This window comes from Anser anser (genome assembly GCF_964211835.1).
Source record: "Anser anser genome assembly, chromosome: 4".
Lineage (NCBI taxonomy): Eukaryota > Metazoa > Chordata > Aves > Anseriformes > Anatidae > Anser > Anser anser.
In genome coordinates this window covers 76,344,220-76,445,821 of record NC_139724.1, presented here as the reverse complement: position 1 = coordinate 76,445,821, position 101,602 = coordinate 76,344,220, and the positions used below count along the sequence as shown (strand labels likewise).

At 41.9% G+C, this 101,602-nt stretch overlaps 1 protein-coding gene and 2 long non-coding RNA genes across 5 annotated transcripts; 2 read left to right on the top strand and 1 right to left on the bottom strand.

Moving 5' to 3' along the window:
* The first annotated feature begins 777 nt into the window (after positions 1 to 777).
* Positions 778 to 6,159, top strand: LOC310898288. The gene is made up of 3 exons (XR_014583177.1): positions 778 to 1,330; positions 1,812 to 1,929; positions 6,030 to 6,159. It is a non-coding gene; the product is annotated as an uncharacterized lncRNA (long non-coding RNA).
* A 10,622-nt stretch (positions 6,160 to 16,781) lies between these two features.
* Positions 16,782 to 100,276, top strand: DNAAF9 (dynein axonemal assembly factor 9). Of its 3 annotated transcripts, none has more exons than XM_083833053.1 (37): positions 16,782 to 16,968; positions 26,801 to 26,880; positions 32,987 to 33,106; positions 33,889 to 34,013; positions 38,347 to 38,443; positions 39,746 to 39,852; positions 42,227 to 42,304; positions 53,112 to 53,210; positions 53,831 to 53,886; positions 55,062 to 55,197; positions 56,849 to 56,930; positions 57,854 to 57,890; positions 59,416 to 59,503; positions 59,942 to 60,018; positions 60,288 to 60,332; positions 60,780 to 60,825; positions 61,158 to 61,269; positions 62,375 to 62,445; positions 63,209 to 63,259; positions 64,084 to 64,171; positions 67,934 to 68,037; positions 71,391 to 71,537; positions 75,099 to 75,187; positions 75,402 to 75,500; positions 75,773 to 75,890; positions 77,702 to 77,790; positions 79,084 to 79,242; positions 81,762 to 81,887; positions 83,761 to 83,798; positions 89,157 to 89,292; positions 89,650 to 89,736; positions 90,868 to 90,974; positions 91,671 to 91,745; positions 91,905 to 92,107; positions 93,732 to 93,797; positions 94,432 to 94,525; positions 96,019 to 100,276. In XM_083833053.1, the coding sequence occupies exons 1-37, from the start codon at positions 16,871 to 16,873 to the stop codon at positions 96,129 to 96,131; spliced, it is 3,543 nt and encodes a 1,180-aa protein (XP_083689179.1). In that variant the 5' UTR covers positions 16,782 to 16,870; the 3' UTR covers positions 96,132 to 100,276. The 3 variants fall into 3 exon arrangements, 2 of the variants coding, with proteins under 2 accessions (XP_083689179.1, XP_083689180.1); XM_083833054.1 differs by lacking the exon at positions 16,782 to 16,968 and adding an exon at positions 19,189 to 19,390; XR_014583175.1 differs by lacking the exons at positions 90,868 to 90,974; positions 93,732 to 93,797; positions 94,432 to 94,525; positions 96,019 to 100,276 and having other exon boundaries at positions 91,905 to 91,979.
* LOC310898287 lies at positions 43,122 to 51,853 on the bottom strand. Its single transcript, XR_014583176.1, has 2 exons — positions 47,125 to 51,853; positions 43,122 to 46,330 (listed from the first exon to the last, which is right to left on the bottom strand). It is a non-coding gene; the product is annotated as an uncharacterized lncRNA (long non-coding RNA).
* Positions 100,277 to 101,602: the final 1,326 nt, after the last annotated feature.

Sequence of the window (101,602 nt, the reverse complement as noted above, 5' to 3'; positions counted from 1 at the left end):
AAGCAGTTCCCTAGAGCAGGCTGCCCAGGTAGGCGTCCAGACGGGCCTTGAATATCTCCAGAGAAGGAGACCCCACAACCTCCCTGGGCAGCCTGTCCCAGTGCTCCGTCACCCTCACCATGAAGAAGTTCTTTCCCATGTTGGTGCGGAACTTCCTGGGCTCCATTTTGTGGCCATTGCCCCTTGCCCTGTCCCTACAAACCACTGAAAAGAGGTTGGCCAAATCCCTCTGTCTCCCACACCTCAGGTATTTATACACATTGATGAGATCCCCTCTCAGTCTTCTCTTCTCCAGGCTGAACAGACCCAGGTCTCTCAGCCTTTCCTCACAGGGGAGTTGCTCCAGGCCCTGTGTCATCTTTTTGGCCCTCCGCTGGCCTCTTTCCAGGAGAAAAAGGCAGGAATCAGAGGTGCCCGAGGACTACATGAGAGGCAAGGTAGCCCAGAAGTGTGTCTCCGTTAGCCACCAGGACAAGGCCAGAAACGCTCACAGGACGGGGTGGGGATGCGGCTCGCAGCAGGGCGAGGTGGGATTGCCCAACCTCGTGTTGTGCTGAGGCCGGTTTAGGTTTCTACCTGCTCTCACTTGGGATTTAGCTTTCAGATGGCAGCTGTGGGCTAGGATCTTACCCCGAATTCAAGCTGAGGACCCCAGCCGAGATCCCTGTGCAGGTGCTGTGCTCCCTGACAGAGCTGCGGGTAGAGCAGTTAGCACAGACCGGAGGAGATGATCTAGGTGTTCCTGCGCCAGCAGGGGGATTGGGCTGGGTGATCTTTCAAGATCCCTTCCAATTCCTAATATTCTGTGATTGTGTGAGATCTGAACCTCAGAAGATCAAGGCAGAGGGTTCCACTTTCACCACACTACCTTAGTGCAAGAGCAAAAATGGGGCGGCACCGTGTAGTTGGGCAATGTGGACTTTGGGGGAAGTGGTGAACATCGTGGTTTTTTGTTATGTTTTCATTCCAAACCAGAAACTGCTTGTCCTCTCCTCCGCCTTGGAAATCCAGGAACCTGAAAGCTCAGCAACTGCTCCTACAGCTGAAAACCCATCCCTCGACAGTGAAACCCGTGTCTGCTCTTACAGCGTGGGTTATCCTGGAGCAAAATGCATCCCCGCCTCCTCCGCGTCCTGCAAGAGCAGCCGTGCTTGAGACTCAAGGACGGGGAAAAGCTTCTTTAATCCTGAGGAAATCATGGGGGATCAATGCCAACAGCGAGTTTCTGAGTCTTTTTCGGCATGCAGTGCTCCGTGGCCTGTCAGACACGTACCTGATTACATTACCTTGTGGATTTATTTCTCCTGTCACGCCAATAGAGATGATGAAGGTGTGTTGTTCTTGGTTTTCCTTTCTTTTTTTTTCTTTCTTTTTTTTTTTTTAGCTTGAATTTTGCAAGCATTAAAGGCTTCACAGTGGTTGAATAACTTGAAATTGGATTTTCATCCTCACAAAGCCCCTGCAGAGGTACAGCTCCGGCGCAGGTGATTTCAGCCTCCAATTAGCCTGGCAGTGAAAGCTCAGCTCCCACCCAGCCACAGCTGGTCACTTGGGGCTAACCCCTTAAAGCATTGGAGTACAAAATTTCCAAGGGAAGCCGTGCATTGACAATTAAATTAATCTGGTATTTATTTCTAACACCTCTGAGCCAGCTCGGTAAGGTGGGGATACGAGCATCTCTACCACGGCTGTGCTTCTGCCTCTTGTAATGATTTATTACTTTGGTAAAAGGTCTGAAATACTTAAAAAATAATTTAAAAAAATATGTAATAGGCCTGGCGACTTAGTTGCGTATTAACTTTTTCTCCTAGGTGCAATACCCAGCATCAGCACCAAGGCAGCCCCCTCCAAGCAATGGGTTGCTGGGTCTCTGCTCTCCTCCAGCCAGGCTGCACCGCGGCTGTCACCCAGCGCGCTGAAATGAGTAAGGTATAGGTGTCTTTATTCAGCACAGCATCCGTTTAGTCTGCAGATGATCTAAGACATTCATCAAGTTAGCGAAACTCGTGTTCTCCTGTGCTGACAGGCTGAATTACACAGCGGGAGAATTCGGGCAGAATCCTAAAGAGTTTGCGTGTTTCTGGCCCACTTCACTCTGGCTGCGGATTCAGCCACCCTGGTGGGATCCCCAGAGCCCTGTCCAGCTCCTGGCTGGATGATGATAATTTTCACGGGGAGGAGAGAGGATATAAATTAGGAAGAAAAAAAAATGGGATTGTGTTCTCAGGGTTTTTGCAGGGGAGTGAGCAAGCGTTATTCCAGTCCTCCTGTTTGCAGCTAGTATCACTCAAGGGCCATAGTGAGACCCAACGGTAAGTAGAGGAATAACCAACACATCGTGGCACTGCTGTTCAGTTCATTTTGTGCTTTACCGAGTCGTTAGCTGTTAGGGTTCCTCCCTGCAGAGAGAGATGGGAAGGAGCTTGATCTGCAGAGCAAACCTCGCAGTGCTGCTGGCACCGAGGCAACCGAACTGCAGGACGAAAAGTAACCTCCCGGCTGATGTCTTTGGGATCACAAATGATTTATTGAGACCTGCTGTGGTGCTGAGCACTGTTTGAAGGAGCAGTCCCACAGACCACGATGAGCGACCCGTTCTCCTCACCAGAACCCCCGCTTGCAGCTTCTCCTCCAGGTCTGTGGCTCTCTGCCTCAGCTGGCGGTGCTCCTGGCTTCTCTGGTGCCTTCAGCCCTTCCGCAAGGGAGAACCCCCTTACATATGCACCTCAGAATAAATGTAGGAGCCAAACTCAGCGTAGTGACCTCCTTTTGAACATCCTAGGCTTCACTGAGGGTTCAGCCCAATCGTGAAAATCAAGCTGAGCTCACGGCGATGCATCTGCCTGCATGTAGGGAGTTCAGCCACTTGGCTCTCCCTTATTTCTTTCCCTCACTGATGACAAACTGCTTCCTACTCAGCAATGCAGCAAGCACCAATTCGTGTCCATCCAGCACCTCTTTTCCAGACACCTGGCTGAAATGCACGTCTCTGTTCCTCTCAAGGGTCTGCTCGCTGCTTAGCAGGTCACCTCGACCGTTTCTCAAGAGGATGAGCACCGCGCTGCCACGCTGAATTTTGCTCTGCAAGTTGTTTTCCTGTTGCATCTCTTGGCTTAGTTGCAGCTCTTGGTTCCCATACCCAATTTTAGGACTTGGTCTGTGTGCCATAGGAGCGCACTTGAGAATCTGCCTCTACTTTTTCAGCCCCAAGGTCTGCAAAAGAGGGCATGCTACAACACGGGGACACAGGGGAAGCAATAAAACCTTAGATAAGCTGGCGTTATCACGTGGGGAATATCCCCTCCTACCCCTCAGCAACACGTGCAGATAGCGAATCTCCTTCCCTGATGAAAAGATATATTAAAAGTCTTATTTATTTCCCAAATAGATATTGCTTCATTAACTTCTCGCTACTGGCTGTCGGTTTTATCTCTCTCTGTGCTGTAAAATCAAAAATCGGCTGTGTAGGTAATTCCTACATCCGACACGCTGCCGCATTTCTGCAGGGGCTACGTTGGCTATGTCAAAACTTTGGAAGTGAGGAATTTTTGAAGCAAATTATCTGGTGGTGCAGGTGGGTTTGTGCTGCTGTCGGTGGGCGTGCCCCATCCACGGCACTCTCTCTCGAGCCCTGTTGTGCCATCCTGGGTTAGATGAGCCCTTTGGGCTTTGTGCTGTGGCTGCATAAATGTTTGGCACGGGGAGCAAGCAGGAAAAATGCTTTCCACCTGTATCAAGGGGAATTGATCGCTGAGGAGCCCAGGTTCAGCATCCCCTAGAAATGACACCGCTGTGACTCGTTTGCAAGAGTCCTTCTCCCCCAATGTCGTTTGGGAGCTTCTCATCTGTGATTGCTCCCACGACTACGTTTGAGGATGGCATCGCTATTTTTCTTTCCAGCTGGTTCCCAAGCACCTGCTGGTGGGAGGTTTTGGGGCCAGGGCACTGTGTGTGTGCCCGCTGCAGAGACGGGCACTGCCTAAAGGGATCTCCCCCCTCCACTGCAGCCGCTCTTGCACTCCTAGGAATAAATAGCTGACCACAAATTAAAACAGATTACTGACTTTTAAGACACCAAATGACAAAACAGCCACTGTCGTAGGGAAGCCCGAGAAGTGAGCATCGTGTCCGTGCAGAAGCCAGGAGGGTGCTTGTTGCAGTTTCCAGCTCCTGCCTCATGCTATAGGGCTCCCTTTGGGATCCCACGCGCTGCCGCGAGCCAGAATACCTTTAGGGGTCCAGAAGAAAGAAGCTGCTGCCGTCAAACACAGGGCACGTTTTGAGGATATAAAGAGGAAAGACATCCCCAGCTCTGCAGTAGCCGTAGGAGGCGAAGCACCAGGCTATGTTTCATAGTCAGCTTTGCACCTTTATTGTGCATATGCTGCCTCCTGGTGCCTGCGGAGCGAGGCGCTGAGCAGCTTTCCTCCTGCGCAGGCAGGAGGCACGAAGCCACCGGAGAGCCAAAAATGCCAGCTCCCACCTGGCATGCATCCAGCCCCAGAGGCTTTGTGCTGCTGTTCGGTAGCGAATTCGGGCCAGGCTCCGCTGTCGCTGCTTGCAGCAGGCAGGACCAAACCCACCGATGCACGAACAGAGAGGTTTTTGGAAAGCCAGCTCCCGGGAGGCAAAACCTTCCCCGTGCAAGTCCCATTTTCCTATATGAACAAAGTTTTCTCAGATGCGTGAACGTTTTGGAGGTGTTATTTAAGCTAATAATAAGATATATTCAAGTTAACCAAAATGTGATATGTTTAAGTTAATAACCATGAAGCCTTTTGTAGCCCAAGCTCCCCCCAGAAGCATCTGGGGTGAAAACCCAGCACCAGGAGGGGTTTTGCATGGGCAGCTGGCACTCGGGGCTCTTCCTCGTGAATCATTGCCCGCCCTTCCTCTTGCTTTGCCTAAATCTTCTTCAGCTCAAGAAATGACCAGTCACTCACATCAAAACTCCCGATATTCACAGGCCACATCCTCCAGCTGTGTGATTTTGTGCCTGATGCCGGTGGCTGCGTGGCAGCTGAGCGGCTCCTGCCTCTGTGGACAGGCACGGACTCGTCAGGTTGTGTTGTAGAGAAATTAACAGAGCCGAAGGGAAACTTCATGCAGAATAGGAAATGTAAATTCACAGAAAGAGAAATGGTGCCTCCTATTAAATGGAGAAACAGCCAGCCCAGGGCAATCTGCTCCTGCAAAGCATCTGCTGGGGCTGCTCCCATGTGCCCCATCGTGCCACCAGGTTGTCCTCACCTCTAGGCAGCCCCCATGGCCAGGAGATGGTTCTCGGTATTTTCTCTTGGGACTTCCTAAGAAAAGGTTTGTTACTTCCTAAGAAAAATTTGTTTGTGGCTGATTGCAGGACAATTTACAATGCAATCACGATGCTAGCGATGTGCCCTTGGATTGCTCTAAATCATCTGCGTCAAGAGCTTTACAAAGGCTGCCACGCCATCCTTGCACTGTATGAAGATAAGTGAGGGGTGGTGATTTCATGGTTTTTGCCTTAAAATAAGATGTTAGCAGTGAAATCCCAGCTCCTCGGCCCTGCTCTGCCGCCTGAGCTCGGCCCTGTCGTGGTGAAAGCAATGAGATCCTCCAAGGTGAAACCATGCGTGTTACAGTCCTGACTCATCTCCTAAACCCATGACAGCAAAGTTAACTTGATCACTGACTGCAAAGGCTGATAGAGCAAAGGCAGAGCTCCAGGCCTGAAAACTCAAAGGGTTTTAAAAGTCAGCGTGTGCTTTTACCCGAAGTAAACTCACTTGCTGTAGCCAACTCATACTAAAGCTCCCGTGGCTTGCTGTAGCCAACTCATCCTAAAGCTCCCGTGGAGCCACAGACACCATGCCTGCTCCCTCGTGACAAAGGCTAGTTGCAATGACATGGTGGAAGTAAATCCTGCTTGGCCCTGTTTGTCATATTTGGGATGACATTAGAGCCCACGGAGGTGACACAGAGCTAAGTGTAAGGGATGTTTTAAAAATGAAATGAGTTTCAGAGTGAACGTCCTCTTCCCCAAACTAAAGGTACGCTTCGTGGGTTTCCTGCTTCATAGCCAGCTTGGAGCTGTGGGGATTTCATGGAAATCAAACCCAGATCACCAAGGCACCGTCATCATTTTCATGGAAGCGGAAATAATTTGCACCGAATATGAACACAAATTCTTCATGGAGACCAGGCAGAGACAGGTCTTCTGCACGGAGTGTAAGTGATGTGAACGTTCCCCTTCCTCACCCGTCTGTCTGTGCCCAGCCCTCTGGCTGCTTTGCCAACAAAAACAACTATCCCCAGTGAGCCATCTGGTTGTAAAAACACCCCCTGCGACAAAAAAATACGTTTTTTGGCCTTTGGAAGGTTTCTGTGGCTTGCCTTTCAGCGCAGCCCAGGGCTGTGCCTTGCAAGCGCCTGTGCTGATGGAACTAGCGGCACGTTGGGGTTTAATGAGCTGCCCCGAAAGCACTTGGCTTGAAATTAGTGTTGCCAGGAGGCCGTCAGGCAAAACCCAGCCGAGCTCTTTTGTTTCGGGGGTAGGCGACAGCTATAAATTGCCATTTCACTCAACAGCTCGCTTCCCATTGCTCCCCTTTAAAGACCGAGCAAGGTGATGAGCAGGATGAAAAGCTCCGGGTGAAGACAGACGAGGGGAATGTCAAGGTCAAAGACGGGCGATTCCTCACGCCCTTCTTCTGCCAATGGAAGAAGACATCCCCCATTGGCAGGACATCGCTTTAATATCCACATTTTAGCTTCCTTTAGGCAATAAATAGTGAGGAGTATCAGTGCGCTGGCTAAGTAGCAGTTGTATTCACACAAACCCACGTGCATTTTGCATTTTTTCTTTGTGGACATTGCGGGTGCTCTCACCGGGGGGCTTCACCCCTCTTTTTTTACCTCTTTTCTTGCTTTTATGCAGCCCCCCTTCTGCATAAAGGGCCCCTCCACTCCTTATCTCCCCCAGCTGGTGGGGGACAGTTCCCACTTGCTGTCCCCGCTCGCATTTTAAGTGTCCTGTTTTGGGCGGGAAGACATCGGGTTTCCTTAATTTTTTCTTCTGTTTAGGAAAAAAAAAAAAAAAAGCTCTTCCTTTGTCTCCCGGAGAACAAAGAAACGTGAACACGCTGTTTGAACAGGGAGGGCTGAGCCCATCCCCAGGGTAAAGGCACTGCCTTAATAGGGTTACATGCAGCAGAAATTTGGCTCCGGGTGTGTAATCACCGCCTGAATTAATGAAAAAAGGGTTTCTTTGGATCAGGCTGAATAGCGCAGCTGCAGCAATTATCTCGTCACTCATCAGAATGATGAGAAAATTAGTTCCAGATATAAAACCGGACAATGGAGGCGAGACACCTATGGTTTATTTATTTTCCCTGCTAATGACACTGGAGGTTGCCTTTCTGTCCCCATATGGTTCTTGCAGCCCCTGCCGCATGCTTGCGGCTCGCAGCAAAGCCCTCAGGGTTCACGCCAGGCAAGGCGGGGACCTGGGCATTTTTTTTGTGTAAATTCACTCCTTTTTGGGAAATCTGCCATGGCTGTGCCTGGGCTCACCCGGACAGTCCCCCAGCTGGGGACACGGGGGGCAGCACTGTCACCCGGACTGCAGTGTGCATGGATATTTATCCCCCTCTGGGGACCCACAGCAATGTTGTGGCTTCCAGGGTAATTACCAGCTTCGCGGTGCTGGTAATAACCAAGATGGGCAACTATATTTTGGAGGGAAGCTCAACACAAAGGGCTCTTGTGAGTGAAGAAGAAGAAAAAAAAATGTACTGTGCAATAAGACCAAGAAATTTTGTTGCCTATTTCACAGGATTACAGACAACCCCCCCCCTCCTGCACTGCCCGATGAGGGCTATGGGTGAGAAGCTTTATTTCCAGGCAAATTGGCAGCAAAACTGCCGCACGAGATGGAAAAAAAAAAAAGATTTTGGTTCAGGAAAGAGAACCATAGAGGACCAAGAGTGAAATGCAGCGCATCGGTTGCTCTTAGACCTCAAATCAGCCCCTCTGAGAATCCGGAGCTTTTTGCACAAGAGCACCAAGACCCTCAGATCCCTGCTGGGCTCTCATTGTACTGTGATGATGGGTTTTGATTCCTGACGCACCTGATGGAGTATCTGTGATGCTGCAAACTGGCATCGTCCTGCTTGCCATCATCCCTTGATGTGCACACATCATCTTGGCCAGGTTCTGCCCCACGCTCGGCGCAGGGTGACCCCAACAAGCTCTTTGACACCCCAAATATCCCCTACGTGTTTCGCAGGGGCAGCCCCAAACCTCGGACGGCTGGTTAAGGCTTTATTCTGGGTTTTGGGGGGCTTTAGGAGGTGGCCACATGCTGGCATTCTGCGGCTCGGATGCAGGTGCATCATATGGTGGGGAAAAGTTTCTAGGTGAATTTAGTGCTTTCATTTAAATTACCTGCAGGAATGGAAGCTTCTACAGGAGGAAAGATTGCAATAACTGCTGCTGGTTCACCGTACCCTCCCTTTGAAGAAGGCTTGTAAGAAGCTGCATGGAAAAGTATGTGATTTGTTATAAGAGTTTTTTTTTTATTTATTATAATTCAGAGGCACACAGAGACGTTGCTTAAATGAAATTTAAATTCCAGTTTTGCTTGTGTGCCCTGCTTCCTTCTGCGAGCAGCTCCCGGGGACCCATTTTGTGCATTGTATTGCCAGCTGACAAGCAGAGCCACATAAATAACCCAGCTGCTGCTAGCGGGTGTCACGCATGACTGCCAGGAAAGGGCTGACAATGCCCCTTTCCCCGAGGAAAGCTGGCGAGGGTGAGCCGAAGCGGTGGGAAAACCCTCGGGAAGAGGCTGCCCGGCCGGCTCCGCGCTGCGTTTCTCGGGGAACGGGCAAAGCAGCCGCCAGTCAAAGCCGGTGACCTTGGGTGACAGCAAAAAGCGCATTTGCCCCGTGGGATTTAGCCGCCCCGCCTGCGTCGCTGCTGGGCGATGAGATGGCTGCTGTTTGGGGTGAAATAGGAGAAAACATTGTCTTGCCTGCAAAGAACCAGTGGCACCACAGCCCAGCGATGTGGTATTATTGCTATTGGAGACAACAAATAAATGAATGCCTATGGGATTCCCACCGGGATATTGCGCTGCTGCAGCCAGCGCTTCGCAGGCACCCGCTGAGAAATTCGGTTCCTGCTCCCATTGCTGTCACCCTGGCTGGGCCAGCCCTCGGGTAGATGGCAGGCAGTAAATCACAGTCCTTTAGAGGAGGCTGGTGACGGTTTAGCGCAATGTATTTGCACTCAGCAATCCTTTTGGTGGACGTAAGTGAAGCCTGAGACAAAGAGCCCACATAGGAGAGTTGAAGCCCAGTCCTCCAGCCCTGCACGCTGAATCTCAGCGCTCCTCCCCAGCTCAGCAGTCTGCAGACCACCCGTTTCTCACCCTTTTCTCCCCGTAGCCTTCCTCCTGAACCCTTTCTGCAAAGATGCTGGTGGCCGGCAGCCTCTCCCCGAGCCCCAGCTGCTCTCAGAGCCACACAAACCCCGGGAGCAGCACGGAGCAGCTGCTCTCCCCGGGGTCATTTGGGAAGGAAGCGGATGCAAGCTGCTGGAAGAGGCTGGGGGTGATGCAAGACCTGGAGCAGCTTGAGTCATGAAGTCAGCTCCAGCCCAACCCCTCCAACGGTCGGTGCTCAGCACACACAGTCCTGCAGCACAGAGCAGCCAAAAAGCAGATTTGGGGGCCAAACGGCAGGTTTCAGGCCGTTATTACCTAAGACCCACAGCACATCCGACAGGGAGTCCCAGAAGCTGGCTGTGTGCAGCACCGATGCCTTGTCTTCCCCGCAGGCTCGTCACGGCTGGGTCTTCCTTCCAGACGCTTTCCCCTGAGACTGTTTAGCTCGTGAAACGCAATAAAGGTTGCTCACCGGGGTTCAAGCTGAGCTTCTCTGAAGCTTGCCCGCCAGCTCTGATTTCTGGTGATTTCCCAGCTTTTAAGCAGCAGACTGGAGGGTTTCACTTTCCAGCTGTAACTGTCCTAGAGGTAGGGAGAGAGGAGTTTATTAGTAAACCAAGATTTATGGCTGGTTGAGCCCGTGTGCTGCGTATTTCGCAAGAATAACTGGGAACGGGGAAGCTTTCCTTCCCAAGGCTGGATTTTAGGCTCTGCTTGATGTTTCACTAATGAGTGGTTTCATTCTTCTTGCTCCCAGACACAAAAACGCCCTGCGCCAAAGGGCAGCGCATTGACCAAATTTCTCCCCTTGCATCCCCTTCCAAACCTCCGTAATCACAAGTTTGATTTGCAAAGGCTCCTTTTCCTGGCCGTTTTGCAGCTGACCCGGTTAAAGCGAGCCGTAAAACGAGCCGTGTTCCCCCGATTTGTCTTGGTGGCAGCGGGACGCGGCGGCTCGCGAGCCCCGAATGCCGACATGCAGGGACGTTCGCCCCGTAGATCACCGGGATCCGTGGGGGACATCAAACCGATGAATACGTGGTGTGGAGGGGACAATGAGCTCGGCCCCATACATCACGGAACAAAAACCCAGGCGCTGAGCCCGGCGCGGGGCCTCGGCTGCCGGCTTTGTCCCACCCACGGGACCCCCGCCGGTTCCCATGGCCCCACCATGAAGGGGGGCTACGAGCTCAGCCCTCCGCCCTGCGGACCGAGGCAGGATGGAAGAGGAAGACAGACTGCTGCTGGCCTTCGTCATCACCTGTGTTTTCACGGATGATGTCCCACGAGAATGAGTTTCATTTATCAAACAGGGTGAAGGCGATCACCGCTCGGCGTTTGTCCATCAGACCCCTGGCTTCCCGCGGAGCAAGCCGAATGGGAAAAAATAGCTTTCCAAACGATGTCGGTGCTGCTTCCTTCCCCTCGTCCTGGCTCCTGGCTAGCAGAGAGCTCGGGGCTGCTTCACTGAAAGCTGGGAAACTGCAGGGGGACGTGGTCAGGAGCTGCATCTTGCCATACAAGAGGTCTGGAAGGAGGTGGCAAGGCAGTGGTGACTCTGCAGGATGGAAGTTAGCAGCAGCAGGGTTTGCAGGTATAAAATCCTTCTTTGGGGAAGGTGAGGAAATGGTTAAGAGGAGTCAGATCCGCTTTCCCACTGTCTGTGGTCCGCTCCTCCCCTGTAGGAGAGGGTCAGCGCCGGACCGAGCGTGGTGGTGGGCAGGAAGCCGCGGGAGATGTTGGCCTCAGCAGCACGAATACATCACTTAGATGAAATGTTGGCAAAAGGAGAAGAAAAGCTTAGGTGGATTTTCCCTTCCTGACATCCCCGGCCCTGTCAGCTCGCAGCCTCTCTGAGCCAGAAACCGTTACAAGAAGCAGAGTCCGAGTGGGGGAAATTCCAGATAAAGAGATCTGGCTGTCTTCTGGGGAAAGTGCAGGGCAAGGGAGGGAGGGCGATGGACCCAGAGAGAGGGCAACAGCTCTGGGAGTGTGTTTAGCAGAGATGTGCGCCAACACAGCACAGCTCTCTCTCGGATCTTTGCAGAGCCCCTAGCAAATTTCCAGTGTGATGCAACGGGGTTCGAGGGAATATAAGCATGCTGGCACATCGGCTTTCTTTAGGCACCTTTTGTGGGCTTTGCAGGAGCCCAGAGCCCTCCAGGACCACCGGCTGAGGAGCTCTGCCGTGCACGGGGAGGCTCGGAGATGCTCCTCGCCTACGCATCCAGCCTTTGAAGACGTTGCATTGCCTGAAGTCGCAGCCTCTCCGGGCCTGATGGTTGAGGCCGACAGGTAGAGACTTGAGAGCAAGCTGGAGAGCTGCATAACCTGGTGCTGCCGCCTTAAATCATGTTTTAAGAAGCGTATCTCCAGGCAGGGTTCAGAGGAGACTCCTGGAAGGGCGAAGCAGAGGGAGGGGAGGGATTTGAGCCCCGGAGGGAGCGAGGTGGGAGAGGTGGGAGGCTGGTCCTGGAGATAACGAGATGCAGGGGAGGCCACACAGCAGGCGCAGCAGGTCCTGGCTTCCTCGGTGCATCTGAGGCTGAAATGAGTATGTCAAAGGGGGGGAAAAGAGATGGACATAGGGCTGGCTGCCTCCAGGAGCTGGTGGCCACCCAGCAGGAGGATGGCCGTAGTGCTGAGGGTGGATAAGCAGAGGCTGGTGTCAAGCACTTGGAAAGGAGCAGGTCCAGGGAAACGTTTGAGGTTTGGGGTTGTAGGACCCAGGGAGGTTGTACTGTCTCCGTCCTTGGGGGTTTTCAAGATGACATTCAACAAAACCCTGAGCAGCCTCATGGCTGACCCTGCTTGGAGCAGGAGGTTGGAGCAGAGACCTCCTGAGGTTCCTTCCAACCTTAATTTCCTTACAATCCTATGATCCTAAGACATACCCCGACGGTTCTGCACTTGCAGAGCCTTTCCAGAGCATCCAGGAGTTACAGAGGAGAAGCCAGCACATCATTCCAGACAATCATTTCCTGGTTTTTATCAGACAAATTGCACACTGGTAAATCTGACATTCCCAAGCAGCTTTAGAAAATGCTACCTTTAACCTCCAGGGTCACGCTGCGAGTGAACAGGTGAGAACTGAATTTGATTTCACGGAGCCAGACAGAATAACACCAGGGAACAGAAGCTGGGTGGATTTAAAAAAATCACATTTTTTTTCCATCAAGAAGTGTCACAGCGTAACACCCGGAGATGTCTCAGACCATGCTGGGATTAAGGAGCCGTGACGCTGAACTATTCTCAGGGACTATTCTCAGGGACTGTGGTTCCCCCATCCGGCAGCAAACGCCTCCCTGCTCCTACCACCGCTGAAGAAGTCAACGACAACTTCAGCAGTTACCACCAACAGCCCCAAATTCCGATTTCCATACCTGCATGGGGTAAGCTACAGCAAACTGCATCTCATAAATCTCTCCATAGTCACCCTCACACCTCTCTTTGCTGAACTCTTCACTTAGAAAGAGCAGGGCTATAAGAAGAAGAAACATCTGGTGGCAGTGCTGGTTTTGTGATACATTTCCTGTGCTCGCAGGATCTCGGTGTGTCATGTCTCCATCATCTCCTGTGCTCAGCTTGCTGAGAATGAACTTGCCTTTTTATTTTCCTTGACTCGGGGGTTGCCTTTTGCAATGAGAATAAAACAATAACTTAAGGGTAGAGGAAATCTTAGTATCTGCCTCCCCCAAATAACACCTGAGAAGAACTAAGATCTTTTAGCCTGGAGAACTTGGATAAATGGAGTAGGAAGTATTTATCGCCATCATCGGTTATTATTCATTTTTCCCTCCCAAGGTAAAAAGTGGGAAACTTTTGTTACAGTCTTGCTTTATCCCCAGCTGGTGCTATTCATAAATGTTTCATCAGGAGCTCTGTAGGCAGCACGTCTGTTCTTGGTACGAACACATCCGCTGCTCTGAGGACCCTGCCTGGAGGGTGGACTCTGCTGAAACATTTATGGGATCCCATAAACTCTACAGGATCCCATAAATCTGAACGGAAGGCAGGAAAAACAATTCTTACAAAACACAGTGGGCGACTACCTTGTTTGTTTACCACAGGAGTATGGCACGCTTCTTTTTTTTCTCTCTAAGAAGTCTGAATTATTTCCTTAAAAATGCTGTCACAGTGGGAGAGCGGCTCATTGTATTCCTGATGCTATACATGGATAAAAAATAAAATAAAATTGAAAGCCCTGAGAGATGTACCCTTGGCTCATAGGAAGCTGGAAGCTGACTGTGAGGTCTGTGTAAGCCATAAAGCTTTTCTGTTTGCTATTCGTAACAGTTGTGCTGCCCGTGCCACCGTTACCAGCAGCATCTCAGCTGTGCCTGGCACCACAGCAAGAACCAGAGCCAGAGCTGTGACCTCCAGTTTTATTTCTGTAGCTGCCTCTGCCCGGTCAAACACAAGGGGTGGAGAGACATCTCCTAATCAGTAAGCTGGGGATCCACCATCCTGGAAAGTCCTCCAGGATGGCTCATGGCTGGCATGGACAAGGACATCAAAGCCTTCCAACAGCCACCAGCCTCCAAACCAACAAAATGAGCAGCCAACGCTTTTTGGTGGGAGTTGTTTGGCACGGGACATCTCAGTAGCGCGGGATGTATGCGCTTATTTTTGAATCAGATGCAGTCATCGGCCTGGGGGTGAAAAGTTTTGGTGTTCCCTACACGGAGGTTCTCCAGGTGCACGTCTCGGGGCTAACAACAGTTATTTTCAGCCTCTGTGTTTCCAGCATTGTTTTCCCCATCGGTGCTGCAGGGATCTACTAAAAATAAAAAGGTATTCATGGGAGAGGGTGCAAAGGCAGCTGTTTCCATAGGCAGGTGCCAATGCTGAACTAGCCAAGCTGAAAGCACAGTGAGAGAGAGCACTATCAGGTCAAGCAGAGCCTTTACCCAGGTTTTGTTGTTTAATATCGGACAAGATTTAGGCCAGGAGAACCCACTAAGGAACACCACCAGCAGGTTCCCCCCTTTCCATAGCACTCCGCTTTCCTCTTCCTTTCTTTGGCAATTGTGATGGATTTCATTCAGTGTTTGCAGCCTTCAAAACATGCAACAATAGTGGGACAGTGAGGCTCAGGAAGCGGGGGAGCAGGAGTAGCTGACGTAGTGTCCGCTCCAGCCATGCTGCCAGGCACCCCTTCCCCTTCCACTTCACTCCTCCAGGAAGCCTGACCTCTTTTGGGTGTTTTCCAGGCTGTTAATCTGCTTTAGCATCACAGGGGAAGGCAAGGCTGTGGATAGCAACCCAGGGCAATGCACCAGTGGTTTAAAATGCCTTCCCTTGTTGGCTTGAAGAAGGGACTTCAAGGCAAAACGGCAGCAAGCGCTGTCCCAGGAGGTTGTCCTTCACCTCTCCTCTCCTCTCTCTCCATGGCCTTGTTGTGTATTTGGGGCTGAGGAGCTCTGCATGGCCCTGGGCAGGCGGGTGAACACCCCCATCAGGCAGGACTATGGCCATCAGGGTCTTGCTTATGTGGCAAGGAGAAGATGGAGCCAACACAACACCCATGTACTGGATGAGGATGGGGCTTGCTGCAGGGAAAGGACATCAGGGGCACGCTGCTAGGAGTCGTTCCCTTCCCTGCACGAGTGCTGGATGAGGAGGGAGCCTGGCCCTGGGTTTAAGGCTAGTGGTTGTAGCCTTGTAACAGAATCACAGAATCACAGAATAATTAAGGCTGGAAAAGCCCTCCAAGATCATCTGGTCAAACCACCCCCTTACCACCACTGTCACCCACTGAACCATGTCCCCGAGCACCACGTCCAACCTCTCCTTGAACACCCCCAGGGACGGTGACACCGCCACCTCCCTGGGCACCCCGTCCCTACACCTGACCACTCTTTCTGAGAAGAAATGTCTCCTCATTTCCCACCTGAACCTCCCGTGGCACAACTTGAGGCCATTCCCTCTGGTCCTATCACTGGTTACCTGCGAGAAGAGGCCGACCCCCAGCTCCCCACACCTTCCTTTCAGGCAGTTGCAGAGAGCAATGAGGTCTGCCCTGAGCCTCCTCTTCCCCAGACCAAACACCCCCAGTTCCCTCAGCCGCTCCTCACAGGACTTGTGTCCCAGGCCCTTCACCAGCTTCGTAGCCCTTCTCTGGACATGCTTCAGGGCTTTGGTGAGCAGCTGGTGCTGCTCGTAGCACACCAGCAAGCTCATCTTGAAGCACATCCACAGGCTAAAAAATCAAGAAGAGCTCAGGATGGACACGGGATGTACACCGTCATTGTACGAGATGGGGCAGGGCGGCATGACACCTGGCTGCGGGACATTTGTATGTGGTGATATCGGGTCACGGCCCGGTGTATTTATCTGATCTCTGCCCCGTGGCAGAGGGCAAAGTCTGATTTCGGTTTCAAGGGCAGCACAGCCCTGGAACAAGCTCCAACCTGAAGAGAGAGGTTGGTGCAGTCCACAGCCCCGGCAAAATATATAGCCGCATTGAAATACAATGTAGAGAGAGGGTGTGGGACAAAGGGCTGGGTGGTGGAGGAAGAGGAGGATGCACTCTCTGTGTTTTTTTAATTTTTTTTTAAACAAAAATCATGCCCAAGGGACTAGTGGAACAACTCAGTGATCCTTGTGGGTCCCGTCCACCTCAGAATGTTCTATAAGCCTGGGACTGCACGATCCTCATGGCATCAAGTTGTGTCAGGGGAGGTTCAGGTGGGGAATGAGGAGACATTTCTTCTCAGAAAGAGCGGTCAGGCGTAGGGATGGGGTGACAGGGAGGTGGCGGTGTCACCGTCCTGGGGGTGCTCAAGGGAAGGTTGGACGTGGGGCCTGGGGACGTGGTTCGGTGGGTGACAGTGGTGGAAGGGGGGTGGTTGGACCAGATGAGCTCGGAGGCTTTTCCAACCTTAATGATTTTGTGATTCTATGATTCTGGGGTTCTTTTATTTTATGATTCTGTGACCCCACAGCTCAAAATGGGGCACGTTTGGGGTGGGGGGGACCCAACCCCACAGCCCTCAGGGGGCTCGGGCGAGCCCATACCAGAGCGGCCGGGGGGGGGCCAGAGGGGCTGTGCCGGGGGCTGGACGCGCCCATGACAGGAGGCGGGGGGTGGGCTGGGCGCTGCGCCGGGGGACAGGCGTTGGACGAGCCCATTCTCGTTGTGCGGGGGGGGGACAACAAACCACATCCCTCACTCTCTTTACACCCATCTATTGCCGGAGGGAGAAAACCTTTAGAACCTCCTCAAAAATATTTAAACTGAACGTCGGGCTGCGTTCTGTCCGCCGCCGAGGCGAGGAGCTCGGGCGGCGGTGCGGCCCATCATCCGTTCCCCCCCCACGTCCGTTCAGAGGTGGCGCGGGCGGGGCGGGGCGGGGCGGGGCTGCGGGCCGCGGTTGCTGGGGGCGCCGAGGTGCCGCGGCTCCCCTCAGCGGCTCCCCTCAGCAGCCCCCCGCCGTCGCCATGGCGCTGTGCGGCCGCTCCGCGCTGCTCCGGCCGGGCCCGGCCCCTCGCCCCTCGCCTCGCCGCGCCCCCGCCGCCGCCGCCGAAGCCTTCGTCAGGTAACGGGAGAGGGGGGTGGGAAGGGGCCGAGGTGGGTGTTGGGGGGTTGAGGGGGCTGGGAGGGGGCGTTAGGGGGGGGAGCTGTGGGGGCTGGGAGGGGGCTTGGGGCTCTGAGGGGACGCTGTGGGGGCGATATGGGGGCTCTAAGGGGTTCGGGGGGGGTCTATGGAGGCTCTTAGGGGACGCTGTGGAGGCGATATGGGGGCTCTGAGGGGTGAGCGGGCTCCACTGGGGCTCTGAGGGGACGTTATGGGGGCCCTGAGGGGACTGGGGGTGATAGGGGGGCTCTGAGGGAGCGCTGAGGGGGGCCTGAGGGGGCAGGGGGGGCGTTTGGGAGCTCCGAGGGGGCCAGGGGCGATATAGGGGCGTTTTGAGGGCTCTGAGGGGGAGCTGTGGGGGCTCTGGCATGGCTGGGGGCTCTGAGGGAGCGCTGAAGGGGCCAGGGGTATTGCAGGAGTGCTGAGGGTGCCCCTGGGGAGGGTTTTGTGGTGTAAGGGTGTGGGGGCGTCGAGGGGTTCCCTTGGGGAAGGGATGGGGTGTTTCGGGAGCTGCGGGCACTGAAGGTGGTGATTGAGTAGAAAAAGGAGGTGTAAGGGACTTGGGGGGGGTCTTGGGGCAGGGTGTGGGGCTCAGGGGGTTTGGAGGCACCGAGGGAGGCTGCAGGAGGGGTGGCAGGGGTGTCCAGGAGCGGTTTGGGAGAGGCAGGGAGGCCAAATTAGGGGGTACCTGGGGCAGAGATGAGGGAGAATCAGTCCTGGAATCGTTAAGGATGGAAAAGCCCTCCAAGATCATCTGGTCTAACCGTCCCCATACCACCACTGTCACCCACGGAACCATGTCCCCAGGCACCACGTCCAACCTCTCCTTGAACACCTCCAGGGACGGTGACGCCACCACCTCCCTGTCACCCCGTCCCTACACCTGACCACTCTTTCTGAGAAGAAATGTCTCCTCATTTCCCACCTGAAGTTAGGTTGCATTTATGGAAACAAAGGAGATCAGCGCGGTGTGTTTGTGTGGGCAGCTGCTGGGGGGCTCGTGCAGAGCTGCCTGGGGGCACAAAGGCGCTGAGTTTCAGGAACAGGGAGGGCAGGGCTGGAAGGAGATGGGACATGGGGCTGTGTTAGGGGATAATGGTGGCTCCCCGGGAGCTCAGGTGTCAGCTCAGGTATCTTTAGGTTGCTAGCTCTGGTCTCTTTTTCAAGGCTTAAGGTGTGTGCATTGAGCTACGGTCTGTTATCTGAAGTGTTTTGAGTATCCCAGAGAACAACCCATGGAAATAACGACTGCAAGCAGCAAGCATTTTGTAGTACAATACGTGGAAGTACTCACCAGTGAAAAATCAGATAATAGAATAACCGGGACGTTGCATATGAATTGCAAAATTGCTGCAAACAAACAGTTGGCCAAGCTATTTGGTATTAAAATGGCTGTATATTTGCCACAAGCTTTCTTTTTTGTTCGAGAAGGGAATAAGAGCATTTTTATTTGTCAGACAATATGCCTGTAAAATGAGAAATTCTGCACCGAGAGAGAAATGGAGGTCGTTGTGTTTGCCTGGAATACACGAACATGGCTGTTCACGGTGGTTGTGTTCCTTCTCAGCCAGCCGTTAGGAACTGAATTGATCACAAGAGGGAAGGCAAAAAGAAGGGATCTTTTTCAAATACTTGTTTCCCACTGAATAAATTAACCGTATTTTTGCTTATAAGGAGCTTGCAGTTTGTTCATAGCTGGAGAGGATCTCGCAATTCATTAGTAAGAAAATACCAAGAAGGTAAAACAAAACAAAAAAAAACAAAAACCAAGCTGAAAGAGAAAATGGTTTCCACTCAAGCCCCCTTTCTTTATGAGTGATTTCTGTAATTTGAGATCCTGTTTCAGAGTTGTCATGAGAACGTTCAGGCTGTGAACATCTGCAAGCTTTCGAGCTCCGCTGGGAGATCTAGACAGCATCTGTAATTTGGCGTGTTTGTAGGAGGCATGTCATCCGTTTGGTTTTTTTTCCTCTTCAACGTTCGTTCTTGTGCAGTTTTTTTTTTCAGTCCAGATGGAGGAGGGAGGCCAGTGTTTGCAATAAATTTCCCAAGCAGTCAGCAGATACAAGGCAGTTAATAAAAATAACTTAAAACAAAACAATCCGTTACCCTTCCCTCCCCCCCGCCCCCAAGTCCCAAACAGGAATGGAAAAATTCTTAAGACTATATAAAGAATAGAGAAACGGCCAGAGATAATTCTTGGAGTTCTTCCACATGCTTCAGAGATTTGGTCTGCTGTGTGGTGTGCTGGAAGCTGGCGTTGCCACAGGGACCCGAAGCACTGTAACGACAAAAGGAAGAAAGCAAGTTTTGTAAATGAAGAGGAAAAGTCCCTTGACTAAGAGATGAGCATTGTCCAAAAAAGGGTGCTCCTTTTTAGAAGGTGATGTCATGCTTTATGTGTCTGTGTTTAGTAGGGACCACATGTTTTACTTGAGTATACGTGCTTTTTTTGATCAAAATCCCTGTTAAGCATCAGCATCTGAAACCAAGGTGAGCTTGTTCTGTTTGGTGTGGATTTGGACCCACCCAATTCTGCGTTACCCTTATGTAAAATAGCGTAGGCAAATCCTCGTTCTTATTTACCCACATTTCTAACAGGCACACAGCAAGAACTCATCTGCATTTTATGTGGGGAAATGCAAAGCGAGTACTTGGGTTTGTTTGACATTGTCTCTGCCTCTATGCCTGACGTTATTATCCTCTGCACCGTTCTGTTTTTAATCACCGAGTGGTTAAGTGTGTGGCTTTTTTTCCTACAGCTTCAGAGATCTGTCGGTGGGGTGTTCGGGAACATGGTGCTGCAGAGACAAAAGAGCTGTTGTGGTTTCCCAACCCATTCTAGCTGGGGACATACGTATCTGTGTTGCAGGATTAACAGTTTGTATCCGCGTGTTCCTTGGGTAATTATGCCGAGGGTCAGGATTTTGTAATGGTAGTTTCACCTAATTTTTTTAAAAGGAATGCTCTGTATTTTAGCTATGCAAAGAGGGACCTAAATTAGCTTGTTGAAGGGAGAGAAACAAACCCTGTTCCCTGCATTTGGGTAATTTTCTACCATGGTAGGGAGGTAAGAGGCGTTAGGGTCTGTCAGCTGCCAGTTTGGGGCCAGAGTTCAGTGGGATGTGGAAGTGGAAAGGCAGGGTGTTGCTTTGTTAGGTGATAGGTTTTCTGAGGTGAGTGGTTGGCATCCTCACTGACATGCTGCAGTTTCAGAAGGTGAAACTACAGAGCCAGTGTACACACGTCAGGCTGTAAAATAATGCATCGTGGCTGCAGGTCAGGCTGGCATCTGCGTGTGCACAGCTGATGGGCAACCGTTTGAGTGCACCCGTGGAAGAACTTCACTTGGCTTCCAGCCCGTTAGCTGGTGGTGGGACTTCCAGTTGTCCTGAAACCACGCTGGCGTGTATCTACGTGACACTTACATTAAATTAAAGCAGGTCTTGTCTGCGAGCTGCTCACAGCAAACAAGTGTGCTGAAGGGCTGCGCTGGATCCAAGTGTGGTTACAGAAATACCGGCGTGAATATTGATGTGCAGCTTTATTAAATAGTGCTGCTGTTCGGGTGTGCTGGGGTGTGAGAGGTCCCAAACAAGCCTGGAGTTTGGAAACGGCACCGCGTAGTCCCAAAACCCAGTAAGAGTCTCTTCTGTGCTCCGAGATCCCTGGGTTGTGGTAATGAATATTACTCTCCAGTTAAACTGAAGAAGCAAGGAATTTGGTCCTGCAAAATGCACACCGAGTTGAAGTTTCTTCCTCTGCATCCAGTCTTAATGTTAGTTACTGAATGTTGCTAAACACTGAGTGTTTCTGAAGACACGAGGTCTCCTGTTCATAGGCAAATTGCCTGTGTTCTTTGTAGAGAAATTGTGAAAATAGCTGCAAAATTATTGTATGTGAGGTAGGTGTACACAATTGTCTGAGTGCCATGCAGTAAAGCAGAAATATTTTGGTGAATTAAGGAAGTAAAAAAGGGGGGGGGGGGGGGGGGGGGGGGGGGCAAAAAACCCCTCACCAACCAACCAAGAACAAGCATTTTCAGGCTTGATATTAAATTTCAAATAAACTGCTTTTGAAATTCATGAATTTGAGAGCCTTTAACTCAGTCTGGCTTCTGGTTTCTGTTTTCATAAATACCTTAAGATGTTGATTATGTTGGAGTGTGGGAAATCCAGTGCTCTGCTGTATGCAGACAACAACAAGGGTTCTGGTAGAAATTGTGAGGTCAACAAAAAGCCTGCGAAGAATAAACTTTTTTTTTTTTTGAGGGGTAGAGTGGAAACAGATGGTGGTAGCAGCCAGTTAACAAGGAGTGGGATCTGTGGAGGGAAAAAAAAGCGTGAGCCGTTCTTTATCTTTACAATTTCTTATTTTTATTTTTAAATCAAGTACTTAAGGCAGACACAGCCTTTAACGTTAGGTAGACAGCACGAATCCCTCCAAGTCATCACCCGAAGACGAGCCTTGATAATGTGAAGATTTGCACGATCTTGCCAGGGGTGTCTCCGACGTTGCTTCCCCTTGTCGGCTGCTGTCTGGTAAAGCTTTACCACGTGCGGGTTTTTAAGACTGCCTAGCCTTTGTGGGGGAGGAGTGTAACATCTGCCAATATGGAGCAAAACATGCTCAGCTCAGCGCTCCCTACGGCAGCGGAGTTGCATCCATCATCTGAGCTGCACGGTGACCACAGCTGCGCCATCCCAGGCGTTGGGCGAGCCAGCCTGGGGGAATCAGGGTAGGAATCAATGGGGGATCGGTGCTGGTCCTGATCCTGCATGAAGCACTGCTCGACTGCGATGAGAAAACGAAAGAATTCAGCTGGCAATGAGGGGTGCAGTAGAAGAAATACGTTGTGGAAACATAAATTTAAGTTAAAATGCCGGGTGGCGTTATTTTCGAAATATATTTGTTTTTCTCTGACTGTGAAAGGCACAGTTGTTAATTCTCCGTTTGCTGCCAGGCACGGCGTGTGGCGCTCTGCCTGTTACCGAGCTGTGACAGGCTAGGCTGTTATAAAGCAAGGTACTTTGCATAATTAGTAGAAGACGTGTGAACAGATGAGCGCTAATTCTTAGAAGTTAATGACTGTTAATTTTCTTCCTTTTTTTTCTCATCTACTCCAAGACTAGCGGAAGATCAAGAATTGAATCAAGAACCTCAACGGAGCGTTTCTTAATTGGCCTAAATGCGCGTTATTACCAGATGCTACCCCAAAACGTGGCTTTGCTTTCTGACCCTCCTTCCTTGACAATCAGATTAGCTTGTAATGGCTGAAAGGATTATACATATGTGTACTTTTTTATCCATGGTCTAGAGTTTGTGACTTGACATATGGCTTCAAGGTTGTTGGTGAGATACAAAGGCAATGAGAAGGCTGAGACAGTCCCTTGGAGCAGTGGGGGTGCTTATAGTGGTGTAAACCCATGTAGAAACTGGAGAGATCCTCACTTCACCTGCTTCAACTCCATACCTGCTTGTAAAGCAGCCCGGCTGGCTGTGCTGGTCTCGCTGGGCTGTTTGCTGCAGACTAGTTCAGGTAGCTCACAGCTCAGGTCTTGTCCGAGGCTCACAGAAGCCCAGGACTTTAGGGTTTCCTTACAAGGGCTTCACATAACTGGTTTTGAACCCCTGTAACGCTTGTTTTCAGCATCAAGCTACTGCAAAATGAAGCTGTGGTTACGTACGTGCAGGGATCCGGGGCCCCATCTTCCAGGAGAGCATCCTGAAGCCCGGAGGGTTGTGCTGCTCTGCGGAGATCCTTCGTTGCATCTGTTTGAAATTGTGGTCCTGGGCTGAGGTGGAAAGGAGTAAAATTCAGTACCCTTGCTAGGGCACCCGCTTTGGAGGTGGGAAAAGTCACAGATTTTTGTTCCCAGGACCGTTTCTTTGTTTTTGTCAGATGACTGTTTAATGTGAAACGCAAGAAAATGCCATTTTTTCCTCTGACTTGATACGCAGTCTAGCCTGTATTGTTTAAAAGCATGTAGTAAGAGTTCTAATTATTCTCTTCAGTGTTTCTGAATAACGTCTTTATTCAGAGACTGAACTCTTTGGTTTTTAATGTCAGCCTCTGAATGTAATGATTTATATACACATGAAATGACGTTGAAAATATCTCTGAAGGAGCTTTTTCAAAGATTTCTTTCACAGAAACCACCTCTTTAACCAAGGCAAGGAAAAATGTTCTGCTGAAGGCTGTCCAATATTAGAGACTGAAATAAACATGTTTACGGTCATACCTTTCATTATGAAATAACACATAATTTGACCTATGCTTTTTGCTTTCATGTCAGGACTATCTCCTGAATGAGATGTAAACCTGACAAACTTTGCTTGGCAGGAATTAGCAGCTTTATCCGAGAGCTTTATGTATTTTAAGGGGTTCCCTGAAATTAATCTCTGTGGAAGATGCTGAACGTAACTATAAGAGTAAAGTATTTAACCTTTTATCAGACCATGAAGTAGGAAAAATACCTAAGGAAGGAAAAAAGACCCAGAACAAACACGGAAGTGCATTTTACTCCCCCCTCCATCCTCCTCCCCCCCCCCTTTTTTTTTACCCCCTGAAATTTACTTGAATGGATAAGAAAATGCTTTTACCAAGCTCAAAAAGACAAAAACTCTCTATTTTGCTCTTCTCTGCTCATTGCACGGGCCCATATTTCTGGTTTGTCTTTACACATGATGAGCGTATTTGATCAGGTCTCCTTTTCATCAGGGATGTTAGTGTGAAATTGAGATTTGAACATCTTAGAGAGGAGTAACTTGTATCTTATAATAACGCTTTGGAATGAATGAATCTTCCCCAAGGAGTTTCCACGCTCGCTCTTTGTTCAAATTTAGCTCTAACCACTCCTTTCCTTTAGAAGTGATCCAGGGCGGGGGGGAGACGGCAAAATCAAGGTATGTGCTCGTGCTGTGTTTGTAATGCGTAAGAGCTTTAAAAAATAATTTTCAATCAAGACAAATGTGCCTTTGGAGAATTGGTTAAATTTGCCTTCAGAGGAAATTTGAACGCTGGTAGCGGAGATGGTTTTGAGTCCTTTCTCTGCGAGGAGTCTATAGAAAATCTGCCTCTTGTGCCTTTCGTTTGGAAGCATTCATATTTTTTCTGATGACAGTTTCTTTTCCTACTCTGAGCAAGAGCAGGAAGATGCGTCCTTTGATATGGTAAGTTGTTTAATAAAAGGCAGTCTGCAAGCTGCTGATTGTGTAACTGCAGATGTCCTTGGGCATGCTTTTTCAGTCCTTCCAGTCTGTCCTTCAAATGGTCTTGGGAAGCGTGGGCTTCTCCTCGGCAGCCCTTCCCAGATACGTTGAGCAGCAGTTTTGTTTTCCCGTGTGCTTTGTCTGCACGTGAAGCTGCTTCCACGTTGCAACGTTTGAGGGCTGCTCTAGCAATTTTACTTGGCCTGCAGCTGGTCCTTAAATATCTGCAGGCTTGGCTACATGCTAACAAATGATATAAGTTCAGTTTGTTTGTGGAGTCCAGGGGATTTTTCTACTTCTGCTCTTGTGACATGGAAAGTACATACAGCACCCTTTTTTTTTTTTTTTTGGCTTGCCATTGGGGATTGTTTCACCCCTAGCTAGTCTGGGGTCCTGTTTAACAATGGAGTGAAAGCTTCCCAAATAAGATACAAAACTTTTAGGTTGGGACATGAAGTTTTAGGGTTAGGTTTTAATGAATAATTAGGAGCCGCTAGTCTGTGCAGCATGAAGTTCAGTGTTTCGTTCACAGAACTCATAACATCACCTACATGGGCAACAACATCTGATATTAGTAGCGGCCGACTAGATGTCATTTTGCTGTCATCAGTGCCTAATTTCTTTCTGTATCTCAGACTGGATCAAAATGCCAGTTCATACATACACCGGACTATGATACGGTGCAGCATTTAATACGAATTGGGAAGTTTCAGGCAAAAAGAGAAATTGAGGGGTTCACAGCTCAGGCAACTCAAGAGGGGAAGAAATAAATCTCAAATGTACATTTGCACACGTGGATCTTAATTTTTTTTTCCTTCCCTCCTTCCTACGGAGGTATCTTCATGTTGTCTGACCTTCACTGTTAGTGTGGATGTTCAGATTGCACTTAGATGAGCTGTAATGCAAATCTTTAAGTCTGTTCCGTCTTTCAGAGAAAATAGAGCATGATAATTGTGGGATCACTGCAAAGAGCTATCCACCTTTTACTTGGTTTAAGTAGCTATGAAAATAGGAGTACTTGATGTGGCTTTCTTGTTTATTTCAGCAGATCATAAATTTAGCTCTGTTTGAGGGTTTCTGTAAGAGAGAGTTGTTTCCTAGAGCTGAGCAGCTCAGTTGTATAAACAAGAAAACATTCGGTATTATCAGCAGTGAAAATTCTTGCCTTTTATCTGCTTTAAAACAAGCTCACAAAAGGTTGGCTAGAAGTACAAACTGTGTTGCTCTCTGTGTGGCTGAGATCCTTGCGTAGCTTAAAAACGTGTATTGGCCAAGATCAAATTGATACGATAATTCATTTCGGTTATAAAAATCTTGGCAAGACTCAGTAATGTTTTAAATGTAGATTATCAAAGGGTTTGCTTTAGGCTTATAATTTTCTTGAACTGTTTATTCTAGAAAATAGTCACAGCTGTAATATAGAAGTCATGAGAAAGATACGGTGCAGGTTACCTTATGGAAATGCTCTAGATACCCCTCTGGATATAGAGGGGAATAAAGTTCCCTTTTTATCGCTTGCATGAAGTGTTATTCACTCTAGACTTGGTTTGGTCTGTGGTTTGCTTCCTGACTGGAAACTCAGTAGTGTCAATTAAGTTTGTTAATTGTTTTTGAAGAGAAAAATCTTTCTTAAACTGAGATTCTTTGGGAGTTGAGCTTTCGTTACGCAAAATGAGAGTGTTGGCTCCATATTTTCCCATTATGGACTAAGCAAAACACTAGAGAGAGAAAAGCCGGCTCCAAGGGAGAGCTGTAGCACCTGAAGCCTGCGCTATAACAGAAAATCCCCTGGCTGGTGGTTGTCTAACCTCAGTGCTCGCTAAAACTGCTTTATTTCTGTCTGAAGGTTGCCTTCGTTCTGTAAGTGCTTGTAATAAGGACGGGGTGTCCCCCTTCAGTCGTCATGATGCTAATAAGCAACAGCATCGTTGGGATACCGACAGGTAGCTTGGCACCGTTCCTTTACTGCCCAAGGGCGTGAATAGGGCTCTGCAGGTTTGGGTGGAGAGGCAGCTCTGGTCCTTCCCCTCCTTTCCTACACGAATATTGGGCTTTTTGCTTTGGTTTTGTGGGGGATCTGGGGCATCTCTACCGTGTAGTTACACAGGTTAGAAGTTGCCTGGTGGTGCTGGGGCGGTGAAACTCCCTCTTGTCTTTTGCAAACTCCTCCTGGGCTGTCAAAGCTTTTGCAGTCCCTTCCCATCACTTTTCTACCTGGGTGTCACCTGCCCTGCGGCGCTTTGCGCTGTGTTCCCCTGGTAGGGGCTGCCTTGGGGAGAGGTGAAGGAAAGGAGCAGAAATTCCTGTTAGAGATCAGAGATGAATGAGGCACTTGGTTAGAAGGAATTCTTACGGGTTCTGGTGTTCTCTCAGGGCTACTTGTGAATATTTTAGCGGATAAAAATAAATAGTCTGGGGCTGGTTTGATAAGAGATTTAAAAGTATTTCAGAGAAAAGATACCTAAGCTGAACCGTCTCCAAATAGTTTTTATAACAAAGGAAAAGGGAGGTAAACCTTGCCCTGCCAAATTTGAGTATTTTAAAACATTGACTTTAAAGACCGATTCTCTTTCTTTTGCAGCTGCAGCCGCCTTCGAAACATTCAGAGTATCCTGACACAGAGCAGCAAATCTCAGCCTGATGGAATCCTTTGCATTTTAGGTTTGTGTTACTTTTTTTTTTTCCTCCCACTCTTCTCACTGTATTGATGAAGATGCCATGAGTTTCAGAAAGATGAATATTATCTCCTCCTTCCTGTCCCATCCCTGTTTGCCAGCTCTCTGATTGCTGCACCCTTTTCTCTCTCAATATTTCTCAGGCCTAAGTTCAGGCAGACTTAGTGCAGTAACAACAATGATATTAATGTTCTTCCAAGCCTTAAGAAAATTGAGTGGCTGGAGGAAAGATGAAATCTGTCTTAATGTCCAGATTTAAGGAAAGATAGGAAGAATTTAACCCATCCATATTTAGAGTAAACAGTCAGCTGTCCGGGCGGTGTTTGTGCTCTAGCTGGCGCTTGGCATAGGAGCTGAAAGCATACGTGTTGCAGCTGGTTTCCCCACGGAGGCACGGATGTGGAAGAAACTAGAAGGAGCTGGGTAAGACCCTAGGAGTGCCAGGATTCGTAATCATGATCTGCAGGGCTGTGGGGAGGGGTGGTTGAGAGCTGGCTCAGCTTGTAAGATACGAGGAGGGGGAGAAGGGGGAATCAGGAGCCAGGCAGAGTTAATAAAACTGGATTTTAGCAGGAGGGTGGTCTTCCCTCAGGAGAAGTAATTCAAAATGCACTTAAAGAGTTGCTTGAGAAACCTGGGAAGCAGTTGCGAGTTAAATGGTGGTGTTTAAACAGTATGTGGTTTCCATGCTTTATTTCTTCTGGGGGTAGGAGAAAAGAGAATGCAAAACAAAGCTGCGTGTGGAGGTATGCTACAGGAAAGTAACATTTTTTTTCTGATAGTTTTATCATTTCTGTATGTAGCATTGACTTTTGTTTCTTAATATATAATTAATATTGGTACATTAAAGAAGTCAGGAACGATGATTGAAATTCCCTGCAGGATTGGACTAGGGTAACTGTGCAAATAACGTGTAACAGTTAAGGATGGAAAAATCGAGTGTAGCCCTAAAAAAGTTGTGTAGTAATGGGTTTGTAATAAGAAACAATACAACAGATAGTTTCCTGCCATAGCCTGTTTTTGATTTTTTTTTTTTGAATGGTACAGCAAGAAAACTTGAAGAAGCTTTCTTAGTGGACCACAAAAATCTTAAAAGGTGCATAACCTAGTTCTCTTTTGATGTCGACTATGTAACAACCTTCCTAACCCACATTATTCACAGTCATAGTTGAAGAAATCTTTGGTTAAGTAGTAACTTCACAGGTAGGTGACCTATTAGGTGGCTCTGTCAACCTCGCATCAAAACTTAATGATACAAGATAAATCACTTGGTTTGCCTTTTAATGCCAGTCAAGTTCCGTAAGATACCCCAACTTGTGCCATCTCTTAATTCTGGCCGTTGACTCTGCACTGCTCCAGGACTCTTAATTCTGAAGCTGCAGTAAGTCTCAAGCAAAAAAGTCACTCAAAACATTGTACAGCTTTGGGGAAAACATCAGAGGCAAAAGGAATTCCTTTGTGTAAGCCTTGTGTGATGTGGAATGTTTAAGACCATGCATAAGGCTGCCTCTTAATGCGCGTTTCTGTTATGGAAATATAGGAAGCGTGTTTTGTCATTAGACTTGTGCTTTGCAGTAATCTTTCTGCATGCACAGTGGGGCTGTTGTTGTCTGAGCTGACCTGTCTAATGTAGCCGGCAGAATTTCTCGCATAACTTCTGGTTAATCAGGAATGTCTCTGTTACGAATACATTAAATCTGTCTTCAAATTCACACTTGGAGTGACAAAAATATCATCTTACATCTTGATTCCTCTTGACTTCTATATAAAGCAGTTAATCTTTTACACTTTTTTTTTTTACAGTCGCTGCATTTTATATTTCACCTGGCTCTTTTTAATGACTTGGGGCTAGTGTATTTCCCTCCCCCCAGCTTGCCTTTTACCCACTGCACGGTGAGATGAAACAGTATAAAATTCACAGCTTCGCTTCAAGTGGTGCAGCATTTCTACCGGAATTGGGAAAATTCTAAAGAGGTGCAGAACCGACCAGCTATTGACACAAGACACATTTAAATGCAGATCTGGCTAATTTTAAAGAATCCTGGGTCTTGTATTTTAAAATGGTTGAGCAGTGGCATTTCTGCATTCTTTGCTGGTGACAAAAGGCATCGCAGCTGACAGGAAAATGGCATCTGGAGGTCAGGAGAGAAGAGACGCGTGTCAGATGCGTCTTAAAGAAGCTGTGGTGTCTCAGCTGGAGTGCATTGCTGTTAAAGCTAAGAAAATATATTGAACTACCTAAATTATACTGTCAGCTACTCTTTTATAATGCTGCTGTTTCTCACAATTTACTTTGGGCAGATTTTTAGCTCACGGTTAAGTTGACGTGATTCCTGAGGATGTGTATTTAGTAGGCTCTCTCTGTAAATCTGACTGTAGGTTGTAGCTCTTCTGACCGTAGATCAAACTTTGTGTCGCAGTTCAGCATAGCTAAGGTAAATTTTTCCAGACCTTGACATTTACCTTTTATACTCCCTGAAGAGAGAGGATAGGAGCACTTTAGAGCCTGTGCCAGTAGATCTTCAAGTTACCTTGTTTTTTCTCATGTATGACGATGACTTTAGGATCTTTTAAAATTACATCTGCACTACAATGAGCTCACGCACTTAGGATATGGGAGAAACCTCACCAGAATTTAGTACGTTGAACTGGTTTTTCATCCCATCTCCTCTCTAAATGAAGACTATTTTAATAATTCAAGTGCCACTTCTCTTGGATGGCAGCTGTACAACCGTGTGATGGTTTTGGGCAGCTGTCAAATAGGTGACCAGTCCATTTGCTCCAGCCTCACCTTCCTGCTACCCCCCTGTGTCTTGAGAGTTCACGTGAGTGTTTGAAGTGTTAGGGAACAGGTATTGCTTTTGGTGCACAGAGATCTGTCAGGAATGCATGGCTGGGACCAAGAAAGAGTGACTTGTCTTTTCCTGTAGATTGCTTATGTCAGTTTATCAGCTGAGAAGTTGCAAACGAGGTGGCTGAGCTGAATCCCTTTTTGTTGCAGAAAAGGGATGCAGCTCAGAAAGGGATTTCAGTTGCAGAAAAGGGAGTCTCACCCTGTCCCTGGTCTCGTGAGCAGCAGCGAGCTGCTGGGCTGCCTCACTGCCTGGCTACACCCTCGTGAGGAGCTGAGACAGCCTGGGATTACTCAGTTTGTGGCTCTCCTGAGCCAGGCGTGGGGGTTTCCGAATTACCAGCCTTCCCCATTGTTCTCCTGAGGGCTCCTGACAGGCTTTCTGGAGGTATCCGATCTTTGCCTGTGTTTCATTTCCTGTTTGTTTTCCACTAACTGGATCTGTGCCTTTAACTGCAGATGCTTCGGTAGAATAGTGTAAAAGCCCCAGTGTGAAAAATCCTGTCTGTAGTGGATAGTAAAAAATAGTAAAAAGGAGTATTCTGCATAGTCGGTGGTTTTATGGTTCACAAATTACTTCCCTGCTGTCCTGTCGGTGTGCTGCAGGCAGCAAGTTCTCCTGTGATCTCTGGTATAAGAATGAAGCTGATCAGCTGCCCCCCCTTGTTAACATCTTCCTTTTGTCTTCCCTTCTTCTCTTCCTGTCACTGAAAAAGCAGGGTTTTGCTTTTTAGCTTTGAAGATTTCTGAAGACCTGGTGCACCTGGATGCTTCTCTCACTATCCTAGGGATGGCTACCTCTTAATTTTTCTATAAGGACTGTTTTATCTTCTGATTTCACGTGCTTATTATTTCTCTCTCTTTTTCTCCTGGTTCTCTGTTACTCGTAGCCTGTCCCCTAGGCTCACCACCTTGACTCTTCAGGGTTTAGAGACCTCTGTAATGAGCCTGATTGGATGAAAGTGGCCGTGACATTTGCACTTTCCCCTTTGTTTTGCCCATAGTTGAGTGTGTCTCGTTAGATTAACATCTGATAAGTGCTGTTTGCTTGTGAAACATTAGCAATACCTCTTGCAGAACTGATCTAACAGCTTGCTGCCGCTGAAAGGGACCATCGGAACTCCTTTGTGCTCCATTGATTGCTCATCAGATTGTCTTCAAAAGTTGCTTCAGTCAGGCACGTAAGCAGTAAACCAGTTTATCTTCAGGACACCGTGTGCTAATTTTGTAATGTCACAGTGGATTTCAGGCTGACCGGTTATGTTTAGAGTTCCCAAGAGCAAAGGGGTGGTTACTTGCTGGAAGGAGGGTCTTTCCACCCTTGGTTCTAACTCAAGTCCTGCCTTGAGATGGGAGCTTTGGTACCACGATCAGTTTGTTGAGCCCCATTGAATTTTACATTACACCGGTACATCTGCTTTTGTGGGAACGGAAATTTAAATTAAAAAAGAGAACCGGAGAATGTTCTGCCTCACCTTGCTCTTTTGCTTGCTGTCCGTCTTTAAGTTCCCAGATCCAGGGCAGTCTGGTTGTACAGATTATTGGCACAGCGATGACAGAGCATTGCAGCAGAGAGGAAAAACGAGCAGCTGGGGCTGAGAATTATTTGGCTGAGTTGTACCGATGCTGTGACCGGAGTTAGAGATGAACTGCTAAGGCTCCCCTTTATCAGGGACACCTAACATCCAAAGTCCTGGCATCACAGAACAGTTTGGGTTGGAAGAGACAGAAAAGATCATCCAGTTCCACCCCCCCTGCTGTGAGCAGGGACACCTCCCCCTGGCATTGCGGCTCACTTTCAGAAAAGCATGTTCCAGTGCTGCGTATAGGAATGGGAGGTCAGTGCTAGAAGCTAGATAGCAGAGGAATGAGGATTTCAAGATCCTGGCAGAGTTTTGAGGGCTGAGAAAGCCAGGGCTAGTGTGGTGTAGTTTCCCCCTTTCCCAGCACAGTTCAATGAACTCCATGTTATAGCACGCTGTAAGAAGCTACGAGCAGGGAGCAGAAACAGTTTCATAGCTTCAGCACAACTTGAAGTGATTCAATTCATCTCTTCTGTGTGCTTAAACCAAATATGTGATACTTGGGAATATATGTCAGCTATCCAAAGAACTATTACTAGGCAAAGGAGAGGTTTTTTTTAAGATGTGGGATTCAGTAACTGGAGGCAGACACTGCATCTGGTTAACACATTAAAGCCTAAAGCATAGCTCTAAAAAAAAAAAAAAAGAGTGTAGTTAGGAGAACCTAGTGTTTGTTCCATTTTCTGATGTGCTCAGGTGACTTGAGAGTAGTTTGATTTGCGATGCAAGTCCCAAAGCCCAGACATCCAGGCTGGGTTATTACGTTATCATTGTACTGATCTCGTTTGGATGGCAGAAACAAATGATACGTTGGCAGTCATCCAACTGTATCCTAATACAGCTTGGTGGGAAAACGTGACCTTAGTGTTTATGAGAGATTTTGTGGCATTCGAGACCCGTGATCTCTACCATGTATGGATGTTGAGGATGCTGTCTCTCGAATAGCTTTACCTGTGGAGAAAACTTGATTTATTTCAGTAGAATTAGGTCTGTTTTCCAGAGATGAAGGTCTTCCCTAAATCTGTGGCTTCTTTTCTCTTGTATTTGTTTGTTCTTAACTCTTCATGTTACAGATCTTCAGTCCTTTTCATTTTATTTTCCCAATAACCACAAAACCTTTTTTTTAATGGAAGCTGTTTGTATACCATATGTAATGTTCGAATGTCTTTTGACTTGTTAGAAGTCTGCAGTGGCTTTCTGGTGACTCAGGGATTACACTGTAATACTTGCGAGATAATGTTTAATCATGTATTCTAATGCAGGAGATTTAGGTCACAGGATTAGTTTGTTAGGAAGCTTCTATCAAGAACATATTCATTGGAATGAACACTTCATCCAGACAGATGTCGAGTTTCAATTACTAGATAAAATTGAAACTCTATTGCTTCATAACACTGCAGAAAACTAGACTATTTTTTATGCGGGACCTGTAGATTTAGGTCAAAAGAAGAATGTCAGCATGTAGCAATGAACTTGCAAAAGCTCCCTTGTTCCTCCCCTACTTTCCCACTGTGTTCAGCTCAGAAGTGCCCACTGTCTGTGTGAAGGTGTTCAGGTAATATTCCTGTTTAAATAGTTTTCTTAGCTGGGAAGAACACAAACTTTACAGGTGCAGTGCCTTCAGACACAACATTTCATGTATGACTTTGCTTTTGCAGGAATAGACAGCCGATACAACGAAGGTTGCAGGGAACTGGCAAACTATCTGCTTTTCGGCTTGTATAGTCAGAGTAACAATGACTTCGAGAGAACTGGTTTTCCTGAAGAAGTGCTTGATGGTAAGTAGTATACTCAGCATTTTCACCAATTCTTCCGTCCCTCTGCAGAGAGGCTGGGCCAGGAAAAGTGATAGACAACGGGGAAAAAAGAAAAAGCCAGAAAATTTCTAATCATGTATATAGACCTGAAAAACTGTTCTAAAAACACTACTGAAGAACCCTTGTTCAAATTTCCTCCCACCCCCCGTCAGGACTTCCTCCAAATGATCTAAACACGGAGAAATACACCCATTATCAGAGTCCTAGATCAGTCATGGTGTGTTTGTACATTTATCATCAATTATTATCTGATCAAACCAGTGGAGTTCTTAAAGACTAAAGCTATTTTTTTCCTTTACTTTAACATATTCCCTTATTTTCATGCAACTTTGAATGTCCTACATGTTGTAGGGCTAGTTTTCAGTTGGAGCAACCTGATGTAATATCAGGCAAGAGCAGCTGTAGTTTACAGTTCTCTAAGTGCTCTGTGAGTCCTCATCACTGACACTCTTGGCTTGTCAAAGGACAGGCTGACGCAAGTTCTGTGCAAGACTTCAGAATAAACCCGCGGTTGTTCTGGACAGTAAAAAGTACTATTGTACTTGGAGCAGCGTAAAGCTGCCAACTGTTCCATTAAAAAAAAGTGGGGAATGATTGTTTATTCAAATAGTTAAATAATTTCTTTTAATGAGGCACATTATAGGAAAAGTGTTTTCTGGTCAGTTCCTGTGCTCTTTTTGTGTTCGTATAATTCTATATATGGAGTCTTGATGCTAGAATAATACTTGTTCTGCTTGTTACAGATATAATCATATTAATAAAACCTGATAGTGTCCATCTGTACTGTAACCCTGTGAATTATAATCATCTTTTGCCATATGTGGCATTTTGGAGGAACTTGCATTTTCACTGTCTAACTGAAAATGAGGTAAGTGGAAAATCAGTGCAGATAAGAACTGCATTTCTGTAATATCTTTCTGATGAACTCATATTCAAAGTGGACATTTGTTTTTTATGTTCCTTCTGGAATCTTTATTTCATATTCAGTAGGGAGTGATCCGCATCTACATATGGGTATTAATTGCTTTGCCTAATGTGTGTGAGAAGAATATTTTTAATACTTTGCAATTGCTGGAGCATTAAAACAAATTGCTTCCCTCCCCCGCTAACTTATAATTGTTTTGATATGACTCAGTGATCTTTTAGTGAGGAAAAACGTGGGTTGTAAAAAATACAGAATCTGAATCAAGTCAAATACTGAGATTCTGAATCAAAGCACTGAGATTTCCAGCGATTGTCTTGTTTGCTGTCAAAGCAGTGTTTTAATGCTTTGTATGCCAATAGTTTCAGAACATTGGAAAAAGTTGGCTTAGCAAGCCATTTAAAATGAATAAACTATTATGTATTTTTATTTTAACTTTCAACTATTCCTTTCAAGAGCTATTAATTTCAGTAAGGAAAAAAGCTGGGTTATGTCACTCACTTTGATCAGAACATGGTTACTGGATAAGAGTTTCATCTTGTAGTTCAAAAGTCAAGGTATTCTTAGAAAAAGCGATCTTTATTGTAGTAAAGAGAAGGCAAGAGAAGTAAGAAATGAAAATAATTGTTTGCCATTCCAATTCTCTGTAATGAATAACATAAATGAGGATGCTGGTGGACAATTAGTTGCTTAGCTGCCAAGGAGTGTGCCACTTCGGCATGCAGTATTACAAAGCAGTGTGCTATTGTCTCCATGTGCTACTCTGCAGGCAGTTCTGGTGTTTAGGTGCAGAATAAGAACCTTTTTATTCCAATTGAGACTGGAAATTATCTTTATTTAGACCCATTAAGGCAAGCTTTTTTCCCCGTTAGGAAACTGTGTAGTTCCCTCTCTAAATTAGAGTGATACTGAAATCTGAGGGAAGTGGGGCAGGAGCCTTGATGTAAATGGGTGAAACTAGTGCAAGAAGAAATGGAGAGGGAAGGGAGAGAACCATTTTGTTCCCTTGAGCTTCCAGTGATGGGGGTTTTGATCGATAGTGTTTTTGTGTGGCTGTTTTGTAGTGAGATTTATATCACACAGTTATGAAATAATTTAGAAGGGACCTCCAGAGAACACCTTGTCCAGCCTCTTGCTTAAGGCAGGGTGAGCAGTGAGATCGGATCCGGTGACTTGAGGGTTTTTATGGCTGGGTGTTGAAAACCTCCAAGGACGATGACTGCAGAACTTCTTTTGGCTACCTGACCCACCACTTGACTGTCCTAATGGTGAAAAATGGTGAAAAAGCATTTCCTTTTATCCAGTCTGAATTTTTTTGTTTCACATCATGCCCTTTGTCACGCATCCTGCCGCTGCACACCACTGCGAAGAGCCTGGCTTTGCCATCTCAGTAACAATTCTGCAGGTGTTGAAAGGCAGCTATGGGGTGCAGCCACAGCATCTGAACAGTGCCAGGACCTCGGCCTTTCCTCCCTTGTAGGACAAGTGCTCCAACCCCATGATCATCTCGGTGGCCCTCCAGTGAACTCAGTCCTCTTTGTCAGTGTCTTACTTGATTGTGAGTCCCAAACTGCATGCGGTATTCTAGATATGGTCCCCTGAGTGCTGCACAGAGGATAATTACGTTTTGTTTGGATGTAAACAGCTGAACTATAGGTTAAAATGTGCCATAGCAAAATCTAAAGCCTCATAAGGCTTTTCTGTTGCTAAAAACCACATGGAAAGGGCAAAGCAGCATGCCTGAAGGTGGTCAAACAGGCATTTTGGAATGAAGAATGGAGCAGTTTTTACCACACCTTTGCTAGCACAACTGTAATCTAAGCTACTGAATTTTAAGCTGTATCTGCTTATGGGCTTTTGTATGATTTGTTATGGTAAGTAGTTACCTTAATCACACAGTGCTGGCTTGAAATAATGGTGTAAGTAGAAAGGTAACCATACAGAAATGAATGGAAGAGTTTGGGACTTCTAATGCTGAAAATACAAGGTGCATTTCACTGCATCTCTCAGCTCATTCACATAAAGCAGAGCTTCCAGTCACATTTCTCTTGTGTAAGATTGCCAATTTCCTAGATTACTTCTGAATTAAAATAGAATTAAAAAAAAAAAGTTGCTGTGTCAGCCTTTAGGTGCATCCTGTTTACAGGAAGATTGTCTGTAGTGGCTTTTAAGCAGGCTTTTTTTTTTTTAGTGGTAGAAATAACTTTTGCTTGTTTTTCAAAAAGTGAAACAAAGTGCTTTGGAAATAAAGCAAGCAGTGCCATACCTGGCTCAGTAGCTCTTGATGAGGCTGGTAAAACCTGTTGCCTCTCCTCGCATTCTTCCTTCCTGTTTGCCTTTAACAGGGGCATGGGCTTTTCAGTGAATATCCTAGTTAGTGGAGGAAAAAAACCACATTATTGAAGAATGCTCATTTTCAAAGTGGACAAGTTAGATAAAACAGTGAAATTTAATGCATATCGTATAAGCTTTCTAGGTGTCATTACTGCACCAGTTACGAAAAGGGCTGTACGCATATCTGCAGTTACGGATAGCGAACAAGCATCTAGCATGCTGTCCAAACCCAAGTTCTCCTTCTGATGGCATTTTCAGTTATGAGAAACTGGCAGCTGTTTAGTGCTTGGCTTTGAACTAAGGCTTTGATCTGGTTTCCTGGGATTCAAAACAGAGCGCATCATGGAGGAACTTGGTATGCTTCTTAAAATCAGGCTCGTCTCAAAAGAACTTGTTCTTAAAAGAAATTTCTGGTGTGCTGCCTGACACTCACAAGAGCTGTACATAAAAAGCTCATAATCGTGTAATTTACCTGTATGTTAAGTTCAGAGCAGTGTAAAATGAATAAAAAGAAGTCAAGAAATCACTGCTGCATTCTGATGTGTGCTTGCAGTCCAGAAGCCAGCCATATCAGGGGCTGCACCAAAAGCAGCCTGGCACCGGGGTGAGGGAGGGGATTGTCCCCCTCTGCTCCGCTCTCATGAGACCCCACCTGGAGCCCTGAATTCAGCTTTGGGTTCCCCAGCACAAGAAGGACATGAAACTGTTAGAACAAGTCCAGAGGAGAGCCACAGAGATGATCGATAGGCTGGAGCACCTCTGCTATGAAGACAGGCTGAGGGAGTTGGGGTTGTTCAGCCTGGAGAAGAGAAGGCTCTGGGGGAGACCTCACAGCAGTCTACCAGTACCTAAAGGGGCTGCAGGAGAGCTGGGGAGGGACTCCTTGTCTGGGGGTGCAGTGATAGGACAAGGGGTGATGGCTTTAAACTAACGGAGGGCAGATTTACATTAGATATAAAGAAGAAGTTCTCTCCTTTGAGGTTGGTGAGGCACTGGCACAGGTTTCCCAGGGAAGCTGTGGGTGCCCCATCCCTGGACATGTTCAAGGGCAGGTTGGATGGGGCTCTGAGCAAGCTGGTCTAATAGGGCTGACCCTGCCCATGTCAGGGGGATCGGAACTAGATGATCTTTAAGGTCCCTTCCAACCCAAGCCATTGTATGATTCTGATCTTGCTCTAAAAAATAAGTGTCTCTTGAAATACCCAAAGGTGCTAAGCCTGCTGCAGAGTTGCTGCTACGCTGTGTAAAAATGTTTTTTGTGTGATATACCTCTTCAATCTAATTTTCAACCTCCTCTGAGCCATAAGTATGGCATTTGCACTTTGTTCCTGCTCTAGTGCTAGAAATATGGTATGGAGTGAAAAAAATGACTTCAGTCTGCTCCTCTTGTGAAAGAAGAAGATGGTGTTGGCTGCTTTTCCTCTGCTTTTCTCCTGTTTTTCCTCCATATACTCCTCCCTCAGATAGCAATTAGTTGTCATTGCTTGTTTGTGACCTGAGGCATATCTGGTCAGTCTGCTGTCCGGGTTTAGTGTTGTTAACCTGGTAATACTTTTTTCCTCAATGGCAAGTTTTTTTTTTGTGGCACATCAGTTCGCATTCTCAAAATACTTTCCGTTGTTTAAAATTTATCCAGAATCTAGCAGGTTATGTTGAAAGACTTGATTAAAACTGGAAATAAAGTATGCATTTATGCTTTCGTATGACCTTACTAAAACCTTGCTTTAAAGGCTGATTTTTAAAAAAGTCTCTGTTGGCTTGAATGTATCCATGCTTTGATGTAATTTCCAAAACACAGATGCTAAAGTGGTTCTTTGGTCTCTGTAGGTAATAATATTTTAGTGAGTTACATGAAGTTATGTTTGCCATAGATTTAAAGCTATACAGTACATGTTTTCTTTAATATAAAACTAACAGTCGAATAATTTTAAATTATTTCTTTCAGTATGAAGATGAAGAAGCTGCAGAGGAGTTCAAAATTTCCAGCTTCGTAGACATGGTTCGAGATTGTAGTCGCATTGGTATTCCATACAGCTGCCAAGGTAGGTTAGTTTGTGTTATGCTTAGTGCAAGTATTCTGCAGCATGCAAGCCATTCAGTTCAGGGAGTGAAGTTTTCCTTGCCTTTGGTAAGAAATAAGGATTAATATGTCATTAGTTTCCTTCTAGGCTTTTTTTTTTTTTACTTAGAGGTTGAGTTTCTTTCTGAAAAACGTAAGCCCTTAGACTTCATCTGAAGAGTGAATGTTCACAGCGTGAGGAAAAGAAGTAATTTGCATTCAGAGGAGTATGTACTGCTGCCACAGAAGTTCTCTGTTCAGATGGGAGCTTCAGATAAATGCTCCTTTATGTAAGGAAACAATAAAGATTTCGTTATGCAAGTTTCCTTTTTTAGCACTGAAAAAACTGGACTGCACGGCTTCCTGTTATGATCTGTAGGCAGACATGCAGTCTGAGCAATGTAATCTTACGTTGTTTAGTCAAGTGTACTTCCCAGCATCCCGAACAGCAAATATTGCAAAAGCAGTGCAATACATGCTGCTTCACTTTGTAGCATGTTTTTGTTTCATCCTTAGTAAAGTAGGTGAGAGACAAACTGTGTTATAATAAAAAATAGGCTTTTTTGAACTGTTTAGGTTCAAACCAAACTACTTCAGTTAGCTTTGCTTTCTCTATAATAGTACTGCATTTCCATTCCATGTGTGTTTTCATAGTTAAAACAGCTGCGTCTGGAAACCGTTTTTCAGTTCTTCATTGCTTCCCTTGAGGAAAAAGGTGATGTGCTCTCACTGCCTGGAAAATCCTTAATGTGTCAGGGCAGGGGGGAAGAGTGGAGTCCCTTTGTTAGGAAGTCCCTACAGAAGGTGTTTAGCTTAAGGATGATGATCGTGCTTCAATTTAGATGGATTCCAGCTTCACTGATTAGTAGTGTTATACCAGGCTAAATAGTTTTTCCTCTCCACCAACCTAAAATTCTGATTAAAATGGGGACAATGATGTCTTTAACTTAGGGATAGATAATTGGAGATTCTGGAGTAAGCAATGCTTCTTGTGTTTTAGCTTGACTTTTAATGGACACAGTTTTGCTAATGTCCTTGGAAAGACATTTGCACGAAAAAGTAATATTTTCTTTTTCCCTGGGGAAAAAGGGTACAAAATTTTGGGTGTAGAGAGTATTTTTCAGAAGCTTTTCTTCACCAAAAACCACTTTTCAGTTACAGGTTTGACATTGTACAGGCAAATATGATAGTCGAGAGCCTTTGTTAGAATCTCAGAACAGCTCTAGCATCTTAGTGGAAATTGGTAAACTGATGGTATTAGAAAATGTTTAAATTTTTTTTGCAGGTCATCTACAGATATTTGATATGTTCATTGTTGAAAAGTGGCCAATAGTGCAGGCTTTTGCACTGGAAGGAATTGGGGGTGACGGCTTCTTTACAATGAAATACGAAGTGAGTATTTGCTTTTCATCTTCTTGAGTCTTCCTTTTTGAAGCAGCAGTAAGTTCGTGGAATAATTTAAGCCACAAAGTACCTTATGGGATCATCTAGTCCTGCCTCACTACTTATAGTAGGGTCAATTTCTAAGTTGGATCAATTTTCTTGGGATTTTATCAGTCTGCATTTTGAGCATCCAAGGACAGAGACACTGTGGCCTCACTGAAAGGCTGCTAGGAGCTACGCAGTGCTCTGCCCTGGATAAGTGATGACTGTTTGGTTCCACCCCGAGCCTCCTGCTGTGATTTACAACTTTGATGTTCTACAGCATCATCTACTACTAGCAGACAAAGCTTCTTCAGCTCTGCTAGCTGGGAGTTGTTCTTCAGGAGTAGTGTAACAGAAGCGGGTTAGTAACAAATGCTGCATTTCCTAGGTCATTGGTTCTGACACAGGAAATGAATCTACTTTTCTCACCAGCATTGTATATTCTTGGGTCATCATAGCCTCTTGAATAGGGCATTGGATAAGATTTTGGATCATGCTTCTAGTTTAAATAATGATTTGCTGTTCCACTCTGAGTAACTTGTGTCACTTGATTTGCTTATTAAAGATACACTAACAGCATCTTCAGAGGAAAGCTTCATATTGAAGTACTTGTACGTAGCTTCGTTTATTTCATTTTCTTGGACCTCTGCCAAAGAAATGCAGATGTTCCATCTTTTTGTCACTCCTTTTTGTTTTTTTACAGTCAGTGTTCTTCGTCTGATAATTGAAGCTGGCGGGGGACACAAAGAATTAATAGTACCATTGTTAGTCTCATCACGTTATACTGTACGTGCTTGCGCAAATGTCTTGTGTTAGTTCCTGTGTGCCTTTTCCACCAATATCTACCTTGATGCTTTTCCTTCGTTCTCTTGCTAGTAGCATAACCACCTTGTGTGAACCTGTCAGAATTGTTAAATGTCAAGTGCAGATAGGTGAGCATCTTTGTGCAGGTCTGACTGGGGAGCGGTTGCCCTTCTTGATGTCAGAAACAAGTCAATAAAAAATTGACTGTGGGAACTCGCAGGGAGTTGTTTGGATCTTCATTTGCACTCACCCAATTTACTTCATGAATCTGCAGAAGCTTTGGGAAGATGTATGTAGAGTGTGGTGTTGGCTTTGTGAAGGCAGAGCCTTTCTAATCTGATGTGAGAGTTGATACTGTCCTTATGGCACTCTCGAAGCCTTAAAAGGAGCAATGCAAATCCTCACTATCGGAAGAGCAAGCATGTTAACTCGCCTTTCAGCCACGTTCCAGCATGGCTTCTTCTTCCTCCTTAGAACTGTAAGGGGATTTCAAGTGGGAAGTGGAATTCTTAACATTTTACCTAACTGTTTGTGCATGGCAGTCTGCTAAGCAGCTGCTGTATGTCATAGACAAGGAGGAAAAAACAATCTATGGGAGGAAAGAGATTTTTGAAATTTAATAATTTTTCCACTATTAAAATGTGTTCTTGATCCATTTCTAGCTCCTCAAACTTAGCTTCCCCCTGCTGTGCATTCAATGCTGCAAAATCTAAAAATCTGAAATCCAGTGATAACGTGTTAATCCTTTATTCAGTGTTTTAAGGATACTTGTTTTCTTACATGACAGAACTCTAGCAGCTAAGAAATGTTTCCTGTGTTCTGCAGTAGAATAAACATATAATTTATTCAAGGTGCCGTAATTCAGAAAATTTACTGTACCGATAATTGAATGGAAGTTAATGTCTGGGATATCATTATTGCCATAGCTTATGGTATATGTAATTGGAATAGCTATGTAAAGCAGTGGTTTAAGAAAATTACAGTCTGTTGCATTTTGAGTTAAGGGAGTGTGGGGGAACACAGTAAATATAGACGTTATTCGCATACAGGTGTCCCTCTAGGAATGTATTTTGGAATAGTGTTTTTGTACACATCATCTTAAAGCGTGGAAGAAGGTAATGCTAATTGCGAAGTTAAACTAGCTTTGCCTAAACTTCAGTTTTGCATAGAGTGAGAATGGACTATTGTCTAGGACTAGTAACTTTGGAATCTACTTCTTGTCTGTCCCAGGAAACTGATCTTTCCCTTCCAGCTAATATTATTCTTAACTGTTAATTCAGTTTCCAAAAATATTTTGTGAAATTGTTTAAAAGGTGCAAGCAAAACTTTTCATGTACTTGAGGACATGAGCATCCAGAATATTGGCATCATTTCTGGTCAATTCTTTCGTAAACCGTAGTGGAAAAACATTTCTGATTTCAGAGTTGAGGAGGACTTTGGGCAGTATTCTGCAAGTCTGTTTCAGTGCAGCTTAAACCTGTATGTGTGGTGTTTATCCTGGCATTTTTCACAGAAGTCCATTTAAAATATTTTGCAGCTAATGGATGTCAGCGTTGATTTGTGGAAAACATACAGCAAGATGGATCCAGTTTCCTTGGAGGACTTGGTATTTGAGGTAATGCAGGTGTAATTTTCTGATTCAGTGACTGTTAGTCTGGATGCAGAGCTAAGTTGTTGTGTGCCTTTAGTCTTATTTTTTGATTTTATTTTTAATAGTGCTTACAATCTACTGGATCCGCATAGTGATTGCAGGGTCTGTGAAATAGCTCATCTTGGATTCCTTAAAGTTCTTAAAACGCCTGAAGTTCCTACAAAAGATTCCCTAAGTCTTGTGATATTATTCAGGTCACAGGGCTATGTACAAAGTTGTATGTTTGTGTGTGTTAATCCTCCATTTGTAGTGAGGGGGGGAAAAATCCATCCCTATAGCCATTCTTCACGAAAAAAACGTTTTCACGGTTGCTTTGTAACTGCTTTAAGTGGGTAACAGTGACACACAGTGGCTACCCTGAAGCTTTGTGAAGTACAAACAATAGGTTAGGTGATTCCTTATTTTAAAGAGTTGATCTGATCTCAATGCTAGAAAAGGGAGACGTATATGAGTATTAGCATATATAATTTGTCTTTATGTGAGTTCTCAAAACTGAATTTCTACCTTCTCTGATTTACCCGTTGTACTTGCTCAGGTAGTCAAAATAAGACGTTATTTCTACCAGAACCGGTTACAGACCAAGTTTTGCATTTGTGGCTATACCTTCCCTAAATGTAGACTGAAGTTAATCAGTTAATGTTTTTTGCCAAGCTAGAAACTGAAGAATTAATGAACAACCAAGTCTCCTGAATACCTGAGCTACATTTACAGAAGATATAGCCAGAAGACTGAAGTTAATGAATATGTTAGCGTTCATGAAGACACATAATCCACAAAGTGATTATATGAAGGTGCTTTATTAGGCGCCGGAAGTTAGGGGCATGCCTGCCCAAATCTAACTTCGTCTGATTTGTTTTCTTGGTTCTCTTTTATCTCCTAAGATACTACATATGCATTAGGTTTCACAACTCATCTATGCATATTCATTTCCTAGCTCCACCTAGCCTCGCTTCGTATGCTAATTATCTTATCAGTCCTTCTGCGCTTGCGTATCACTCTCTGGTGGTCGTCCGGGTGGTCGTCGGGATGAAGTAAGATGTCTTCATCAGAGTTGAACTTTTTAACCTTTCCTTTTCACGCATGCTCTCTGAGCCCTTGGTCTCAGTCCAAACCGCAAGGTTGGTTTGACCCAGTTCCCAGAGTCCAAGAAGCCCCAGTTATCTAGATGTCTTGCAAATTGAGCATTCTTTTAATCCTCCTTACTCCTCATCATGAATTGGTGCATTCTCATGTTACCCTTGCACATATATTTTGTATCTTCCAAGCGCAGCCTCGGAACAGTACATCGCAAATGTAACATACTAAACAATATTGTATTATTTCTTCTTCTATTACTAACATTTCCCCCCTTTGAAAGCATTTCACTCCTTTCGAGGAGGGCAAATGCTTTCACTAACTAACTAAAATATTTTACACTCAGTGCTCACCAATAATATAATCACGGAAAATTACATCATTAAGAATCAAGGAAATTACAAAGATTAGGATTGTCACAACATTTCATAAGTCCACCACTTCTGCTTTATGTTACGTTCACCCTTCTGGTTGGGTTCACTTGATCTGAAACTGATCTTGTCTATTCGGTTTTCATTCTATTTCACCTCCTGGGTTCCTCAGATTCTTTCTCTGAAATCCAAAGTTGTTAGATGCCGGTGGAGGATATTGAGGATGTGGTTCCATTTGCTGAGCAATAGTTTGCATCACTGTCCGGTTCCAGGTTGTCTTCCTTAGAATCAGACTTTTCAGCATTATAAATGTTAACCAAATTAGTACCCCTACAATCACCAATATAATTATTGTCTCCAGTAAGGACTTAACCCAATTACTAATATTCCATCCACTAAAAATTTTATCCAACCAACTCGTTGTCATATCTTTCTCTTCCTGTTCTGCATCTTGTTCCACTCGAGCCAGTTGTTCTATGTCATGTTCTACGTCAATAGTCACATTTGGAATGTGGATGCAGCAATGATCAATACGATCTTTTAGAAATCCACATACTCCATGTTCCTTTAATAACAGTGTATCTAATGCTAATCGATTCTGTAGCACCATTTTAGTTGTAGCTTGTAGTTGGATATTAAGGTCTCTAAAGCCTTCTTTTGTGGCTCTCGCAAGCCTACTCACTTGTCCTGTAAGTTTATAAATCATTTCCCTATTTCGATAAGTAGCTACCTGTGCAAATAGAGATTCTAACGCCCAACTGAATTTTACTCCATCTGAGGGTTCATGCCATGTATCTTCATCTGCCCCTTCTTCTAAACTTCTTTTTGCCCTATTAATTTGTAGGGTTTCCAACTTTCCCTTAAAAGGAGACTTTTTCCATATTGGACACAATGTGGGGAGTCCTAGAGTTATTTCTTTTACTTCCCCATCTATCGGCAGGTGTGTAGTCCAAGTTCCATCACTGGCTGCCCATACAAATTGTCCTGGACTTTGTATGGTACTATAGCTACAATCCACTGCGACTTGACTAGCCTGGCTATTTCTTTCCGAATTGTACTTAATTCCTCGGCAAGCACATCCTGCCCTAAGAGCTATCAATACCGGAAGTAAGTGCTCAACATCTTCATTATTACTGTCGCAAGTATATTTCTTCTCACAAGTCCACCAAGCTACCTTTGTTGACTCTTGTCTACCACTACTGTCAGCCCGGCTTACTGTATAAAACTGATCAGTTCCATTCTGCTTTCCCTGCCATTTAATACACCATGATGTATTCCCTCCATACTGGAATTTCTGCAATAAACTTACTGTCCAATCACTATCCCACCCTTTCATTCCTTTTGGCTCATTTTTCTCTTGACATTCCCAAACAATCTTTTCTCTAACTCCTTCTACTACACGTAGTTCATCGTAATAACACTGTCCCACATTCTTAAATCTGCCTATCGTTATGAAATGGTAGTTCTTCTTTTCACATTCAGACCTTGATGTTGGGGGGCTCAGTTTCCTATAGTATTGTGTAACATTTATCCTCTCTAGAACTTTCACTTCTTTACATTGAATTGTTTCATTTCCTTTTACTTGGGGCAGTGGGGAGGTTATTATACCCCACTCAAGCGGGTCCCCCGTTGCTTTTGGGATGGGCAAACAAGCAGTAATTCTATCAGTTCCTTTCATTATGGCAAAATCTTTAATCAATCCTACCAGTAAATTCTCTGATGGTTGCCTAGGTGGGATCTGTACCACTTGTGTCCATGGTACCTGGCCCTCTCTTTTTCTTCTAGATACTTTTTGGTGGGCTACCAATATTCCTTTATCCAATTTCGGATATACGAATATTTCTCTTATCCCGTAATCTGTGCTATTTTCATGTGTTACCACGCACCGGTAATTTCCTTTGTTGACTTTAGTAACACTAAACAGGGTTAAGGTGGTAGCTCCTCTCAGTTGTTGGCCCAGTTCTATGGTTATACTTACGTACGCCTTCCCCTTCCATCCAGCCTTCAATCCTGTATTGTCCCTGGTTGTGTCTACGTATATTTCCTGGCTCTGTCCGGAGTCACTTATTTTTTCCCAGACCACCTGTAGAGAGCTAATTGTTATTGGTTTATCGTTGTGCATTCCACATTCCAAAGTAACATTTTCTCCTCTGAATATTTCCTCTTTCTTATATTTTTCTGGTATTTCTAGGAACCCAATTACAAGGTATTTACACAAAACAATTACTGTTATCGTTACTGTTGTTAAGAACCCCAACATTGTATGGTTATACACGCTTCATCTGTAGTTTTGTATCTCCGATTGCTCGCACTGACCAAAATTCGGGAACCTTTTTCACCCGAGTATAATGAATCCAAGCATCCACCCCTTCTACCTTTACAGCTGTAAAAGTAGTCAATAATACTTGATAAGGTCCGGCCCACCGTTCTCTCAGGGGTTCTTCATTCCAGTTTTTAATGTACACTTGGTCACCTGGCTGAATGTCGTGGACAGGATTTTCCAGTGCCAACGGTCAGTTCCACACCAGAACACTTCGAAGTTGAGCTAAAGTTTTACCAAGAGACAATACATGATTATGAACATCCTGGTTCCCTGTTATATGCATGTTAGGATTTGGTTCTGGGGATTCGTAAGGCTTTCCATACATTATCTCGTATGGGCTTACTGACATTCCACTCCTTGGCTTTATCCTTATTCTCAATAAGGCTATAGGCAAAGCTTGTGGCCATTGTATTTTGGCTTCCTGGCAGATTTTACTGATCTGTCCCTTTAGAGTTTGGTTCATCCTTTCTACCTGTCCACTAGATTGGGGTCTCCATGCAGTATGTAAATTCCAAGAAATTCCTAATAGTCGACTTACGTCTTTAACCACAGATGAAACAAAGTGCGGCCCCCTATCCGAGGATATTCCTAATGGTACCCCAAACCTCGGAATGATTTCCCGCAGTAACCATTTTACTGTCTCTTTAGCTTGATTGGTGCGACAGGGAAGGGCTTCCGGCCATCCGGAAAAGGTGTCAACCCCTACTAACAAATACCTATATTCCCCGGTCCTAGGTAACTCTACAAAATCAACTTGCCAGTAATCTCCTGGTTCTATTCCTACTCTAACTCTTCCCATTTCAGCATGTTTTCTTGCTACTGGATTATTTTTCAGACAAATCTCACACTTTGACATTACTGATTTTGCCATTGTTAACATATGTGTAGAGATGATGCTACGTTTTAAAAATGTTGCCATTGCCTCTGCACCCCAGTGACACTCATTATGTCTTGTCTGAAGTATCTCTCGCATCACCAAGGGGGGTATTACTACCTGGCCCGTAGCAGTTACATACCGTCCATCAGAGTTCTTTCGGGCCTTTAGGAGATTTGCTAATTTCTCATCCTCTGGTGAATATCTTGGTTCCTTGGGAAGATTAAGACAAGTGGGGCCTACCTTGAGTGGTACCAAAGCCATTACATTCCACACCTCCCGAGCAATTTGTCGAGCTGCTCGATCTGCCAGCCGATTCCCTTCTGATATTTTTGAGGTTCCTCCTTGATGAGCTTTACAGTGCATAATAGCCACTTGCTTTGGTTTTTGTACCGCATTTATCAAATTTAACACCTCCTCTTGATATCTTATATTGGCTCCTTGTGAGGACAACAGCCCTCTTTCTTTCCATAATGCTCCATGAACATGGACTACTCCAAAAGCATACTTTGAATCTGTCCAAATATTTACCATCTTCCCTTTACTCAGTTCCAGTGCTCGAGTCAGGGCTATCAGTTCTGCTCGCTGTGCTGATGTTCCAGGTGGTAAAGGTTTTGCTTCGATCACTGTCTTCAGGGTTGTTACTGCATACCCTGCATATCGTGTTCCATTCTCCACAAAACTACTACCATCAGTAAAAAGTTCCCAGTCATACCTTTCAAGGGGTACATCCTTCAAATCCTCGCGGCTGGCATGGGTATGTTCGATTATTTCCACACAATTGTGTTCCAACGGTCCTTCTTCTGGAACAGTTCCTAAAAATACTGCTGGATTTAACAGGTTAGTTGTTTTCAAGGTTACGTCATCTTGTTCAGTTAGTATTGCCTGATATTTCATCATTCGGCTGGGTGATAGCCAGTGGCCCCCCTTTTGTTCTAAAACAGTTGTTACCATATGTGGTACAAAAACTTCAATATGTTTTCCCATTTGAAGGCAAATAATTTTCTACTATCTTTATCAAGAGGTATGCAAAAGAAGGCATCCTTTAAATCTATCACAGTAAACCATTTATATATCTCTCTCACAGATGTTAACAATGTGTAAGGATTAGCCACTACCGGGTGAATGTCCTTTGTTATTTCATTTATTGCTCTAAGATCTTGTACCAATCTATACTCACCATTCGGCTTCCTTACTGGAAAAATTGGAGTATTGTATTCCGATTTACATTCTTCCAGAATCTGATGTTTGAGAAATTTGTCAATAATTTTCACTGTCCCCTGCCTAGCTTCTATCTTAAGTGGATATTGTTTGATTCGAACAGGTTTGGCTCCTTCCTTTAATTCCACCTTTACCGGTTGTGCCAGTTTCGACTTCCCTGGTACATCTGTTTCCCATACTGTTGGTATAACTGCATTTTCTACTTCTCTTGGAATATTAACAAAGGGTTTATCTTTGATCATTAGGATTTGTCCTACTTTGGACTCAGGTACCTTCATTATTAATTCTCCATCCTCAAAGGTTATTGTTGCATCTAATTTAGCTAATAGATCCCGTCCCAAGAGTGGAATCGGGCATTCTGGTACATACAAGAATTCATGGGTTAGTTCCTTACCCCCAAAACGCAAATCAAGGGGTTGTAAGAATGGCCGTTCCTCCTCCTTCCCTGTGGCTCCAATTATTGTAGTTGTCTTAGTTCCCAATCGTCCTTTTAAACTATTTAACACTGAATATGTTGCTCCTATTACATTTACAGACTAATTAACACAGAGAAAGAAGCTCCTGTAACCAACAACAACAAAAAATTCAAGCCTCTCTCTTCGTTTCCTAGCTTTATTTCAACTAGTGGACCTGCTAGGGTAGATGCCCCAGGTCCCCGTCATTTCTGACTGTTGTAAGTTTATCCTGCAGCCTAAGACAAATTCTTTCTGATATCAGGGGCTGATTGCCCTAGAAAGAGGCTAGCCAATTGCCTCTGTTTGTTTTCTGAAGCCAGGTCCAAATTTTCGTCTTTTTTTTTTTTTTTTTTCCATTGCATTTCAAAGTTGGTCCAAAAATTCAAAAATTCCATAGGGTTTTCTTTTGGACCTTGTTGGAACAGATTCTCAATTCCCAATTTAACCAGATTTTGGTATTTACATAATTTCCGGGGTGGTAAGGGTCTTGGGGGGGGGGGGGGGGGGGGAGTCGGTCAGGGGAATGCAATGGTTGAAAGTTCCCTGAGCGGTCCCATTGGCAATCTGAGCTCACATAGGAACTCAGGTTGTTTTAAGAGTTAGCTGCTTTTCTGTTTCCATGACAACTCTCCCGGACCCATCACGGTCCCTCTGCCCCAGAGGGCTCACACCGCGATTTTGAGATCTCAGCCTCGGGTTGAGGCGGAACTATTAACATTCCTACATCCTCTTCCCCTGCTCATTCAACTTCAAACAGCTCTGTTAAATACTACATGCCACACAGCCTTTAACACCTTCAACAACCCTTTTAACACTTCCTTTATCTTCCTCCAGCCTGTACTTTTCTAATGCCAACACCAAAGGCTCAGTCAGGGGCCAACTTAATTCCATACCTTTTCCCTCCAAGATGCTGAAACAACATATCAGTATACAACATTTCATCCTATTTTCCTTCTCTCCTCAAAAACAATTGATCCATAAAGTGGCCATTTAGTTTATATAGTGGCCACAATTGATTGCAATACTTAGTGGAAATCCTCTTGCTTTCCGCGCCCCCCCCACTCCCCCTTCCGACAATATCCTTGCAATGTGCCAATATACACCCAAGGAGGCTTTCTTTAAAACGTCTTTGTTTTGGATATTACCCATTTCCTTGATTTCCCATTCCCTTTTATTTATTTATATTAATTACTGTCCCTTGTTTCAATTTCCACGCAAACCTTTTTATTGCAGGTTTTTACTATGTTTTCCTAGTCTTCTCAAATGTCCCAATTCTCTGGGATTAAACTCCACATACAAACTTCACTATTTCAGATTATTAATGACCCCCGTTCCAATCGTAAATCCACAGGACTTCGGAAAAACACCTGAAGCACTCAGCCTTCCGTCTTCTAGACAAACAATACCACCTTTTCCACAAAATTTACATTTCAACAAGGCCGAATTTCAAGCCGAATGCTAATTTTTCTCATGCACTTTGTTAGTAAGCCTACACAAAACAAGGAATCACTCCTGTGTATCCATCAAGACGGGGGTTTAAAAGGTATTGAGGCCTAAATAAATTCGCTCTCCCCCTTCTTACCAAATTCCCAGGGCTCAGGCCCGAACCACCAAAGAAGTGGCTCTCTGTTCTACCGCTTTGATAATCAGTCAGCCCCCCTCCCCCGATACTTGGGAAACCGACCAAACACCACCGCAAATATACTGAAACTTTTAAACTGTTATTTAGATAATGCTCCCACCTTCCTCCTTGTCACACTCAAAACATTTAAGAACGAAATAGGATTGCAAGATGCACCGCCGGGCCCGTGTATTGGGCACCACCAATCAACATTTGGATAAAGCAGCACTTCTTTTCGGTCTGTCATGCGCTTCGTTCATCTCCGGCCGCTCCCCTCGCGGAGAATACGGAACCGCGGATCGGAACTCCGCACTCGCTTCGCAGCGATGCTGCGTCTCACTCACAACACAATCACGCAATCACACAGAGGGGCCCCTTGCACTCTCGCTCACAAAATAACATTAATTGTAAGATAGTATTGTACTGTAAGGTTCCGTTTTCTGGCCAACTTTCTTGATCTTCTAGTTCATACTGTGGCCACCAAACATTACAGTAATCAACCAGTTTACCCTTTCGTAACTCCTGCCCGAAACACCCCTCCTTCCAGTGTGCTAGTAAACAGCCCAAAGGGGAGGATCGCGGTACCGAAGCATTACCGCCCAGAATACTTTTAAGTTTTTCCATTATCAGCTATAGCTTTTACCGAACCGAACCAGATGCTGAGCCTGCAGCAAAACCAGACCACTGATGCCGAACCTGCAGCGCTTTCGCGACTGTCTGACGGACGGCGCCTAGGCTTACCACGGGAATTCCCTAGCCCAACCGTGCGTGGCTTTCGCCGCGTCTGACCGGCAGGCTCCCAGACCAGATCGGTACCGATTACCAGAAAGCACCTTTTTCTTACCCTTTCAGAGGTACGTTGTGAGCAGCGGGGGTCGGTCGCGGCCGATGGCTCCCCGAGAAACTCCTCGGTGCCGGCTGGAGCGTGATCAGTTCGCGAGCCGCCTCAGCAGTGCCCACGAGGTCCCATCTGGGTCGCCAAAATGTTAGCGTTCATGAAGACACATAATCCACAAAGTGATTATATGAAGGTGCTTTATTAGGCGCCGGAAGTTAGGGGCATGCCTGCCCAAATCTAACTTCGTCTGATTTGTTTTCTTGGTTCTCTTTTATCTCCTAAGATACTACATATGCATTAGGTTTCACAACTCATCTATGCATATTCATTTCCTAGCTCCACCTAGCCTCGCTTCGTATGCTAATTATCTTATCAGTCCTTCTGCGCTTGCGTATCACTCTCTGGTGGTCGTCCGGGTGGTCGTCGGGATGAAGTAAGATGTCTTCATCAGAGTTGAACTTTTTAACCTTTCCTTTTCACGCATGCTCTCTGAGCCCTTGGTCTCAGTCCAAACCGCAAGGTTGGTTTGACCCAGTTCCCAGAGTCCAAGAAGCCCCAGTTATCTAGATGTCTTGCAAATTGAGCATTCTTTTAATCCTCCTTACTCCTCATCATGAATTGGTGCATTCTCATGTTACCCTTGCACATATATTTTGTATCTTCCAAGCGCAGCCTCGGAACAGTACATCGCAAATGTAACATACTAAACAATATTGTATTATTTCTTCTTCTATTACTAACAACTTTTTCAAACAACTCTGGTTTCATAGAAATTGGCTATTTTAAAAATGACTGACTTTCTCAGCAAGGATGAAATTGGGTGGCCTTAGAGTATTTGCAGTTGATAAATACTTTTTTTAGTTAACAGCTTTGGTTTTAACTCTTCTTGAGATTTAAAAGAAAGTTCTGTACAATATTGACGTGTTCCAAATAAGCTGACAAAAACATTTTAGTTCTTGGTTTCTATGAAAAGCTTATTTGAGGCTGAAATAATTCTGCAATAATACTACTCCCTGGATAGAAACCTTAATTTTAAGCTTCCAATAAAGCCTTGACTTTTATTTTAGAAGGCTTGTAAGAGTTTATCAACATCCACTGTGTAAACTTTGTGCATTGTTACATTAATGAAGTGGTGAAGTCAAATACTGTAAAATATTTGTACCTCTGCTGAAATAATATTTCTGGTTTTGCTTGTTACACACCTGGAATATTACACTTTCTAAAATCAGGGTGTCTCTTACCTTTCTTGTTAGTGTATGACAAATAATTGAGTTATCTTGAGCATTTTTAAAATTGTATAGTTTTGTAAGGTTCCTGCTTTACCAGCATGATGCACTCTTCTCTTTAATGGTTCTCTGAATTTTTTATGTAATTTTCATCTGAATGCAGTTCTTATCTTGGAGTCATCTTCATTTTCATTCTTTTGCTTTAGTGAGGAGCTACTGATACTTCCTTTTCTGTATACCGCTTTTTTCTTCCAGATGCAGATAAATAAATTTTCTTGTATTGTTGCCATTTGCTGATCATAAGTTTACCAAACTCCCTGCCCTGTTCTTCATCTTCTGTCTGTAAGCTCACTTAAGGTCAGATAAAAATCTACTTCAGAACATCTAGAGATAAAAATCTAAATCTATTAATTTATATATTTTGAAAGTCATATGGCTGACATGAGGTCTGAGTTACGGGTACTCAAAGTAGTGTACTTCTTAAATCAAGGAAGATCTCTCTCTCCTGCCTCTTCATCCCCCCCCCTCAAGAATCCCCAAAGTCCACACCCAAAGAAGTGCCCCCAAACCCAACAGGAAGTCCTTAACTTTTAGAGAAGGCTTACTTTTTTGTTCTTACTGTTTACTGGTCAGGCTGTATTCTATACTGCATTGCAAGAAGCAATTTCTTGTTGTAATGTAATTTGGGTTCATTCATCTGTGACTTTCTTCTTCAGTGTAACACTTGCCGTAATAACTAATGTTGACTATTTTTTTTTTTTCTTCTAGGATTTAATGACTTTTGAGCATCAGTGGACCAACTTTTTTGCTAATTTTGATACTGAAATTCCCTTCATTCTGGAACTGTCAGAATCTCAGGCAGGGGAGGTATGCCTGCTTCGGTAATTCTTTGAAATGCCAGTGTCATCCATGCAGAAGTAATAATAAGCGTTGAGCATTGTTGATTTTTTTCCTCTCTACCCCATGTCGATTTTTTTCTTCTCTACCCCATGTCACCTTACCTGTTTGAGGAGTCAAAACCTACGGTTTGTTGATAAGTTGCCCACCCCTGTGGTGTGATGGTGTAGGACTGTGTAATGTAATTCACAATTGAGTGTTTATTCGCTGATTCCTGAGCTTAGTTTTAGGTCTGCACAACATATCCCTATTTGCAGGTGGACCAAACTTAATTTCAGTGGTAGCTCCTGTGTATGTGCACTCACGAGTTGAGGTCACACGTGTCAGATCTCAAACATAACTGGTGATATACAGGATGGATAAAAATACAGCAGTGTGTTTTCTTCTAGTGCTTTTTGGAAGTAGCTGTTTATTTTTAAGCATATATGAGACTTAACGGTATTTGGGTTTGTTTATGGAGATTAGAAGTAGTTTTTGAGGGTTGAGGATTTTTCTCCGAGAAGCGTAATTCAAGTTTGTTCTTAATAATAGTGAGGGTAAATCACACGTTCTGTTCATTTGCTTATTAATCGTGATTTTTTTCCCCACAGCCTTTCAGAAGTTATTTCAGTCATGGAATGATCTCAAGCCATATAACAGATAACAGGTATTACTCATTATTTCCTGTGAAATGGTGGTTTCTTTAGTATGTTGATGAGTTATTTCTATGTCTCTGCCATAAGAATGCTTATAATGCTTCCTTTTGGGACCACCCCATTATATTACAACTTATCTTTGCATATTTAAAAAAAAAAAAAAACACACAGAAGCACCTTTGTGAGGGATACTCGAAATTTTCATGGATTTTAATTCTATAGGTATTACATACACAATGTCCGTGTATTTGAAAGTATCCACATTGTGTTTTCTAATGTGATCAATTTCTTCATGGCCAGATATCAAAATATTGCACAGGATAGTTTTGTATGAAAATTTGGATCTTCTGTTTATGATAATCAAATCAATTAAAATATGAAGGTTGAAGGAGTCAGTATGCTTTTCTGAGTCACAAAGAACAAGAGCATTTTTTTTTATTTAAAGCAAGGCAGTTAAAAACCAAATCTCAGCCTACACAAGTTATGAAATCCAGGTCAGCTTAATTTTATTTCAGCCCAGAATCTGAACTGAGAGAGGAGGGCTGTTTGTCATATGTTGCAAAACAAAGCATTCTGCTGTTTCGAGCTAAATAAAGGTTGCTTAGCTCCTCGGTGTCTCTGCAGATTCTTCTTTATTTGGAATTAAAGGACGCTGAACTCCAACTCCACTGTTTATTGTTTCCAGCATCCTATGTTTTTTTGCATTTAAATAATGAAAAGAAAAGCCTTGACCTTAGCAGTGGAGTCTTGGGCCCGAAGCCAGAGCTAAAGCCAAAATAGGTTTGTTGAATTCCAATATACTTATTTCAAGGTTTGCCATGATGGTAAACTTTAAACGATTCAGTTTTTCAAGGCAATTTTCTTTTTTGAGGGGGAAAAAAAATCTAATAGCCAAGTTTAAAATGCAGTCTGCTACTTAATGTTTGAGAAACAGCCTTGAGGTATGCTATTGTATATGATAGAAAATTATAGTCTTGTTAATTCAAGTCCTTTTTTCTTTGGAACTTGGTCTTTTCAATAGGAAGCTTTCTGTGGCTTTGATCTGTGCAGCTGTAGCAATTTTTTGTCCTGCTCTTCTAGTAAGAAATTGAATAGTTGATCTATCATACTTGAAAGCCTTTTTCATTTGTTGTTATTCAAGTTTTCTTGCAGTGTTTTGGTGGTGACAGCTTCTTTTTTTCCGTAGTCCCAGCCGGCAGCCTTTTGTTCTGTTTGGTAGCCACTCAACTAGAGAAAACTTGAACTCCGGAAACTTCAATTTTCCATCGGAAGGACATCTTGTTCGAAACACTGGCCTTGGTGGAAGCACTGCTAAACATATGGTGAGGTTTTAAAGTAATTATCCAGCACTTCTAAGCAGCGTATATTTTTGTTTTCTTTGTATATTTTTTGTGCCCTTAAAACACGTTTCCCATTAGTTAAATACCCAATTCCTAATGTATAAAAACATAAGTTACCGTAACAATCAATCAGTTTAAGGAGCAAATTTTTCTTCTCTTTCCAAGTGAAAATATTCTGGTTATTTAATCATAGGCTGCTGAAAGCTGCCCTTTAAAGACTGCTTGTTTTTTTAACACTTGAGGTGCTGCAAATGTTTGGGTGGGGGAGAGGAAATGCCACTTGGGACACTTATCTTAGCCATAAAGAGAAAAGCTTTGTAATGGTAGCTTATGATCTGACACACAGGTTTTGGTTGAATCAGAGTTGTTAAGCTGCTTCTTTAAAAGAAACAGTAAGACGCTTCTCTCTTTTTAAATAATGGCTTTGTAGGTAGACCCAGGATCCATACGTGCATCCAAATTTCAGTGTTTGCTTCAGCAACCGAACAGTTGCTTGAAAATTTTGACCTTTGAAAATCTTTCTGGTGTTCTTTGTTCTGGTGAACTTTGAAAATCTCTGTGGTGTTCAACGAATGTTACGATCAAGTTGTAAGATTAACTTGTTTCCGTTTTCAAGTAAAAGCTTAGTTTTAAAACATATCATGAGGTCGATGGCTTGTTGCACTGCTGCGCAGGGGACGTAACTGGGGAAGCGACCCCAGGGAACTCAGATCCTCTGCCTGGCTGGGCTGGGTGCATCAAGAAGGTAACTCGCAGCGGAGGAGGAGAGGTAGCGTGCAGCTTGCGTTGTGTAGTGCTCCCTGCTGGCTGATCTCCATGGGCCCTGGGAGTGTCTGTCAGTCGTGCGAGTCCCAGGTCTGTGCTGTTGAGGAGATGGATGTGGCTGAGTACAGGTCATCGTGGAGTGAACGTATGATTGAGGGACTGATTTTATGATCTTGTCGTGACATTTCATGCGTAGCTGCCTGATGAATGGATGGATACGGGTACTCTTGACGCATTACATGAGTCGGAGGCTCGAGAAAGGATTGTATTGGCATTCCAGTGAAATCTCATTCACCGTTTGCTGTCCTAACCTTATTTCTGTGAAGACATCTCTGATTTTATTTTTTCTTCCCATGTTAACATTCCAGTTGAGTTCATGTGATATCTTTGAGAATGCAAGTGCAGTTTTTTTTCTGATGCAGTACCTGCTCCATCTGTTGTCTTCAATTCTGACATTGTTCTTAAAAAGGTGGTTGGTTTATTTACAGGTACAGGTGATACTGTTTTAATAGGGTATCATGAAAACAGTAAATAAGGCCAAGTGCGAGCATAGTTATTGGAACGTGACCCACTTCCTTTTTCATGAGAAGAGCAGTTGGCATAGGAAATTGAAAATGCATTCTTAACACTTACGGAAGTCAGAGCTCATCTCCTTTCCAAAGCCTTTGAACCGTTCAGGTCAAGTCAAAAATGAAATATACCTTTGAAAACGTAAGTTGTTTTTTAAATCAGCCAAGTCTGTGTTATACACCTTGTGTAGTATGTCAGTTGTTAGAGTACTTACGGGGAACTTAGTTTATTGTTAAATATTGCACTGATTTTTTTTTTTACTAAGATCTTTCTGTATCTCATTAATACTGACCACTAGGTAGTGCAGTGTGTATCTCCAAAGGGACCTCTGGCTTGTTCCAGGACCTATTTTTTTGGAACCACTCACGTTCCTTTCCTGGGTAAGTATATTAAGCATGACAAGCAGTAATGTAAGGGAATTCTTCTCTTTAATCACTGCAAGTCTTAAATAATCAAAAGATGGCTTTGATTCCTTTATGAGCATTAGGCTGCACGGTGTTCTTTGGTGGTAGATTCTGCGTAATTCTGCAGTGGGTGCATGACATCTTAGCAGAACATTGTTCTGCTGCACATCTTACAGTACTGTGCAATACTGTACACTACTGTGTTGTCGTTTTTGTTGTTTTGGGTGGTTTATGTGATTGTGTCTTTGTTTTATATTTGTTTTTTGGGGGGTGGGGGTAAACAAGCCAAAGTTTTTTTAAAAGGATAGAGAAAAGTCTTTGACTCATCCTCAGCCATCTTGCTTGGGTCGAATACAAAGTGTTTTAACAGTTACCTTCCCTATTAAAAACAAACCAAAGGAAAGCTTTAAGAATAAATTTCTCAAATAACCATTCTAAATGGCTTGGGGTCTATGGCTTGGTCTGTGGATAAAGTCAGTCTCGTTAGGGTTACCATACATTTTCAAACTGTACCCAGCTCAAATAGTGTCAGAAGAGAAAGTGGTCAAAGGCATGCCAGACAGAAGGAATTGTAGCATGTGTCTACTGTAGTTATGCTTTTTCCTGGGTATCCAGTAATAGCAGCTTTGGGAGACAGGACAGGGTGTGAGGGATCTTTGTTCTGACTCAGAGGAGCTGCGCTTATGGGATACAGGTATTAATTTTGGCAATTACGTACTGGCTGTAGTGATATGAGTTGATCTGTGCTTTGCTCTTTTATAAAACTTAAAAACAAGGTGAAGTTACATAAAATATTGGGTAAATATTGTCTAAGACATGCAGCAGAACTGTTATGCCAAATAAGTTCTGTGTAAACACTTCCAGAAGTGTTTAAAGGAAACCTGTTTTTTTCTTTACAGGAAATGACAGTGAGATGCACAAGAAACCTGAACAAGTGTAAGTTGTCAACTTAGGGTCATAGAGTGGTTTGGGTTGGAAGGGACTTCAGAGCCCCCCCAGCCCCCTGCCCAGGCTGCCCCCAGCCCCATCCAGCCTGGCTTTGGGCACTGCCAGGGATGGGCAGCCACAGTCCACAGAAATTGTTCATAAGCAATACTCAGTCCAAATCCAGCTATATTTAGGAAGTAGAGTTGCAGTCTAGAATACAGAATGGCTGGAGCACATAAACTGGCTGTGTGACTTCAGGTATCCCTGGGGTAAAGTTTGACTTTTTTTTTTAAACAAATACCATTTGCTGTCTTGTATTGTTAACATTAAAATTTTAAAATGGGTAGACAAGTAAGAGGACTATAACATCTCAGTTAAATCACAGCCCATCGCGAGATGATTTCTTGTAAATATATATGGGAATTTGAGTGAAAACAGGAACTGTTATAGAGTTAGGAAGAATTATACACGCTTATGATGAGCATGTACTGAAAACCTAAATGAAAGGCATGTATTAGTACATGCAATTATATGGATTAAACCTCACTAAATAAATAAGAAGGCTAATTTTTAAACTACTTACTGCTCGCAGGAATGAAGTTAGAACAAAGCCTCTGTAGAGCTTGTTTGAATTGGCTGGTGTCTGTCCAGGCAACTGTTGGTGCATTTTGAGATTCCTCCATATTGGGCCATGCTTGGGAGCTTCAGATGCTTTTTTCCGTCATTCGGGAATGCTTTGCATAGGCTTAAATGCTGTATTTCTGTCTGTCTTTCCCCCTGCATCCATCCCTCAAAATTCAGCTGTTGCAGAAGAGTTAAAGTTTGGGGAAGAAGGAACGTTGGTCTATTTATCTTTCTGTTCTAGTTTAGTCGCGGGACAAGATGTCTTAGTTGGGCACAGGTTTTTTGTTTTCAATAGCTCTGGAGCTGTGAATGTGTCAGGAGCTGTAAATCACTTCTGGCTTCTCATCATCTTTGTTTAGTTGAGTAGTAGTCTTTCACTTCCCATTTATGAAGAGAATGGGACTAAGCTATGATGTAGATGTGATGACTGCTAGAGATGTACTGACTGCTAGAGATGTACTGCTGTACAGATGTAGAGGTGGTGACTGCTTTGTTCTGGGTTTTTTTGATTGACATTCTCTAGTACAAGACTGTCTCAAAGTTGGTTCTGGGCTGGTTTTCTTTTTTTCAGAACGTGGGGCTACCATTCCATTTTTGTTTGAATATCTAGGGGGTGATCCTTGTCACAGCTCCAATGAAAGTCAACAATAAAACGTCTATTTTCCTTTACTGGTGAGAACAGGGCTACATTTCTGTCAAGAGATTTTTGTCAAGATATTCTGTAGTTTGAGCAATAGCAATTTTTTTTTTTTAAACTATGATGTTAAGCATAAAGCTACACCTACACACATTTGAACAAGAACCCCTTCTATATGAGGGAGTTAGTTCTGTGTTAACTGCTCCTTTTAAACAGTGGAGGAAACCAAACTCTTATCTGTCTAGTAAATGTTGTGTTTGTGTTTCTCTTCAGTATGCTGTTGTCGCAAATATATACTGCTGTTGTAGAGGCTGTGCTTGCTGGCATTGAGTGCTATGCTAAAACTTCCACTGAATCCAAGGTAAATGAAGCACTGATTCTGTACATTCTCACTGTTGATTTGCTGCCATATAAAGTTATATGTAAACACCCTTTACCTCAAATGCCCACCCCCAAAAAACACCTTTCACAAAACATTTCAGGCAACTGCATAACATTAACAAGGTTAATGCTGTTGGCTTCCAACCAGTATCTCTGAATTCTGTTTAAAAAAAAATGAAATTTCAGAGTATATCTATTCTTATCCTTTTACAGTTGTTCTTCATCTTTCACGAATTTTCCTTATCTTACATTAAGGAACGCTAGAAAAAACTTGTCTTTGTGAAAGACAAATTTTAGCCGGGTACATCGGTGTATATTGTTTGGTGTATGGTCTCTGTGTATTTTATGGGTGCTGTTACAGTTGCTGGGATTTTGAAGTATGGGAAAAGATGTTTCATTCTTGATTTCCTTTTTTCAGGCAAAGGAGGGAGCAGAGCAGATGTTTATGTCTATGTTAGATACCCTACATTTAGCACAACTTAAAACGGCGTTAAGGTAACTACTTTCAAATAAATATTGATTTATTGTGTCTTTTTGGGAAAAAATGCACAAAATGTTAACTTCAAAGTTAACTTGCATGATTGTCAAATTCCAAGACTTCATAATGTGTTCAAAAAGCTCTTACAATCACGATAATTTCATTTTTCCTGTTTATGTAATCACTTCAACAGTTATTTTGTTTTAAATGTGTTATTGCTGCTTTTTAAAAATGTGTAATAGAAGTATATAGCATGTTTTTCACCAGTACGTTTTCTTTTCTACAGCTCTAAAATTGCTTTTCAAATTCAGGCTGTGAACAATCATGGAAGGTTTGTATCGCTTCCTGTTATTAATTAGTGTTCTGTTACATTAATGAATATATTGTCTTGGAGACTGAGAAAACATTTGATTATTTTGTACAAGATGCTCTAAATATTTTTATATTTGAGTCAGTTTAATGGATTCCTATTTGTAATCATGTGGAATCTTGAAAACATTGTAAAAAAAGGAAAAGGAAAACAACTGGGTAAACCATTTTTATTAACTCTGTTAATGAGTAGAAGCAGCACAAACCCATTAAGAGTTTCCATTTAAAACAGTTTTTTTAACTTGGTTGACATCACAAGCTTGTGCTTTTTTAATCCCCATGTTGTCTAATTGACTGAAATGGCCTACACAAATCAGAGCTTGCTTTAAAACGAAATAGATTTTTGTCTGTTAAAAAGTCAGTCAAAATGGTCTAATCTTTAAATATTTAATTATCATTATTGTTCCAGAATTACTCCATTAGATAATGAGGATAGCCTGAGTCTGATTAAAACGGTAAGCTGTTCAATATTCTGATTATATATTTTATTAGAAAGTATAGCATGAGTGGCTGTTCTTATGGGGCACGCTGAGCATTTTGTCTGTGTGACTAGAAACGTAACAGCAGTGATTATTTCAGACACTGAAACTGAGATAAGATTGAGTTTTAATGTGAAGTCAGTGGAATTTGGAGTAAAATGTTAAAATGCAGTTAAGGTCTCAGGCTTTCCAATTCAATATAAAAGCATTGTGTTTTAGGAAGTTTAAAACACAGTTTGTTGTTTCACTTGAAATATTTCAAATTCTGCTTTCTCTTCCTTTCCTGTCCAACTGTTTGATTGTTGTAGGCGTCTATGATGGTGTTTGACATTCCAGACTTGCTCACAGGAAGAGGATGCTTGGGATCTGTTGTCTTTTCAGAGTCCTTCCTAACATCACAGATACATATAAAAGAAAAAGGTAACTATTTTGAGTTCTAGCACCTCCATATCATTCTCTGAACTTTTTTGTGGTTGAACAGCAAATGGATTTCTGGTGGTGGTTATTACTATTGTCGTTATGTTCTTAAGCCTTTTTGTTAAATACTTACATGTTTTAGCCTGTAGTGATCTACATGTTTTTGCCTGTAGTAAAGAGGATCTTAAGTGCCAAGACAGCTTCTCTAAGCTAACTGAAAGGACTTTGGGTTTTATGGCTGCCTTGTCGTAAGATAGGGCTGAGGTGTCAAGAGTTCAAGTATACTAGCAGCCTACCCAAATTTTGTTTGGTCTTGGTGAATATTTTATATTGTAGCTCTCTTTCATCGCTTTATAGCGCTAGTTTCATATGATATGCTTTAATTTCAGTTGCTTTTTGTTTGGAAGAGATGAAATAAAACTAAAATGATATGACTCTTAGAAAGCTTGTTTTTAGAACAGGCTTTTATTTAAAATACAGATTATTGAATAGTATCTCTAAACAAGCGAATAGTTTTCAGATTGTTTACGTGTGACAAGGAAGTGTAGTTGATAGGGCTGTCTGGACAATATTTATGAATTCTTGTATGCAGACAAGCTGCGAGATTTTTAACCATGGGAGTTGGAACGCTTTCGGTGAGGAAGAGAGAAAAGGAAGATGCTAATCACACATTCAACTGTGCTAGTATTATTTGTATTAAAACTTTGTAGCCCCTCCTCAAAACCAGAAGTTTTAGGCTACCATTTGGGGTAAGTTGCAGGCAAGAATTGGAAGAAAGGGAAATGGTTAGCTTAGGCCATACTGGAGGCCAGAAGTAAGCAAGAAATAGCCATGAAGCTAGATGTGATAAGTAGGTGTAAGAGGCATACTGAGAACAAAATAAAAGCAGGGCTTCTATGTTGTTTAGCAGTTCTGGGTACGTTACAGCACAGGGAGACTAGAAGCTAGTCTGCTGGGAGAGCTTCACTTAAGAAATAATGAATCCTTAAAATAATGAGCAATCTTTTCATATTTCCTAGAGAAACTTTCAGTCATTAAAGTAACATTAAATGGTCTGAAGTACATGGATGGTATTATACTTCTTTGCTTTCCATTTACTTCCCTGCAGATGGCAGTATTAATTCAGAAACCAGCCACATAATATTGACTGCAGCTATCCCAAGATACGCATCTTGGCTGGTTAGTACGCAAAAGTTTGTTCAATTTTATTCTATAAATGCAGATTCACAACTGGAAACTTGTTATAAATGTATGGATTTATGAAGAAAAAGTACAGAATCCAGTCATTAAAACAGAATTCTGTAATACTGTATTTTTTTTTAAATTTGGACAAGGAGTGTATAAATAAGAAGAAACAGGCTGATGGTTCCATTCATGAAAAGTTTTAATCATTTCCTTTTCACCACCACTTCAATTTTTAACTGTGTGAAGTCACATTTGCTTTTTATAGTTTTTATTTCTGGAAAGTACACACTACAACTTTTGAAAATTCTGTTTGTTGTGGGGTCACTTCAGTGTCTGCCCCAACAAAGGTCTGTTTGCAGACCTCTAAGGTAGTAAACTGTGAGTTATAATTGCAATGAATGTTCAGAAGATGGACAACATTATGCCAGTTGGCAGTCCATACTTCTGAAGTACTTTAATAATAGTGTTTTTTAAAAAAAAGTTACACTCCTTTGTGGCTAATACAATACAGTTTCAGTCTACAAAAACAATTTAATGGGGAGTATCTCCTTGAATATATTTCAAAGAATTATTTCAGTCCTGTGGTAACACGGTATTGAAAAGCACAAAGCTGTCTTTGAAGCAGTCTGGTCAGGACTTTTAACTGTCTGTGGTCTATAAGGTTCTTGTTTGCCTTGAACCTTCTTTAAAGATTTCTCTTTGAATTAATTTGCTTTATCTACTAACAGTACAATGGGAAACTTTTTTTTGGCTACAGGTCGAAGATAGTGATGTGAAACTGTCTGAAAAAGCACAGCTAATATTAAAGGTAAAATTAAACTTTTTAGTTAAATTATAAAGGTTATTTTTTTCAAGAACCAATATCCCCAAAATCTTAGCTGCTAGTAAAACTGGCTTTTAGCATTTTTTTCCTCTTCTATGAAAGTCTTTATCTGTTCTATCTTGTCTTTTTTAAACTTTGACCTAAAAAAAGAAATGCATTGTATGTAAAAGTTTGAGGTTTTCTTTCATTCCAAGAATGGCAAAACCCAAGAGCAAAAAGTTCTAATAAGGCTTAGATTCCATGGAAGTCTCACTAAGCATTACCTTTGGAGCACATGAGTTAAAAAAAAAAACCACCTCAATGCCACTTTACATGCAACTTTCTTTTAACTTAATTAGCATGCTAAATGTCTACAGGAAAACACTTTAAGCAGTATGAAAAGGAAAAGAATTTGGGATCTGGGAACGTCTTAAACCACGAGTTTCACATTTGTGGCTTAATTTGCGGTTCCCAGGAATCTTCATTACAAATAGTTTCATTTTCCTGTAGCATACTTTGAGTTCAGTAGGCTGACAATCTAAAAACAAAAAGCTGTGCCTTGTGGTTGCGACAATAACTTGTAACCTAATAGCTGCTGGCAAAACCAACGGGGGGGCGGAGGGGGTGCTTCTAAAAATTGGTCTCCTGACATACGGTGTATTTCACTAGTTCTTCTGTATCTGTGCAGTTTAAGCTCTTTTAAACAGTGTCTGTCAGAACTTTTAAAATTCTTTATTCTTGTAGTAAAACCTTTTCTCGTGAAAATATTCCTGTCTAGATTGCAGTCTATGATGTGGTCTGTGATACTTCTGTTTTTTTATCCTGTTCAGGAAGACAAATCTTTTCTGGGCACTTTACTTACTGGAGGTGATGGAGCATATATTTATTCTAGCAATCCACAGGCCATGCCTGCAGAAGGTGAGATGTGTTCTCAATTGTTTATATAGTTAGTCCAGCTTCTGTGTTTTTGAACATGAGATGCGCAGTTTCTGGGATTCACAGATCTGTACCATCAGTTTAAGCTGCTTTCTTTGTACTTGCCTCTGTAAATTTCTTGCTGAACTCCGTGTTTTACTTCTTTGTCCCCAACCCCTCTGCTTGGAACTCCTAGGTGTAGAAGAAGAATTGCTATCAGAGCTATAGCCTTGCTTTTGACACACAAGCAGCTCCCGTCGCATGATTGACAAAATTAGTCTTTGCGAGCCTGGGAGACAGTTAAAGTTATTAAGACATAGCTAAAGTACAAAAGAATGCACAAACAGGGTTTTTCTCCCCTTAATGGGTGATGTGGTATGTGGCTTTGGCTTTTTCTCTACCTGTGTGAACATCAGGTTAGAAAGACTGGGCGTTAAAGTAGTGACATTATGCTGTGGGCTTCCAACATAAGAAGTGAAGGCCAACATGTAAGTACCTTTTGGGCAGCGTGATACGCTGCCTGTGTGTTGTGATTTGTTTCTAAATTTACTTATAGCCTTGTGTTCTTTGCATCTACCAAAGCCTCTTCCTGGAGCTGACATGCTGTTCCAGTGTTTTTTTCGTTGTCGTTTTCACTCAGGAACTTAGTACAGATGCTCACTGTATAACAGAAAGATGCTCATTCTTGGTATTTCTCAGATTCGGTGAAGTTACTGTTTTCTGACACAAAATGACAAGCAATGGTTTTGGATAGACCGCTTGTCTTGGTGCATTTTCACTGAAGAACTTTAGTTATGTTACCGGGATATTCATGCTAAGAACACGACTTAGGAGGACTGTTGGCAGGATTTTCCTTCACACCGAAGCATTGCATTAATGTGCCTTGCTTTGCCTTGAAAAAACTCAGGAGAATAAGTTACTGAATTAAAACATTTCTTAAGGCATATTGCTTCTATATGCCTCAGTCCAGAGAAGGTACTGGTGTCACAGTATTGATGCAGCAGGAGATGACCAGCTGATGTCCGAATGCTTAGTATACGCTGTCAATCTTCAGAGGAAAATACTTTGCGTAACTACAAAAGAAAAAAGCTAAGAGTATTGAAGACAAATAATGATGTTCATAGCAATAAAACAGCATGTTTCACATACTGGAATTTTTTTTCACTCCAATTTAATAGATCTTAAAGGAAAAGTTAACGCGGAACAACATGTTTAGCTATTTTGTTGTTTTGCAACACAGTGCTGTGGGTGCAGGCTCACTCGGTAAATAGTCAGGGAGAAGAAGAGTCAATGGTTTTCTTAGCGTTGTGAAAATTGTCTGTCTCTGCCTCAGTGGAGCAGTGTGTTTTTTCCCTTTTTTGGTAGATTTGCTAAGTTAAATGTTTCCATAGCTCTTGGGATGGAGAGTTATAAGTAGGTGGTATAAGGGCCATGATGTAACACTTCAACGAGTGAGATATTTTCTCAGGTGTCAAGTGAAAATGAACTTGATCTCGTTCCCTTTCATGTGTGCTGCAAGATGGTTTGCTGTGCTCCAATTTGGGCTCTGCTGGGGCTGCAGCCATCTAGCCTGGCAAGGCGAGGTGAAAAAGATGCTGTCACACAGGCACTCCTCCTGTCATTTGTCTTGCTGTAATAAGCTTTACATCCATGACTAAAGTTCATGGAATAAAATTGGGCTATTAAGCCTCTTCCTTAGTATGCTAACATGTCTAATGTTTTCTGGAATTTTATGGGGTGAACTTTACTGAGTCAGTCGCTCGTACCAATTAAATTGCCTCTTTTGTGATTTTTTTTGTGACTTGTGAAAAATGTACAAATGGTATATCAAGTTGTTCTTGATATAATTTACTGACTTTAATGTTAAAGGGGGCAATATTGGTTTAGATTAATTACTATTCTTTTTGGCTTCCTTTCCTTTTAGAGAAGAATTAATATATCTAATTTTCCTGCTTTTTTCCCCATTTCTCAGATTTGTCAATGGGACGTTCTGTGAAATTTGGCAGAAATGTATTCCTAATGTTGTGTTTGGCCATTTTTCATCCTCAGCCAACAAAATACCACCTGTGTTATGTTGTGCTTTTTGAATTTTGTGAGCCCTTTGTCAGCAATGAAATTCTTGTCTACATAGACTGTGAAACCTCCACATCTGATTTATTTGTGTGAAACTTTCTAGTTATTTGAACAATATGGTGGATTTGTTGACGCCTAGGTTCTCTCCATTTTACTTTGAATTCGGACCTCAAATTTGTGATTGCTCTGCTTACAAAATAGTGTCTGTGTGTTATAAGAGTAGTTGTCTTTGCAGCACTGTTTTAGTGTTAACTAGAAAGTTCACTCTAAAACTGTTGCATTTGTGGGTAACAGCATTTTTTTTGATAACTGTTGAAATCACTTACTTAGATACTGTGATTTCTTACCAAGCTTCTTTTCAGTATTAGGACTTAAACTGTTTTGAAGGTCTTACTGAGTTGCCATTTCAAGAGGAAAATATCTTATTTCTTTGCCTTCATTTTTTATTGTTTCTTCAAAGCATATTTGATTGAGCTGGATGTACAATCAAGTTTAGTCGTATCTTGTAGGTGTTCTGCTGCTGAGCTTTGCTTTTTCTTAGAGCTCAGCTCTGAGTAAAGCTGCTTTCTTTTACCTTTCCCTGTCCTTTTTGCTGTCTCACATGCTTGCCTGTATGGGATGTGATCCTGCTTTTAATGCTTGGTCTAGCACTGGTAGCAGAGGTCCAGCTGGCAGCCCCTACTTAGTTTTCTGTTTATGGCTTTCTTAGGACCGTCAGAAACTAGCTTTTTGCTAATGTCAGTTTGCAAAGCTTTGGAATATTCTTTCTGTTATACCACTGAGCCTTGCCGCTTCTCATTTTTCCAGCTGCTTTCCCTGGTCATCAGATTTGCTAAGAGCCAAAGTGTCAGGAAAAAAGGAGATAAAATGAACTCTGTGTCTCTCTCAGCTGTAAGTCAGTAGCTTCCAGGGAAATTGCTAGCCCAGAAACAGTTGCCCCTGAGGATCCCAGAGTGGCTGAGGTGGGCCCAGGGACCCCCGACCCCTGCCTCAGCGGCACCCCCTGAACAGGGTGCTCCAGCCCCACGCCCAGGCGGCTCCTGAAGAAAATAGCAACTTGTCAGAAGTGGGATTCGAACCCACGCCTCCAGGGGAGACTGCGACCTGAACGCAGCGCCTTAGACCGCTCGGCCATCCTGACTGTGGTGCTGTGCAGGGGAAGCAGTGAGCAAGGATTTATGGCAGCGCATATGGGGGATCTGTGTAAACGGGTGGTTCTGGGTGTGTGCAAGGACAGGCAAGTCTGCTGGTAAAGGGCTTTTCTGTTTTCAACTCTGTCTTGGTGAGGGAGTAAAGGCAAACTGTTGTCTGAGATTTTTTTTTGCTGTCTGCATGGTTTGTACTAATATGCTGGCTCTTCGCTGGAAGTCTGACCACCTTCCCCCCACTTTCCCCCAACCCTAAAAAATGAACCACGGTATTTATGGTAAGTGGGCTTCAGGGGTAAGATTAAAGCAAATGTAATCATGGTCACGATTCCTGCCCTTGATAGTGAGATCCAGTGAAGAGCAGATAACTGTGCTCTGAATGCTGCCTAGAAGCTATTGCAGATCTTCACTCAAATGCGTTCTGTGTTAAGTATGACAAAATTCTGCAAGAGCATAGATTCTTCCTGAGAAAGAGGCATTCATCCATCATATGATGTTGAAATATTGATACGCACCTCAGTTACTTTTTTCTTTCACATTCTAGGCAAATTGTACTTCTTCTCAGATGGTATTCTCTTTTCTGACCCCCACCATGGCAGCATTTCCATTTCAAAGGACCATATGAATTCCCTTTGTCTCTATGATGGGGTGAGTGTTCTGTTTGTTCCTACTGTCACAAACTTTTTATCAAATTTCAGAATTACTTGTATGTTAATAATGCAAAATGTTTAATTTCAGTTGAATTTTTATAAGCGTGTGTAAAACTAGTAACTGATGCAAATATCTACCGTTTTTGTGTTGGGTAGCCAAACCAATTATTGATTAGCTAAACTCCAAGGACAGATTTTTATATTAGTGTTCTTAATAGTCTGTAAAATTGCTTTTTATTAGAACAACTGCAGAACATAGCTTTCATAAAACATCTAGCTGTCTTAAGTGATGGGTAGAGAAAAGTTCAAGGCATTGTGAAGTCCTACAGCATATTAGATAGCAAAATGCTGCGTTCTATTCAAAATACATTTAACCTTCAACCAAACGTTCGTGGCTGTGTACTTCTTATCTCTGGGGAGGTCACGAGCAGTGTCTGTCTCCTGTCGTAGAGCACTGTGTAGCTGACAGGGTGAAGGGAGTGACTGGTTCGCCTTTTCCAGGCTGAGAGATGAGACGGGGAGGCATGCTGTTTGTAACTATACATATTCCAAGTAATTTCAGTAAAAGCCAGTGTTAGGAATCACAAAAGTGTATGACTATGATCGGCTTAGTATCTCTTCACTCAGCTTTGTAAATTTGCCATGCTAATAGTTCGGTTTTCTAGCTCAGTGGGAATAGAGCCTGGATGATGATGGCAACTCAGCTTTTTTCTTTTTTTTTCCTCTTCAAGGCAGGCACACTGGGTTAACTATCACTTTTTCAGGATGGAAAAGACATTATTTTGGTTATTGTTTCCTAAGCGCGCACACAAAAAAAATTATTTCCTTTAGTTTCTATTATGTTCAGGTACAGCATTACACATTTGCTTAGTGACCTCCAGAAAGCATTGTGTAGTTGTAATTTCATCGTATAATGGAGGAAAACAGTAAAATACAATAAAAGTGCTATTCAATTGAGATGAGCGAAGAGAATCTTACCTTAGCTGCCTTTTCTTGTATATCATATTAATTGCCCAGTGGTAGTTTAAGAAGCTATTTTAACGCTGACCTTCCTTCTATTGTTTGATTCAAGACACTCACTTTCGTAAAACTAGCTATTTATGGGACCTGGCTATCATTCTTGAACCGACGCCAGATTTTTGTGTAAAGCTAAACCTTGACAGAGAGCATTTTATTGTTTAACTGACTAGGCATAATACAAGGGTGGAGAGTTTAAATGTTAAGTGACAGGAGAAGAACGCTAATTGTTATGCTTTTGCTGAACGTTATTGCAGCAACAATATTGATGGAAAGTAAATGATAATGCTAGGATTAAAATAAAAAATACAGAGACTTTAAGTGATGCAGAGTACGGTTTCTTAGCAGCTGTCTCATGATGCCTGCTCGATGCTCCTCTTTTTGACTTGAAAATGTATTTCTGCCTCCAACACATGCTGCAAATTTCTCTATTCTGAGAATCCAGGTGCCTAGCTGCCACCTAAACTCCTGAAGTCCTCGGAGCTCACAGGCATCCAGCGCATAGAGGGTACAGTAGATTGCTCACAAAACTGTGCCATGAATGTCTAAAGCAATAACCATCCCATCGCAATCTTGGTACAACCAAACGTACATCGCCGGGATGTAAGGCAGTACTGGTCTGCATTCTGGCCTAGCACCAGTCATCCTAGGAAGTTAAAAATAAATAAATCCAACAGACTACATTGTCGCCCAGTCTCTAAATTCCCAGGTTTATTTCTTTCTCTTTTGTAGCTGAAATTTTACCTAAGCATCTTTATTGTATAAAGATTAGATGCTGTATGCTTGGTTTTAGAGTCTTATTTAAGACAGGGATTGAAGCTTTTAAGTACCTGAATCCAGTATTCATTTTGGTCATTTATTATCAACTGAACAAATATTAAGTAATACTTAGATTTCATAACAGAATTAACATCTTGTAAAACTTGGAAATTAATTCTTTTAACCGTAAGCCCGTGGGGAATATTGATGTTTATTTTCAGCCTTTTTCAGTTTGTGGCATGCTAAACATTTTCCAGGAGGAGGAGGAACATGTTCTGTTGTGCTTTTTCATATGCAGATTGCAGCATGTATGAGTTTTCATACTTCAGTCGTCATTAAATCTTCCAGTTATCCCACAGGACCTGGGGTCTGTGGGCCATGAGCTAAAAGTCATTTTCTCTTAGGAGAAATTGTTCTCTCAAAACATTTATGTTCTTCAGTAACCTCAGTGACTTGAAGATTACTTTCATAATTAATCCCTGAGTCAGTGAAGGGTAGAGGTTCCATTTGCAAATGTTTCTTAATTGATAACGATTCTTAGGTAAATGTTCCCCATTTGGAGCTTTCCTCTAAAATCAGGAAGTAGGGTTCTTTCTCCATGTCCAAGATGGATGTTACTCAAATTCTGATTTGTACACCGAGTAACGGAACCTAACGGAACCCCTATTTTCTGGGGATGTTTCCCACTGTTGGGTTGTACTCTGTGTCCAGTATTTTGTTGTGAAGAGAGTTGCAGGTTGAAACTTGAGCATGAAACACTTGAGCATCCTGCCAAGTTGTACATTAATGGCTATCTCAAAATCCAGAAAGCCCAGGGCCGCCCTTGTTTTCATAGAAGAAAAATTAGATAATCTCTGTTCAATGGTTCTGAGAGAGACTGCTTTTGAAGGCTTCAGCTTTCTGTTGGTGAAGAAGCAACAGGTTCAGTGGAGTTCGTGTTCCTTGTAGAATCTGAGAGAAACGGGACACTTCAACATGAGAGCAGCCCATGTTTTCAGTTCTGGGCCTGACAGATGTACCTGCTGGCAGTGGGGCTTCTTTCGGGTCAGAACCTGAAGAGAGTGGTATAAAAGTTTGCAGTAGCACCACACCATCCTTCTAATCTTTCTACTGACAGATTCAATTTGTTCTTCTAAGGAACTTGTGTCAGGAGATGTACAGGTATAGATAAAGGTGGCTCTGTTACGCGTTAGCAGTTAGTAGAGGAAAGACCTAAAGTTCTAGGTGTTGGTGGCGGAGGGAAAAGAAGGGGGTAAAGGAGTAGATATTAAAACACAAATGTTTTTTGTATGTCTTTTGGTTTTTGAGGATTCAAAGCATATGTGAACAATCTCAGGGGTTTTCTTTGAAGTGTACAATATTGCTAATAGCTGCAAAGTAGAAACTGAGAAGTACAGTAGGTGATTATTTGCCGTACCAGCGATATGCAAGCTAATGAACCTTTAGTTCTTCATGTGTGCCAAGCCAAGTAGTATAGGCCAGAAAAGAACTGTTATAGTCATAATATATTAAGCCTTTTTTTTTCCACTTTCAATAACTGTTATTTATAAATTGTCTTGTTTCTTCTTTTTCTAGGATTCAACCAGTATTGTTGCTGCTCTCTTTATAGACTTCAAAAGCTCCTTGCTTACTCATCTACCAATTGAATTCCATACCCGAGATAACTTTTTGATGATTGCACTTTTCCCCAAAACGAAGATTTATAAAGCTTTTTATTCACAGGTAAAGTAAATAAAGATAGCAATTTTTTAGCCCACCCCAAACACTTATTCTTTGTGTTTCAGATGAGAGGCAAGGGTAAATGTTAATGTCCGAGTAAACTAATTATATTTGTGTTTATAAAAAAAAAAAAAAAGAGTATATTCCTTCTTATGTTAGATCAGCTTGTCATCTGATAAGTAGGTTCAGAAAAGTTTGAAGTATGACATCTTTCTTGCCTCATTCTTCACGAGCAAAACCTTTTCCTGTATCTCAGTGCACCAGCATGGTTTGGAAAGGAGCAGAAGCAATTAGTACTGAAGGAGCAACAGGTTAGAACACTGAAAACCTCTATGAAGTTGTATGGTATTGACAGAAGATATGGAGAGATGTCTGTGATTTTGAGGCTGCTTATCTTTCATACAGAACCAAGATGTAGCAGTTAATGACTGTAGCAAGGACTGTTGCAATGAACTTCTTTCATTAGTGGCAGATTACAAGGGACAGTAACTATGCACTGCAACTTTGAACGTTCAGATTGGATGTTAGGAGGGTACTTTTCAGCAAGAGGTTGGGTGGTTCAGCACTGGAGCAGGCCACCCCGAAACTTAGTCTCCACTTTTGAAGATTTTGAAAACTTGGCTGGATAAATCCATTGAGCTGAGCTGATCTGTGCTGCCAGCAGTAGTCTTGCTAGGAGCAGAAGATTGGTCTGGAGACCTCCAGAAGCTCTTTTCCATCCAGAAACTTGGGTTTTCTATGTGACCGATAGCAGTTCCGTGTAGTCCTTCCCAGGAGCGTGTTTGCTTCTGATCTTAGGAACTTGCATGTGTGAGAAACTTTGTGTGTATTTGTAGTGATTGTGTAGTTTATGTTTAATAGTCACCATGTGCTTTCATTTTGTATTCTGAAGTCAGCGATTGCTCTAAAAGCTTGTTTTCTAGTAGTTGCATTTTAAATGTAGTACTGGTGTATAATTGGCTGCAGCAATTGTACGCAGTGGCAGAGGTTCCATTGTGTTTTTTCGTGGTTAGACACATTTGGATCGTGATCCTTAGGGAAGTTTTGTTTAAGTCTTTAAGTATCCCATATGGCATTGTATTATTCTCTGAGTAGGTTGGCTTCATGCATTGTAATGCAGATGCGCTTTTAATAAACGAAACTTTATAACAATAGCACTTTTGAGGAAATGAGCCTGGAGATTTTAGGACTTTGCAAGGGTTTTAGTGTGTGATTGTAGCCCAGGACTGGAAAAGACCACCTAGCTCAGTGAGTACAGTCCCCACTGGTAGCATTAATGATTCCATAAAATTTCTCCTTTTATCTTAAGTGTTTAGAGTCCTCCCACTGTTCAACTGTGTGAGTGGTTGTGAATATTTTGCTCTTGAATTTTTAGCCTATTTTATTAGGTCTACTTTTATACCTGCTTTTATTTTGTTTTCCCAATGGAAATGCTTGAGCTGTTCAGAGATTTCAGACCTATTCTTTCTGGCTTATTTGGTCTGACAAAATAAAACCAGATCCTTTTTAGTCTATTATTATAAAATGTTCTCTTTTCCTCTGATCATTATAATAGTTCTTTTGTTTTTGTTTTTGGCTACAGATATTCAATATTGTATGCAGTATTGTATATGAGGGTATTTGGGTTTTGTATAGATGCAGTATAAGTTATCTTCAGAAAAAGTTGTTATCCTTCATTTGCCTTTGCTTTGCCCTGCTGCCTTGAATTAACAGTTCTTGGTGTGTTTTTTTTTTTTTGAGAAACACCTTCAGGTCCTTCCCTTCTGATACCCACTGACTGTCCATCTGATTCCAGAAGTTTGAGTGTTCATTCTTACCTTCTTACCTTCTTCATATTTTTCTCTGTTTCTTCCGTTCTTATTTGTTAGACTTTTTCTGTAAAACATCATAGTGCTGTACGACTGTCTCCCAGCTTAGTTTCCCTACAAGGCTGTCAATTCAGTTCTTGCCAAATCCCTTATGGATGGTGTTTTTGGAGCATTCACTAAGCAGCTAAGTTGCAGTTTCTCAACTGGCTGGCACCATACCAGTTGCTTTGCTCATGTTCAAGCAGATGAACCGTGTTGTTTGTCTAGGAGCTACTATCACGTGAATGAAGACTAGCCGTAAGACCAAGTGTTCCTTGCTGTGTAAGCCATGCCAGTCAGGTATTATATTTTGTTAGTGTCTAACTACAGGTATTTATTGTTTTCCTCCAAAATTTTATCTAAATCTCTGCATAACACTGAAGTTGCGTAGGCTTAATAGTTGCTTTACAGACCTGTAGCTGCAAAGATTCACTGAAATACGGATAGTGGTTTTAGTCTTCTCCAGTCATATGACAGGATATCTCACTTAGCAGACTCACTAGAACTATGACTTAATTATTTCAAGCCTCCTTGAAATAGGAAATGGCAATTACCCATCCCTCCAGATCTGAGTGTATCAAATTCTTTGTAACTGCAATGTCGGTTGCAAGATCTTGAGCGCACAGGAATAGAATCCGGTGTGAAGATCTTGCAAAGACAGGAAAGTGCCTTTCACATCTCCACTGTAATTGAAAGTTGAGGTGACTTTGATTAGGTTTTGGGACATACAGAGAGCAGCTTTTTTCTTTTTTTCCTTGAAGTCATACAAAAAGGACAGTTTCCGGTTTTGTTGATTTCCTTTTCAAGTTCTGGCTCAGTCTGACCTACGTTTTTGCTTTATCCCTAGCACTTTGACTTCTAAGTAATGTTTTTTTCTGTTTACCAGTCCTTCTTTCCATCCCTTGTAGGCATTTGCCTTAGTTTTGAAGTGGCTATTTGTTTGGTTGCATGGTTCATTCTACATGAGCAATGCTGTCTTTGTTAATATCAGAAGTTTATTTTATTTTAATGTTTTTTATCTCAGTACCCTTGCATTTAGGATGCCGATTTGTTAATGGAAAGCAGTCTTGTCCTTCCTCGATTGTTTTGTCTTGCAGAAAATAATTGTGAAAAATGACAATGGCTGTTGCCTTTACTTACTAAAAGAAGGGAAATACTGAACACTTAAATACTGTGTGATTCATCTGAATCTGATTTCTAGGTTCAGAATGTCATTCATATTAATGTGACTTGGCTAGAGCAGTAGGATGTGAGCCAAATGTTGTTCCCCAGAGAAACGAATGCCTCCTTTTTCTCTTGCATAGAAAGAGAATTTTTCTTAAATTTCTAGAAATAAGATTGCTGTAATCTTACCTAATGAAAACTACAACGATGCTTAGAGGAGTTGTACAGCAGGAACTGAATTAATACACTGCTGTTGGACTATAAATACCTCCCATTTCTAGTAAAGAAATGCTATGACTAAAAGACCCATGTGAAACCAGACTGTTTAGTAAAGTTATTTCTTCAAGTACTTCCAATATAGCTGAGGTTTTCAGATCAGATCTGCAGAGAATTCTTCCGTATTTTGAATATTTTCAGCAAAACTAATGTTGTGAAATATTTTAATGGCTGGATAAGATAAATGCATTTTTAAGTGAATAAAAGTAATTCTTAAATTCAAAAAAAAAAAAAATCCAAAATGATGACACTTACAAGTAGGTCTGGTTTGTTACAGGTTTTCTCTTCATGGCAAAACCAGAGAAACTCAGGATTCTGTTTAAGAGTTGTCCAAGAAGAATTTCTGTCAGTGGCACAGAAGAGACTGTAAGTTCATGCTGCTTAAGTGTGATTCCATGTTAACTGTGTGCTACCATCAGATTCAGTTTTTGATAACGTTTCAAAAAGGAATCTCTGCATTCTTAGTGCGACACTCACTTTTTTTTTGTGCTAGTTATGTAGACATCTGGCTTAAAGAAAGAAAACTTCTAGGCTTTTTGTTTCAACTAACCAATTGATTTTTTTTTTTGCTTCTTTTCAGACATTCCAGTGGTCAGAAGCTATTTAATTATTTGTCTTTTCCTTCTGGGGAAAGATGCAGTGAACTGAAAATATCTGCTGCCCTCCCAGAATTAGAGAGGTGAGAAATTATTTTTATTTCCAAGGGATTAGGGTTGACAGAAATGGTACAAAAATATTTTCTTGTATGTAATCATCATCTAAAAACTGCTTATTAAATAAGTCTGTCTTCACAGTAGGTATTTTTTTTCTATGAGATGAATTATTTCCTCACTAGGAAGCCTCCGTTTGACCTTTTAACAATTTTATTTTAGTAATATCCCAGCTATTTATATGAATGAAGTCTTTTGGTCTTTTATTTACAAAAAAACCCCAACTTTTATTTTTTGAAAGGTTTGTGCAGCATTTTACTGTCAGCAGCGTCAGTCGCGAGCCTATAATGAGAGCACATCTTCCTATTTTATTGCAACAGTCAGAAATCATTCCTGAGAGCAAAGCAGAAAGTGATAAGGTAAGAAAGCAGTGCAACAATACTTTCTATCCCTAGCACAGAGTGTTTACCAAATATTCTGGCTGTTACTGGTTGCACTGCAGGTAATGCAATACTGACGTGCATCATGGTGTGCGTTTAGCTATGCCTACTGCTCCAGTTCATACTGAATGTGTTTCAAGTCTGTTTCTTAGAATAAATTGCTCTGTCTTGTTTTCCTGTTTACGTTACTTAATTTTGTGTTTAAACAGTCTTTTGGAAGTGCCAGTGACCCTTCAGTCTGGTGAAACAGGGACAGAAAACGAACAGTAGATCTTCACAACTGAGCAGTTTTCTCTAATGTCCAGAGAGTTTACCCTGAAGTAGTAGTTTGTTTTTATGAATTGCTGAATAATTTAACTGACTTGTTCTCTGCAACATAAGACCTTTAAATAGCATAGAGGTAGTACATGATATTTAACATTTGCTGATATTATCTGTAGAACACTCTGTTCTTTATAGGGGCAACAACAATCATCAAACTTAAGGGGTGCTTTAAATAGCATTTTCAGAGAAATAATTTCCTTGTAACTTTCCAGCATTTGAAAGCTGTTGTAAGCAAGGAAAGCAAAGCAGCAGAAATACGGCCTTTCTCTTCAAATATTGCAATGTGGTAGCAGTCTTATTTCCTGGGGTCTCTTCAGAGACCATACTGACACTTAAGTATTAATAAGTAAACTCTTAGTGTTTTTAAATCTGATTTTAAGGTTCATTTAAATGTCTTAAAAAAATCTATAATGTTATACCAATTTCTATAAAACATGCAAACTTTGATTTTTTTTGAGTTACTTCTCTATCTGTATTATTATGCCTACTCATTGTCTGTTAGCATCCAAAAGTGATTTTGAGGATAGGATACAAATAACCTGCAGATGGCTATCTTCAGCTATACTTCAGTTAGAAAATGGAAGAGGTAATTTGTCCCTTTATATTAGGATGATACGCAGTGTGCGGGGTGGTTACCAATGTGACATAATTTCCTTAATCAAGTTCAGCACAGCACAGAATTGTTTTTAGCCATGTTTCCAGAGGTCATATGCTTACCTCCGTACCGTATTCCAGCATGTAATATAGAACTACATGTGCTTTGGCTTCTCACTGTTTCTTTGCTCTGATCCCTCTTTCAACACCACCAAGAATGCACATAATGGCAACAGGGGTGCTTTATGCAGAAAAGCTGTTGGCATGTTGGAGCTGTTACTGTGCAGCCTCTTCCCACCCCTCCTCAAAGCTGCCTGCACCTTTGCTTAGATCTGTAATAAATTTTGGATATAACACACTGGGCTCAGCATCAGAAACTTGGAACTGCTCCTTGTGTTCAACAGTTAAGACTGTCCAAAATAAGGCATCACTTCCTTGAAACCACTTTGCTCAAATACTGTTGTCTGTCTTTGGATGTACCCTTTTCACCACAGGAAATGGAACCTCTTGGTCTGTTGCAGTGTTTTGTCTCATGTTAAGACTTACACTTCAGACTAGGTTCTACTGTAAAGGCTTTGATAATGCTATCTGCTCTATTTGTTAATTATCCTTTAATTAATATTTAAGGTATGACAAACAAGGTGATACATCATTTTATAAAGATGTAATAACTTAGGGATCGTGCAGATGTTTTTACAGTTGTCTTGTTCACTTTCTTGTTGTTTCTGTGGGTTAGTGTCACTTAATTTTCTGTTCAGACTTCAAGTTTTATGGAGATAGAGAGCCTTATGTATGGTGCTAGAACCTTTTTATGGTGCTCGCTTATTTCTTCTAGTCTTTTAAGTTGTCCCCTTCTGTTTCTTGTGTTTTAGGTTGTTATCACCATTATAACAGGTCTTCCAGGATGTCGCAGCAGCGATCTGTGTGCTTTTCTTGTAACTTTTAACAAGGAGCATGGAAGGTTCGTATAGTTCTGGTTTTACAGTCCAAAGCAGTGGTCTTACTTACAATCAAAGAACTACTCAACATGAACGAATTTAAAAAAAAAAAAAAATTATGTATCCTGGTTTCTGATTTGTAATCAGATATATTATAAGGGTACATTCAGTGAATATTATGAGGCACTTTAGATAGTTCTACGTAGCACAGCGTAGGGTCTATTTTCTATGGGGAGGCATTGAATGAGCACATTTCTGTTATTTCAGGTATCTCAGTTAACTGTGTTACGCCAGGCAGATTTGATTTTAGATACTAGACATTTAGAGAAGGAAAAAAAAAAGATTTCTTCTTGATATTCCATATTAAGAATACCAGAGGTATCATTACAGAGCTATGACAAGTGTGGAACTACCACTGATGCTACAGATAGTTGAGAATAATCTTAGAAGGGCCAAATGAATCTTGTCTTAAGCATGGGAAAGGTCTTGTCAAAATTTGAAGGAAACAGTTGAACAGCTTCCATTTATTAACTTGTGTGGTAGCGAGTCTAAAATGCATTTTTCTTCTTGGGGAAAACACTATACTAATGGTCCTTACTACAACATTTTAAAATCTGATCTAGTTTCTATTCTACAGTTGCAGGAGATATATTCAGGACAGGTATTGCATGGCAATAAGATAAATCCGCTGTAGGAATTTGCCATAGTGTGTGTCGATACAGCTCTTTGTTCTGGAAAATCAAAATTCTTATCCTTTTAAATCTTACAGCCGAACACCATAGAGTTTAATCTTATTAAGGTTCTGGACTGTTCTGTTGTATTACTTTTGACTTGATGTCTTGGTATTAGCGAGTTGATCTGGAATATCTTAGTGGCTCTCTTCTAGGCAAACATAAGGTGGTTTTTGAATGAGATGTAGTATTACAGGACATTTTCCCACAAATGTCATAATTACTTTTATTTTTGCAGTGAAATACTTTCATGCCCAGTCTTAAATTACATGAATCTAAGTTTTGTTTACTGCATCACCAACAAAGATCAGAATTGCTCATATGATGTGCTGCTTTGAAGAAGCTGTTGAACATTGTTTTATTTAAAAAAAAAAAAGAGGCAATGAAAAACCACAAACCCTTTTGGCAGTAGTCTGAGGAATGTGCTTATGCTGAAAGCCAAGTAAATTTCTCTCTCGCACGTGGTATGAGAAATGCGGAGTCTTGGGGCTTGTCATTGTTGGGTTTGGTCATTGGTTCAAAACAAGAAGTAAATAGTGTTCTATTACATAATATTTCTAACTTTTTCCTTGTTTTCTGTTGTAGGTGGATAGTTTATCGGCAAACTATGGATAGTCCTGAATGTTTCAGTGCAGCACACTTCCAGCGTTATCTCTCCAGTGTCCTGGAGGCTCAGCAAAACCACAGTGTCCGTCAGTCCACTTATGCTAGAAAGAACAAGCGGCTCTTAGTGGTCTTGCAAGGGTAAATGTTAGAACTTTGAACTGTCGAATAGAACAGGGGATTTTCTGTTCCCTTCGTGTTTCCGAGGCATTTTTAAACTTCTTGTACCTCTGAAGCGGTCAAGTTTCTGTGCTAAAGTGAGATTCTTTGTGAATTCTATTTTATGTATGCACTAAATTCAACTTTCCTGCTACCTGTTAATTTTATTGCTTGCTACTCTGTTAAAAAAAGTGTCCAAGGAATTTGGCCTGCCTCCTCCGTTTAGGAGGTTGCTTTTGAGAGGCCAAAATCACAATCAGTTTCCTTGCCCTTTCCAGCTGTAACTTAGACTGCTGTCTATAGAATTTTATTGGAACATCTATTTCCCCTCTATACACACTTCCCCAGACATCATAGATAGAGAGGTAATTGTCCTTCAAAGCCTGGTTCGTATTCTTGAGTATCTTCTTCATTTTCATATTCTCCTATCTCCTGCAGACTTGCACTTCAGTGGTAAAGTAAGAGTCCTGGTTGTCTGTCTTTTAAAGCTGTAGGTTTAGCTGGGGACAGTAGAGCAGAGACAGCGTGAGATTATGCTGCTAGTTGCCCTCCAGAGCTGCAGGTGAATATTCCTGAATATGACCTTCTTTAGTATTCCTGTAATAAATAGAGGGAAGGTTGCATGTTTTTGTCCCTGATGGTACACGAATGAATTATTGCCACTTTTTCACAACAGACCTACTTTTAGCATCTAACAAAGCAATAAAATGTACAGTAAATATACAACTCAATGCACAATAGTCTTGGTTAACTTCATTGGTCCCTTCCAACCCAAGCTGTCCTGTAATTCTGTGATGATTCATATTTTACCTTTCATGTATAATCTTCTTTGAAAGGTTGGAAAAATACTGAATTTATTTAATGAAAGATGGGGGTGGAACACCTTCCTATTTTTTTCCAGAGGAATATCTGTTGTGTTTAACATATTAGATGACTGAGGACACTTTGACTTTTAATTTCTGTAGCTTCAGAATAGAATGCAAGTGTGATATGGTATGGCATAGACTGTAGCTATATCTCTGAAGTTCTTACAGCCCTTAAACTTCTGAAAGATGAGCAAATGCTAGGCAATTTATTAATAATTTTTTAGTTTTCAGAAGTAAATGGCCCATTCAGTTTGCAATGTTTTTTCTCCAAATAGAAACTTAAAAGCCTAAGCTAAACAGAATGAGCATTCTACTGTAAGCGTGAGAGTAGATCTTTGTGTTTTTTCCCCATGTATTTAGCATCTTCGTGTGTTTGTCTTTCTCTTTGCATTTCCGGTAGTCCTTGCTTTAATTCTTTGAAAGTTTTAGCTACAAAAAAAGACATGAATTTTCAAAGTTCTACTTGATAAAAAGGTATGAAGAATGTTGCATGCATGTGATTTAACATACATTTTTGTGCAGTTTTTGCACGGTGCCCTCAGTCTTTGTGCTTCAGAAGAACGGTTCCCTAAACATTATTACCTCTCTAGCTACTAACTTAAAGCAAGCTGTCAAAAATACGCCATTCACTTGACACAACAGGAGATATTTAAGTAAGACAGATTAAAACATTTTTGATAAATGCCAGTTGTCTTCTCAAATGAAGGTTAAGAGTGAGGCATATTTGCCCACTCTGTTTCTGTATGAGTCGTTAGCAGGTACTGCAACTAGCTTGAGCGAAGTACTACCCTAACCTGACTGGAAGGGTTTTAGTTCCCAGGCTACCAACCATTCATGTGTTTTGCAAAGGACATGTACATGGCATTTTCTTCATTATAGTCTCTTCTCCTAGTGATAAACAGCGTTATTTTTTTCCACTTAAGAGTGAGATACTTTTCATGAAGTCAGTAGCTATAGTGTCCAGTGATGTGCAAAATAACTGACACTCTGGTAGCAGCACTAGCTTCAAGAATAGTTAATTATAGCTCTTCCATTTTTTTCTGAGCAGTTGAGTGGTGTTTAGACAACTTTAACGAGTTAAAGTTCTTATGTTATAATCCATTAACTTGATAATTCTCAATACAGTTTGGATAGAGATTGTCACTTGGTGAGAAATAAGCTCCAGTTCACCTAAATATTCTCTCCTAAAGCAGTGCAATACAGCAACATCTAGAGCAATGATTAAAAAAATGGACTTGTTAATTAGAATAGCACACTTAAATTAGGAATGCTGATAAAAACGAATGTTATTTTTTAATTCTTTACTTGAGTCAAACAATGTTGAATGTTTTACGGAAAGCATACGGTGCATCTATTTCCGTTCTTTTTTGTGCCTCCAGAAAGCCAAGCTTTACAGGTGTTCAGTGTGAAGTTTATACTGGTTTTCTCTGAAGCAGGCATTAGTGTATTTCTAGTGTTACTCACTTTACTCAGTTTGCTTAATCGTTTCAATTGCAAAGTTTTGAAATGCTCTATAACTATCTTTGTAGGCTTTTTTAGAACTATAACCTTGCAAGTAACTGATTTTTTTTCTTACAACATGTTGAAAAGTGTTACTGTTTCTCTGAAGCCGCTTTTCATTTTATTTTCTTACAGATACACTGATGTGATTGATGTTGTACAGGCTCTACAAACTCATCCTGACCCAGATGTAAAGTCCTCTTTCATCATTGGAGCAGTTAATACTTGTGTAGAGCCACTGAGTTGCTATATAGAGCACAGGTATACTTGAAAATATTTTTAGTAGTCTGAAAATAGATTATATATTTGAGATGATTCTGTGATCACTTTTACAATAACTTGGGCTATATGATGGCTAAATGCTGTTGAACTATCTTAAATCTCACAAAATTGCTAGGTAGTCTGTCTTGGATGAGCTTTTCAAGTGTTGTTTGGTTTATAATGAAATTTGGTTTCCAATGGGTATATAATTATATATAGTATTAATAAAAGTTTATTTTGTAGAAGAATAAAGCATTAGCCTACTGCTTAAATTATGTATACTCAGGGTAGGTGTTTTGTGAAATCTGGACAGTTGTCCTGTTGGAAGTTTCTTTAGTCATTCTTAGTATTTTGTAAGTGTGGCTAGGTATTGGGACGTGCATCTCGATTTGGATTATTGATTATATCACTACTTTGTGGTGTTAAACAAAGACTTTCCATATTTAAAGTATGGAATTTACGGGAAGCTGTCCCAAATCAAAGACAAAGCACGGAAGCAAAAGCATTGCAAGTATTAAAATCTGATATCCTGGGTTACTGCAAAGGCACGTTGGGGAGGAAATGATAGCAAAGCCAGGTCACTAACATTTTAAAGTAGTATGGTATAGTTGTTGTTTCCTAGCATACATTTGTGTTCCATGCTTCAACAAACGTGGAAGGGAACTCATTTAATTTCACAGACCTATCATTAAACTGAAATAAGCAGCGAGGCAAAATAATATATATTAGATAAAAATAAGTCAAAGCAGTTAGAATCTTCAGTTCTTAGTGTTATTGCTATTTTTGTTTAAAAACTCTGTGCATCAGAGTTTAGCGGTGAACCGTCCAATCATTTTATAGAAGTGAATTCCTTAAACTTACTAGCTGTTTTTGGCACATGAACCAATAACTTGTGCTTTGTACTAGTCAGTAATAGATGCTCCCTTACCGCTGCTTTTGGTCTCTGTAGCCAAGATTGTAAATAAATAATACAGACGACAGAAAATATTGGTGAATTGATGCTGAAGTGCTGTTTAAACTCCTTTCCGTAACTATAGTAAAGACAAATTCCTCCCCTAGGTGCATGTTTTTTTTCTCCAGACTTCATGTGTAACTGGTCATGGCGCTGAGTAGTATTTATAGCAGCGGTAGCCTGCAATCCTTTGACTAACATTGTTTGTCTACTGAATTGCAGTAGCAATTGAAGGAAGAGGCTTAGCTGATGCTGTAGATTATTTCTGTCTCACTTTGAAGTTTCTTCTGATAAGAGCTTACAAAGTAGCCATGTACAGCCAATGACAAATCTTTCAGTTGGGAAACTTTGGCGGTTTCACTGAGTGTTGAGTGATTTTGATGTTTGTCTTGTAACTTTTTCAGTCAAGAAAAGCAAAACCCTTTCCCATCCCAGAAAGTTTATTACTGTGGAGATCTAGCTTTTTCATGTGCTAGGGTGAAGCTCTTCCTAGTACTGAACAGCAGGGCAGGACAAGGGATAGGTAGCTGAATGTGAACAGATAAGATGTTGTCTTTTGTATGCAGCTTTTTATATGTGTCTGATAAAGCTCATAAAAAATGATTGTTGCTTGTCTGACACAATAGGACATGCAAAGTGATACATTCAGAAAGCATTTTGTACGTACTGTCTTTCCATAAAGAATTCTGACTGTATTCAGAAGGAATAGAAACCCTAGAAAACTAAATTTTGGGGAAGAACTCTTCAAAATCATAACCTCTGGAGATGTTCCTGTTGTATGGATTTAGGAAAGGAAGCATGAAAATGAGTTGGAAAGTAAGACTCTAGCTGTCAGCTTCCAAATGAATGGAAACATTTTAATTGAAGGGACATGTATAAATAATACCAATTATTAATATATAATTTTTTCTTACATTTTAGACTTCTTTTTCCCAAGTTCTTGGACCAGTGCTCACAAGGTATGTGTCATTTTTCTTGATTGTATGCTATACAGAACAAGTAGCTGAGCCATATGGCCAAATAAATAGGCTGTAAATATGTGTAGTCAAAGGTCATGGTAAACTTTTGGAGGTAAGAATCATCTGTGCAGAACAGACAATTTCTCTCTGCCTGTATTATCAAAAAACATGGGTGCATGGAGAAGATGTAAGAATCTATAGCTTGATGCATTCTGGTTGTCATCACCTGGAGGATGGGTTTCAGACAGCCGGGAATTAAGCTGTTTGCCTTAAGCTGCTCTAACTTGTGCCGTGTTGCTAATCGAGTTGCCAAATGGATTGCATTTGATAGGAGAGCTATGTTTCCTCACTCCTCCCATCCTTTCTTTGGGGAAATATGAGTAAATGGAGCTCTCCTTCCATTTCTCCTATTTTAGAAAGGAAAAGATGAGCTAGTTAGCTTGTTTCCCATATCCAATTCTTCCTGCAGCGTGGAGGATCCTTGCAGGTTTCATATGACAGAGCTCTTTTGCGAGTGCTCTTGTCTGCTGGTTCTGAGCTTTGTATTCATTTTTCTGTTCTGACTCTAAAATGAATCATTTACTGTATTGTCTTCCTTGTCAGAGTAGAGCAGCTGTTGGTGTCGGTGGGTTACCATTTTTCCTGACCTACCATCAAATAAGTAATTCAAGTTTCAGTAGCAAAAGCACCTTTACAGTTTTTAACAGTTGTACAGCGGATTCACGATATTAAAACAGTAAGTGTGTGTGTGTGTGTGTAAGAACATCTCTCTTCAGTCAGTTAATCCTTATTTTAGGAAGACCATGAGCTCAACCTGAAGTTGGATAGACCAATGATGCTGGAGATTTCTGTATGTCACTGTCAAACTGCGGTGTTATTGTGGTGTGACTTTCTGATCTTACACTCGTGTCTTCCCACGTGAACTGCAGGACTGTAAATTTTTGTTTTTGTTAAACACCGTTGACAAAGTAGGATGCTGCACTCTCTTCTTATGGCTATGTAGAGTCTACTGCTCTGTTTTGCTGCCTGAATTATTATTTGTGTATGAAGAGTGCTCAAAAGAATGAAGCCCCTGAAACTGAAGTCATAAACAGGCTGGAAAGTTTGTAGGTGCTATTATATAAATCAGTGTTTTGTTCTCATTTGGAAAAAAAATGGTGAACTGACCAGTAGGTAACTGGCATGATTGTAGCCAAATTCGTCTTTGAAAGGATCAGGAGAATGTTAAGAATGTACCAAAATACCAGTAGTTTATTGCCTTTTGCTTTTATAGCAATTTTAAAAGTGTATGTATGCAGACATGACAGGGTAAGAACTTGTCGTGGTTTGAGGAATAGCTAGAAAATGCATAGGACAAGGATAGCTGCTCTTCCTGTGGTCCAAGTGCTGAAGGAAGAAAAAACATTGGAGGTTAGAAGAATGTTCTGGCAGCAAATTATTTCTGCGTGTTGCAAGGTTTTGTAATCTAGTTCCCAGATACAGATTGTGACATCAGATAGCCCAGAGGTCTGTTCATGTACAGCAGATGGGTTCATGTAAAGCAAATGGGTTCACGTGAATAGAGGCTGTTTTTGTGTAAAAAGTTTTAGGAGCAAAACTACGCTTTGAACTGAGAGGTGGTACGCTTCGAAACTTTCCAGGCAAGTGTAGAATTGTATCACATGCATGGTGGAAGAAATGTAAACTGGCTTGTAATGTACGAAGCTTTTTTATTCCCCACCACCACCTTGTCCAAAAAAAATGAAGGCTTTTAGAGGATGTAGAAACCCAAACGCTTTTGGGCAGTTTAGCACCAAGTGTTCTATGTGCCTGTCACTGCAGAGCAGTTGGGAAAAGCTGGAGGGAATGACAGATCCAGCTTTATACAGCCCAGGGAATCCACTTCTGCCTATTGGAGAACAGAAGCAGTAGCAATATTTACTGAGACACCCACTTTGAGGGAGATTTGTCCCTTTTTTTTGTCTCGTGCACCCCAATATTGTGTTACTGCAGCGTCTGTGGGCCAACATTTTGTACTGGGCGTTGTGTAAGTGTGAAGACAAGATGTCCATGGGTATAGGTGCTTATGGATTAGTAAGAGCTTTGGGTGTCTACCTTTTACCTTGTCCTCATAATTATCTTGCAGATTTTTGGAAGTGAGGTTAACTTTTTGCTGCAGTTTTCTGGGTGTTTTCTGTTGTGTGGCTTTCTCTGTCCTTACAGGGACCAATTCATGTTCTCAACATGACATCACTTTACATGAGTGACATGCTCTGCTTGGAAAGCCACAAGACTAACAGAAATGGATGAGAATCCCAGAGAACTGATAAAGCCTTGAGCAGAGTCATTTGTCACCAGCATTAGCAGTTCTTTTTTCTCTCCCTTGCGTGCTTGTTCAAACTTTTCCAAAAGATACTGCTACCATCTGTGCGCTGTAGTTTACTTTTGTCTTCTTGCAAATATGCCTCTTGCACAGAAGCTCTGAGATAACACCTCGCTAGTCTAGGGGCACGTTGGCATGTCGTGTTATATATGAAGTTGTCTTACAGATCAAGACATCACTGTTGTTAAATATACCCATTGTATATTGGTAAGTGAAAGGGACATGTTATTTTCGTATGGTTTGAATCTGTCCCTGCTTCTTTGTTGTTTCTCTCTAACCTGCTATTCCCCAGGCTGCAAAGATTTTTCTTTAGATGGGTGTACAGATAGAGAATTAAGCAAAACTAGGTCATCTTAAAAAAAGCACCAGATACAGAGATAGCAGTGACAATTCAAACAGAAAAGTCCAAATTATTAGCTACTAAAGCTGTATAGGCATCTTCCAGCTCTCAAACAGCTTTTTCGTCTGGATTACACCACCTGTCTGTCAATTCAGTTCTGTGGACTGTAGCCAGCTAACACAGGGCCAATTGCTGTGGGATGCTGGCACCTACAAAACTTTTGCATAGGTGTGTGCTGAGCCGAAGCCTGCAGGTTCCACGGGCTTTTGTTCTTGCAAGGTTGCGTGGGAGTTCACAGCGAGAATGACAGCTAGCGCCTGAAAGCTGTTCCCTTAGACAAGCGCAAAGGAAGCGGGGAGTGATGGAGAAACAGTATAGGCGAGGAGGATGAGACAAGATGCTTTGGTTTCTGATTTGCTAGGTATCTTTATCCCTTGAGCCTTTTTCTTCTCAACTTCAGGCTCTGCCAGCTTAGCCCTTGACAATTACCTGTTCTCTCCAAGGCACAGCAATTCTAACTAACGTATTCTACATAGCATTTGTATTATACAGCCTAGTTATTGTTCCGTGCTAACTTTGCAGAAATTATAACAACAATTTTGATTAAACTTGACTTTTGAATCAATATTAAGTTTGGGGATATTAATAGAAAAAAAAAACCACTACATTTAGCATACCCACAGTGTGGTGGTTGTTGATTAGTGTATTCATACTTTCCATCCTAATTGTATGATCTACATAATAATTTCAAGAATTCATGCGACTTTGAAATTCCTAAGCATGCTTGTTGTTCTTGAAAGAGGAGACTGGGGGAGAGAACAACTGCGTATTGCATAAATATAGGTGTTTCTGAAACTGGACTGGAAACTTCTGTGGGGGATTAAGAAGCAAAAATACCAATGAGATGGGAATTTGCTCCTATCTTGAAAGGGTCAGTGATGCAAGTAACAGAGTGGGAGCATATGGTATAAAGGAACCCAGAACGCTTGGCAAAGACACTTCCGTGTAAGGAAGCCTCTGCCGGGATTAGTGTACTCTAAATACTTCGGTAAAGATCAGGAATAACTTCAGGCAGCAGATGATGCTGTGAAGTTCATTATATACTCTTTAAATTTAAATCTTTAAATATTATACTCTTTAAATAGTGGTGGGGTTGGGCTGGACTGTCCTGGCTCAGTCACTCATGGATAGCCTGGAGTATACTGTTGTCTCGCACCGTACTTGCAGATACAGGATCTGAAACAAGCTGCACATCTTGAGCAGAGAAGCAGCGTTCCTCCTGAGTTCTGGACAGCACTGACATCCTAGGGAGACCTGAAAAAGCAGCACTTCTTCTTGCTGAGGAACTGGCCTGTAATTCCTTCTGCTGTAGCCCCATCTTGATAAAACTGGGAAGTGGAGATCCTCTAATGCTCAAATTAGCTGGATGATAAATCCGGTGCCTCACCTGGCAATTTTTCCTTAAAGATCTCCAGTGCCCAAGGCTTGACGGCTGTGATGGCTGCTGCATTACTGCTGATTGCCTTCAGAGGCATCTGCAGTAGCAGCAGCTGGTTCTCATTTAATGTGAAACTTGTCTTACACCAAGGAAGACAGCAGGTATAATGGGAAGACATCTTCAAGCCTGGCAAAATTTTTCTTTGAGAAGAGGAACTGCTTCCTCTGAAATCAGTGGCACTAGGTGCAGTGAGCAGTACTGTTAAGTCTGAAGAAGGAATTGCTTTTGGTGATGCAGCAGAGTCTCCTTGGGGGCTGGGACTCAAGATAAATATATATCCCATCATTTTTTGTAACTTTTTTTTTGTTGGCCTGTGGATTCAGATTTGCTGTCTGAAAACCATTTCAGGGCTTGTCTTTGATTTTTTTCTTTATTTTTGAAACCCAACCCTTGTCTTGTATTTTGAAAGTAACAACTGTCAGTGTACAAAATACTGATTTTTCATATTTTTTTAAACAAGATGTTTAACCAATCTTTCTACACATTAGTATTTAAAGCCTCTTGGAAAATTCAGTGTTTTTTTATTAAACTGTCCCTTCTCAAACTGCTTCTAGCATGAAGTGATTCTTTTGATTAGTTGATTCTTTTGATTGATTAATTCTAAATTACTTCTGTTACACCATCAGTCTAATAAAAAAGAAAAATATCTTGACCTGGCGTAGCTGTGTTCTGGCAAAGCAGGCCTTCCTCGTTAGTCAAGTCATCTTCAGTGACTTGTGTTGTACTGGTAGGATCATGTTGGTTTTTTTGTAAGATTGTTTTCACTGAAACATAAGAACCCCCAGAGTACAGCAGCCTGCCTCTTCCCCCTTGAGTCATATCAGTGTCTGAAAACGGTTGCTCCTTCAGGAGCTACTATCCCTGCGTGTCCACAGGTTGTGATAAAACGGGCTTCTGAGCTGGCCGCTGTCTAGGTGCTGCTGCAAAATAGTTAACGGTTCTGTGTGGTTGTTCTTCGTTGTTCGTATCTGAAGTTAGATGGGCTTCTGGGATTTGCTGGGCAGGAAAGAGAAGAAAAGCTCCCTGCTTTTTTTTTTTCCTTAATACCTTTAATGCAATGAGGTAGAGGCAAAATAAGAATAGCTGTTAAATCACTTAATTATTTGTTATTGTTGCATACCTGACGTCTGTAAACTATCCTCTGTTTTTCTTACACAGGACTGGTGAGTAATGTGATTTTCACAAGTCACGCTACAGAGCAGAAGCATCCGCTCCTTATGCAACTGCAGAGCCTGATCCGAGCGGCAAATCCTGCTGTTTCGTTCATCTTGGCAGAAAATGGAGTTGTGACTAGGTAATGTTCATCACCATCCTGTATTTGTCACTTTTGGTGGATGGGGCACATGCATTTGGAAATCGTTACCAGAGCAAAACAAGAGAATATCATATACACAGGAGATGCAGGTTTTTCTTAATTGCTTCTCATGTAAAAGGCATCTTACCTTTACATTTTTGGTCATATGTAGGGACTAGGATGTGTAAGTTTTTGTTTGAAGAATGTGATTACTGGTACTGTCATGCTGAGAGGATACTGGGGAATACTCTAATTTTACTGTAGCTAACACATTCTGTTTTATTTAAGCAGCTTACAGATAGTGGCCATTTAACTGAGGTCATAAATTAAAAATCTTCATTTTTTATCTCTCCGTAGGAATGAGGATATTGAATTAATTCTCTCAGAAGACAGTTTCTCAAATCCTCAGATGATGAGAGCTCGATATTTAATGTATCCTGGCTGGCAAGTATCCAGACTGAGAAATATTAAAACTATTTTTCTAATTAACTTGAAGATTAAAAAGTCTTACTAACTTAATTTAGATTTTTTTTTCCAGACTACTCATTTGGAACAGGCAATAGCTTTGTAAATCATTTTTGAAAGAGAGCTGATGAGTATTCGTAGTAGATACACAACTGCTTTCCTTTTAAGGGGAAAAGGATCCTTTCTGGACACCATTTAAATCAATGGCAAGATTGCTGTTGCTTTTCAGAAGAATAGAAAAGAACCCTCTGGGAATAAGCTGGGAAGGATTGGGATGGGTGAGGTCAATAACAATGAGAGTAATTTCATTCTGACAGCTATTCAGCCTTACTGGAATGAACTTGCTATGTCAGTCTAGCTATTAGCAGAACAATTATTCATAAAAAAAAAAATCAGCAGCCTTATTGACAGTCTTGGCAGAGGCTAAGGGCCTGATAATAAGTGGTACCAAGCTTTTCCTTTAATACTGGGTGATATTTTTCATTGCTCAGGGTGCTTTGCACGTCTTGTTGCAGTTATCTGTGCTGTACCTATTTGGCAGAAAATGTAAACCTGACAGCCATTATAACTCCTGGCTGACTGTTTTCTAGTTAGATTTATAGTGTTGGAAGCATGATTTATCTGCAGCGCCCTGCCAGTCCTGTATGCATGTGTAGTTTTTGGTTGGAATTTTTACTCTAAATTGGGTTATGAGTAAGGCTCCTAAAATAAATTGGCACAAAGCTTGGAGTGTCAGGGCTGTTGGCAAATTGCATGGTGCTGAAGGAAAAGAGGAAAAAAAAAAAAACAGTATTTAAAACTTTTGGACAGCAGTTACTGCATTTGATAGTATGTAAGTATAGTAAGTAGATAATATATAGGAAAAAAAGCATAGCAGCAGAAAGAACATCAAAATGAATCCCAAGTTCTTTGAACAACCTCAGACTTTAATATTGCACTTTCATGAATTTCTTCGTAGAGGGGAAAAAAAAATCTTAGTGTTTTTCTTCCTGTGAGGAAAGCTTACCTGTAGTGAAATAATGGATGTTCTTTTTAAGAAGTCTGTTAGATGAAAAGCGCAAGTGTGTGTGTTTTCTTTGTTGAAAGTGTGTGTTTGTTTTTTGCCTTAAGGTATGAAGGCAAATATGGAGCTGGGTCTGTGTTTCCTCCAATGGTTCAGATCTGTGTATGGTTTAATCGTCCTCTAGAAAAAACACGATTTGTGACCAAATGTAAAGGTACAAATGAACTTTGACTGACTTGATTTAAATCCAGGTATAAAAGGCTGAGGAACAGAAGGGAAGGAAGACACTGACGTAGCACAGTTCTTTAATTACCATTGAAGTAAACATTTAATTGAAAATTCAGCTTTCCTTCCTTAAAGTACAGTAAATGACCTTTAGAATCTCCTCTGGAAAACTGACCTATGACTGTGTTCAGATGAAAATCTAATTTCATTTATAGTTTCTACAAGCTGAGACAGTTATCTTCATATGTTTGCTTTTTTGTTTAATTCTGTTTAGTAGTGTTGAAACACAGTTTGTAAGTGAGCATCAGCTTCTACTCTGCATGCCAAACAATTCCTTTTAATTACTAGAAAATAGGCTCAACTGTGTGTCAGGCTGCTAGAGTAGACATATAATCATGCCTTTCCTTCTTTCCATAGCAAAACAATGTTAAGGAGCACCATTTTACTTTCCAAACACAGTGTAAGCGTTCAGTATGCCAAACACGTTATTTCCCACCTAACCCCTAGAGAAGAAATGAGAGCGTATAGAAATGTTTTGTAGTGGGAGCTACGGGGGACACTGCAGCTTTTTCCCCCAAAGCACTAGGATGTGGATTAGAGACCTGTAGCGTAGGTCTGATGAGAAGCTACACCAAGGAAAAGAAAAATAAGTGAGATAATGTTGTCTGTCTTCCATTTCAAACAGCAATTAAGTCATTGCTCAAGCCAAGTCCTTTTTCTGGAAACATTTATCACATCATGGGCAAAGTTAAGTTTTCAGGTAAGAGGAAAATGCTTCTGCAGTTCCTTGTGCTTGTATTGTGTGTGCTATTTGAAAACTTAATTTTTATGTACTGTAGTCTGTCTACACCATTGTGTTGGTGTTAAATTAGATTAGCAATTATCAAGACATTCTTTTCTTCTGTCTTCTCCTTGTTAGATTCTGATAAGATGATTGAAGTCTGTCACAACACATCATCTAACTCACTAAGCCTTGTGCCTGTTCAGGAGGGGCCAACTCCTCCTGATGCAAGAAACGATAGCAGAGATTGCAGCAGTCAACAGGAGTGCTTCCTTGTGTTCATTGGCTGCTCTCTTAAGGAAGAGGATATAAAAGATTGGCTCAGAGAAACTGCAAAACAGGTTCGTGGACATGCTTGCTTCTATTTAGTGTAATCTGTTTGGCATTTCCTGACAACAAGAGGAGAAATAGGAGTATCCTGATGAAACATTTTTTGTTAATCTCCTTTCTCTTCTACCAAGGTATTAGCGTTCCAGAGTGTAAATGTATTTCAGAGAGGACTAACAGCTTGCGAATGTGTATTGTTTTAATACCTGCTGCAGCATATTCATGGATTGATCTGCTTTTGAATACTGGGGCAAATGGAATATGTCCAGAATAAACACAAAATGATTAAGCTGAGACATGATTGCCCGAAGCTAAAATGTAGTATGAAATAAATCTTGAAGTACCTGAATGCTGTAATGCTGAAAACTTGTTTTGAATCACTAAATTAAACCTCCTTGAGAGTAACCAACTGAAATGGAGGGTATAGCTTTTTCATTTTTTCATGCTTAATTTGTCAAGTGTACAGCTGCGTAAGACTTCATGTATTCCTGCATGGTTAGCATACGTATGCAGCAGAGGTAGGGAACAGAGGATGCCCATGAGTAGTCTAGAAGGCACGTCCTGCAGCTGTTGTCTTGCTAACTTAACACAAAGACTGGCACAGCCTGACCAGGAGTGTGGGATGAGCTGGTTTTCTTGTACTCATCCAAATAATACCAGCAGTTTTGCCAGGTTCTTGGGGTTGTGATTCAGAAATATACTTGGACAGGAAATGTTGAACCATACAAATTGTTTATTTTAGCACTTTAGTTGGATTCTGATCCTGTGGTTCCAACTCTGCCCTTTTATGATGTCCATTTTGGAATATTAGTTAATTAGAGATAATTACTTTTTTATGGCTTAGGATTTGCACAGTGTCTCTAGAAATTTGTGTAGGAAGGGAAATAATTTTTGTGCAGGTGATTTTTGGAGCTGTTTGTAAGGATCTTCAAGTTCTCACCTCTGTGTTAAGTTGCGCAAGTTGTGTTACTGCAAGGAAGTATACATTTGCCATGATGACATCACTTGCTGTGTATATATCACATGGGTAATATATGGAGACAAATGCTTTTTGCATGTAAGAAAGCACTATATGGAATACTATTTTAATTTTATGAAAGTTTGCAACTTGAAAGTAAAGGCATATCTCAAATGTGAAGTGTTTCTTCTTTGACCAGGTCAGGACTAGAAGTAGTCTTCCTTAAGTCTCTCTAGTCATGGCTAATGGAGAGTTTCATATTTCATGTTAGAAATGAAGTATAAAACCTCTCAGACTAAAAACTAGATTATTTTTCTGTCCTAGTGCCATTTTTTTTGCACTAGAGTTGTATTTAAATTGCATTGTTTAAAATACTTCTAGAATTTGTCATCTCTAGTGGTGCCTTATGTAAGATGATTTGGTTTGTGCTTATGTTTTCAGCACATATTTGTGAGTGCCTTTGTGTAATGCAATAAGTCTGAATAGAAATTAATGTTTAAAATATATGCTTCTAAAAGATTTACTACTTTGCTGGGCTTGAGCATGGTAGCATGTGATCGTAATTTCACTGCCTTTTTCCACATTTCCAAGGAAGAACTTTTCTGTGTTTAACACAACTAAACTGTAATGTCACATCGTCACTCAGTAGGTATATAACTGGGGTCTAATTCTTTCTACAGAAACCTCAGAGGAAAGCCCTGAAGACCAGAGGAATGCTAACCCTTCAGGAAATAAAAAACATTCACGTAAGTAGAACCAATTAATAGCAAGTCCTTTTGGCTAATTTTCTTAAATATCCATTTGTATGATAGAGCGCCTCCCATATCTGCCATGACAAGTGTGCTGAGCACTAAATTATAACACTTACTGTCTCTTTATATACTCAAACCACAGCCAAGGCAGTCCACGAGGAATTTACAACATAAATCTTGGTACTGTGTAGGCATTTATCTCGGGATGTTAAGTGAGCCTTGAAAAGCGGGGGATGTGTAGGATGTTGGCCATGCATACTCTTGTGGTTGGTTTAATGGTCGGCTTTCCCCATCTTTTTCTCCTTGCTCTGTACCGTGCAGGTTGTCAAATACAAACTAGGATCCCAATTGCTTACTCCTGCCCCAATAACTGACTCTGGGTTGTAAGAGTTGGGGTGCTGAGTTTCTCATGGCTGTGAGTGTTGCTGTACATAACTCCTTTAGTCTATACAGATCTTTGTCATATGTAGATGGATCATGCTGTCTTTCTGGAGTGCTCCTTTATAGCCAAGTGCCATAACTTCCTGCCTGCTGGAGGTGTTTTTTCCTATTTAAGCTTGTTAGGACTGTGTCTAAGCAATTCTGTTGTAAATTCTTATTGTGTGGTATATATTCTTTCTTAATTTAGGTAAAACGCCATTTGGATCCGCTTCCAGCTGGTTATTTTTACAATGGGACTCAATTCGTGAATTTTTTTGGTGACAAAATGGATTACCATCCGTGTATCCTTTGAAATGCATTTTTTGGTGAAGTATTGGGTAGGCTACAGGCTATGCAGATCTGAAACGTATACTGTCAAAGCAGGTGATACGCTGAAGAGACAGTTTGATTGTTAGGTAGTAATGTGAAGTGAAAACTTTTGTTGCTTGAATCTTTGCGTGGTTACTTACCATTTAAAGCTTACTATTAAAACAATTTTTCAGAGGTATGATCTAAGAAGTGGTGTAGAACCAACAAAACAACCCTAAAATTGCTGTACATGATCTCATGCGAAGAACGATTTATGGACCACAGCTTGTCAAAGAAATATTTTTCAAACCCAGTAGTTATATAATGTTGCTTAATTCTTGGTTATGACTGATAAAATTTCCAAATGGATGTAATTTAGTGTGAATGCATGTGCGTGCACACTGAAATAAAAGCAGTCAGGGTTGGTTTATGTTTTACTACAATATACTTTTTCTGTTGTCTATCTTTGTGGTGCAGCTCAAGTTAAATGATTGCTCCCATTTTGTAACTTAGTATGATAAAAACAACTTATTTGATGCAAAATAGAAACGTGAACAGTGTCCAGAAGTAGTGGAGGTGCAGTTTTTGTAACTGCTTTTTAAACTTAAAGTAAAACCTTATTTTAAAACTCCTTCAGCTGAGCAAGCAGAATGATTTACTTATCTAATTGTGCTATGTATTTGTTCGTAAATGCTCTGTCCTTACTGGTTGTCTTCTCTGGTTTTCTTTCCAGAGCCATGTTGATTTTATACAAATATATATGTTACTTAAACCTGAATGTGTTTTTGTCTCTGGCACAAACTCCAGAGTAATACTAATGGTCCAGTTTACGCCTGTTCTTCTTGTTTCCATACCTTTCTATTGTTTTTGCCTTCGTTTTATCACTGAAATTTTAAATTTGGTTTGATATTCTCAATTTGCTTTTTGCTTAAACTTAACAAAAATTGAAGTGTGTTCTGTTCTGGAATAAGAACAGATTTTCACTGCTCTATGGGACAACGTTAATTTTAAACCAGCAGACCTCTGGCTGCTGGGTAAACTCCTAGTTACAGTACACTGGCAGAAAATAGGGTAACAGTGAACTTCATCTGTGCTCTTCACTAGACCACCAGAATCCTGGTGTTTGGAAGTAAAAGATGTCTGTGCAGGCACTTATGGCTGTTTTGTGTTGGGCAAGTAAATTTTTTCAGGCTTGCACTTACCAAAATAGCTATAAATATCTGCAAACCTGCTGTAGTTTTATTGTTCTTATATTCTTTCTTATGGGAAGCTCTTTTATTCCCCAGTAATAAAAAGTAGCTGTGGTTAGGTCAGGCTGTGGTAATCTCAGAAGGTAATGCATTGAATTTCTGTTGGATTTCTATGAATCTATGAATTTCTGCTTTCAGTAAGTGTTCCTGAACTGGCAGATCCTTCAGACCTGTTTGCTCTTTTGTAACGAATGCTATTTGCACAAATGTTTTTTTCCTTAGTTTTTCAAAATCAGTAATGGACCAATTCATGAATGATTACTTGGAAGAAGCCAACCGGGAAATAGAGAAGTACAACAGAGAATTAGAAGAACAAGAGTATCATGATCTCTTTGAGCAGAAGACATAAGCACATGTATTCTGTGGATTTCTGAGCTACCTACTGTCAGTAACCAAAAATGCTGTTGTCCTTGCTGGTTAACTAGAAAATTTAAGTGAAATGTCAGTTTTCAGCACTCCTTTTAAAACTAAGAGATCATTCCTGTAAGGTTGGCATTTTTAATATGGTAACTGCTTAGTTGTTTGTATTGTCAGGTTTGCTTCCACTTCACCTTAATTCCAGACTGTAAAAAGTGTCACCTGGAATCTCTGGCTAGCAGTGGAAATTTCTTTAAAAGAAGAAAAGCAGGAAAGGTTTATTTCCTACCAGGTCAAAATGCAAGCATGGGTTTGGTCCATTGTGCAGATGGTCAAACAACTTTAATCTCTTGATGTCCCCTGAAACTTGTTGCACAGGAGCGTAAATGAGCAGTGGTATACTTCAGTGTGTGGGATTGGGGGATGTTCCTAAAGCGAGAAATGGGGGAACGTTCCAAAAAGCTCTGAAGAGAACCTAACGCTACTGCTGTTAGGGTGTTCCCAAAGCGAGAAATGGGGGAACGCTTCAAGAACTCTGAAGAGTACCTGATCCTGCTGCTGTAAGGGTGTTCCTAAAGCGAGAAATGGGGGAATACATAAACCTCTGCTCTTTTTCTGAGGGGACAGCATGTCTCAAACCTCTGCACAGTTTGAATCTGCGGTCAAAGTTCTGACTTCTTAAAGAAAAGATGTTTATACATTTCAGGGTGAAATGAGATAGGTGGAGATCTCTCTCTTCCCGGTGGTGTTATAGCAATTCAGGTCATATTTTCTAGAATCTGTAACTTGTGATTCTTTAAAGGATTATCTCTGAAGGATTCTTACTTCAGTAGTAAAAACTAAGCAGAGCAAGAAAAGGGGGAGAGTATGAAAAGCCAGGATTCTTTAACTAAAGAATTGCTCTTTGTGAAAAAGACTCACTTCCAAAGGTAAAAAATATCAGAAGATGTACTTGAAATAGGAAAGAAGTTGTTTGGGAAACTTTCAGAAAAATTTGCACACAGTAACGTCTCACTAAACTGACACACTAGGTTTTAATTACTTGCACCAAAACCTTTACAGTTACTAAATGATACTGTAATAGGAATTTGGGCAACTTGTCCTGTAACGTAATTCAGTGCAATTTTAAGTGAGACTTCATAGATCACTGACTGAAGGATTACGTGGTACCCCAGCAGCTACTTAAACATAATTACTGAAGGCTTATTGAATAAGCAGATTATTGTAGCGTGCTATGTGTTCAGAATTTAGTCAGGTGAAAAAAGTCCAAGAGGGATTTTGATTTCCATATTCCTTTGCTTTAGGAGTAGTTCAATCTTTTAATACAACTGCTGCCTTTCTTTTTGGTCAGATGTATACAACGCAGTAAGAAATCGAATGATTTGTTACAGTAAGCTTTAAGTACATAACGTGTTCAGTCTCTTTTTGTGGGAGGAAAATGAGATTTAAATCCTGCCGTGAAACCTAAGGCTACATACAGTTTTACACCTTATTTAAGAAATATATTTTTTACCTTTGGAATCCGAAATGGCTGAAACTTCAATAAGCCTGTCAAAAACTGAAACGCCTTGTAGGTAGAGTTTCAGTTCGTGTTGCTACTAGCTGGCTTGGTGCCCGTGCTGCGATGGTGATGCAGTACAGATGTGGAATTCCAGGTGCTGCAGACTGGGATATAGGTGTTGATAAGGTTTCGTTAATAGCTTTCCTATTAGATTTAAAAAGCTGTCTGAACTTTTTGTTTTGCACACCACGAGACTTTATAAACTACTTGTATCCTGTTAAATTTCATTAAAAGCCAGCGATTAGTTTGTGTGTCTAGGCTTTTCGGGGTAACCCTTATTACAGGTATAGAGCATCATGATAAGGCTCGTGAGTTTATCTATGCATGGCTATACTTTAGTCTTAATATACTGTAGTGCCTGGTAGAGAAATGTAGCTAGCAGTGGATTTGGGGGGCAAGTAGGTGTTTACAAGCTAAGTACAGTTGGCTGCATGTAACTATATATTGATATCAGACCAGGATTATTAGAGTGCAGAATTCTGGAGGTAACACTGCAATAAAAGGGGCATTAGGAAATTCTTACCAAGTTCTAGTTCTTAGCCAATAAACTTAGTGTAAACCCCGCGTGCTCCTTCCCAGTACAAGTTATCTAATCTGCAAAGCCATATTTCTAGGATAGCGGTATGACTACGTGATGTCAGGAGAAACACCATTTGCAGAGCCGACGGGCACTCCCTTGATGCTTTGTCTCAGCTTGCAAGTCAGTAACGGTGTAGTTAAGTGCAATTGATTGAACGATAGATGAAGATACTGTAGCTTATTTTGCTCTGCTGAACTCTTTTTAAGAACTCCAATTTGTGCAGCTCTTGAAAATAGCTGTTGATGGGGCTAATTCAGCTGGGGCTGGCGTAGCAGCTTGCAATCCCAAACGCAGTGCCTCATGAACAAAAAGGAAATAAGCATATCAAATTGGCGTGCTACTGTGCAAATTGAGGTGTTCTCTAAAAACTGCATCAGAAGAGCTCTGAACAAAGGCCTAGTATACTTATATACTGTACTGCATGCTATATGGTAATAGCTGTGTATTTTGAAGACCTTTCACCATACTGGTACTATTTCAATTAATCTATTTTGGTATTGAAATAATTTGATTACCTCAATTTTTTTTTTAGTTTTTAACTGTGACTTTAAAAGTGAAAAATTACTGAAATAGTGAAACTGTGACAATGGTATCCTTTAAACATAGTAGTGCCTTGCAGACGATGCCATTTATGCACGAAGCATAGCGTAAATGGCCATTGTGGGTTGTATTGCTTGCACCCTCTTTTTTTAAAGGAAAAAAACGGTTTTGGTGAAAGGACTTAAAATTAACCTAGCGAAGAATATTAGCACAAATGGTTAAACTGTTAAAAGAAAACTCTTTGAGGACTAAAACGTATAAATGCGTGATGCTGCTGATAGTTTAATAGCAGTTGCTGATTCTTTTGGAGTTACTTCTAACAGTCAGCAGCACTTTTTTTTTCTTTAGGAGAGCGTAACTTTTGTACTCTGGTCAGAGAGATTTATACTGTGTCAAACCCCATCTGTAGGGCAAGCTGCTTTCCTCGCTGTTTTGAAGTCGAGGTAAGGATTGAGTTAAAGATCTAGTTTTTGAAAATTTTTTAGCTACTGTAATAATAATAAAAAAGCACCATTTCTAAACCACAAATGTTTGGATACAGAAAAAGTGCCATTACACTGTTCCATTATGTTTTACTGTATTTTGACAATTGGTAACAGTAACTTTGTGTCCAGACATTTCTGAGATTGGGAAGAAATGCTGAGAGTCCTCAAGGGGTTTACGTGCTTTGCTGACCCTCATGTTAGCAGGTTGTGGTGTTTTTTTTTTTTCCCCCTCATGGAGAATGAGTGTGATCAGAAGTTACTGAAGTTATAGGGAGAAAAATGTGATAAACTTAAGAGAGGAACACTTGCAACTTGGACTGCGCTGCAATCTCGGAGTATTTTATGGTAAGCTGTGCAATTTGGTCTTAGTCCGATTTTACACTTTGCAATTAATGACTGATTGCAGGGAGCATTTAAGTTGCATGTAGAAGTTCTCTAATAAGTTTCTTTTATTATTATTTTTTAATTGAAACTTTTCTGAATTTGCACAGATTTAAGCTCTGGAATACTTTGGTATTCTTAAAAGGGAAAAAAACGTAACTAGTATAGTGAATTGTGAACTGTGAGTTGTTAGAACTGCATCGTTGATCTAATTTTAGATTGTTTAAAAATGTACCTCAGAAAGCTAGTGAGAAATTGCTTCACTTTTACACAAGTTAGATACTAATGTAACACTTCTCACTTTACAATGTGCCAAAATTCACTTTTATACTAGTTCTCAATGCTTTAATATTTGCAATTTTAAGTTAAAAACTTGTATTTACAAACACTACTGTAACTTCAGTTAAACTGAATTGTGTGATTGAAGCTTTTTGCCTATTGTATTTATTACACAACTTGATTCAATAAATATAAAATTACCTTTCCATTTATTTTTGTATTGTTTTACATGTTTATACCTGCAGTTTGTGTGACTTTTACACTTGTAACTCAGATGTGATGGAAAGAACCAATAAACAGTCTCCATCTGCTGTCTGTCTTTGACTTCTTTAATAAGCTCATTAAGCTTGAATTTTTAATCATTGAAGTTTCCTTTCAAAGTATATTATTTTTCTGAGCTCGCAAAGTGAAGAGAAATACAGAAGACCAGAAAGGTGACTCGTTCATATTTTAAACTAAAATCTAAAGATTTAAAGAAATTATATTTTTCCAAGCTGTTATTTTATCTTTAGACCCTCTTACATGGAATTATAATGGGGTAAAATTTAAAACCAGTTGTAGGATGAAGGATGTTAATCGACTTCATTCCTGTCATCTCAGTCCTTCAGCAACTATACTTCACTGTAGTTGTGTATGCATGAATGCAAGAGCTAAATCCTGCTCCCTGTACTCATAAACGAGGGAGCTGTTTCAAGATCACCTGCTGTTGATCTGAAATCAAGCTGCCATTGAGAGGGCAATCCCACCTTACCCTCCTTTTGCTGCTTCAGTCTCTGAGTGGGAGGCTGTGCATTGGTCAGGTCACTTTGCTGATTAAACTGAATCTGCAATGATTTGTCTCAGATTGTCAACACTGCTGCATTTTTATTTTTTAGGATAGTGTTTTGTTTTTTTCATAATCAGTTCTAAAAAAAAATAATAAAATGTTAAATTCAGCCTGTTTTGCTTACTGCAGGCGTGCACAGAAATGGCAGCTTCTGCTGCATGGTCCTTTGACTAAAATCCAGCACTTTACCCTTGCTTTGCAGCTGGCTTTGGGAAGCATGAACTCTTCCACTTGCAAACGCAGTTGGACTGCATCCACTGCTTTTGAACTGCCGAGTCCATTCCTTTGACTTGCAGTGCACGCTGTCAACACAGCAGTGAACAATTTCCCCATCATATATTGATGGTCTGAGAGAAGCAGCGGTTAACAATTCAGTATCAGACTGCAGACCCCACAAGATCATTCCCATGTTAATTTTAGAGTGTTTGGGCCCTGTTCTTAACTAATGTGGGCATAAGCTTTCATCGCAAGCCTTTGGGCTATGTCTTAATGCTGGCCGAGCAACTAGGGGAGTTTCTACCATGCCTTACAGTGCCGTTGTTCTTAAGACATTCCTCAAATGCGGTGCAGTTGCTGGAGGTCAATGCTTCCTTTATTACTTTTCTCAAGTACCTTAACAGCCCTTTCTCTTGAGCATAAAATGGAACTCTGGGATAAGTGATGAGCTGTTTGACTGGGAATTTCTGGAGATGACTATCCCAATACCGAAGTATTTGGCTTTTTTCCCTAGGAAAAGCACATCCCTTACTAGATCCACTGCAACTGCTGGTGGTGGAGACCGCTGGCTTAACTGTGGTCCCATCCATGAACA

Excerpts from the sequence above, each read along its gene's own strand:
- DNAAF9 (XM_083833053.1), top strand. The coding sequence starts at position 16,871 with ATGGCGCTGTGCGGCCGCTCCGCGCTGCTCCGGCCGGGCCCGGCCCCT. Across the intron at positions 57,891-59,415 it reads CACAAGAAACCTGAACAAGT|TATGCTGTTGTCGCAAATAT; the intron begins GTAAGTTGTCAA and ends GTTTCTCTTCAG. Across the intron at positions 90,975-91,670 it reads ATTTGTGACCAAATGTAAAG|CAATTAAGTCATTGCTCAAG; the intron begins GTACAAATGAAC and ends CATTTCAAACAG.